Source organism: Symphalangus syndactylus, chromosome 7, assembly GCF_028878055.3.
Source record: "Symphalangus syndactylus isolate Jambi chromosome 7, NHGRI_mSymSyn1-v2.1_pri, whole genome shotgun sequence".
NCBI classification, from domain to species: domain Eukaryota; kingdom Metazoa; phylum Chordata; class Mammalia; order Primates; family Hylobatidae; genus Symphalangus; species Symphalangus syndactylus.
Window position 1 is genome coordinate 59,711,081 of NC_072429.2, and position 144,179 is coordinate 59,855,259.

General features: G+C 40.9%; 1 protein-coding gene and 1 pseudogene across 4 annotated transcripts; one reads left to right on the plus strand and one right to left on the minus strand.

The window, feature by feature from the left end:
- Positions 1-14,527: 14,527 nt before the first annotated feature.
- Positions 14,528-93,038, minus strand: FAM110B (family with sequence similarity 110 member B). Of its 4 annotated transcripts, XM_063643293.1 has the most exons (5): positions 92,845-93,038; positions 87,589-87,677; positions 78,885-79,001; positions 30,271-30,324; positions 14,528-17,398 (listed from the first exon to the last, which is right to left on the minus strand). In XM_063643293.1, exon 5 carries the CDS (start codon positions 17,072-17,074, stop codon positions 15,962-15,964), a length of 1,113 nt encoding a protein of 370 aa, XP_063499363.1. In that variant the 5' UTR covers positions 17,075-17,398; positions 30,271-30,324; positions 78,885-79,001; positions 87,589-87,677; positions 92,845-93,038; the 3' UTR covers positions 14,528-15,961. The 4 variants fall into 4 exon arrangements, with proteins under 4 accessions (XP_063499363.1, XP_063499364.1, XP_063499365.1 ...); XM_063643294.1 differs by lacking the exon at positions 78,885-79,001; XM_063643295.1 differs by lacking the exon at positions 30,271-30,324.
- On the plus strand, positions 50,112-50,632 carry LOC129485738 (large ribosomal subunit protein uL24-like; annotated as a pseudogene).
- Positions 93,039-144,179: the final 51,141 nt, after the last annotated feature.

Here is a 144,179-nt window from a genome sequence, read left to right on the forward strand (position 1 = left end):
TTTCCTTCCTTCCTTCCTTCCTTCCTTCCTTCCTTCCTTCCTTCCTTCCTTTCTTCTTTCTTTCTTTTTTTTTCTTTTTCTTTCCTTTCTCTTTCTTTCTTTCAGAACTGCAAGCCAGATGGAATGACTGAACAGTCCCAGCTCGGCCTTACTGCACCTGATGGCCCCAGTAGCTCCAGAACCATCTCCCCTCGCTTGTTCAGCCCAGAGCCTCTCCCCTACTTCTCCTCAGGGGTCCACAGATGGGGCAGGTGGCCTGGGAGATGGCACACTCTCTAACTGGCCCTCTCTGAGTCCCTGTCACACCCTCAGCCAGTGGCGAGGGGAACTGGTAACAGGGAGCCTCAGCACCTCAAGGAAATTAGGGGTGTGTGTACAGAAGAGGGTGTTGGGTCCTGCACAGGCGAAACCAACATGCCTCATTTCTGAGGACACAGAGGAATATGTGAAATTAGTGCAGTTGACAATAGGTAGCTTATAGTTTCCTCATACGAAGTGGAACAAAAACAGTTCATGAGAAGAGGACGTTAGCATGCAGGCCTCCTGTCTGTGCCTCCCTTTTGCGGGCTTTGGGGGCAGAGTTGTGGTGGGAAGCCTGGTGTTCTCTGCAGGCGGACACTTCCCTTCTGTGGAGTCTCCACTCAGCGTGGTCACACTCAGAGCAATCAGGCCTAACCAGCAACTCTGCTTGGTAAAATATTTAGGCATTCATTTTTTTAGAGGTTAACATACTTCTGAGTACTTGCGAATCAAAATGCAAAACCAAAAACAAAAATCTAGGCTAGGATCATTAGTTACTTGAACTCGTTAGATTTTTTTTTTTTAAGTTCTGGAATTGTCCTTAGTTTGCCCCTTCCCCCTATTTCTGCCTGTAAATTTCCTGGGTGGACGTCCCGGCTCACTCCTTTAGCCATTTTACCCTAAGAACACAGACTTTGGTCTTTGTTCTGTGGAAAGCACCCGGGATTGTCACCTTGTTAGCTATGCATCTCAGGGAATATATTCTCCTCTACCAAATTGAAAAACTGTTGTCATTTACAAGAAATGCCACCTCATGCGGAGGTCACTGTTGGTAGAGTTTTAACAAGCTGTGCTGTACATGGTGTGCTCTTTGGAGAGATAGGCCCATTGTTTCTGCTGACTTGTGACTGGTGTGCAGGGAGCAGTCAAGTGAGGGTGTTTGCAGCTGCCATAGGCTTCTGTGTTGATTGGATCCAACCTTGTGTTTTATCTATAGGGATATCTATTTTATCTGCAAGGTCTCAGGATGGAAATGAAATCAGGGTGCTTAAAATACCAGCTTTGGTGAAGTAAGAAGCAGCAAACAAGACCCACATGGCAAGTTCATGCCTGCTCTATTCATTCTTTCGAATCCCTAAATTCTAGAGTAAAATTTCTCTATAGAAGTATGAAAACACACACGCACATGCACACACAGGCACACACACATGCACACCTGGTTAGAAACATTTACACAGAAAACTTTCAAACTCTTTTGGTTTCAACATTTAAAATCTTCTTAAGTGTTCACTTTCCAATAGCATCTACAGCATCATTTAATCCTGTTTGACACAGAATGATCTCGCAGCTCCTCAGCCTTTCTGGGCCTGAGGTGGGAGATATACATGTAAATGACTTGAGACATGCCCTGCAAATAGGATTGCTTTCACTTAGTCTCCACTCTTGGCCTGTTTGCCAGCAAACTTACTGCTATCAACTGAACATTTGCATCCTCCCAAAGTTCATGTACTGAATACCCGCAGTGTGATTTTGTATTTGAAGATGGAGCCTTGGGAGGTAATTAGGGTTAGATGACGTCATGAGGCAGGTCAGTAATGATGAGATCAATGTCCTTATAAGAAGAGGAAAAGAGGCTGTGCACAGTGGCTCATGCCTGTAATCCCAGCACTTTGGGAGTCCAAGGCGGGCAGATCACGAGGTCATGAGTTTGAGACCAGCCTGGCCAACATGATGAAACCCTGTCTCTACTAAAAATACAAAAATTAGCCGGGATGTGGTGGTGCATACCTGTAGTCCCAGATACTCGGGAGGCTGAGACAGGAGAATTGCTTGAACCCAGGAGGCGGAGGTTGCAGTGAGCCGAGACCACGCCATTGCACTTCAGCCTGGGCGTTAGGATGAGACTCCGTCCCAAAAGAAAAAAGAAAAAAAAAAAAGAGGAAAAGATACAAGAGAACACGTGAGGGCGCAGCAAGAAGATGGCCATCTGCAAGCTAGGAAGAAGGCCCTCACCTGGACTCGACCATGCCGGCACCTTGATCTTGGACTTCTAGCCTCCAGAGCTGTGAGAAAAGTGTCTGTTGTGTAAGCCACCAGCCTGCGATATTCTGTTATGGCAGCCCAAGCTAAGACGCAACCGAGTACTGCATTACTGCAAATAGACACACTTATCTAGTGGGTACAGTGTGTATATAGTGTCTAGCCCATGGAAAGTTGTAATAAATAATGAGTTTTGCAAAAAAACTTTATATCAATAAGTAAAGCTCAACACAGTATACAACCGTTTAGGGAAACTTCTCTTCTCTTGGGTTCCCTGTCCCTCTCACCCCCTCGCTTCATTAAGCTCCCTAATGTTCCCAATCCTGTAAACATGTTGCCCAATGAAAACTTTAGTTGCTTTAAAGGGTGTTGGACTGCAGACTTCCACAGTGAAAGGGATAGGAATGTGCAATGCAGAGCACAGATGGTCTATCTAGGTGTTTAATTAACTGCACATGTCTGTACATCTCTATACCCCATTTGAAACAAAGTGATTTTTACAACTGTAGTCAATGTTTGTAGATTAAAAATAGAAAGTCTTAAAGTAAATTCATGCTAAAGTGAATGCTGGGCAATAAGTATGCAAAATGGGTTTTCCCAGATGAAGTCACAGTGTGAATATTTAGATGGGTGGGTTTTCTCACTGCTTTCTCAGTGGGAAAGTTAAACAGAATAATGTAAAATGCAAACAATTTTTGACAACAATTAAAAAATAATTTTTTTAATGTGGAGGACATTCCACCGTGCTGTATGTGATTTATTACCAAGTGTTCTCTACCATGAATAATTCTCATAAGCATCTGCAGGAAGGAGGTTGCTTCATGTGAGGTACGGCAGGAACAGGAAGGCTTGGAGAGGAGGTAGTTTGATTTGGTTTTCCTAGGATTTGAACTGAAACTAGGGGAGAGGAAGGAGCAAGGAGCTCGAGTCAGTGGGGGTTGAATTTTCTCCCCTCTACTCACTTGTTTGACTTCTGTTTGTGCTCCACAAAACCTAGGACACACCAGGCCCGCAAAAATAAAAATTTTTATTTACAAAAATAAATAAAAGAAGTTTTCCTGTGATAAATAATTTTCTTTTTCTTTTCTTTTCTTTTTTATTTTTTTTGAGACAGAGTCTCATTCTGTTGCCCAGGCTGGAGTGCAATGGTGCAATCTCAGCTCACTATAACCTCTGCCTCCCAGGTTCCAGCAATTCACCTCCTACAGCCTCCCGAGTAGCTGGGATCACAGGTGTGTGCCACCACGCTCGGCTAATTTTTTGTATTTTTTAGTAGAGACGGGGTTTTCACCCTGTTGGCCAGGCTGGTCTTAAACTCCTGACCTCTAGTGGTCTGGCTGCCTTGGCCTCCCAAAGTGCTGGGATTACAGGCGTGAGCCACCATGCCCAGCCGGCAAATAATTTTCTAAAGCTCAGCCCTCCTTTATGGCTACCGTTCATTCTGCTGAGCGTCTGAAATGACCCTTATAAAAGCAAAGAGTATAGTGAGGAGTGGGGGATATACAAGGCCTCACAGTGTGCCACTGTATACACACATGAAATCCTCACAAAATAATTGACCCACACCGCTCAGGAGAAGGCAATAGCATCTCCATTTCACAGTTGACAAAACCGAGGCTCAGGGAATTTCAGTGAGTTGCTGAAGGTTCATCACAGGAAAATGAAATGGTAGACAAATTCTCAAATCCCCAAGCCAGTTCTCACCCTCTCGCTGGCTGCCTTCTGGGAGGTGGCAGGCAGGGAGCGGTGGGGAAGGGGTCCCCAGTGCTCCCCTGAAGCAGACAGCAGATGTGAGTTCTTGTTACTGGGCTGCAGAGACCAGAGTTTTAAGTTCTCAGACATTCCTCAGCCTCTGTGGTTGGCTCCAGTCAGGGTTCCTGATTTGTTTGGCTCTGGGAGACTCCACCCGGGGAGTGTTTGCTGGTCTCCACTGTTTTATTTGGTTCTGTTGTCTTTGTTCTCCAGGTGGGGTTGGTGGCTGATGCGTTCTTCAAGTCCCCATGAAAACTGAACTCTGAACTTGGGTAGGGGGACCAGCTCTTCAGAGAGACCACCTAGGACACAGCTGCAGCAGCAGGACAACAACTTTATATATATAGTGTACGCATGAATGTCATATTCATATATCTAGATAGTATGTCCATACTACGTATGTATATATTTGTTTATATGATAGACGTGTGTTATTACCTTAAGATATGAAAACTATGTGCTTATTTGAAGTCATATGCGATCCCATATTATTTACTTTTCTGTTACATAAATGTTACTAATTAAACAAAAATCAGACTATTGAATGGTAGCAATTGGTAGTAATTAACAGTTGGATTAGCTAAACAAATAATGTATCTCAGGAAAGCATAATATGTGTATAATATTTCTGTCATCTGACACAGCAGCTTATTTGACACAGCAGCTTATCTGACACAGCAGCTTATCTTTCCTGGATATTTTTGTGTTGTAAGCTCAGGTAGGATGCATTTGGGACACAGTCAGTGAAGAGGGTGGGCCCCGGAGTTGGCCTCTGCTGCCATCCCCTCCCTAGCCCCTCAGCTTACTTCTGGGATCTTCAGAGAATCGAGTTCGTGAGTTCCCTGCAAAAGTGCCTCCTGACTCAAATACCTAGGAAACACTTTTCACTAAAATTGTCTCTTGGAGATTAAAGGCTCCGATGAAAATCCCACAGAACGTGCTTACGTCCATTTAACCGGAAGTTTCCTCTAAATTTGATTATAGCACATTCTTTTTTTTTCCCCCCCATTGACACTTATTGGTAAATAGCCAACAGGTCCTACCTGACCAGCCCATCCCTTACCAGTCCTGCTGGCCTGCCTGCAGTTTATTTGATCTGTCTCTAGCCCAGATTGCTTCTCCAAGGTATCTGCAGGACACCTCCCTCACTTACTTTAGTCCTTCTCAAATGATTCCCTGAGCAGCCACTCCCTCTCTCTCCTCCCTGTTTTATTTTTCTTTCCCTAAGTGCATGCCATCATCTAACATTTTATAAATCTGACCTATTTAGCCTATTGGATCTACTCTCTGTCAAGAAGCCAGGCTCCTTATGGCTGTGAGCATCTATTCTGTGGGGGTTCATTGCTGTATTCCTTGGGCCTAGAGATGCTTGGTTCATCACAGCAACTCAGGGAAGAGAGGTGAGATGGAGACAGTAAAGAGGGAGACCCACAGCACACATATGTGGGGAGCCTACGAAGGGACAGGACATAACTGATGAGAAGCCACCCCACTAAGCCTATCTGGTCTCTCCCCACAGATTAAGAACCCCAAAGTGCTCCTAGTTCTCTCTACTCCACATCCATTCAGCAAACATTAAGCACTTACACCCAATCCTTGCCACACAGTTAACTAGGGCCTGGCGATACAGAGGTGAGAAGAGTGCCTATCTTCAGGGAAGTGATTTCTAGTGGGCACCTGCACGTGGGCAGAAAGACGGACGTTGAGCAGAACCAGCCTCGACAGCAGCTGTGTCAACTTCTCACCTGCAAGACACTTGCTATTCTTTTCTTTTTTCTTTCTTTTCTCTTTTCTTTCCTTTTCTTTTTTTCTTTCCCTCTAAACCAGAATGTGTGAAAAAGCAATCCAATCCAAAGGAAAATAGTGTTAAGAGCAAATACATGCTCAAGGAAAGAAGATCCTTAACATTTCCCTTTGAGCTGGAAATCAGCCTTACAATCTGCTTGTCTGCATAGCATTTCATATCTCCCCGAACAGACCCAGAAAATCACCAGGATTTAAGTTTTGGAAATAACTGTAGTGTAATTTGACCATCGGCACATTTGTCTGGAATACATTCCTTAAGAAATCCAACATGTGCATATACACACGGCAGAATGCACAAAACTCCATCTCAACCATTCAACTGCTGTTAAAAGGTATCAGGTGGGGAATTAAACCTGAAAACATTTGGGAACCCAAAACGCTATCCAGATCTCCATTCATAGATTTTTTTTTTAATCAAAAGAATTCTCAGCAAATGGTAGTATGTCCATAAACTCAGAGCAAGGGGTCTTCAGGGAAGTGAGTTCGTTTTAGATCAGATGCTTCAACACCGAAATGCTCTGAGAAATCTGAAACATGGATAGAACACACCAAGCCTTTGTCCAAACCAAGTGGAGTGATTTTCCTGCAGTCACAGGCCTTAGCCACACATTCCTAAACCATGTGCAGCTGTCAGCTCACTGGGGGGACACAGGGAAAGCTGTTAGTGAAAAACCACATGCCCGTGAAGTTAATAAATGAATGTCTCAGTGTTTTCCACTGAAATAAAATGCTCAGTAGCTCAAATCCTTAAAATGGCCTAGAACTCAATAGAGGAAACATTCAGAGAACCTGTCTGGGAGCTGGGTTTGTGAGGCACATAAATACCTCATCTGGCTGCTGTTCTCCATCTATTATAAAAAGGAGGAATGGACTGGAAAAGATTATGTATGCCTAGAAATCCTCGAAAGCTTCAAACTTATTTACACTTAAGAAGGCAAAACATGCTAAGCCAAGCATTCTAGGAGGTGGTGTAATGAGAATTCTCCCTCCCATTTTCCCTTTTTCCCAGTTGAACTTCCATATGTTACCAATTACGAGCCACCACTGTTTTATTCAGTTGAGGGAGCAATTGCATTCATGCATGGCTTGTTTCCCTCTGCCCCAGTGAGCAGAATTTCCAGAGAACAGGATGATGAACCCGTGGTGGAGAGGTCAGTGTGCACACATTGAAAGGCTAAAATGGGAAGTGTTTCTGAGGCCGATTTGCCTGGAAAACTGTCTGCCGGGAGGGCTTCAATGGTTAATACCCAGTGGCACTACCCCGAGGATATATTTTCGCATAAAGGGTAAGGTTTTGTATTTTGGCAGAGAAAAGGAGTATGCTACTACTCATTGTCCTTTGGGACAAACATGAGGGTGTCAAGATCCAGCTCATGTCAACAGCCTTAGATTATTGTTTCCCACGCCCCACACCCCCAGCAGAGCTTCCCTGGCTCTGGGCTATGGTACAAAGAGAGCAGGACTTCCCCTTCCTTTGAAGGCAATTGCATAAGGAGTGAAAAATACTTGCTTGTAAAATCTCTTTGTAAAAAGAATTTCATATTCTGGACTCCCATTACCTCAAACACGCTGTCTGGTTTATTTTCCAAGAATAAATAGGAAGAAAACTCTTCAATGTCAAGCCCAGTTGCCTCTTGTAGAACGATGGTATCAGCAACGGAAACAGGGGAGGCAGAAGGGCATGAGCTGGTGGGGGCTCCACAGCCACGAGGTGGGATTTAGTTGAGGAGTCATGTTTGGATTCTTCCATTCATTCCAAAGGTACTTACTCTTCACAACCCTGTGCCAGGCACTGAACTGGGTAAAGAAGGTAAAAGGCGACCAAGAGAGTCACTTAATGAATATGGTAACTTCAGATTACAAAGAACCAGGAAGGAAATATGAAGGGCTGGAGATTAACACAGCATCTACTTTACATAGGGTGGCAGGAAGGGCCCTCTGAGATGTCAGCTGAAGCAAAATCTAAGACGACAAATCAGTAACAGGAAGATCAAATATCAAGGGGAAAATAGTCTGCTAAGGCCAAATGGCAAGATCTTGGTCCCTGGGGACTGGGGTGAGAAGAGCTGATAGGTTCCACAAGCATAGAGAAGAAGGAGCCCAGAGCAGGGTGAGAGTGGAGAGAATGGGGGCTGAGGGCAAGGGGCCTCGTCGGGAGGGACTACTGAAGGGCCTTACAGGCTGAAGTTTGGCATTTTAAAAGAATTGTGTCATAACTGCAATGGAAACCACAGAATGACACCATGTGATTTCTGCTTTTTAAAGATCACTTTTGGTAGCTTTCTGGGAATACACTGAGGGAAGCAAGAGCAGGGTGGACACCCACTCAGAGGCTATGGTGGTGGTCCTCATGACAGATCACAGTAGCCAGAATGCATTGGGACGTTGGAAATCGACAGAGGTTGCAACTTGATTCCAATCTGCCGAGTTTGTCACAGTGGGCAGGTACAACTGAATGCGTTTTTTAAATTTCTGAAAATAAGCCTCCAAAAAGCTAGAGCTTGTAATTGTGGTTCTAAAATGTATCAAAGTATTTTTAAGTATCTGGCAACTACAGTATTCTCACCTGATTTCCAGTTAGCAACATCGAAAATCATCTGTGAAAGTCAAGACTGTAATTTTGAAGTGCACATGAATCATCTGGGGGACACTTGTGAAAAGGTGGATTCCTGGTCTCTGTTTCCTACCCCCCCTCCTGATGGGACAGCATGGCGGTCTCTCTTGTGTGGCCGATTGGGTGCACTTCAACAGAGGCTGTAGCCAGAACAGGATAGACTGTACCACAGTAAAAAAAGAGCCCCACACTATCAGTGGCTTAGAAGGATAAGGTTTATCCCCTGGGTTGACATAGTCCTTCTGGGTTAGGATGGAGGCCTTTGTTCCACACTGTCCTCATTCAGGATCCTAACGGAAGCTCCGCCCTCTGGGACTCTGCTGGTTGCCATGTCAGGAGGAAGAGAAGATAGACAATCGTGGGCTGGCTCTTTATGCCGCCTCCCATCTGTAACATGTCGCTTCTGTTGGTGGCTCGCTGGCTACACCTGTTGCTATGGGTGTAGAAACGCCATTCTCTTAGTATCCTGGAAGGAGAGAGAAGCGGATATCAGAACGAGTGGCAATGTCCACCTCAGCAGACAAGGAGGCAGAGGAACCAGGCCTGGAAAGATGGTTCTTGAGATATTGAGGATCACTGGGCATCTACGGATGGTGAAGTTAATAAAATAATATTAAGATAGTGGTACTCATTTCCAAAATTGACAAAAACTTCCTTAGAGAAATTTTTTCATCTTTATTATTTTATGTTTGCTAGGATTAATTTAAAAAGTTAATGTATATTAACAGAAAAACTCTAAATCAAAGTTTCTTTAAATATCTGATACATAGTTTTTGAGTCAAGGGAAACTGCATAAAAATAACAGAGTTGGCTGGGTGCAGTGGCTCATGCCTGTAATCCCAGAGCTTTGGGAGGCCAAGGTGGGCAGATCACAAGGTCAGGAGATTGAGACCATCCTGGCTAACATGGTGAAACCCCGTCTCTACTAAAAATACAAAAAAATTAGCTGGACATGGTGGCGGGCGCCTGTAGTCCCAGCTACTCAGGAGGCTGAGGCAGGAGAATGGCGTGAACTGCGGAGGCAGAGCTTGCAGTGAGCCGAGATCGCGCCACTGCACTCCAGCCTGGGTGACAGAGCGAGATGCTGTCACAAAAGAAAACAAAACAAAAAAACAGAGTTTATGTTATCCAGGTTGCTCCTACTCGGCACGATGGAATTGTCAGCCTTGTGAGGCTCCACTGTTCCCTGATCCAGGCTCCTTCATGGGGTCTGAGCAGCTGTCTCCCTGTTCCAGCCCCTCTGCCAGTTCCCTTGCCCTACAGCCCTGGCTGTGTCCACCACCTCATTTATCTGGATCTCCGTTTTCTCCTTCGTACAGTAACATGGAGAGGGACAGTTTATTACTAATGTCCCTCTCAGAAGAACCCGGAAACTTGGGTCCTGATGTGATCACATATGCTCAACAGTTTTGAGTCACTCACTCAATGAAACAATCACAAACCAGTATGTTCAACAGTGTTTTAAGTTCTGAGAAATGTTATGCGATGCAACTTACTGCAAAGAAGCAAAAGTGGTTCCTGCCATCCTAGATATTAAAAATTCATTTTCATATGCATAGAATGAGTCTTAGGATATGTTTTATGAACCTGGGTTTGTGTTTCGCTTTTTCCATTTACTGGATGTGTGCCTTGGAGAAGAAACTTAATCCTCAGCTTCCTCATCAGTAAGATGGATTTTAATTTACTTCTAAAGTTCTTGTGAGAATAAAGTGAGATAATGTGACAAAGTGCTTAGCATAGTGTCCATCTAGGACACGCTAATAGTTGTTTCATGAACGTCACATGAAAAGAACATTCAACTAGTAAAAGACTATCATAATCTTTATCCTCACAACTTTGGATGGTGTGTTGGTGTGAACATGGCCACATTCAATTCTGTCAGCCTCTGTCATTCTGAAAGTTTAGTGAGGCTTTTTCTGGAGATTCCTTCCATTTAGAAAAGAACCCTTCATTTCCATCTCCAATTAACACTCTCTAAGGTAGACAGAGCATAAAATGATGTTCCGTTAAGTGTTTGGCCCCCATTGGGCTTCACTTGCTGTCCTACTTGCCCAAGATATGAACCCAGTCTTCTCTGAATTCTCATATTCTTCACACATCATCCTAATGCTTCAAAAACAGTTATCCATGCTGTCTCAGAGCCCTGAGGCCAAGGGCTCACATCCATTTGATGGCCTCCCCCCATTTTCCAGGTGAGGGAATGGCAGCACACTTTGAGGCAGGTGAGTCCCAGGTATTGGAGGAAGGGGTTCTAAAAGGTGGCCAAGGCCCATCTACTTCTGGATTTCCTTTTCCCAAGTTTCTGCCAAAGCAAGAGGACAGGACCCGAACACACAGGAGAAACCCTCACGAAGGTGACCTGTGCAGAGCCACACACACAGCCACCCAGCTTGGGGTCCTTCTAGCTCAGTTCTTGTTCAGCACTGTAGAAAGTGACAGAACCCGAGTTATTTTACAGGGCTAAGTGGACAAGTCAGGTTTGGTGTTTTCAAAATGCTGATGAGACTAGCCATCTCTTCTGACTGAGTTAGAAATCTACTCGGTTTATCTGGAGCATCCTTACCCTCTTTACTGCTTCCGGTCAGAACATGCCAGCTACACCTGTAACGATGGGAGAACGCAGTGATGCTGACTCACCAAATAGTTAAAATGTGTTTCCTGATTGTTGAATTGTGGCCATTTTTCTCCACCCTTCTAAAAGTCCTTGATCAAAACAGACAGGATGCAATTTTAAAATATGGCACACTCAAAACTGAAAGCACACAATTCGAATGTCCTTGTCTCTTTGAACTCAATGGGCTGTGTGTTACAGTGGAAGAGCTGAAGTCTTTTTCTAACTTTATGGGCTCCCATTTAGGTACAAATGAAATCGCTGAAATTTTGACTGCTTGAGGACTGTTTTTTCACACAGGCATCAGCTAAAAATATCAAAATGAATGTAAGGGCCCTTCTGTGTTTAAGCATAACACACTTAGTTTGCCTCTTCTTGTCTTCAACTGGGCTGTAGGGAGGGCATGCCTTCCTCAAAACATTTCATATCAGAGTTGAGTTTCAAGTTCCACTCTGCAAGTTCCTTTCTCTGGGATCTTGGTTAAGGTGCATTATCTCCATGGAACTAAGTTTCTTCACCTCTAAAATGGGGACAATAACTATCACTTTGGGTTTATTGTGGCAACACTGATAGTTTAGCATAGGATGTGAACGTGGAAAAAAAAAAGTCAGTACATACTAGTTAAGCATCTATTGTACACCCTGGGCTGCTGTGTTTGTTGCTTGCTGCCCAACTCTGGGACCACAGTTTGCATCACTGTCATTAGAGATTTGTATGTTTATTAGGATGTTTTCTTTTTTTTTTGGCAGGGAATAAAATGTTTTGAGGAAGGCACACATTTTTAAAATTCACACGAAGGCACCATTTAGGCTAGAAAAGGCTGGGTCATGGCCATGATGAAAAAATATAATCTAATGGGGAAAGGCAACATAGAAACTCAAAAAAAAAAATGCACTGATTGATGACTGTGTTGAGTATTGAAACAGCAAGTGTCTGTGTGGTCAAGGAGGGAGGAGAAAGCATCCTTCCAGTGAAGAGCTACTGAAACTCAGCAGCAATGGTAGTTTTAAGATATGTCCACAAGTTCCTTGATATTCCTCCCTTTAAAATATGGGCCGCACTCCTCTCCCTGGGAGGGGGAACTATATTTAGTGACCCATTTTGAGTGAACTGAATGTGATGGACAGCCATCACACACAGTGAATGTGTGTGACCCAGGACACTGAACTGTATGAGGAATTGTGGCATTCTCCTTGCTCCCTCTCCTTGGTCACTCCTTCTAGGGGAAACCAGATCCTATATTATAAGGACTCTCAGGCAGACCCTGGGAGAGGCCTATGCTGTAGAGAATTGAAGCCTCTTGCTAATACCTTGTGAGCCATCTTGGAAGTGGTCAAGCCCCAGCCGCCATCTTGTCTGCAACCTCGTGAAATACCCTGAGCCAACACCACTTGGCTAAGCCCTCTAGCATTCCTGATCCACAGGAACTACGATAATAATTGTTTATTGTTTTAAGTTGCTGAGTTTTGGGACAATTTGTTACACAACAGATTACAAATGCAGTGGTGAAAAGTTTCCAGAGGAAACTTCCCTTTGGTTGGAGCCTGGGGGCCTGGGCTTGGTGACCGAGATCTGAGAGTCATATGCCCAACTTTCTCTGTTATAGGAAGTTAGGATTTAGCCTATCAGCAACCAATTCAAGCCAGAGGATGTCTTTACACAGGGGAGTGACATGATCAGAGTTGATGATGATATTTCTGGTGTGAAATGGAACGGGGAAGAGGCTGGTTGGGGAGTGAGGGAGACTTCCAGTTAGGAACTTCTAGAATCAACAGTTCAGGTAAGAGATGATGAGAATATGAACTAAGGCAATGGCAGAGGGGTTGCATATGGGAGGACTGTCTTAAGATTTGGTGGTTTTCAGAAAGAAACAGGTAGCTTCTAAGGCCATCTAGTGCAATCATGTTTCACTCTGCATTGTGTAGGAAAAAAAATGTGAACTATATGATAACACCATATTTATACCAATAATATCATCATGCACACACACACACACGATACTTCCACGAGCTTAGAAGAACGAGCCCGTCACGAGTACTTCACAAGAAATGCCACACTCTAAGGATTTAATATTAAGCATTTGAAATAGTTCTTTATAGAAATGCTAGTTCAAGAACAAAAAGAAAATAAAGAGCGCCCATCTTCCATTGGAACCAAAAGCCTCACATCTGTCCATTGTACAAGTAAGGCCACAGAGGATTAGACTGAATTATAGTGGGGTGATTTATAGGCCTATCTGAATACAGATTGCACAGTATTGAAATACTGGAAGATTCAAACACCGCCTATGACTCAAATAGCACAAGCAGTGATAGTAAATTAGCTAAGTGCTCATCTCCCCAGACAAGGGTTTCCTTAGGAAAATAATATCTATTTTTGGTATTTCAGTAGCTCTAGAAAGAGATGAATACTACTGAAAGAGATGAATATGTCAATGCTAAGTCATGTATGTTTTAAAAAGCCACATTTCTACACAAATGGTAGGAAGGAAAATTTTGCTTCTTTTTTTTTTTTTTAGAAAACTTATTTTTATTCTATTATATTGAACACATTGTATCACCCCCACTCATAGCTGCATTCCAAAATAGTTATTCTGGGAAGCAGGGTTTTAGTTTTACCGAACATGAATAAAAAAACCAGGCAGAATTCAAAACCAGGAGAAAGAGTCACGGAAGCAAATTTGCTTTTCAGAAGCAAAATATTTATAAGCAGTAATAGTTGAGAATCATCTAATTTGTTTCTGAAAATTACCTTTTAAATAGGGCTTCATGTTACATTTGCATAGGATATGGAATTTTATAAAAGCATTAATTTTCAAATAACTTGATGCAATAAATAATCATGGAATACTCATTGTCCAAATATAACAGATAGAGCATGTCCACTAAGAGTAATGTTATTTCTCTTAAAATAAAGGGGAAAATCTAAGTTCCTTGAGGCAGAGACTGTGTTGTTGACTATGGCAGTCTAATGCCTACCATGATATCTGAAATGAGTCACTCAAAAAGTGACATTTTGAAGAGGAATGAAGGAAGGAGTGGAGGAGTGAAGGAGTGAGTGTACGAACACATGCCATGGTAGGGATGTTGGGCTGGTACAAATAAAAACAAAGCCATACATTTCAAAGGTGTGCCTCCAAGGTGAGAACTCATAAATATTTACAACTGAAGAGTTGTGTGGAAGATGTAAAAAATCCTGATGTTTAAGAAAAGACAAAAATAACACAAGTGTGAACTGAGATGCTGCAGTACATTTTAGGAACCTTGATGTAATCAGTTTAGCAAAAGCACATTGCTAGAGCCACAATTAAGAACACTGGTGTTTAGAGTCACTGGAATATGGTGAAAATAACTTAATGAAATAATGTTTCTTCAAGCCTATCAAAAATCTGCTTCTGATTCATAGTCCAAAGTTAAACTTTTGTGGAAGGAGAATACAGGACAAAGAGAAACCACCACCATTAGTGCCTGCACCACAGCGATTTATTAGCGTAACTTTTTCTTTTTTTTCTTTAAAGATTTCATAACAACTGAAGTATGTACAAAGTCTTACAGCATTTACACCATAAAAAGTTTCCTATTAGCTGATGAAGTCTAAGGTAGTGCTGCTGAGAACTTCAGATGTGGCAAAGGCAATGAGGCAAACCACCTGTAGGTTTCCCTCTCTGCCGCCACATCATGGTGTCAGCTGAGTGACAGCTAACTGTACCACCTGGGAGACAGGTTATTGGGAAAAAAGGGGACAAGTTGATAGGCAGCACTAGAGACCATGGGGTGGAAAAGCTACATAGCATTGTATTTCTACGGTTTCCTAGAGCTGTAACAAAGACCCACAGCCTGAGAGAATAACATATGCAAGACAACAGAATCACGCTGCTCAGATATGGTTCAGCTACCAAGTGTGTTCACTTTTGAATGGGAGGCTCTACTGATATGGCTGGTATTTTCACTTCTGTTCATGTCTTTAGATAGCTCAAATCTGCACAAGCCTCACTCCCTTCCCCCAAATCAAATAACAACAAAGGGAGAGAGAAACAGCATGAAATTAGTAGTTCTCGACTGAAAAAAAAAAAAAAAACCCAACTTTTTTTTTTTTAAAGGCATTCAGTATTTGTTTTAGAGTGGCCATTCTGTCGAAAGATAATATTAGAAATTTCGGAATTATCCCAAAGCAGAACAACATCAACAAAACCCCCGAACACCCAACCTCCTAGATTTAACCATCCTTCTTTGTATCTGATCGTCTTTCCTTGGGGTCAGTATTACATAGAACCACCAACATTTACACACTGAATTGGACACAAAACGTAGCATTGTTACCCCAATGACTGCTTCACTAAGTGGCAAGAGAATTTCAACATGTAAACGATTAACGTCAGGCTCACCACTTTATTCCACAGAAAACCCAGCCTGGTTCTATGTTCGGTCAGTCACTATCTGTTTGGTAGCAGATCCCATTTACTGTCCCATTGGAATAGTCTCACATGTAGGCAAAGTGGCTTTTTATTTCAAAAAGATTCTGCTCTCAACTTAAAAGCCAGTTGATAAAACTTTTAATTAAGACACAATAGCGCGGGATATAAAAACACAAGAACCACATAAATATCGAAGAAGTTGTATACCATTTTCATGTAAACAGTTTTGCTTAAGAGCAAAGCCCTAATTAGATCCTGGCCTGAAACTTTTGGCAGATGACGCGTGTTCAGCCAGGCTCTGTAGCGATGGTGACGTGGAAGCCAGGTCAGTCCCCATGTTGACAAGCATGCAACTTGAAAACATTGCACAACAAGCAACACAAAGAGTGGAGAAGCTCACAACACTTCAAGGAGACCTCACAACCTTCACAACTGTGTAAGCACAGAGACCCACGCTCCCTTCCTTTCCACGCACTGTCTTGTCTTACACGTGGGAGACCTTCTGTGACTCTCTAGCTTGTTTGATGCTATATAACCACTTGATGATTCTAGCATTTCTTTCGATGGCAGAAATGCCATACGGCACGCGGTCATTGGCACTGTCATCATTTCTAAGGTCACTGTTACTGTCCTGAGACTGTTCACAGTCTGAGCTGATCATGCTTGCGCTGCGGAAGTTGAGGGATATTATGTCAGAATTAGCCCTTGCAAAGTTTTCCATTCCCAGGTTTTCCAGCTCTTCCGGGTCCAGTCCACAGTAGTTGAAGAACCTCTCCACGTCCGCGTCCACTCGGAAATATCTGTCACTCAAGTCTGACTTAGACCGCTGGAGGGAGGGTCTTCGGCTGACTCCACAAGCTGGTTCCACAGGGTCGGCCTCGGGGGACTTCATGGAGGCGATGGCTGCGATTTTGGGCTTGGGAGGCAGGGGAGGGGCAGAGCTACTGCAGGGGATGGCCTTGAGGGGCTTCACGCTGGTCACCTTGCGGATGTCCGAAGAGCTGTGGGACACGTGGAGGAAGGACTCGGCTGACTGCTCCAGCAGTCTCCTGCTCACGTGGGAGCCGCCCTCCTGCGGGCTGCTGCGGCCCTGCGTGGGGTAGACCTTCAGGGACTCCGCGAAAGAGTGACGGTGCAGGTCAGTGGCTTCCGACCGGTGGGGCGGCCAGTTGCGGGAGCTGTGCTTGTGCCCTGAGCCCGAGCTGGAGCCCTCGGAGCTATTGATGATGTTCTTCAGGATCTCCAGCTTCAGGTTCTCCCTCTGCACGCCGCTCTCGGTCTTGGCGTGGTTGCCGAACACTTTGAGCGTGGGGCTGCCCAGTGCGCGCTTGGCAGCTGGGCACACTGGGGGCTTGGCCAGCACGGCGGGCTTCACGGGCTCCTGCTTGGCGTTGATCACCTCCTGGCTCTTGACGTACTTGGCCTTGTCGGCCTCCAGCCTCTCCACGGCGCTGAGCCTCTTGGGGTTGGGCTCAGCCTGCCTGCGGAAGTAGTCTGGCCCCTTGTTCAGGATGCGCAGGGGCACGGCAGAGGTGAAGGTGCCCGCGGGGCTGACCGGCTTCACCATGCTACCTGTCTGTAGGGTCTCCGTGGGCATGGTGGGCGGTCTTTCCCCGGCAGCCGTGTTGGATGCTCTTCTGGGCGCCTCCGCACGGCCTGAATAGACACATGTACATGAAGCGCCAAGGGCGGCGGGTGCAGCCTGGGAGCGAGTGTCAGCAGCAGCGGCCGCAGCAGCGCCTCATCTCACAGCTCATTAACCGCCACGGTGGCTTTCATACACTTTTCTCCCCTTCCAGGCAGTCCTTGCACAAAAAGGCCACAAGCCACAAGTTCCTTTAATCTGCTTCGCTGCCTCCTTTCTTCTCCCTGAAGGAGGTGGGAGTCTCCTCCAGGTCTTTGTGTTCAACTGCAGGCAGAGCTGAAACACAAAACAACCAACCGCGGGTTAGCAGAGGCGGCTGACATCACGGCTCTAGCAACAGAGAAACCCCGCAGCGCCCCCGCCCCGCCCCTACGCTGCCGAGGGTCGTGGGCTGCAGCTTAGTAGCTGTTTCCCCAACCGCGCAACGGGGACGACCCGGGCCTTGCGCCCCCGCCTGCGCCGACGCGCGGCAGCACAACGCTGTGCTGGGAAGAAAGAAAGGGCTGAGGTTTCCCACGCGCGAACTCTTCCAGCTGCCTCCGGATTGGTGAGATCCGCCTTCTGAACACCCCCGTTGGCATTTCTTAGCTCAAAACCCAGCAAATACTAGATGAACGTAGGAATGAGGGCTTAGCCAAGCCCAGTTCCCCAGCTCATTACATGCCACTGAGTTCCTACGAATCCCTTCCGTGGCCCCGGATGCAACGTCGTGAATTAACTCTTTTGCAATGAAGCAAAACTTCTCCCTCTGTACTACCAATCTCTCAGGAATACTTGCAACAGTCACTTTTTTAACTTCATAAACTGAAAAGGGCAAGAAATGGGATTGGCAGCAAAGCTACAAAGTTTAAAAAAAAAAAAACAAAAACTCAACATTTTTCAGTTATCTTACTTTGGCCAACCAATATATTTAAAAACACTTTCTCCTGAAAACCACAAATGTGTATGGAGTTCCACCCATTAAACACAAGCTTACTTTTTTTTAACATTAGAAGATACCTAGAAATACTTCCAGATTTACCATGTGAGTAGATAATTTGTCCCTAAGTTATCCATAATTATTCATACTTAATGAGCATAAATCAAAAGTTTCTTTATGGTATGTATATTCCCAAATCCCCTACAGTACTAGGAACAAAGTCTTAAGAGTGTCAATCATACCTAAAAATATGTTACTTTAATACTATAGAAAACTTGGGTAATAGGTAAGCTTTCATGGGACAACTTGACTACCAAGCCAACAACAACAACAAAACTCACTTGTCAATAGTTGAACGTTTATCAATATTCCTGCTGTAATTCTGTAAGGAGTCTTTTTATTTCATATGCCATATAATGTAACACCCTGCAGCCCCTGGAAACAATTCCTCCCATAGCCTGTTACTGCAGGCAGAGAACATTTACAAATGCATCAGCACTCCAAAGCAAGGGGCTAATGACCTTAACAGCATCTTTGGTTATAATTAGCAATGTTAAGAGAGTAACCTATTCAACTAACATGCCAAATAACTAATTTACAAAATAAATAAAGTCATATTACAACCACATCTGCTGATATTTCTCCTTATAATTTCCTGAAATTCTTAAATCTCTAAATGCAACCCATCACCATGTTTTGTTAGAGATAATTTTAGTAATCTGTGAAGGGATTTGTTCTAATAAAAATATTTTCCTATGCAAGATTTGAGAAACCCCAAGGCAATACCTACATTAACAATTTCCTTTAATTGTGTGGTTCTATTTTGATACCTCAATTTAGTTTAAAAAAAAAAAAACCTCCCATTAAGATGAAATGAGATTGTTTCTTTGAACACATTTTGAATGAAATGCCAGAAGGGAGCCCCGATTCCTCTGGAGGCACAATCTCATCCTCTTTACAGAAGAGACTCAGAGCCAGAACAGGCAGCAGAGCCTGGGCCAGGATGCAACTCCGAGGGCATCATACCCGGGACTCTTGGGAGAGGGCTGACCCCAGGACAATACCAGAAGGTTTGGGGGCACAGTGAGGGGCAGGACCAAGATCTGCACCCTTCAGCTTTGTGCCTGAGGACTAGAGTGGGAATACCACCTAGTGGGCAGTGGGAGACAAAGTTCATCTCCCTTCTCCTGGGGCACGAGTTAGTTGGACGAGATTCCTTCAATCCCTTCGTACTGTAAAATCATGAGGTTCTGAGGATCTAAGAATGAAGGAGTTACTTCCAGTTTCAAAATGGCATGTTGGAATACTGGTGAATGACTGAACTTTTCTATGGTCCTGCACTGACTGTTCTTAGGCCAGTGCTCTCTGAAGATGAGTTGTAGTTCTCATGTAACATTCCTCCTCATGCAGGTCTGTGCTTCTCTTCTAACCATCTTCTCTTCTAGTTCTATCATATTAGGACCAGAAGCCTAAAACACCTACACCACTGGCATGGCCTTCCATGCACACCTGCGTGTCTGTTAAGGTAGGCTTTGGTACTGTTGGCAACACTGAATAAAAAGCCTGACTGTCGATTCACAAGAGTGAGGAATACCAGTGTATCTTCTAAGAAGCATTTTCCAGAAAGCTGCTTGTCTTCCTTGCACACTGCCTTCTCTATTCATGTGGCAGACATCCTCGAGACGGCTCCTCCAGCACTCACAATTGTTCCACACCCCTCAACAATTACTAATCTTAAAATCTGTGTGAAAGAATTATGTCAGAATACTTACAATTATCTGAAGTATTTCATACTTCATTTCCTTTTGGCTTCTACCCCTTCCCACTCCTCCTCTGCTATTCCGAATTTCCCTAATAATTTTCAACACAGTGATGATGTTTTGACATGACCATGGTTAGAGTTTATAGTTTTGATGTGAACTCTGGGAAGGAAAAAAAAACAACTTCATCTTATTGGAAGACCCAATAGCAACAGAACAAACTAAAGATACTGTTTGGGGTCTTGTGGGATACTAAGGCATACTCCAAGTTTTCTACCTGGTTTAGCCAACAAAGTAAACCTACTTCAAAAATAAGCAGGTGACTTAGGTTGCTGTGTCTTGTAATATTTACTTAATCCTTAACTCTGGTTCTTTTATTTTTTACTGTGAAACAGTACGGGCTGGGACAGAGCTATATAGTGCTGGAGAAATACTCTGAGTTTTGTGGTGTAGACTTTGAGATAACCATGATGTCTGTTCAGAGAGCACTGTGGCACATGACACTCTACTGGCTGTGGCCTTGCTGTCAGCCCTCTGATGTCCTGAACAGGCCCCCTGAGGTGCAGTCAGGCACTGATGGGACAGGCCAACCACCAGGCTGAGAGGGGCTTCGTGTTGTTTTGAGGAAGGAAAATTAGATCTTGGCCCCGTACGGTTTCATCAACAAAAATAATTATATAGCCTTGCCTGATCCTTGACTTATGACTCAGGACAGAGAACACAGCCTGAGGGTGGGAGAAACTTCGATTCATAAACCATCTTGGCTATATTCTACCCTGTTTAACATCCATTTGAAAATTTCATGAAGGGATAAAAAGGACTGGGGAAAAGAAACTTGGCAGAGCCACGATGCTAAATGGTTCGCTGAATCAGAGCAGATATGAACTTAAATGTGAACTCAAAAGCAATCTGGCCTGGGGGTGACGGTGGCGGGGGGCGGGGTGGGGGAGCACATCATCTGAGGGGAGTCCTGGTCTGTGCAGGGAGAACAGGTGTCACATAGAGCCAGCTGGGGGACAAAGGACCCAAGGACAAGGAAGAGCAATGTTATCTCCCATTACTCACTCTAGTGTGCTTCTCAAACTTTAATGGGCCTGCAAACCCCTCAAGGATCTCTTTAAAGTACAGTCTGATTTGGTAGATTTTGGGTGAGACCCAGATTACACATTTCTCACCAGATCCCAGGTGATGCTGTTTGTTGCCTTTGAGTAGCAACAGGAAAGGGGGGAAGCCCATTTCTGTGCTAGCCAGCATCCCATTAGAACCCAAATGCCTCCAGCACAGAGGAAACAGGCCAAAGTTACTTGTCTCTGAATGAGCAAAAGTCTGAGCTTTTTAGGCACAGAAATAGCAATCTCAGAGAATTCCAAGTTTTTAAAACCAAAGTGGCCTGAACCTTTCTAACTTCCAATCTGCCAGCTCCTCACAGGTGCAGTCAGGTGAACAGGACCCTCAGCTGAACTATAACCTTGGGGAGACCTCAAGAACATTTGCAATCCTGGAGGTGGTTAGATATAGAGAATGAGCTTCATACACAGTTTATTTGAAAAAAATGCTAAAGCCAAAGTTCCTGTAATCCGGGCAATTTGTGCCTCGAAGCCTCTGAGGCCAGGCAGATAATGGGAGAGTGTGTGGCCTGGGGAAAGGAGCCCCAGCTACGGGCTGCCATGGGGAATGTGGCTCATTGTTGACACAACAGCAAATCCAGAGCTCTGCACAAACTGTCCCGATTTAAAAATTCAATATTAAAAACACTGTTGGCCAAATGTGGGCTGCTGTTTTGTTACTTCCTATTTAAAGAGTGCTTCTGGTAACGAAAAAGAAAAGGATAGTTAATGCCTAATTAGTCTTTAAATTTTAAATAGGAAAGAAAGCACTGGAGTTAGAGCAAGGGCCCTGGGAACTGAACACAACCTGGAGTCACCCACAGAAGTTTCTATGTGAGAATGAGTAATTCTCCTGTGTCTCACAGCAGGAAAAGGGGGGTATTGAAAGAGCAAGGCTGAGTAATTCAGCTCTAAGTCACCTAACATCTAAGTGTCTTGATTTTCTTACCTATAAAAACAAATGTGTTGAATCTGGTGAGCTGAAAAATGTCTTCAGCTCAAACATTCTTGGGAGCAAATAAAAGAAGCAATTTACCTTTGAAGTTATTAAGAATTCTAGAACTGATTCTTCTAGTTTCCTAACATACCAGATAACAAAACGTTTACAATATGTGTAAAACTGTTCTCTGGAACACTGCTTTTTGATTTTTCTGGTAATAGTATTTGTGCTTACTGACTTTAAGCATCAGGTTCCAACTTGACTCCGATCACTCTCACAGCTATACTCTTGGCTTTCCTTTTAAGAACAGTCACATCCTTGTCTTTGAAGTAAAAATGCAGTTTCCCACGGCAATGTTAACTTTTGGATTCTTTACAAATGGAAGAGAGATTCATTTACAATACAAGAGTACTGACTGAATTATGGCTGTGTTCAATTAATTAGCACCTATTCGTGGAGCAATTATGTGTAAGATGTAGAAAAATCCTGAACTTAAAAAAAAAGATTCAAAATGCATTTGATAAATGTGAATTGAATGAATGATGTAGAAAATAAATTTGGCAGGACTGTGGCAAAGGACTTGAAGGTAAAGGAAAGGTAAGGAGGAGACGAACTCCAATAAAGACCCAGCAGGCGAGGGCATCCCTCATCAGGGCAGCTTTTTGAGTTCATGGTATATTCAAGACACTCCGATGGCTGGTATGGAGTGCTAGGGGACAGCGGTCAGAGGCCAACTAGGTGTAGGGGAAAGGCAGATGACTTTGGATTTTATTGGGTAATTGAGCATTGGTGACATGGTCATACTTGTATTTTTTTAAACTCCCCTGGCTGCAGTATGGGGACAGGATGAGTGGGGATTAAGTGTGGCTGCAAAAAGGTGGGTCAGAGCTTCCCAGGGAAGGGGTCATGGCAGCTGGGCTCTGAGCAACACCCAATACGGCACTGCCTATGATTCTGCCCCGTAATGGTTGAGTGGCCTTGGGCAGTTCACTTTATCTTCTCGTGCCTCAGATTTCCCATCTGGAAAACGGGGATAGCAATAGTACCTACCTCTTGAGGGTTTTTTGAGTGGGTTAAATAAGAGCACACAGGCATTTTCATTCACTTCACTCTTACCAGGAGGGTGGCTTTAGGGTGGAGAAAAGAGTAGACAGTTTCAAGAGATGTTTAAGAGGTGCACTGGGCTGAACTGGGAGACAGACAGGATGCAGAGGGTGAGGAGGTGCATGTTGAGGATGAATCATTCCCGGCTTCCCACTTGACTACGGAGAAGTGGTTGGTGGGAAGTATACACTCTCCCCTCCAATCCTTGCTCCCTTCTTCCTCTGCACCCTGGGCTTAAGCCAAACAGAACTACAACTACAGTGGTCCCTCCACACCCACTGTGTCCATTCCTGCTGCTCCCTCTGCCTGAGCCATTTTTAACCAACAGCAATTGCATTCCATTGCTTCCTTTATTTATCCATTTTATTTAGACATTTATTATTATTATTATTATTATTTGAAACAGAGTCTCGCTCTGTTGCCCAGGCTGGAGTGCAGTGGTGCAATCCCGGTTCATTGCAAGCTCCACCTCCTGGGTTCACCCCATTCTCCTGCCTCAGCCTTCCGAGTAGCTGGGACTACAGGCACCCACCACCATGCCCAGCTAATTTTTTTTGTAATTTTAGTAGAGACAGGGTTTCATTGTGTTAGCCAGGATGGTCTCGATCTCCTGACCTTGTGATCTACCTGCCTCAGCCTCCCAAAGTATTTATTCATTTTAATTAATAAGATATGCTATCCTTTTCAACATCTTCCCTTTTCCTTCTCTTCCAAGCACTTCATCACTTTCATTAACCCCTTTTATACTGTGAGCATAACTTGTGAAGAATGCAAAAGTAAGGGAGAAAAGTGAAAGAGTGAATGGAGGAGTAAAAGGCTGACCAAAAAAGACTGACTTTGCACACTATAAATTGGACAGAAAGTATGAAATCAGAGGGCCAACCATCTGGAAACATTAAGTCAAAACCATCACCCTTTCAGGACCTGCACTTTTCCAATTACTGAATGCTGTGTCTTTTTCTTTCTTATCTCCATGGTGAAATCCCTCACCATCTATAATTCTGATGGCTGAATCTTCTCTTTCTGACCTTAGTATTGCCATCAGCAATCAGCTCTGGATTGCAAGTAAAATAATCTTCTTGACAACAACACTATCATGTTATAAATTCTTTTAAACCACAGACTTTTCCTAATAATATTTAAACTCCTGATTCCAGTATTCTAGTCATATTTTAGCGTTTTCTTTCAGCTGACTACAGTAGGTCTTCCAATGTTATTTAATAAAGTATCCTCTTGCTCTGGGTTTCCATTATTTTGTTTTAATGAGGCACTTTACTTTTTTCGACAAGATGAGTAAATCATTTCTCCACTTTCTCAGCAACCTTTTAAAGTCTTGTTTCTTTTGACACATCCACTCTACACGACCAGAGAATGGGAAGCAAATGTTGAACCAGGTGTAGAGATGCAGGGAAGGCCAACTTTTACCTTCTAATGTTTTTACAGATACAGGTCAAGGAATGTCCACCCCAGTGGTGCTCCTGAGGTGTGCTGAGGCATACTAGTGCAACAGCACAAAACTCGCACAGGCATGTTGATCAAATAGAAAAGTTATTTTGACTTAAGTGAATACGCACTACGTTGTGACAGGATCCTCCCAGTGGCAAGTCAGGAGGGAGTGGACTGGGTAGTTTGTTACCTACAAAGGTTTCACAGGATGTCAGGTGGGCGAAGCAAACTAGCAAGTCTACTGGAATGGGAATAGCTTTGCCTAAAGCCCTTCATTGGGTGATCAGGTACACAATGGTGGCCGTAGCCTCCTCTCACCTCACACTGGCTGGGGCTGAATTCAAGGCCACCCAAAAAAGCCCAACACAGGCCCCTTGGAGCTGAGGAGCCTGGGAACTGGCTTATACCTCCAGTCTGAGAAGTCTAAGGGCAGAGTCTATAATGGACTCTCTAACCAGATCACATAGGCAGGATGAAGCTGCCTTTCCACAGGCACAAAAATGAGGGTTTAGGCCGGGCGCCGCGGCTCACGCTTGTAATCCCAGCACTTTGGGAGGCCGAGGCGGGTGGATCACGAGGTCAGGAGATCGAGACCACGGTGAAACCCCGTCTCTACTAAAAATACAAAAAAATTAGCTGGGCGTGGTGGCGGGCGCCTGTAGTCCCAGCTACTCGGAGAGGCTGAGGCAGGAGAATGGCGTGAACCCGGGAGGCAGAGCTTGCAGTGAGCCGAGATCGCGCCACTGCACTCCAGCCTGGGTGACAGAGCAAGATTCCGTCTCAAAAAAAAAAAAAAAATGAGGGTTTGCTTGGCCCACACATGTGCCGGGGAAAGACGGTCTAGGAGTATTCTCAAAGAAGTCCCCTCAAAGGAGGCCAATAGAAAACAATGTCTGCCCAAAGCCCTCCTCTGAGAAGGCTGGGGGCATCCACTAGCTGAGCAGAGGTGTGGCTGCCTCAACGGAACCCAAAAGCTCCCAGAGAGAACCAGCTCTGAAATGTGCCATGCCCAGGGGACACTGATTCCCCCTGCAAGAGCCAGGGAGAGAAACCCTGTCACCTCCGCTGAATGCTCTGTCTGTCCCTTGCTCATTACGCAATGCAGGGTCTGCCCAGTAGAGGCTGGTAGAGCCGTCTGATAAGGAGCAGGAGAGGAGCTGGAGCAAGTCAAGGGGAAAATGATGCTTGTTAAGTATGCTTCTTCACAGGGTCTCCAAGCCAACACAGACTTGAGCTGGGAGAAGAGAAACCAGTTTAACTGGACCAGAGGTAGAGTTTTGATCTTGATGTGAGGCAGCACTCTTCCATGTCTGAAACTGATCTGGGGACTCTAAATTATTGAAGATGAACTGAAAAGGCTACAGGTCCTGTCTGAGATATCACCGAGGCATAGAAATGATAATTCAGTGGGGCAAATGCTTAGGGCATGGAAAAAGAACACAGGACACTTGACCCTGAGCAAGTTTCTCCAGCTGGTGTACCTGAGTTTCCTCATTTATGGAACATTGATAACCATGATTCCTACACTTCGCTGGCTGGGGTGAGAATTCCTTGAGGTGACACATGAAAGTGCTCAGTCAGGAGCTCAGCCTGGAAATTGTTCAGTAAATGTAAGCTATTTTTTTTTTTTTAAGACGGAGTCTCACTGTGTTGCCCAGGCTGGAGTGCAATGATGCAATCTCAGCTCACTGCAACCTCCGCCTCCTGTTTCAAACGATTCTCCTGTCTCAGCCTCCTGAGTAGCTGGGATTACAGGCGCCTGCCACTACGCCTGGCTAATTTTTGGTATTTTTAGTAGAGACGGGGTTTTACCATGTTGGCCAGGCTGGTCTCGAACTCCTGACCTAAGGTGATCCGCCTGCCTCGTTCTCCCAAAGTGCTGGGATTACAGGCATGAGCCACCGTGCCCGGCCAATGTAAGCTATTATTAAATGCTGTCCCCAGTTTCTGCAACTTGGCACTGATAATCACCATCATTAGATTTCAAGCTTTATGGTAAATGAATGATCTTTTGTCTAAAAATTATTCCATTACTCTCAAGTGATAGAGCCTGTGCTATTTCTGTCAAAGAGGATTGACCGTGCAGTTTCTGGCTAAAAGGTCACTTGTATGACCCCATTTTTATTTGAGTTACAGAGAAAATATGTAGTTTCAAATTTCAAAGCAAACGGTTATGTGAGTGAAACAGGCTAGAGTAAACAATATAGCCATTATTACAAATGAAATCTGGTGGTAGGAGAAAAACAGCCGGTCAAATCTCAATCCATGATGGATTCTTTACTTTAATGTCATTCTCCAAGGTCATTTAGAGAAGTCATCCACACGCTTCATTTTCATTTGTAAGTAAAGCCATTAACGAAAATGTTAGAAGTTTCTTTTAAAATGTTTTCCTCCTATTTAAGACAACTATAATGAAATAGAGAGTCAGAAAAAATTTCCCATTTTTAGTTCAACATTCTTCCTTGGCCTAAGGTAAGGAATGTGTTATTATGAGAGGGCCCCTAACTTGCATCAGTGAGGGGGAGCCTTGCCTTTTACTTGGGATTACAGAAATCAGTGCTGTGCATAACCAACCAGTGCCAAGAATCACTTGGAAATATAATGACTTGCTTGATGAAAATTACTATAAGTAATTAAAAAGCAGGGCTACTAGAATTCCTTTACACAAATACAGTAAGAATGCCTGCCTTATCCAAACAAACATAAAATGATCCCCCTTTCTGCCAGTGTTTCCTCTCCTGTGGAGGCTTTATGTGGCTTCATGTTCAATTGTGACAATGTGTGAGGCCATGACCAAATATTAAATGAATGTGGAGTTCAAGAGACCACTGTCATTTTTTTACAGACTAGTCTACTCCAGTCACAGTTTGTAAGACTTGCTGGGCTGGGGCACGGTGGCCCACGCCTGTAATCCCAGCACTTTGGGAGGCCGAGGTGGGCAGATCACGAGGTCAGGAGATCGAGACCATCCTGGCCAACAAGGTGAAACCCTGTCTCCACTAAAAATACAAAAATTAGCTGGGCATGGCAGCACGTGCCTGTAATCCCAACTACTTGGGAGGGTGAGGCAGGAAAATCGCTTGAGCCTGGGAGGCAGAGGTTGCAGTGAGCCAAGACAGCATCACTGAACTTCAGCCTGGAGACAGAGCTAAACTCTGTCTCAAAAAAAAAAAGACTTGCTGGCTACTGTGAGTCTGAGAGTTAGTGGGTTCCCCATTTTGGGTGACCCAGGCACACCTTCCAGCAGCAGTAATAACAACTCAACGAACTCAGTGATTATAAACTCTGGTAGTAACTCCTGCAGTTCATAAGGCTTTGTGCTGTGAGTTCCCACACCTCATCTCAGCGAGCCTGCTTAAGAGGCGGTCTGATACCCGTGTATAGAGGAGAGGGTGAGTACTGGTGAGTGGCAAAGAGAGCCCAGACCAGAACCCAGGATGATGTGGATTTGGGGAGCCGTGCCCAGGGCTTCTACCAAGGTCGATTTTAAGGGTCTGCACTGTGCATGTTACTGCTTTCTCCTTTAGCTGTGTAAACTCGTACTCTAGGGCAAATCTAGTACAAATGATAAGAAAGTTTACTGTGCCAATATATACAGAACATTTCTTTTTGAAAAATATTTTAATTTCTAGTAAACAGCCTTAGGGCAGAAGATGATATTTACTCTGAAATAAAATGTGTGTTATAACAAAATTATGAAACATTTAAATTTGAAGGGAGAAAAAGCAGTATTTTGGGTGAATTCCTCTGTGAGTGTATTAGATAAATTGCTACAAAAATTACATTACCTGTTAGTAATGACCACTTCTTATTAAGCACATACAATGTCCCCAGAACTGTAATAATGCCCCATTAGTAATGACCATTTCTTAATAGGCACATATGTTGTCCCCAGAACTGTAATAATGCCTTTCACACATTTTTAAGTTCCATCCCGCGAATATCCCTAAACCAAGTGTTGTTATCACCATTTTACAGATGAGGAAACTGATGTCCAGAGACATTTAAAGAGGTTGTCTAAGATGTTCAGCTATGGAGGGGCGAGGGCTTCATACCAAAGTGGGTACAAGGATGGCTTGGCCCACCCCACCTTATCACAGTGTTGTTTCAGCTGTTAAAGAGATACGTATGAAGCACCAAATGTATTTTTAAATGCTTTATATTAAAGTAATATGGCTCAGGCACCCACACTAATTATATTTTACTTCTGAAAATCTACTCTTTTGACCATTCGCTGTTTAGTATTAATACCAGCTTCCTCCAGAGGGTGAAGGACGAAAAAAAGCCTTGATTTTTTGTTAAATCAAATAACCATGCTACTTGTTAATGGCTTAAATGCACAAAAAAGAAGGTAAAATGTTTATAAATTGAGTTCTGTTCATTTTAAATTTTCCTTCTTTATGCTACTGACTGTGGATCTATCAGAGTTGGCTGAATAATGAAAGATTTGAAAAAGAACAGTAACATAAGACTGTGGTTTCATTCTATCTTACTGCACAGAGCATATGAAGAGCAGAGATCACCTAATTTTACTGCTATTTTTAGTAAAGCCCTCAGCTATGCACATAGTAGGCATTAATTCAAATGTTCACGGAGTTGAACTAAAATGTTAAGCGTTCAGTAGAATATCTAGCACACCCTTTCATATTGTAAAGGCCCAGTGAAAATGTCAGATAAAATCTTGGGAAGTGAAGTTGGGAATGTGTATATATTTGAAACGATACTCCAAGTACCTCCTTTTGATTGGAGTAATCTCCAATATAAGGCAAATACACGAGACTGCTTATTCACAACCTAAGAAACACATCAGCACTGAATTCTGCTTAGAGCGCAAATAAGGGGCAAAAGGAAATGAATACAAGGTAGAATTTTACAGCAGAACCAGTAAGTTCACTTAAAAAAAATAGTGAATATTGTTGATCTCATTTGTCAAGAAACACCTAGAATTATTTTCCATCTCTTGAAGAGTTCTTTGTATAGCAGTTGTTAGAACAACTGGTTCTTTGCCTTAAGTATATTCTGAAAAGAACAGTTTATTTTTCACTTCTGTGGATTCAGACTGAACTGTGGGATAAATAATCTTCAAAATAAGACATGTAAGACGATAGACACCTATTTCTTGCAGCACATATTTTCATCTTTCCAGCACTTAACATGTCTTACATAAAATCATTTTCAAGCCTAGAATGTTAAAGGTAAGGCTTCATCACAATTTGCACTTGAAATATTATTTTTGGGTTCAAGCGACAGGAAGCTCAGCAATGACTAAGTTCATCCACCTTGCCCAGGCCCAGTTCAGCTCTGCCGTTAAGCTCCTTGAAAGGAAAGCAGCAGGCTTGGGCTCCACTGGGCAGAGCTACGTTGGGTCCAGCTGTGCCTGAAGGTAGGCACTGCCTTAGGAGGGAGAAGAGAGACTGGTGTCAGGGGGATGTGGGTCTGCGACCACAGGCTCTGTCCCCTCTACCCAGCCTCCCCTGACCAAGACGCCCTCCTCCTTCCCAGGCTCTCTGATGCCTGCCTCTACATTCTGCGCTCTCTCCTGGAATCTCCTCCCCTCTTGAGTCTTCCAAGCTGAAAAAAGAATCAACACAACTACAGGGAAGTCTTTTCTGTCCTCTCCTTCTGAGTCCCATCCTTCCTCCCGGGCTCTTGCCTTACAGTCCTCATTCCCGAATGGTGAGAGGTGGTAATGACCCTCCTCCCACAAGGATGGGACACCCGAGGGCAGCTGCCTGGCTCCTGCCTGCCCAGCACAGCAGATACTGGCGGACAGCAGAGTTTGGAATCTCTTTTAGAGATTCTCCTGTGACATGTATTTAGTTCAGGATGTGCCTTTGCCCCAAGATAAAAGAATACAAATCTAAAAACCTCACCTAATATATTATGAAAGTGGCTTTGTTCACTTCCGGCCTCCCCACTTGCGCCTGCTATTAAAAAGAAAAAAAAACAAAATCAAGCTCACTTAAGAGGCTCTCTAAGGATTATAATAATCTAAAACCAACATTAAAAGTAATCTGATCAATACTTTAAAAAATTACAGACATTGCTGGGAGAGGAAAATACATCTTTCATTAGACATGAAAACTTTGCCTTCAATATACATTAAAATAAAATGTACTTTTTTTTACATGATTCCATCATGCTTTTATGTTAAAATGATACCACCTGCTTCTATCTTGATTAACATTTAAGCTTCTCATTCCTGTTTACTAAAGAAAAATAACTGCCCAAAGTGAAAAAGGGAGTTGGCTTTTAGAAACAGTTCTTTTATTCTCAGTCTCTAGCTTTCTTGTTGTTGAGTGAGAAATGAAGTTTTCTCCTATGTTTTAACAAGAAAGAGCATAACTTTGCTTGCAGTAAAAGGTAGTTGCTGATGTTTGGTGCCTCACGATCTCTTAAGCTTTTGATTTTGGGCACAGGCACCTTCAATTTAAGAAGAGGAACACAGCAGCAACCATTTGTTGGCTGCCTGTCACCAGCCAGACCTCATGCCAGGCAGGGTGGATGTCTTCTATTTACCTGCCCTGCCCAGCACCTATCATTCTCCCACTTGACAGATGGGGAAGCGGAGACGTGGAAGGTTTCAATGACTTGCCTGCAGCTGAAGGAGCTGCTGTCCACCTCGGGGCCATCTGTATTCTAAGCCTGTGCCCCAAGACTGCTCTGGATGGTCATGGAAACATCTGTGGCCACAAGGACTGAAGAGGGGCCAGACCTGAACATCAGCCAGGAAGGAAAAAAGGAAAAAATGCTGGCCAGCGGCCCCCTCACCACCCCCAGCCTGTACGATGCCAAGCCCCAGGCTGCTTTCACAGCAAAACTCCTTCCTGCTACGGTGGGAGAGTGTGTACCTACTACAGGGAGAAGCCGCGGTTAGGAGTACTTGCTGTGCCGGAGGATACATCAGTGAGGGGGAGTGAGAGGCAGGAAGATGACGTGAAACTTTTTGAGGAGAGGCATTCATAAAATATAAAAAATAGGCCCAATGAATCCAATATGAGGCAGTGACAATAAAAGCCCTTTGTTTGGTGAGATTCTCCAAGGGGCTCTCAAAATGTGGCGACACCCTCCTTCGTGGAAAATAAGTATTCTAATACCTTTATAAGGAAATTAGAATATATTCTGGGCAATAGAAAACTAACAGTCTAGTCATGACCTGATTAGATAAAAATCAGCTTATCCTGGTGAAGCCTGAGCCCATCTCTGGGGAAGGATCCTTCAACCATGCAGACCCACACAATGCAACTTTCCCCCAAGCTCTGCCCTCAAGGGAACCACTTCAAAGGGAAACTGTTTAATCAAGTTTATAAAGGCAGAAGAACTAGAAGGCAGGACACCCCCACTAGAGTATTTGTTCATTCAGCAAGTGTTTACTGAGCATCTACAAATGTGCCAGGCAGTGAACAAAATAAACACTATGTGGCGCTCACATACACGGCAATCAATCAATCAATCAATCAATCGATCAATATAGTATGTATGTAGTATGACAGCATGGGTGCTGAAAAGAAAAGCAGAGCAAGGATTTACTGAGGTGGAAATTACTGTTGACTTAGATAAGAAGGGTTTTGGTAAAGTGACTGGCAGGGTTTCAGGAGAGATGGGAAGAATAAAACAGGAGACGGTGATATAGGTGGCTTGTTTCATGAGTTTGGAGAGGAGGTAATAGTTAGAGGTTGGTAAGCAGAACCAAGAGAGGATATTTATTTTCCAATGGTAAAAATAGTAGCATGGGCTGGGAGCAGTGGCTCATGCCTAGAATCCCAGCTAATGGGGTTGGGGGTGGGGAGGTGAGGCAGGAGGAATGCTTGAGACCAGGGGTTCGAGGCTGCAGTAAGCTATGATTATGCCACTACACTCCACCTGGGCAACAGAGAAAAAAAAAAGGCAGCATGTTGGGAATGACACAACAGAAAGAAAAATGTATGTGATACAGGAAAGACTTTACACTAATGCTGAGAACAGGGGGATAAAAATGTGACCAAAAACTTTAACCCAGACAATAATGACTTATAGGTGTCAGGAGGCTGTATGGGATTTTTCTTAACTGGTCGGTGGCGTTGGAGGAGAAGGCCTTTTTAATAATAAGGGCTCTAAAGGAGTGGCAGTGGAAGAGAGCTTTTGTGGGTTGGGGCCTGTGCCTATATGGATTGCTGTCGGAGGCTGAGGGTGGGCACAAGGCAGGCAACATGAAAAGGAAGACAGCGATACTGTTGCGGGAATATTCTTAGACGCTGATGTGTAAACAACGGCCTCATGGTCATGGAGGCAAAACCTAATAGGGACAGGTCGCTGCAACTCTCCATTTGCTAGACATCTGGCAGAAGCAAATCATCTGATGAGTGATAATTTCATCATCTGTAAGACAGAGGAAGAAAGTACTGCTTCTGTGAATTTAAAGTTCATCAACAGGGAATCAGAGATCCTAGGAGAAAACAGCTAAGAATTCATAGAGTAATATAATAGCTAAGGAAGGGATTCAATCATTCAATTTATACTCATGCCGGGCACTGTTACTAGCACTGGAGGTATTGACATGAATGGAAAAGACACAATTCCCTGTTTCTGTGGCATGCTCAGGCATTCACATACATTCCACAGAACAGATTGCACAATTCAGGATAGAGATGGAGGAGATTTTATGGTTGGATTCTAAGGGAAAATGTAAACTGTGCCTATAAGGAGGAGAGGCTGGTGTGGCCACAGGTTCTAGGTTCTAGGGTCAGAACATGTGAGTCCCCTCCCCCATTTACCACTGCATGACCTTGAAGAATTGTCTCTCTAACTTTAGGTTCCTTAGCTGTGCCATGGGGCTGATACCAGGGCTCAGGATAGTAGAGTGGGCAATATATGCTAGCTACTGTTCTTTTTAATGAACTGGAGAAAACATTATCAGATGAACATCATAGACTATAAAGGCAATTTGCAGATTAATAGAAGGAAGAATTTTTGAACAATTCAAACTGTCCAAAACTAGAATTCATTGGCTTTTGCAGAAGTGCTAGCTTTTTATCCCAGGAATGCTTCATGCAGAGGTAGACTTAACATCTGTTCAAGAAATTTTAGAGGGAATTCCTATAATGGGTGGAAGGAGGAGGCAGGTGAATGTCAAGTTCCTTTCTAATAGGTTCTATGTTTCTTTGAAACTTCTATTTTCAAAGCAAGAAGAAAGGAACATGAAGACAGAACATGAAGGCAGAATTTTAAAGATAAACTGTAATAAGAATTTAAGCATTAAAAAAATCATTGCAATATATTAAGAAAGTGACAAGAATGGTTTTGGTAAGTAGATTAAATCTAAGAAAAAAAAAGATAGTAAAGAAGAGGGAGGTTTAAGCAGACTGGATGAAAAAAGTAAAAGCTGAAGAAAGAAGGAGCAGTATGTGCGGCATCTCATCAGTCGTGGGCACTGGAGACCCTGCATGGGTGTGGCTCTGCCTTGGTAAGCTGTCAGCCTTTTGTTCCTCCCTGTTCTAGTAGCTGTGATCTGTGCCAGGGTTGATCCCTCACATCCTTTAAGGTCCTGAGCCTCAAGCCTCACATACTTCTCATACAGCATGTATGAGAGGGTACAGAATGTGTACAGCGCCTCCAGCAGCGCCTTCCTTTCCTCCAGGCCAAGGGAACCACTGGAAAGGAGCCATTTATTGGGCTAAAATACTACCAACAGGGGCCCCGAAGGGGGTGGCTGACTGGACAACAGAGGCAGCTTCTAATGTTATCGAGATTTGGATGTTTCTGCAATAAACTGTGCTAAAAGGTCATGTTATATTTGCATGTAATGTGTCAGCTTATTTCTGAGATTATGATAGTCTTTGGAAGACATTTAGCCAGAGATTACAGTTTAGTAATCACCTTGTTAATCCTCCAGTTGGGACACAGTAGCCCTGAGGCCACTGGCTCAGAGCTGAGATGCTATCAGAGACCACTGGGTGTAATGCTTGCCTCTCCAGACCAACTCTGACTCAGGTGGTTTCCCTTACATTAGCCTAGAGGGGATCGAACTCTTTTGTGACATTCTTCTTTCTAACTGACTACTATAGGGAAGATATTGAATGTTTCTCTTTTGTTTAATAGCTCTAAAGATAGACGGAGGCTTTTAAACCTTCATCTATTTTACTTACTAAGGCATTCTGGATCACTCCCAATGTTGTTTCTAGAACTCAGGAGGTGAAGCTTTCCTGTGTTTACAAGGATACTTGAAAAGACATTTCAATAAATGCAGCCAATACATCTATGAAGAGCCAATGACTCCTTTTAGCAGGCTAAAATTGACCACAAAAGAAAAGTTATCCTAGGGAGATGATGGAAAAAAATATATAAAACTTATTGTTTGTCTCAGAAAATATTTCTAGTCTTTGGACAAAGAACTACTCAAAATGCAATTTCTCATTTTTCAATGCCAGCTTTTTCAAACATTATGATCAACAGCAAAATGTGACCTACTTCCTCTGATACCTCAGAAAAGTGATGTGTCATCCCCAAATCCATTTCCCCCACTTGCAGGGCAAAAGACAAATACTTATACAGCCATCCTTCTCTGACAGATGAGAAGGGCTCTTTTAATCAACATTCTCAAAGCACAGTTAATTTTTTTTTTCCTGAAAAGTATCTATCAAATGTTTCCCTATGGCTGGACAATTTAAATAATCCTTGGGTTCAGCTCTCTAACTGAAACTGAAATCCTATAGTAGACGGGGGAAACTCAAAACAGGGCCTCACAGGGTGCTGGTGAGGGAAGTGATGTAAGGATTACAGTGATTTTTTGAAAAGTAGAATTCTCTGAGAGCACTTGATGTGATAATCCTGATGAAACCAAAGAAGGCCCTAAGACCCCTAGGAGGCCATGGAACACTGAACGCAGAGCAGATGCAGGACTCATGTTGGTCTAGTCTGAATCCTGCTTCCCTGTCTTTTAGCTCTGTGACTCTGGACAAGAGAATTACATTTGTGTGATTCCCTTTGACCATGTGTTAAATGGGATCATAACAGCACCTTCCTCACAGGGTGATGGTGAAGGTGATATGGCGCGAAGGCTGGAAGACACTGAGCACAGGGCCTGTCTGTCATACAGAAGGTGTGAACTATATTTTTTTTTTTTTTTTTTTTTTTTTTTTTTTTTTGAGACGGAGTCTCGCTCTGTCACCCAGGCTGGAGTGCAGTGGCGCAATCTCGGCTCACTGCAAGCTCCGCCTCCCGGGTTCACGCCATTCTCCTGCCTCAGCCTCTCCGAGTAGCTGGGACTACAGGCGCCCACCACCACGCCCGGCTAATTTTTTGTATTTTTAGTAGAGACGGGGTTTCACCGTGGTCTCGATCTCCTGACCTCGTGATCCACCCGCCTCGGCCTCCCAAAGTGCTGGGATTACAAGCGTGAGCCACCACGCCCGGCCTATATTTTTATAGTAAAAGGGTTATTTTTAATTGGACATACTGACAGTACTTGTGTATTGTGAGAAAAATCACTTCCCTGGTCAATCCATCGAAACACATGCAAATTCTAGATGTTCTTGTAAAAATGAAATGCATTAAAAGAGAATCTCCAAAACCCCTTATGGAATTTGAGAAGCACTGCGCTAAACCTGTTTACTTTGAGGAAATCTGACATCTTCACTAGGTTGAGCCTTCCTGTCCATAAACAGGGATCTGCCTCTCCATTTATTTAGATTTTTGATTTTTTTCATCGGTGTTTTGTAGTTTTCAGCATATAAGTTCTAGATGTGTTTTATTAGATTTATTTTTAAGTATTACATTTTTTGAGTCAGTGCAAATGGTATAGTATTTTTAACATGAGTTTCCACATACTCATCACTATTGAGAAATACAATTGACTTTTGTCCGTTGATCTTATATTCTGCGAACGTGCTGAACTCACCTTTTGGTTCTAGGGCTTTTTATTTACATTTTTGTGTAGATTATTTGAGATTTTCTATGTAGACAATCATGTAAGACAAGATAGACAATAAAGAAGAAGCAGGTGTAAGAAAAGTGGGCCAGATGAAAATGAGGGTGAAGGAAGAGTGAGTATCAAGCAAAACCTCCCATCAGTTATTTGCAAGCTTATGCAAGATTATTCTAAAACGTATATGGAAAGGCAAAGGAGTATAATAGCTAAAACAGTTCTGAGATAAAAGAATAAAGAATGAGGAATCAGTGTACTCAATTTCAAGATATTATCTAGCTACAGTAATCAAGATTGTGGTATGATGGAGGGACAGACACACAGATCAGTGGAGCACAACAGATAACCCAGAAAGAGCCCCACACAAGTTAAGCCAATTGACTTTTGACAAAGGTGCAAAAGCAATTCAAAGAAAAAGGACTAGACTTCAACAAATGGTGCTGGAGCAACTGGATATCCATAGGCAAAAATATAAACGTTGACCTCATACCTTTTATCTCATACTTTATACAAAAATTAACTCAAAATCATAGAGTCAACTGTAAAATAAAAAAATGTTACTATTAGGAAACAACAAAGAGAAAATCTTTAGGACCTGTGGCTTGATGAAGGGTTCTTTGATATGACATCAAAAGAGTGATCCATGAAAGAAAACTGATAAATTTGACTGATTAGAATTACAAAAACTTTTTATCTGTGAAGGGCTCTGTTAAAAGGATGAAAAGATAGGCAACAGACTGGGGAAAATATTTGCATGATATACATCTGACAAAGGACTCATATCTAGAACATATAGAGTTCTCAGAACTCAACTTTAAAAAACCAAACAATCCAATTGGAAAATGGGCAAAAGACATTTCAACAAAGAGGGCACATAAAAAGGGCAAATAAACATATGAAAAGACATGTCAATATTATAAGACATTAAAATCTATCACTATTCATGAATGAGCTATCACTATACACTTGTTAGAACAAGTAAGATTAAAAAAAAAAGAGAGAGAGAGAGAGAGAGACACCACCCAATAAATGCTGGCAAGAATGCAGAGAAACTCTGTCACTATTTGCCTTGATAATGGGAATGTAATAGTGTAGAGACACCCTGGTAAACAGCTGGGCAGTTTCTTAAAAAACTAAACATACATTTACCATAGAACCCAGCAACTGCACTCCTGGGCATTTATTCCTGAGAAATGAAAACTATATCCACACAAAAAACTATACATAGTTGTTCAGAGCAGCTTTACCTGTAAAAGCTCCAAACTAGAAGCAACCAAAATGTCTCTGAATGGGCAAATAGTTAACTAAACTATGGTATATCTATACAATGGCTGGTACTCAGCAATGAAAAGGAACGAACTATTGAGGCATGCAACGACTGGGATGTATCTGAAGAACAGATGCATGAAAAAAAGCAAATGTCACACAGTCACATACTGTATGTATATAACATTCTCAAAATTAGAGAGATGGAGAACAGATTTAGTGGTTTTCAGGAGATAAGGATGAGATGTCATATGGGTGCTTGTAAAGCACAAGGTCTCTGTGATACAGAATAGGATCTTGATTGTAGTGGTGCTTACACAAATCTATGCAAGTGATAAAATGAAGTATACACACAAGCTCAACTTCCTGGTTTGATACTGTACTATAATTATATAAGACATAGCCATGGGAGGGTACTGGGTGACACATGAAACTTCTACCATCTTTGCAACTTCTTGTGAATCTGTAATTTCAAAGTAAAAAGTTTAAAGAAAACAGCTGAGGGAAGAGAGAGAGATCCATGATCTGCTTCCCAAATAAAGGAACAATCATGATTTTTAAAAATAACAAGAGGTTAAAATTACAATGTAAGTTGACATGTTTCTCAGGTCATAAGACATTTTATATGGAGAAAGAGGCTCACACATTTGTCATATTTTAATATTGAGAAAATAACCTAGGGTCAAACTTTGGCCTAAAAATCAGAAAAATGAGACTATCTCCTAAATTGTTCCAAAATTTTAAAATGAAGTCTCTTTTTGAACAAAAAGTCTTTTTCCATTATTATGGTTCAGAATATGCCATGGATTAAAATGTTTTTTAAATAGTACTGAAGGCAATAAAGCACAATCATATGAAATGATTCATGTCTATGAGGATACTAAATTGAAGCTACATTGAGAAGATGAGATAAGAAACAAAAGAAATTTAACACATTAATAGTGTTCTTTGAAAGAGCTTCTCAATAATTTTCTTTTTTTTTCTTTCTCTGTCACCCAGGCTGGAGTGCAGTGGCGGGACCATGGCTCACTGCAGCCTCAACTTCCCAGGATCAAGTGATCTATCCACCTTAGCCCCTTGAGTAGCTGGGGCTACAGGCATGCGCCACCACGCCCAGCTAATTTTTATATTTTTTTGTGGAGAAGGGTCTTGCCGTGTTGCTCAGGCTGGTCTCGAACTCCTGGGCTCAAGCTGATCCACCCACCCTGGCTTCCCAAAGTGCTGGGATTACAGGCATAAGCCACTGCACCTGGCCTCAATAATACTTTCATGTAAAAATTACAATCATCTAAGCAGAACAATTCTAGATTTCAATGATTTCTTCCTGTAAACTGAAGTGCTTTAAAAGTTATATTTTGATAAGGGATTTAAAAAAAAAATCAGCACCAAAGAACAAGGATTTGGGGCAGAGTTGATGTTTCGGTCTACCAAACATAAAAAGAATCATTTTTCTTTTAAAATTCCTCATTATCATGTAATCTATGTAGAAGAAGTAGAGTCAGAGATACCATATTTCACATTTCCTAAGTCTCCTTCATGAATTCTACATTTTAAGTGACCACTTTAATAAAGATGCGTGTAGAGTGATGGGAAAAGTTTTGAAAACAACATACGCTTCCAAGTTTAAGTTCCACCTAAATATGCAAGTCAGTTCTAGTATCAGTGATGCAAACAGGGTGGCTTTCTCATCCTATAGCATCCCCCCAAAATGCATCAGGCATATTTAGGATGCGCCTTCCTACCTTCCACCTCTCTACACATACATCACTAGAGTATGGGTTATGACAGCATTTCTGAGATTTAAGGACTATAAACAAGGACAATGAAAAGCTCAAGTGAAAAAGGTTGCCTGTGCAGCGTAATATGAAATCCCAATCTCTATTTGTAACTAGGCTGTTCCATCTGTTTGGCTTTGAGATGGAAGCATTTCTGGTAGACAGTGCAACCCAAGAATTGAGCCACTGGAACTCCTCAACGGTCTGCTGTGCTTTGTTATCAGAGAAGCTGAGGGTTTCACAATTTCCTTGTCATTAGGGACATGAAGAGCTCCCTCTAGTAAAAAATCAGTTTACTGTGGGCTGACTGAGTAACCCAACGAATCCAGTACTGAATGTTCTGCCAGTATATGTGGCCTCTAGTCAGTAAAATAGAGCCCAATCCTAATTCAACCTATTGAACAGTAAGATGTTAATGGGGAACCTGGCCTTCCACTTTTGTCTCCTTCACTAGGTTGACACTTCTATTAAATAATCAGAAACAGAAACACATAAAAGGGAAACAGGGTAAAGCAGGTTAGCAGAGATATAAAAGATATAAAATTAAGAAGACCTTTGTCCTACATGGATATCTTATCCTCTGCATTTGTAAAGAATCTGAAAAACACATTTTCTATATAAATAGAACAAAATCAAATCCCTGTCACAAACACTCTTAATTAACTCAGAAATCTGCTTTTATTCTGTCTTCCAAAGGAAGTGTGTGCAGCAGGAAAGCGTACCTCAGAATCTAAATCACGACAGCTATGAAAACAAGTCTGGCATAGCTGACAGATTTTTTTCTCGATGAGTATTTATAAAGGAGGAGTCATGCTTAATCAAATAATTTATAATTACTAACTGTATAAAATCTTTACCGTATCATGTTCATGTACTACAGAATTTCGCATTTTCTGCACAATGGGTTCTAAAGATTATAGCATCATACACAGAATATTAGATAAATAGTCTGACTGCTATCATTTAAATAATGTGTAATTATACGAAATGAGTGATTAAAAAGTAACTTTAATGTTACCTTTGGTTCAAAATGGTAGCAAGATTTATTTAGTTTATCTCTTTTTATTCCCAAATCCCTGTTAAAATGAAAATAATAAACACAGCGGAAAGAACAAGAGAGACAGAAAGTGTACAGATGAGTTGGAACTAACCTCACAGGACAGTGGCAATCATTCGAAGTGTCTGGGGAAGATCCCAGGGAGAAGTGAGTGCATTTGCCTGGCACCACCCCCCAAAGAGCAGGACGTGAGGGCAGGAGAGGCCAAGAGTGTGGGCTCAGAAACAAAGGTGAAAAGACAGAGCTTGTGAAGCACAGAATACAGCAGTAGTGGGCTCCTGAAACCCCACCCTAATATGGCAGTGAGGCAAGCCCTCACACCACCTGCCACCTCTGCCAGCACCCAGGGGGTCCTTGGCAGGCGGGAGCAGTTTGACAGCAGGAGGACTAGGGGAAAGGGAGCCTTCAGGGGGTGGGACCTTTATGAGAGCTAAGTCAAGGAGCAGGACATAGGATGCTTTCCAGAAAGGAATTATTTTTCCCTCTGAAGAAACCGATCAGCCCTAGGAAGGTATGATCTGGGGGAGATGCCTGCTGAAGTTAGGGGTTCTAATTTGGAGAAAGTCAGTTCTGCATGTGATTTCATACAGCACACTCCATCATCAGCAACTCCCACCTCCACACTGAGATTCCACTCTGAGTTTTAGGAACTCCCTTTTAAATGGTAATGGGCAGCCAATCCTCTAACATGAAAGGCAGAGACTAGTCAAATAATCAAACAGAACAAAAGCGACCTGAAGGAAAACAAGATATGCAAAGAGACATTTGCAGAGAACTTCAAAAGGCCTAGGAAATGAAATAGAGAAAAACGTGAAGTTAGTGAAGCCCTAAAATAAAAAGCAAACACACTTAAGAAACCCAACAACAGAAAAAGGCAAAAATAAGCTTTGGAAATTAAATATATAATTAAAATTTAAAGATTCAATAGGTGGGCTTGAAGAAATATTAAGGAAGTGTCCTAGAAAGTAAAATGACAAAAGTTAGAAAACAGGAAAGAAAAGATAATAAAAATTAGAGGATCCATCCCAGCAGACGCAGTAAGCGAGCAATAACAATTATAAGCAAGGGTAACAGAAGATGTTGAAGGGGAGAAATTGCTTAATAAATAATATTAAAAATTAATCAGATGAAGGGATACAAGTACTTCTAAGGCCGGAATATCTAGAGAATAAAGAAACAAAAAATCCACAGTAAGGCAAGTTTCTGTAAAATTCCAGAGCACCAGAGACAAAGAGAGGATCTTAAAAGCTTCTAGAGAAAAATCAGGGCACATTCAGGAATCAAAATGGTGCTGTACTTAAAAAGAGCACTTAATGTCTTCAAAATTGAGGGAAATTATTTTTAAGAGATAATAATCATTAACCTACAGTTTTATGCTTAGAGAATCCTTCTTCAAGCAGAAGGATAGAATAAAGATACTTGTAGATATGCAGAGATTCAAAAATATACTTTCCAGGCCCCTTTACTTAGGAGACTTACAGAGGGTGTGCTTCAGTAAGGTGAGAGAATAAACCTACAAAGAAAAAGATATGAGATCCAAGAAAAGAGGGGATTCCATCCAGAAGGTCAGCCAAAGGCGGTTCCCACATTCTGTTGATAAGTCACAGCACAGCAGCTGTTGGAACCGCTTAGAGGGCAACTGGCCCTGAAATGACCCTGCAATAGAGATCCAGGAAAGAGGTCTGTATGAGCACACGTGAAATACTATTCAAAGGCATATGGCAGGAATGCTGGAACATTTGAGAAAATAATCTGACTCCAGGTACGTTAGAAAATATGGCGATAGACAAAAAGGAGGTCATTAACTCTATAAAAAGAGGACTTTGTCTAAAGAGGCATGGTTAAAGGACACTACGCAGAATGTGTAGCTATATTACATTGTCATAATAAAATTAACTTAAAAACTAAACTAATTACGAAGACTCCCACCTTTATATAATTTCTGCCATCTGGCATATTCCCTGGGCAATTCAAGGGGAAAGACAAATACAAAATGAGTTTAAAACATTCCTACAGGTTTCCCATACAGAACAGAGTAAATTTCATAGATTCAAAACTTACTAAATGAAGCATTCTCACATGGATGCTTGGAATCTGGAAAACTAAGAGTGACTGAAACCCAAATACTTTACTTTGATGAGCTCTACTAGACTTCTGAGACCCACAAGAGAATACATCAAAAGCATTATTATGCTGTTCTATCAGTAAGACCATTGAAGCTGCATCCATAGTGGTGCATGTGGACAACAGAGATCAATGGGCCTCTGGCTTCCCTGTTTGCATGGCACCTCCCCAGACCTAGCAGCCACACAGCATCTGAAGGCTCATCATGCCTCATCCTATTACAGTGCTGATTTTTCTGCATGAACTTGCCACTGACTAAAATCTACATTTACTGTCTGTCTCCTGCACTGGAACTAAGCAAGCTCCAGAGGACATCACTGCATCTGTTATTCACCCTTACATCCCTTTATATTCAAATATTTAAATGACTGAAAGAACAAAGGGTGTAACTGAAGGGGAGTGGCATGTTTCTCCCACGTTTCTTATGAGGACACTCCACCTTGCTTGGATGTTGGCTGTGGGAGGGAATGGGCCTCAGGGGATTCTGATGCCAGCCCCAACCCCGCCAGGCTTTTCAATAACTATCACCTATTCCCCCAGTCTTCCATCTAGCGTAGTTACATCCATTCTTGTTTCTCCACCTTGGGAATTTCATGGATCCCAGAGGCATGTACTTTAAATGAGGGAATCTTTAGAACACAACTCTTGGGTAATAAATCAAAACCTCAACAATACGGGCTGACAGTCCCACCCTCGGAGCTCTTATTCTTATCTGCAGTGGAGGGTAGCCACTTCTGGGATGGGATCCAGCAATCCATAAGCTCGTGTTCCAACACAAAAAAAAATTACACAGAAAGATGTTCACCTGTTGAAATACCAGAGGTACTTCCTGAAATGCCCTGCCTGGAATTTCTCCAGGTAGATAACGGCTGTTGGTGGAGTTATTCTCTTATTCCTACATTCTCCATTATTCCTCAGTATGCTACAGTCTACAGGATAATTCAGATGAGAGGGGCTAGATCAGGAAGATGAAAAAGTGGATAATTCAGTGGATAATTCAGATGAGAGGGGCTAGATCACGAAGCTGAAAAACCCTCTTTCTACATAAAGAGGGATTCCTAAAGCAATCTCATTAAGAAAACTGTACGCTGTGGACCAGGTATTTGAAATAATAAAAAAAAATTATGTGCAAACATAGTTTGCCTATCTTCTTTAAATATGCTCCAGCCACGTGGTTCATATTTCCTCACCCTAGGTAGAAACCATGTGCCCTTGAGGAAGGTGTCCTCAGAGTCACTAAGTCCACGACACGATTCTGGGATGTACAAATGTTGACTGAAAGTATGAATTTGGAAGTCAGACCAACCTTGGCTTGGCCCTGGGCTCTGTGGCTTACTGGCTACATTTCCCAGAAGCAGGTTATTTACCCAAACCTGAGTCTTGGTTTTCTCAATAGTAAAAGAGCAATGATAACAACCAACCTTACCAGATTGTTGAGGATGTAGAATGAGATAACCTGCACAGAGCGCTTAGCAGCATACCAGGTGCAGTCAGTACCAAAGAACTGCAACAAGCAGAGTGGTCACCTACTCTCTTTCCACAGGCCAGCCTGGGAAGCAGTACAACCCTGAAGAATCTCTGCAGACAGGTCAGTGGGAAGAACTAAAGCTATCAGAGGGGTCGGGATATATCCTACAGTGATTGCAACAAGACTATAAGTACCCTTGCCAGTTAGAACCAAGTTATTTGGAATGTAACATCTTCAGTCACAATGATAAATTTACACACCACTATCTCCCCCTAGTGTGGTCTGAATGTGTCCCCCACAAAATTCACATGTTGAAGCCCAACCCCCAGTGCAATAGTATTAAAAAGTGTAGCCTTTAGGTGGTGATTAGGTCATGAGGGCATCGGTCTCATGAATGGGATTAGTGCCCTTTTATAAAAGAGGCTTATGGGGGTGTGCTTGTCCCTTCCACCATGCGAGGACACAGCAAGAAGTCACCACCTGTGGGGAAGGAGCCCTCACCAGACACCAAATCTGCTGGTGTCTTCAACTTGGACTTTCCAGCCTTCAGAACTGAGCAAATAAACTTCTGCTGTTTACAAATTACCCAGTCCAAGGTATTTTGTTACAGCGGCTCAAACTAAGTTACCCTCTAAACTCAAATTAAGAGAAAATCAGTTATGAGGGGAGAAAACGGGGGGCATGCACACAAACTTTCTTCAGGAATGCTGCCTGCTTTGGGTTGGCTCCATTCTGGTTTTCAGTCCAGCCACCTCGAGTAAGGCGCAAGTGAACAGGTACTTTTCAGAGTATTTGTTTTTTGGTTTCTAAAGGATGCCATTATCTCATTTCTTCAGAAAATCATGAATAGTTTTAGTTCTGAATGTTTAAAGTAATATATAAGAATGATGGCTGTAGGCAATGTTAAAACAAGAATCTAGAACTGAGACTGTAAGGCCAGCAGCACGAATATGGTTGAGTGGCTTTTTAAACTTATCATTAGGAGGACTGCTATCTGTTTCAGGGAAACAGTGTTCCCCAGGCTGCACCAAAATAACATCTGAAGTTATATTGCTAAGAATGAGGTACTTTTCAAACTGTGCTTTTATGGTTTCAATAGGGGATTTTTGGAGTTTTTAATCCGTAAGTGGCCTGGAAGATGCTCACAACTGAGGCTGCTACAAGGTGCTGCTGCTTTGTAACTAAAAGTGTGAATGCACTGAAGGTAAACAGTCTCCTTAGTGCAGACACTTTGGAAGCAGCAGCAGCTCAGCGCCAGGTACCACACTCCACCCGCCTTAGAGTAAGCATCTGCAATTAAGCTTTCTACTTAAGCTAGTCTGAAGAAACTTCCCGCTGCTAGTCTTCCGGTAAGCACCCAGACCCAACCTGAAATTTGGTCGCCGCTACCCCCTTCAAAAAAGATAACCCGTTTTGGGATGGGAAGAGTGAAATTCAAATGTCCTGGAATGCGGCTAGTTTCCATTCTCATGGTTAGTAAATCTGCAGAGCTTTCTGGCTCTTGAGACCTGACTGAGGCTTAATCCCTGGCTGTATCAATCTGCATTGGTATTTCCAGGACAGACCATGCTCATTCATCAAATGTCTGGAAAGTAATGTCACAGAACAAGGTCAGTGGAGAGAGGAGAAATAAGAGAAGAAATATATTGAATTGGGTCCCTTGGGATTACGGAAATAGCATTATTATCAATAAAGAAATTAATGACAATGGGGTAAACATTTTTAAAACTTAAAGCTAAACTTAAAGCTAATGACATTTGTGAGCACAGGATTTATCTGTTTCACATCCAAAGATGTTACTCTAGAATCTTTCTGATACTTTCTGGAAGCTGATTTGACAGTATTGTATAATTATTTATAAAGATAGATACTTTTAATTTAAATTTTAAACATGCTGTCCTGTATTTAATGTCCGTTAGTTTTCTGAAAGAGTTTAACAGAGAACTAAGTCTCCACTCTACTAAGTTAAATGCAAATTAAATAAACAAATTGCAAAAATGCCTTCTGGTTATAGACTATGTTTATTTATATACATATTCATTAGGCACATACTACATAATAATAATGATTATAGAAATAGCACTCAGACTGTGCTTACTATGTGCCAGAACCACTCTAAGGCATTTTGCAAATATGAACATATTAACTCTTAACAATGACTCTATGAGACAGGGGCTATTACTTCTCTTCATTTTACAAATGAAGAAAATGAGGCCCAAAGATGCTAAGGCGTCCAATACTTTACCCAGGAAAACCCTCGCTCTACCTTAGCTAGAGAGAGATGGAGTTGGAATTTGAACAAGGCAGGCTGGCTCCACTATAGATGCTTCTCATGACTACCATGTGGCCAAGGAAGAAATTGAGGTGCTGAGAGGTTAAAGCCTCCCCCAAATTTGCCATCCCCACTTTTGGCAGTAGTTCTGTTGCTCTGTGCTTATGTATCAAAGCTGAGGTTTCTGAAGCTTTTTCTGCAGAGTTTTCTTCTGGCTCTTTTCTCGAATACTGGTTCATGGATCATCCCACTGGGGCGTAAATTAGAATAAAGTACTCTGTTTTTATATCTGTGTCCAGCTGCCATCAAGAAAGCACCACATCGAATCACATCAACCGTTCTCAGGTAGAGTTCAGCTAGCTTCCGCTTTATTAGACTCAGAGAAAAATACCTCACTGAGATTCCCTAATTGGTTTACCTAATACTGATTTTTCCCTCACATCAGTTAAGGGATTCTGGACAGAGCGGCACAAAAATGCTATAAAATAAACCTGCCACAACAGAGGCTCTTTGCTTTCAGCCATCCCATCAGATCCTGAGATATGCACTCACCTTCTCACTTGCTTTTCTTTAGGTCTTGAGGGAGCAGCTAGGCTTACACTCCTGGAGGCAGCCCCCAAATGCTGTGTGCATCACGTTAAGAAGCTCGAAATGGTTTCGAGTTAGCAAACCATTCCTGATGCTCTACAATCCGTTCTCCAGCCTCAAGAATTGAGAATTATAAGCCTTGAATGGAATACATTCTGGACAAAACAAATAAGGTAATTTACTTGCCTTTTTTAAAATCTCTTCCTGGAAACTGAATGTTCATTCATTTATAATCTCTTGGTTTACTATTATGACACATTCAAGTTTCAGTGCCTGGGAGAAATAGGACTCCCAAGAACTTCAAAATAGGCTTATTCCACAGATGTATTACAGAAGATTTAAAAGTATTACGAAATATATCTGGTCTGAATATTAGGGTTGGCATATTTGTATATGAAATAGGTGGGTTAGCTCCTTCTTTATTCAGGCATTGTTCTATCTGCCAAATAAGAAAAGCCTGATTGAAAAGGGGATATCTGAGCAAAGTTATGAAGGAGGTAAAGGAGTAACCACAGAGATGCTAGTGGAAAGACAAGTGCAGAGGCCTGGAGGACAGGTGCGGCTGGCATGGGAGGAAGGAGGTGGAGAGATAATGGACACAACCTGTCAAGGACCATGGCTGTCTTCAAGGAGAATGGGACTCTACTGTGAGGTTTTGCGCCCAGGAGAGAGGGCTCAGACTCACGGGTTAGAGGGAGCTTTCTGAATGCTCTGTTGGGAAAAGACTGAAGGAGGGAAGAACAGAAGCAGGAACCAGTTAACAGGCTACTGCAATGATCCGAGGGGTTTGAACCATGATGGCAGTGGTGAAAGCTGGTTGTTTTCTGAATATATTTTAAAAGTGCAGCCAACTGATTACCAGGCATGTATGTATGTATGTATGTATGTATGTATGTCTTCCATACTAGTATTTAAGCAGTCTTGATCTGTTTTGTGTTCTGCATTCCCAGGGCCTAAAACAGGACCTGGTACACAGAGTTTACAAATATCCTGTTAAATAAGTGAACGAACTGGCCAGGGTTCAAAGTGCTTCTAAGTGGCTGAGCTGGGATTCCAATCTGGGCCTTTCTCTGGCTTCCAAATCCCAGATTATCATCACTATGCTATTCTACCTCTGCTAACACTACTTTTTATCAGGAATAAAGTTTTTTCCTAGCCTAAGTTATACTCAGCATAATACATTTCTCAACACCAGAATAAGGTACACTGTATCACTAGCCATCTGCTATACAGTACTGATGTCTGGAAGATAAAGGCCAGGGATGGGCAAAAGTCCCAAGGTGCTCTTACATACTTCAAGACTCTGCTGTAATCCCAGCACTACGGGAGGCCAAGGTAGGCAGATCACCTGATGTCATGAGTTCGAGACCAACATGGCCAACATGGTGAAACCCCATCTCTACTAAAAATACAAAAATTAGCCAGGCATGGTGGCATGTGCCTGAAGTCCCAGCTACTTGGGAGGCTGAGGCACGAGAATCGATTCAACCTGGGACGAGGAGGTTGCAGTGAGCCGAGATCGTGCCACTGTACTCCAGCCTGGGCGACAAAGTGAGGCTCTGTCTCCAAAAAATTAAAAAAATAAAAAATAAAAAAATGACTCAGGCTCTGCTTTTGACTAGTGTGTGTGTGTTTGTGTGTATGTCTGTGCACACGTGTGCTTACGTCCACCTGTGCTGTGTACAGAATTCGTTGTCTGGGGAAGATGGTGTATTAATAGTATTCTTTAGTTAGACAAAGTATATGGAAGAGGAATTACTTTTTGTCGTCCTAAAGAAAAGGAAAACTGAGCCAGGAAAGTAGTCTTTAAGAAATTGGCCAGGGTGGGGCATGGGGGTGGGTACAAGCCGATGAGCAATGAAATATTCTGGAAAAGAGTGTTAGTCAAGATGAGTCACATATTCTGAGGAAAGTGGATTTGCCTAGAATTTACAGTGATCCAACTACTAACTAAGAAAAAAAAAAACTTTCCAATAGAGAGGACTGGTGACCCCAAAGCGCTCGAGAATTCTAGTGGTCTGACTCCAGTGAAGACCATCTCCCTTGCTGCCTTTCATCAGAGGACAACACAACACAGGGCTGAGATAACTTGCTGGGTTTAAATACTGTATGTAACTAGCTGAATGTTCTTCAGCAGCTACTCAAATTCTCTTGGTCTCAGTTTCCTCATCTGCAAAAAGAGATGAAATATTATTCCTCTCCTAGGATTATTAAGTCAGGATTAAATGAATCTCCACACGGGACCCATTTAGAACAGGGCCTAGTGCTCACATTGATAGCTGACACTTATTCAACCCTTGTACCTTCACCTCGTGGTTTGGTCTCTCACCTTGTTGCCAGCAAAGATATCTAAATCCTCCCCAACTTGTTCAGGTAATTAAGAAGGGAACTCGCCTGTCAGTGTTTGAATACAGAAAAAGAAGCCTTGCATAGAATGCCTGGGATTCAAGAGAGGTGAACTTGGAGCAGCAATTTCAAGATCACAAAGCTACTGAGGTCAGCATGAGGCTGGCTGAGACGATGACGCCCTGGGTAGGGTGAATGCACTTGGGAAAGCCAGTATAGATTTCTGAGTGTTATATAACTACAGCTTTTAAAGAAAATTCTGAGAATTCATGGAAGTATATTATCTGTTCTTATATCATTACCAGAAAAAATAACTATTTAATATAAATCTATTTGACTATTGAGGAATAGCAACTGTGGCTTCTAGTAGTAACCCTCTCAGACCAGACCAGTACAAGCCCTCCCCATGGACAAGAGACAAGTCATGGACAGATCTATCAACACTTCTGATTCTGTTTCACATCATAGCAATAGCTGGAAAAATAGTATCTCCCTCCACAAATATTAGCCCTTGAGTGATTATTCTTTCTCTTAAGAGAGAGGGCATGCTCATTAAAGACCCAGAGGTTAAGCTAGAGTAAACCTATCAAATGTGCAGATGACAATGGCAGGGCAGTCAGTTACTTTAAAACACAGATTACCAAAATAAAGGGACAAGGGACAGTAAGTGAGCATAAGACTTTTAAGGCCCGATGTAATACCAAGAAGTCACTTATACTCTCCTTTGCCATTTATCTTCTTTCTTTGCTTTACGAAGTTTTAGCTAAGACATAAATCTAAACAATTACAGAAATGAAAACCTATGAAGTACCATTAAAAATCTGTGCCCAGCAAACACTTCTTTATTAATGAATCATTTCCAGTCAGAGATTTATTTCTTTATCACTGTGGTCTGAATGTGTGCCCCCCAATTCGTATGTTGAAACCTCATCCTCAATGTGATAGTATTAAGAGGAAGAATGTCTTCCCTTTTGTGGCTATCACTGAAGTGGTAGTGGCCAAAACGAAGTTTAATCCCTTTGTGACTTTTGATTGAAGCAAGAACCACAAAATGGCATTTCAAGGCACCTTTCCACATTCACAGGAAGATTACGTCTTCCCCTCTTTCCAAAGAGCTGACACAGAAGTACAATGTTTGATCCATGCTCATCTGAAAGGATGATGAAGTTCAGGCTGTGTGAGGACACTATAAATGTCAGCAAACTGGCAAAGCAGTCCAGGTTTACAGGAAGAAATGTGTCATCTACACTGAGCAGGTGCAGTGGGAAAAGGCTAATGGCACAACTGTCCACATGGGCATTCACTCCAGCTGTTACTTCTAGACTAAAAGTGAACACAGACCAAAGAAAGATCCTTGGACAGAAAGTCAAATCTCATCAAGCAGGCAAGAGAAAGGGCAAACACAAGGAAGAAACAATTGAAAAGATGCAGACATAAAGTAATCATATGTAGAATTTTCATTATAAACTGGTAAAATGAAAAAACAAGGCAAGATCTTTGGGAGGTGATTAAATCATGAGGGCAGAGCACCCCCATGAATGGGAATGGTGCCCTTGTAAGGGGCTGAAAAGAGTTCTTCCCTTCCATGACTTGAGGATGCAGTGAAAAGATGTCCATCTGTGAGCCCAGAAGTGCGGGTTCACTAGACACCAAATCTGTTGGCATCCTGGTCTTGGACTTCCCAGCCTCCAGAACTGCGGGAAATAAATGTCTGTAGTTTAAGCTACTGAAGGGTATGGTATTTTGTTACAGCAGCACTTAAGTCCTTAGTCCTTAAGTCCTTAGCCCTTAGTCCTTATGTGGACTGAGACACTTACTATGCAGAAAACTTTAAAAGATCCCTTAAAAACATAAAACCAGATATATTTCCTTTGGGAATCTTAAGAATATATTGTTTAAAAAAGTCGCTCCCAGAGGCTATTAATGAGAACCAGCACTCATCTGGAACAGGACCAGATGGGGCCAAGCTATATTCCAACAAAGTGGGGTGACAAACCCCAGGAGAGCCCAGGGGTGTGGCCCAGTGGACCCTCAATCTGTGAAACTGACTTGATTGAATATTGTTTGTTCATTATAGTAATTCATACATTTAATGTTAAGAAAAATATTGGACAAACATATGCTCAAGGTAAAGATTGCAATGACTCAGACTTCAGAAGTCTTGCTTTATACAAGGGGCCGTACGTGATTTTTCAAACAAATGTGAAGTGGAACATATTTGTAACAATTATTAGGTAAACTGTTGATGTGAAGATACTAATTTATTTTTATTTTTAAGAAACGGAGTCTTACTCTGTCACCCAGGCTGGAGTGCAGTGGCTCAATCTTGGCTCACTGCAACCTCCGCCTTTCAAGCGATTCTCCTGCCTCAGCTTCCCAAGTAGATGGAACTAAAAGTGTGCACCATCACGCCCAGCTAATTTTTGTATTTTTTTAGTACAGACGGGGTTTCACTATATGTTGGCCAGGCTAGTCTCAAATCCCGACCTGAGGTGATCTGCCCACCTTGGCCTCCCAAAGTGCTGGGACTACAGGCATGAGCCACCATGCCCAGCCAAAAGCACTAATTTTAAACTTTAATATTGTTATAATTGTAAACTGTACTAAAAACAACCCAAAAAACTTTTGTCTTTTTTTAACCAGTGGCCTTTTGCTTGAAGTGTAACTAACCCAAACTATGAATATATGTGGGTGAATTTATTTCACTTATATCAGTTAAGTAAGGTATGGAAAGTACCTAGCCCAATGCCAGGCACAAACTAGGTGTGAAGCGAATGGGTAAGAGAATACAGCATTAATTCTTCGATTACTTCCTATGGTCAGAGAAGGAGGGGTTTGCACACACGTGGGGGACCTAGAAAATAGCAGCTTATGTCTTTTCACTCACTCACTGTTTATGTAACGATGGAAACTGTTTAAATCAGCATTGCTGATGGAATCTTTTAAAAGTAGTTTTTTTTTCTTTTTTTAAATTAAAAAGTAGTTTATATATTTACATGTCTTCATTTATTGATGATTCACGGCTGCTATCTTAACTACTATAATACACATAAACACCTTCTGTAGATGTCTAATGTTTTAGATTTCCAGTGTTTCACATGGAACCAGGCTGCTAGCTATTAATGTCTTGCCATTATTCAAAGTCCAGAAGTTCCCCAACCTCTCACAATTATTTCTATTTATAATCTACTTCACAATTCCTGCTTTGAATCTACTGAGTTTAAAAAACAGACAACGAAATTTTAAAAATTCACAGGAATATAAGCCAAAAATAAAGTATGAGTGAAAATTTAGGAGTGAAGTGCATACTTTCATACCCATCACATGGAGGGCGATTTTCTGAGCTCAGAATTATTTTTCAAATATACAGGCAGATGAGGGTGGGGGCTGGTACAAAATAAATGTATGTATTTGGAAGTTTGCTTTATGTTTGGGAAAAAAGATTCACAGGCTTGTACATAAATACAAAACATACAATTATTTTTATAAGGATTAATTCATTCATATTATTCTGAAGTCCAATATTTTTCTTAGCATTAAATGTATGAATTACTATAATGAACAAACAATATTCAATCAAGTCAGTTTCACAGATTTAAAAATAATGCTATCTTGAGGAAAGTATAGTTCCAAAATAACATTTAGAAGACTTTATGTTTGGCTTGTAATTTGGAATCTATGCTCCTATAACACCTTTCATAGCTATTTAAAGACAAACTTCTATATTTAAGAAGTAATGGCCAATAATATTTCCCCTTCTGTGTCTCTCCTTGAGGTATTTAGCACAATGTCATATCATTGTTCAAATGACAAATTAAATGCCTGTAATTGTAGATATAAATAATTACAAATATTATAAATGGCTACACCCTGTTGATCGACATTTGAAATAAAAAAGGAAATGTAATAGTTGACCAATAATACAGTTGAAATCAAGTTCTGAAATAATTTTTCTGGAATAAAATGTATCCTTAGCCAAGGGCTCTGATTTACGGTCAATAAAGATGATGATAAAAAGAATGCTAGCAGGTAAAGTATCTTTGAAATACTATTACTTTTACTTAAAACTTAATTAGATTTCACTATATATAATCAGTGTAATATTTTATTTTTTTCAACTATGATCCTAATACATACCTTCTGAGACATTTTAGTCATTGATTCTCCAAAGAAGAAATTTAAATTTTAAGCATCTTAACCGGTTTCTTTCCTTTTCTTCTGTACAATCTAAAATGCAGAATAACATCCTGTATTTATATTTTCCATATAAATACAGATTTCCTTCTCCTTCTTCTAATCATAGCATTTAGTAGTACTTTCTGGTTTGGGGCAAATTACACTAATAACTACAATCCCCTACCCTCCCCAACAAATAAGTATGATAATATAATCATGTGCCTTGGAGGATTTCTTGGATAAGTAATTTTAAACAGTCCAAATATAAAAAATGAATACTAAATCAACAGCATGCTTAATCCCCACTAGCTCCAACTCAGATTACTTCTTTTGGATGGAAGCTTCAGGCCTTTGTGGTGTCCCATATCTTGGCTTTTCAGAGAATTCTGCCCTCAAAGTGTTGTTTATAGATAGTGACGGAAGAGAAGAATCATCATAGTAAACATGGAGAGTATGATGTTCCGAATTTTCATTTGTCCCTGTCGCTGAGCCACTCTACAGCTTCTGAATAAGTAAACTGAATAATCTGCAACAAACTGTTTTCTCCCATAATAAATCAGTTGCATAAAAGGGCAGGTTAACGATAGGAAGGCAGCAGGATGTTGTTTAGTCTAAGGGTCGACAATTTTGGGAGGCTGATGGCACTGGCCACCCTACAGCCTTTTGTGTTTCCGATGTCGCTGGGGATGCCTGGTGGCCCTTTGGATCCCCCGTGGGTATCCCAGGCACCTTGGCCTGTCCAGGATTCCTGGCCTCGTTTTCCTGTCTGTCCTTCTTCGGTTGTGTCAGCGGAGCACAGCTTTGGGTAGGAGTATAAGCCACAGGAACACCAACAAGCCTTCCTCCCCAGACTTTCCTCATATACTCCTAGCCAGTAACCAAAAGAAAAAAAGAAAAAAACTTGTGCAGGATCAGTATCATTGGAAACAAAATCATTTTTCTGTGCCACTAATAAAAACAGCTACTGTGCCTTTTCTTGAAGACCAAAAAGTAAGCCCTGGGGTCTTTATGAGTTCTATTTACATAGGTTCTCGTGATGGCTAGATTTGGATAGCACAAATTTATTCCTGTAAATATTATGTTAAATTTGTAAAATTGGATTTTCATCTTTCTTAAGGCTTCTGTTCTTACTCTGCAGCTAGTTGGCAATTGATTCAAACTTCCATTCATTCACTCATTGGTCCTGCAAGATAAACATTTATGTAACAAGGGCTGTGGGCCAAGTATGGGGATGCTTGGGATGGGAGTGGAAGTCATCAACAGATAAGACACATAAGAGTTCCTAGTCTAGTGTGGAAGACAGAAACGAAGTCGGCAGACAATGACACAATGTGTGATGTGCTTTAAGAGGTAAAACAGGAAAAGTGTTTCAATCCAAATTCCACTATTTACTAGCTAAGCCCAGAGCAAGGTAGTTGAGATTCTTCACCGATTAGAGTCTGTAATAAATAGGGTTGAATAGGGTTGTTGGGTGGGTTGAGACTGTGCTTGTCAAATGCCTTGTACATAAAGGGCACCCAACAAACAGGAGGAACCACAGTTGAGAATAAATTACTTCCAGAACCCAGATGAAGGAGGAATGAAGCTCCTGGGAAGTATGGGAAAGAATTCTCAACATTTTCACCATGGTTCACAACATGGAAAAGTGGGAGACAGGACAGGCCCTCTGAGCAGAAGGAACAGTCTGAGCCCAGTCATAACCCATGAATATGGGGAATTCACCACCCCCGGATGAGACAGGAGGGGCAGGAGCTGGCGCCTGAGGACTGTCATGGAGCAGGCTGTGCTCCTGGAATCATCTGGAGCTTCCAGGCCAGCCTCCAGAGCTGAGGAGACCAGGCCAGGAGGCTGGTCTACAACTTGAAGACAGGAGCAGCCTCGATCCAAGCCATCCATTTACCTGAATATGCCGGGAGGCCTCACATGGGATCTGAGCCAAAGGAGAGGTTCTGTGTGTTGTTTAAGGTCAGATCTGAAGTGAAGGCCTGCCAGCAAGTGATACCAGGCTGACTTTTTGTGCTCCTACAACCATTCTGAAGGTGTCACCCACGTCAATGCTGGCTGAGGCTCTATGTTCCTCCTTCTTCCTATTCCTGAAATTGCCCTTGTTCATAGATGAAAATAAAAACAACCGGAATTTGTGAATTAGCAAAGGATCTTCAAAATCAACATTTTTGAGTTTTTCCTTGACCATCACTGGCAGCTTGTTGCTCAATCATTCCTTATAGTAATCTTCATCTCAGGCTCAGACAAAATGTTTTGGAGTAAGAACTCTTAAGTTTTTCTTTGTAAAGCTGATGAACATGAAGGATAAAATATATTACATGAAAAACTTCATATAAATTCATGTATAAGAAGGGCCCTCTTTCCCTGGAAGAACAAATTCAACTAGTTTCTCTGCTACACAATGGATTGGGACGTTACATTAATAAAAAATTAGAAAGACTAGTGGGTAAAATCAAACTTCCCACTCTCAGATTTACTGTGAGCTATGTTTAAATCAGCTTCATTCCCTGGACATGATGAAACCAATATTTAAAAGCACAAATGTTCCCCAAACAAGGCTTTTCATTACTGTATGTAACCAAGCATGTTGTCAGAATGAGGCCCCTCAGAGCACAGCATAATGATGTGGTATCCACCATGGGCATGCTGGGGGCACCAGGAACACTCTCCAAAACTGTAATCAGGGTTCCTTTCTCTTACACAGACCATAGCACAGGATCTGATGCATTAAAAATAATCCAGAGGCTCTTATTATTATGCATTATACAAACATCTTTCAAAACCACCAATTTTGAGGTTTTAAATTATAGGTACTTATTACAGGGTTGAATGACACAAGACAGTTTCAATTATTTTAGACTTTTAAAAATCAAAACATTCTGCATGCATACTACAAAATACACAATAAATCCCACAGCTTGTTGACTTAAACGAGCAAACAAGACTATATTTTTCATGCCCAAGAGACTAGAACTGTCACTAAAACTTGCTATGAATAATGCAGTGGCTCGGCTGTTTGCTGATGAAGAATCCCGGTGGGCCTTCTTTTAAAATGAAAAGAACAACAATAACAACAACAAACAACTTTAATGTTACAAAAATATTTCACTAAAAGTACCACAGAAACGTGATTCTGAATATTTAATTTCAGGACTTTTTGAAAATTAAAAGTAGCAAATATTAGAAAGTCGAGTTCTGTAATCACTAAGGCATCTATTACTACATAAATTGCCTTTAACAGGCTAGGAAACTATTGATAATATTGAGAATGTGTTAACTAATTTTTCAGTAATATAAAATCCAGATGGCAACAGTAGTGGTTTGATTACTTTTTTTTACTACCACCAGTTCCTGCTTTGTGAGGTTATGACTGTACAAATAACCATATAACCCAAAACCATGCAATGAGTACTTAATAATCAATGGCAAAAATTATGACTCTTCTGTGGCCTTTTAAAATTTTTTGTCAAAGCGTTAAAACTCGCTTATCGTCAGTTATAAATGTGAAGGGAAATGAACACTGTAAAACAGTAACTGACAACATAAACACACTGAGGTTTTAGACTCTCAGTCTTTCAGTTTTAAAAATGTGTCAGGAGTATTCTGAATGGTGTGTGACTTCATCTCATCACACAGCATACAGTGTGGCGTGAGCATCTTTTTTATGGTTTGGCTAACTGCCCTTTGTAAGTTTCGGTCAGCTTCCAACATTTTACCCTTTGTGCTTTCTGAGAACTCCTTTAATGTAAAGCTTTTTGATGACATCACTTCCTCTGGGATATCTTTATCCTGTCAAAACCCCATTCCTCATTTATGCTGATAAGTCTGCCTTCCCTGGGTTCCCGTCGACCTATCTAGAGTCTCCTCCTAGATCGCCAGCAGTGTCAACATCCCCACATCAGCTATTTCTTCTACACATGCTTGATTCTAATTTGACTGCCACTTTTCATTGCCCTGCTGTGTTTCCATCTTTGTTGACTAATTCCATCTTTTAAATCTATTTTTGTAAAATTGCACATGAGTTATCACTATTGGTGGGGAGGCAACACAAGGACAACCTTTCCTGTCTGTGTGAAAACTGAATAATAAATGTGCACAGAACTATCACCAGCAGACATGGAAAGAAGGGGCATGATTGGTCATTGATCATGATGAGCACCTGCTATTTACAGAGTGATTTGGGGAATGAAGACCTAACTATGTGGTTTGCACTCTATTTAATTACAGTTAATACACTATGGTAACTAAGATTTCAACTGTGATGTTGGGGAACTGGTTTTATTTAACTAAAATACGGGAATTGAAATTAATGCAGATTGAAACCATGCAAAGTGAAAAGTAGTGATTGGATGGAATTCAAATTCACTAGACACTTTTGTTCTAATTCAATGGACTACAACAGTGTATTTATTTATACTGGGGCAACAGTGAGATTCCCAAGCTTTGCATAAACATTCAAAGTTGAAAAAGGCATCTGAATACTGGAAAAATAAAAAGTTCTAAAAAATAAATCACCTGTTCTTTTTAAAAAATTCATTCAGGCCGGGTGCAGTGGCTCACGCCTGTAATTCCAGCACTTTGGGAGGCTGAGGTGGGCGGATCACGAGGTCTGGAGATTGAGACCATCCTGGCTAACACGGTGAAACCCCGTCTCTACTAAAAATACAAAAAATGAGCCGGGTGTGGTGGCAGGCGCCTGTAGTCCCAGCTACTAGGGAGGCTGAGGAAGGAGAATGGCGTGAACCCCGGGGGGCGGAGCCTGCAGTGAACCGAGATCACGCCACTGCACTCCAACCTGGGCGACAGCAAGACTCCGTCTCAAAAAAAAAAAAAAGAACTGCTACTACAGAAATCTACCACCTAATACATGTCAATAATACAATGTGGCTGATGCAAAGTTACTCAGTTAAAATTCAACATTTATTTCCAAGAGAAGGTGGACTTCTGGTTTTCTCCATTAACGAAGTGTTTTTCTATCCTTTAAGAAATCGCTGAGTCATGTCATTGGAGAAACTTTTTGAAATAGTACTTGAAGCAATGTATCTGTATTCTGATTGGTTGTATTCATATATAAAAACACGATTTCAAACATTTAAAGAACAGCATAGAAGGCAATCAGATATGATGACTTTTTGAAAATGTCTATCACATATAAGTTAAGAATAGCAGTAATATTGCGGGGAGTACTTGTTTCAAAACTCGTTAAGTACTGTCTTAATAACGTAGATGGCTGCAAGCATGTTACTACAGGTCAACTTTTTAATATTTACAATTTATTTCATATGTAATAAAAATCTACAATCACTATTTTTTAATCCAGTCCCATTTTACTCCCAGCCTTTCCTTCCACTCCCAGGTACAAAGAGATTGAGCAAGCAAATGGCCCATATATAAAAAGATATGGCCGGGCGCGGTGGCTCACGCTTGTAATCCCAGCACTTTGGGAGGCCGAGGCGGGCGGATCACGAGGTCAGGAGATCGAGACCACGGTGAAACTCCGCCTCTACTAAAAATACAAAAAATTAGCCGGGTGTGGTGGCGGGCGCCTGTAGTCCCAGCTACTCGGAGAGGCTGAGGCAGGAGAATGGCGTGAACCTGGGAGGCGGAGCTTGCAGTGAGCCGAGATCGTGCCACTGCACTCCAGCCTGGGTGACAGAGCGAGACTCCGTCTCAAAAAAAAAAAAAAAAAAAAAGATATATTTAGATTTCATTTTTATTTGTAGTTTCAATAGGTAATTTTCTACCTTGTCTTGGGATCTTGGCTGCTCTCAGGTGCTCTGCAAACCTCTTTATTAGATTTCCTTAAAATTGGCTGCAGATGAGGTTGAAAATGCTTTGTTGCAATTCTTGGAGAAGAACAGGTGGAACTATAGTGTCCCTTTCAACCACAGGATTCCATATTACATTGCCAGGAAACATCTTATCCAATCAATGTGTTTCTTAAGTTGACAGGTAAATCTTTAAGGACTACAGTTGCAGAAAAATCAAAGCATGAAATACGGGTATGCAGAGAAGCAAAAGATAAGGCACTGGATGAAGAGTTAAAATATCTCCTTAGTCTTTTATTCACTCATTTGGCAAATACATAACATACATAACAGGTAAGCCCTGCTCTCAAGGCAATGAGAAGTGAATGAAAGAATGAATGACAGAGTTCCAGCTACTATGGGACTGTGCTCTAGCTGGGCAAGGCACCCAGACAATTAGATTAGAGCGTAATCAACAATGTGTCACAATTAGCAGACAGCACTATGTGAACTTCAAAAAAAGACATTAAATGAACAGTGTGGGGCTGTGGGAGGCAGGAGGAGAAGGGGCCTTCTAGAAATGGTTGTTGCCTAAATTAGATTCCGAGGGACATGAAGTTCACTTGAATCCTTATTCATATTCATATACGCTGTATGGAATGCCAGGTTAGAAAACAGGATGCGCTGGAAATGTAAAACTATTAGGACTAATTATTGTACCTTACAGCTCCTGGAAGGGGTTAAAGTAGTAAAAATGATTGCAATTTATTATCAAGGTTGACTGATATGTCTGGGAAGGGACATGTATGTTTGCTTATAGAAATACATGCCCTTCTCTACATATTGCATTCATTGACCCAAATGCATAAACCTTCCTGTACCCCCTTACAAAGTTCAGCAAATTTTAAACAAAATAGGATAGGAGTTTGTTCTGCCTTGCAAAGCTGTTTAATTCAATTGGCCTTTTTTTTTTCATAACAAGCATTGTACTTTATAATACTGCTCGTAAAAGACTGACTTTTCTAAAGCGTAAGTCTAATTGTACTACTCTCTTCTTGAACCTGTTTCATGGCTTTGAAGTTTCTAGCCTGAGTAACTGATCAGTATCCATCTTGGTTTATGGCATGGCTACTGTACCAGGAGAGATACAAGTGAGAAGTTTGTGCGCTGTGTGGAGGTGAAGATGACCAGGCCTCTCAAACAGAAGGGAAGTGGAGATGCTCCCACTGGAAACTATGAAAAAGGAGAACAGAGGCTGTACTGGGGCACCAGGAAGGGAGAATGGAGGCTGAGGGCAGTGGCAGACAAGAAAGCTCCTGCAACTCCAGCTTAGTCGTTGCGTGTGAGATACACTGTTATGGCCTAGGTGGAAATCGATTCATTTACGCAACAAAAGCAATAGACATACTAGTAATTCTTGCCCAAATAAATTCCTTTTCGTAGTCAGGAATCATACCATCTGATCTACGCTAGTTCACTACATTTAAAAATAATTATTAATCTCAATTTAGATATAATCTGAACCAAAAGTCGGACATAAGGAGTAATTTCATTGAAGATCAAATTATGTAAACAATGGCGAATCCTTTAGCATTAAAATCAAATTACACAATAAGAAAAGGTAAGTTGTAGATGGATAATTTCCCAATATTTTTGCTCTCAAACAGAAATAAATTAAGGTTTGGGGGATACCCTTTGCTGCTGCATGTTAGCTTTTCCAAGTTCTGTCAATCAGAGCTGCTCATTCTGTAACTGAGGCAGGATGACTCACTCTGAATTACACTGAAGCTGTTCCAAAGTTATTTGCAGTCTGGGTCTCTTAACATGCTTGCTCTGCTTTCATGTAAACACATTCTTGAAAAGTGTTGGCGAGGTCCCTTATCATTGTTGAATGAAAGGAAAAGTAAGATGTGATGGTCTGGAAAATAACGAAAAGTGGCATTCATATGGAAGATTTCCTTTCCCTTCAAATTTTAGATGTAGGGACTGAGCACCTTTTAAATGGCAGAAATACAAGTTGGCAAGTGCTCCAGCTCCAACTATGGCTTTTTAGTGCCTTGCCTTGGGAATAAATGAAGCATGAGCTCTGAGACTCCAGCTAAGACAGTTATCACTGCCTCATGGCTGTACTTGTAGCTTCAGAGAAATGGGTACCAAGAGGTACAAAAAATGGTGAGCCACTGGATGCCATCTGCCATTTGCAATCACGACTGTCTTAATATCTGGTGACTCAATCCACCATGACTAAATTACAGTGCAGCAGAGTACCATCAAGAAATTAATTCTTGAAACATGAAACATATTAGATTTCGGAGGAAGTCAGTTTAGAGTAGAAATCAATACAGCTGTAATTAATAAATACTTTAGTTTATTTTGATTGACGATGCATCATGGTCATGTTTTAAGAGAGAAAACAAAAAGCTATTTTTGGGTTAAAATGGAATTACTATTTGATGAAAAGTTTTAAAAAAAATGTTTAGAGAGTTCACCCGCCATCTGGGAATAACAACTGCTGGCATAAGTTTAAAAACAATTAATTTATTCTTTAAATGAAGTTAAGCTAGGATGATTAGAAATAAATGGACCCTGCAAGTACATGAACGATCAGACTGCTTTTAGGAGCTTGGCAACACACAAATGGTCAAGACTTCATTTATTAAATGCTCTCACACCAATTGTGTTTGATTTGTACTATATTTTGACCCAAACACAAGATCAAAATTGCAGATTTACAAAATCACTGCTTATTGTAAAATCAGTGAATAGACTTGGAATAGAAAACCGTTTTTTTTTTTTTGTTTTTTTTTTTGAGATGGAGTCTCACTCTGTCACCCAGGCTGGAGTGCAGTGGCACGACCTCGGCTCACTGCCAGCTCCGCCTCCCAGGTTTACGCCATTCTCCTGCCTCAGCCTCCCTAGTAACTGAGATTTCAGGTGCCCGCCACCACGCCCAGCTAATTTTTTTTTTTTTGTGTGTGTGTGTGTATGTTTTTAGTAGAGATGGGATTTCACTGTGTTAGCCAGGATGGTCTCGATCTCCTGACCTCGTGATCCACCTGTCTCGGCCTCCCAAAGTGCTGAGATTACAGGTGTGAGCCACCGTGCCCGGCCAGAAAACCAGTTTTATTGCAATGGTATGTGTTACAGGTTGAATTGGGTCTTCCAAAATTCATTCATGTAAGTTCTGACCTCCAATACCTCAGAATGCACTGTACTATAACATTCTCCATTTGGAAATAGAGTCTTTACAGATTTAATGAGTTAACAGGAGGTCATTCTGGAGTAGGCTGGGCCCCTCATCCAATAGGATGGGTGTCCTTATAAAAAGGGGCAATTTGGACACAGACACAGGGATAACACTATGTGAAGATGAAGGCAGAGATGGAGATGACACTCTCATAAGCCAAGGAACACCGAAGATGGCCAGCAAACCAGCAGAAGCTGGGAGAGGCGTGGAACAGATTCTCCCTCAGAGCCCCCAGAAGGAACCATTCCCGCTGATACCTTTATCTCACATTTCCAGTCTCCAGCACTGTGAGACAAAACATTTCTGTTGTCTCAACCACCCAGTCTGTGGCACTTTGCTAGAGCAGCCTAGAAAACTTATACAATAGGAAACATAGTCAATTGAGAACAAAACCAAAACACACCACCCTTGCTCTCTTTGAAGGAGCCCACCCAGCTTCAGAATGTATCTGATGGGAATAACTCCAGTACCCCAAATTGAGTCCATGACTTTTTTTTTTTTCAAAATCTAGAGGAAGCACCAGATTAACTCTAGGGAAGTGCCATTTCAGTGTTAATAGTTTGTGAAATATATTAATACTTACACTGTGTATTACACAGAACCAGGAGCCCAAAGTCTACAGTCTCTGATTTCCAAAAGATTTCCCTAGAATCTAGGTTACAAGAGAAAAGAAAGGGACAGGGAGAGGGATTAGACGAGGAAAGGTTTGGCCAGACAGTACTGAAAAACGGCTTGGGAGGAGGCAGAAAGAGTGGGCAAATTCACAGAATATATGGGAACCCTAAAACAAACGCGTGGTATTTCTGGATGCTGAGCCAGCAGTTGGTGAGGAGAGACTGAAGAGAGTGACAGAAATCAGTAAAAATCTTTAAAATGAAATCAAGCACATAAAACACAGAGCCTTCATAAAGCTCTTTAGGTAGAATACAATAGGCTACATAGTAGAAAATGTACATTAAGAAATACTGTAATAAAATACCTAAAAAAGAAATAGGTGAGATCTACTCTAAAAGGAATGACAACACAGTTTGATATACATACAGTATTCATATGTGTATATCTATTTAAAAATCTTAACATTGATATGAAATAACAATAAATATCTGCAAATTAATGTGCTATACGAGAGTACTAAATCTGCCCAGATGGGACAGGAGAGATCAGAACTGAGGTATGCATTAAGCAAGACCCCAACAGATTGAATAGATAAGCTTACTTTTCTCAGTTTCAAAAATTTATTTATATACTGAAATTACTTATAGGCTGAAGTTAAACGTGTTTAATTTTTAAACTATAATAAATACAGTTTAATACAGTTTAAATAATTAAATGCAGGTTGAGTATCACTTATCTGAAACGTGTGGGACCAGAAGTGTTTCGGATTTTGACTTTTTTTTTTTAAATTTTGGAATAGTTTCATTATACTTAAATGAGCATTGCCTTTGAGCGGCATTTGGGTGCTCAACAAGTTTCAGATTTTGAAGCATTTCGGATTTTGGATTTTCAGATTGGGGATGCTCAGCCTGCATTCATTTTTCTTAAAACTACATTTAAATATTTCAGTACATCACAGTTTATTATAAAATAACCTTGAGTATTTCTGTACATCCCTTGAGGTATTACACCAGTTTTCAACTAAGAAATCAGCAGGAATAGAAACACTGCACACAAAACCTACTATCAACAGGGAAGAGGGAACAAGAATGTATCCTGTCTGCACAGGGACAGTCGGCATGAAAAATATAGCAAGTCCAAGGGCTGGCAAGATGGCTGAATAGGAACAGCTCTGGTCTGCAGCTCCCAGCAAGATCAATGCAGAAGGTGGGTGATTTCTGCATTTCCAACTGAGGTACTCAGCTCATCTCATTGGGACTGGTTAGACAGTGGGTGCAGACCACGGAGGGCGAGCAGAAGCCAGGTGGGGCGTCGCCTCATCCAGGAAGTGCAAGGGACAAGGGAACTCCCTCCCCTAGCCAAGGGAAGCCGTGAGGGGCTATGCATTCCAGCCGAGATACTACACTTTTCCCACAGTCTTCACAACCTGCAGAACAGGAGATTCCTTCTGGTGCCTATGCCACCAGGGCCCTGGTTTCCTGCAAAAAACTGGGCAGCCATTTGGGCAGACATCGAGCTAGCTGCAGGGGTTTCTTTTCATATACCAGTGGTGCCTGGAACGCCAGCAAGACAGAACCGTTCACTCCCCCCGGAAATGGGGCTGAAGCCAGGGAGCCAAGTGGTCTACCTCAATGGATCCCACCCCCAAGGAACCCAGCAAGCTAAGATCCACTGGCTTGAAATTCTCACTGCCAGCACAGCAGTCTGAAGTCCACCCGGGACACTCGAGCTTGGTTGGGAGAGGGGCATCTGCCATTACTGAGGCTTGAGTAGGCAGTTTTCCCCTCACAGCATAAACAAAGCCGCCAGGAAGTTCGAACTGGGCAGAGCCCACTGCAGCTAGAGAAAGCCACTGTAGCCAGACTGCATCGCTAGATTCCTCCTCTCTGGGCAGGGCATCTCTGAAAGAAAGGCAGCAGCCCCAGTCAGGGGCTTATAGATAAAACTCCCATCTCCCTGGGACAGAACACCTGGGGGAAGGGGTGGCTGTGGGCGCAGCTTCAGCAGACTTAAACATTCCTGTCTGCTGGCTCTGAATAGAGCAGAGGATCTCCCCGCACAGAGCTTGAGCTCTGCTAAGGGACAGACTGCCCCCTCAAGTGGGTCCCTGACCCCCGTGCCTCCTGACTGGGAGACAGTCAGGACCTCATACAGGAGAGCTCCAGCTGACATCTGGCGGATGCCCCTCTGGGACAAAGCTTCCAGAGGAAGGAACAGGCAGCAATCTTTGCTGTTCTGCAGCCTCTGCTGGTGATACCCAGGCAAACAGTGTCTGGAGTGGACCTCCAGCAGACCTGTAGCAGAGGGGCCTGACTGCTAGAAGGAAGACTAACAAACAGAAAAAGGAAAATTAACAAACAGAAAAGAACAGTATCAACATCAACAAAAAGGACGTCCAAACCAAAACCCCATCCAAAGGTCACCAACATCAAAGACCAAAGGTAGATAAATCCATGAAGATGGGGAGAAACCAGAAGAAAAAGGCTGAAAATTCCAAAAACCAGAATGCCTCTTCTCCTCCAAAGGATCACAACTTCTTGCCAGCAAGGAAACAAAACTGGACGGAGGATGAGTTTGATGAATTGACAGAAGTAGTCTTCAGAAGGTAGGTAATAACAAACTCCTCCAAGCTAAAGGAGCATGTTCTAACCCAATGCAAGGAAGCTAAGAACCTTGAAAAAAGGTTAGACGAATTGACAACTAAAATAACCAGTTTAGAGAAGAATATAAATGACCCGATGGAGCTGAAAAACACAGCATGACAACTTAGTGAAGCATACACAAGTATCAATAGCCAAATCAATCAAACAGAATAAAGGCTATCAGAGACTGATGTTTAACTTAATGAAATAAAGCGTGAAGACAAGATTAGAGAAAAAAGAATGAAAAGGAACGAACAAAGCCTCCAACAAATATGGGACTATGTGAAAAGACCAAATCTATGTCTGATTGGTGTACCTGAAAGTGATGGGGAAAATGGAACCAAGTTGGAAAACACTCTTAGGGATATTATGCAGGAAAACTTCCCCAACCCAGCAAGGCAGGCCAACATTCAAATTCAGGAAATACAGAGAACACCACAAAGATACTCCTCGAGAAGAGCAACCTCAAGACACATAATCGTCAGATTCACCAAGGTTGAAATGAAGGAAAACATGATAAGGGCAGCCAGAGAGAAAGGTCAGGTTACCCACAAAGGGAAGCCCATCAGATTAACAGCAGATCTCTCTGCAGAAACCCTACAAGCCAGAAGAGACTGGGGGCCAATATTCAACATTCTAAGAAAAAAGAATTTTCAACCCAGAATTTCATATCCAACCAAACTAAACTTCATAAGCAAAGGAGAAATAAAATCCTTTACAGACAAGCAAATGCTGAGAGATTCTGTCACCACCAGGCTTGCCTTACAAGAGCTCCTGAAGGAAGCACTAAACATGGAAAGGAACAACCAGTACCAGCAACTGCAAAAACATACCAAATTGTAAGGACCATCAATAATAGGAAGAAACTGCATAAACTAACAGGCAAAATAACCAGCTAGCATCATAATGACGGATCAAATTCACACATAACAATATTAACCTTAAATGTAAACGGGCTAAATGCCCCAATTAAAAGACACAGACTGGCAAATTGGATAAAGTGTCAAGACCCGGCTGGGCGCGGTGGCTCACACCTATAATCCCAACACTTTGGGAGGTGGAGGCAGGTGGATCACGAGGTCAGGAGTTCGAGACCAGCCTGGCCAACACATGGTGAAACCCTGTCTCTACTAAAAATACAAAAATTAGCCAGGTGTAGTGGTGGGTGCCTGTATTCCCAGCTACTCAGGAGACTGAGGCGGGAGAATTGCTTGAAATCGGAAGGTGGAGGTTGCAATGAGAAGACATTGCGCCACTGCACTCTAGCCTGCGTGAAAGAGCAAAACTCTGTCTCAAAATAAGAGTCAAGACCATTGGTATGCTGTACTCAGGAGACCCATGTCATGTTCAAAGACACACATAGGCTCAAAATAAAGGGATGGGAGAAATATTTACCAAGCAAATAGAAAGCAAATAAAAGCAGGGGTTGCAATCTTAGTCTCTGATAAAACAGTTTAAGTCAACAAAGATCAAAAGAGACAAAGAAGGCCACTACATAATGGTAAAGGGATCAATGCAACAAGAATAACTATCCTAAATATATATGCACCCAATACAGGAGCACCCAGATTCATAAAGCAAGTCCTTAGAGACCTACAAAGAGACTTAGACTCCCACACAATAACAGTGGGAGACTTTAACATCCCATTGTCAATATGAGACAGATCAATGAGACAGAAAATTAACAAGGATATTCAGGACTTGAACTCAGCTCTGGACCAAGTGGACCTAATAGACAGCTACAGAACTCTCCACCCCAAATCAACAGAATATATCCTTCTCAGCACCACATCACACTTACTGTAAAACTGACCACATAATTGGAAGTAAAACACTCCTCAGCAAATGCAAAAGAATGGAAATCATATCAGTCTCTCAGACCACAATGAAATCAAATTAGAACTTAGGATTAAGAAACTCACTCAAAACCACACAACTACATGGAAACTGAACAACCTGCTCCTGAATGACTACTAGAAAAATAACGAAGTCAAGGCAGAAATAAAGATGTTCTTTGAAACCAATGAGAAAAAAGACACAATGTGCCAGAATCTCTGGGACACAGCTAAAGCAGTGTTTAGAGGGAAATTTATAGCACTAAATGCCCACAAGAGAAAGCAGGAAAGATCTAAAATCGACACCCTAACATCACAATTAAAAGAACTAGAGAAGCATGAGCAAACAAATTCGAAAGCTAGCAGAAGACAAAAACTAAGATCAGACAGAACTGAAGGAGATGGAGACATGAAAAACTCTTCCAAAAAAACAGGAGCTGGTTTTTGAAAAGATCAACAAAATAGACCACTAGCCAGACTAATAAAGGAGAGAAGAATCAAATAGATGCAATAAAAAATGATAAAGAGGATATCACTACTGATCCCACAAAAATACAAACCACCATCAGAGAATACTATAAATACCTCTATGCAAATAAACAAGAAAATCTAAAAGAAATGGATAAATTTCTGGACACATACACCCCCCCAAGTCTATACCATGAAGAAGTCGAATCCCTGGACAGAAACATTAACAAGTTCTGAAATTGAGGCAGTAATTAATAGCCTACCAACCAAAAAAAGTCCAAGACCAGATGGATTCATAGCCGAATTCTACCAGAGCTACAAAGAGGAGCTGGTACCATTCCTTGTGAAACTATTCCAAACAATAGAAAAAGAGGGAATCCTCCCTAACTCATTTTATGAGGCCAGCATCATCCTCATACCAAAACCTGGAAGAGACACAACCAAAAAAGGAAATTTCAGGCCAATATCCCTGATGAACATCCATGTGAAAAGCCTCAATAAAATACTGGCAAACCGAATCTAGCAGCACATCAAAAAGCTTATCCATCACGATCAGGTAGGCTTCATCCCTGGTTCAGCATACGCAAATCAACAAACATAATCCAACACCTAAATAGAACCAATGACAAAAACCACATGATTATCTTGATAGATGCAGAAAAGGCCTTTGACAAAATTCAACACCCCTTCAAACTCCTAGTTTCTCAATAAACTAGGTATTGGTGGAACGTATCTCAAAATAATAAGAGCTATTTATGACAAACCCACAGTCAATATCATACTGAATGGGCAAAAACTGGAAGCATTCCCTTTGAAAACCAGCATAAGATAAGGATGCCCTCTCTCACCACTCTTATTCAACATAGTGTTGGAAGTTCTGGCCAGGGCAATCAAGCAAGAGAAAGAAATAAAGTGTATTCAAATAGGAAGAGAGGAAGTCAAATTGTCTCTGTTTGCAGATGACATGACTGTATATTTAGAAAACACCATTGTCTCAGCCCAAAATCTCCTTAAGCTGATAAGCCACTTCAGCAAAGTCTCAGAATACAAAATCAATGTGTAAAAATCATAAGCATCCCTATACACCAATAATAGACAAACAGAGAGCCAAATCATGAGTGAACTCCCATTCACAATCACTATAAAGAGAATAAAATACCTAGGAATACAACTTACAAGGGCTGTGAAGGACCTCTTGAAGGAGAACTACGAACCATTGCTCAAGGAAATAAGAGAGGGCACAAACAAATGTAAAAACATTCCATGCTCATGGACAGGAACAATCAATATCATGAAAATGGTCATACGGCCCAAAGTAACTTATAGATTCAATGTTATCCCCATCAAGCTACCAATGACTTTCTTCATAGAATTAGAAAAAACTACTGTAAATTTCATATGAACCAAAAAAGAGCCCGCATAGCCGAGACAATTCTAAACAAAAAGAACAAAGCTGGAGGCATCATGCTAGCTGACTTCAAACTATACTACAAGGCTACAGTAACCAAAACAGCATGGTACTGGCACGAAAACAGATATACAGACCAACGGAACAGAACACAGGCCTCAGAAATAACACTACACATCTACAACCATCTGATTTTTGACAAACCTGACAAAAATAAGCAATGGAGAAAGGATTACCTATTTAATAAATGGTGTTGGGAAAACTGGCTAGCCATATGCAGAAAACTGAAACTGGACTCCTTCCTTACACCTTATAAAAAATTAACTCAAAATGGATTAAAGACTTAAATGTAAGACCTAACACCATAAAAACCCTAGAAGAAAACCTAGGCAACACCATTCAGGACATAGGCATGGGCAAAGACTTCATGACTAAAACACCAAAAGCAACAGCAACGAAAGCCAAAATTGACGAATGGGATCTAATTAAACTAAAGAGCTTCTGCATAGCAAAAGAAACTATCATCAGAGTAAACAGGCAACCTACAGAATGGGAGAAAACTTTTGCAATCTATCCATCTGACAAAGGGCTAATATCCAGAATCGACAAAGAACTTAAACAAATTTACAAAAAAAACCCATAAACGACCCCATCAAAAAGTGGGCAAAGGATATGAACAGACAATTCTCAAAAGAAGACATTTATGCAGCCAAAAAACATATGAAGGAAAGTTCATCATCCCTCATTATTAGAGAAATGCAAATCAAAACCATAATGAGATACCATCCCATGCCAGTTAGAATGGCGATCATTTAAAAATCAGGAAACAACAGATGCTGGAGAGGATGTGGAGAAATAGGAATGTTTTTACACCGTTGGTGGGAGTGTAAATTAGTTCAACCATTGTGGAAGACAGTGTGGCGATTCCTCAAGGATCTGACCCAGCCATCCCATTACTGGGTATATACCCAAAAGATTATAAATCATTCTACTATAAAGACACATGCACATATTATGTATGTTGCAACACTTCACAATAGCAAAGACTTGGAACCAACCCAAATACCCATCAATGACAGACTGGATAAAGAAAATGTGGCACATATACACCACTGAATACTATGTAGCCATAAAAAAGGATGAGTTCATGTCCTTTGCAGGGACATGGATGAAGCTAGAAACCATCAATCTCAGTGAACAAACACAAAAACAGAAAATCAAACACCGCATGTTCTCGCTCGTAAGTGGGAGCTGAACAATGAGAACACATGGACACAGGGAGGGGAACATCACACATCTGTCGCGCGGTAGGAGGTTAGGGGAGGAATAGCATTAGGAGAAATACCTAATGTAGATGACAGGTTGATGGGTGCAGCAAACCACCGTGGCACATGTATACCTATGTAACAAACCCGCACAGTCTGCACATATATCCCAGAACTTAGAGTAAAATTAAAAAAATAAAGAAAAAAGAAAAATATAGCATGTCTCCACGAGGATATTGAGATTTAAAAGACAAAAATAATACATAAACAGCAAAGTATGAATAAATAAAATTATTTTCCTCCAGATGAGTGTAATACCAAGCCTGAAAGTAAAATATGAAAAAGGAAGGCTCAATTAACAGCAACAGAATGTGAGTCTTTTAGCAGTTGGTTACTCTGCTTACATGAAGTAATAATATTAAAAGTAATCCTTTCCAGATGCGAAGAGTCTGTTTGTAACTTAATATGAGCGCTTTTTTCAATAAGTATAACTTTTAAAAAGCTAGATATTAACCTTAGACTTCTTTTCATTTCTTTAAAACTGGTATGGAGTTAACGTTCCTGGAACTAGCCAGAGGGCTGGGAAAGTAGTAAGCTGTCTCCGTGGTAACAGGCTGCTCTGCCATGCAGGGATCATTTCACATGTTCCTTGTAACCCAGAGACCACATGCAGGGGAGAAGCAAGATCCCCATTTTGGATTTTCAGGGTCACCATTAAAAATGAGTTTCAGTAGGATCGTATTTTTATGAGAATGCTGAATGGGGGGCATCTGTCATGAATATGTAAAAATTACCTACGCTTATTTTTTTTTTTCTCCTCTTTAGTCTGCCAGTGACCATCAGGCATGGGCTCTGATGGAAGCCTGGTGGTGATAAGGTCATCCACAGATCTCATTATGCTGTGAGCTACAGCTGACGTGATTATAAAATTCTGAGGTGGAATCCTGAGAGACAGGAGGGCTGAGCCAAAATCCTTCATGGGGCTGTGCTGCAAGGAGTGCCTGCCGTCCAGCAGGGCCTTGGCGAGCACGAGCAGGACACCTGAGCTGTGATAAATGTCCTGGTGATGACCAGAATCTGCCTGTGCTTGGGGAAGGGAGAGGCTACCCCGAGGAGCTGAAAACAAAGACAGGGAAGCTAGATAACCTGACACTGGGCACTCTCACATCCTGGAATGAGGGAGTCTTCACTGAGCCTATTTCTTTAAGGGAAATGTTTTCATTCTGCTTTGCTTCAAACATACTCCCAGCTGAAGACAGGAGCATGAAAATGCCCTCATCTTGTCTTACCGTGTTCACCTTTTGGAGAGGCATTAACATTTGGCCCACTACAGAGACTGTTTGGACAACTAAAGAGCATGCTTTAGTAGAAGGGCCCTTGGTTAGGGGAGCAAAGGCATGGCTACACCTGCCATGCACTGCCTCATCTGGACCAAGGAGCTGTAAGGATTCAGTGAGAAATCCAAGTAAATGCTTAAAAGGGGGTGAAGTGCATAGCAAGCATCTCATATCTGTTAACTGCTATATTTATTACTGTTAATGTTACTAGTATTGCTCATATTAAAAATTATAATTTACTTGTGGGTACCTTAAGTTTATGGTTTTTGCTTTCCACAAAAAACACACAATAGAATCTGAGCTCAAAGGCCTTATGGGGAAAATCTCAAGTCAATCTTTATCAATAATGAGATGAAACCACTGAGATGCTCAAAGGAATTATCTGAAGGGTGTACAGATACCTTAGCCTTTATTCTGAGTATACTACAGTGGACCCTTGAATAATGCCAGGGGTTAAAGACCCTGACCCTCCACCCCATGCAGTTGAAAATCTGAGTATAACTTTTGACTGCCCTAAAACTTTAACTACAAATAGCCTCCTGTTGACTGGAAGTCTTGCTGATAATAAACAATTAACACAAATTTTGTATGTTAGATGTATGATACACTCTACTCTTACAATAAAGTAAGCTAGAGACAAGAAAATGTTATTAAGAAAATCCCAGGCTGGGCGTGGTGGCTCATGCCTGTAATCCCAGCACTTTGGGAGGCTGAGCCAGGCAAACTGCCTGAGTTTAGGAGTTTGAGACCAGCCTGGGCAACACAGTGAAACTCTGTCACTACTAGAAATACAAAAAGTTGGCCAGGAGTGGCGGCGTGCGTCTGTAGTCTCAGCTACTTGGGAGGCTCCGGCAGGAGAACTGCTTGAATCTGGGAGGAGGAGGTTGCAGTGAGCTGAGATCATGCCACCATACTCCAGCCTGGGTAACAGAGCGAGACTTTGTCTCCGCCCACCCCCGCAAAAAAAAGAAAATATATTTACTATTCATTAAGTGAAGTGGATCATCATAAAGGTCTTCATTTTCGTCGTCTTACTCTGAGTAGGCTGAGGAAGAGGAGGAGGAGGAAGAGGAAGAGGAAGAGAGGTTGGTCTTGTTGTCTCAGGGGTGGCAGAGGCAGACGAAAATATAAGTGGACCTGAGCAGTTCAAACCTGTGTTATTCAAGGGCCAACTGTAGTTAATAGAAAGTCTGCTACTGAATCCTGCTAATGTATGAGAAGGACAGAAATCATACTGCATATGTAGAAAGGATACAATTTTCTAGAAAATGCCAAATGACAAAAATATGTTTTCAAAGTAAGCAATAGTTTTGATGCCATTTTACTTCCATGAAATGCTTTCTTCTAAAACATGATTTCCTGATCAAAAATAAATAAGAGCTATGTGAGCTTTTATAATAACTAACTCAGAAGTAAAACCTGTCATCAGTGCCTCTGTACAATAGCTTTTTCTCAAAATGTCTGTATCCTATCATTATGAATTTGGAGTGTTTACAGTGTTCCCCCAATGGATGTCTTTCCAAATTGCCATAATTATTTTGATGCTAATTTTGATCTTAATCCATTTATCACACCAAATCAAATAATCCCAAAGTAAAATGATGTCTGCTAATAGAGAAAAAGTGACAAGGGAGGGAAAAAGCCCTTGGGTGTAGAAGGTAATGCCTGTGAGATCAGATTCTATTACATCTTCTTGTGGAAAGCAAACCCAAAAAACTAAGGCACCCACAAGTGAATTAAACCACAAAACTAGATTAGAGTGGATCTCAGACACCATTTGTTTTAAGCACTATAGCAGAGGGAAAGCAGCAGTGAAATAGAAGCATCAAACATCTACATAAAGATCCCCAATTCAAATGACAAGGTTGATAGAGAGTGCTAATTTTCACAGAACTGCAGAAATTACAGCTTAGCCACAGATGACCTTCAAGTGAAGAAATACTTTATGATCCATCTACACTAAAGTTCACCAATTCATGTGGCTGATGCAAAAATGTGCCTCTGATGGGCAGCATTAAGACCACAGAGTTGATGTGAAATAAAACCATTCATCTGTGAAGGTTTTTACTTTAGCTTCTCCTGCCCTTTGTTGGACCATTTGATTGTTATCTTAAAACGTCAAAGCTTTATTGCAGAGTTTTTACCACTGCTAAAGGAATATTCATGGCACTAGTCTCTTATCCTGTCAAAGGCAGTATTTATATACATGAGAATATAAAACTGTTGTAACAAGGAAAAATGTCACAGATTTACAAGGGATCAAGTTTACAAGGCAGCAAGTTGGTGTGCATGTTGCACCCCATGAGCCCTCTGATCAAAAAGCTAGTGTTAAAAGCAGAGAAGTCTGTCCTTGATAGTTTTTGGACAAAATATCACTTGGTCTTGGAATGCAGTTAGAACTCCTCCACCCTCTTTTCACTCTAAGGACACTGCTGAACCCAAGATGAAGGTGCAACTCTCAAGTGCAGCTCCGTTTCCTTGTAACTTCTACACAAATTCTAGTGTGTGCCATCAATTGAAATCATAAACCTTTCTAAAGTTTGGGGAATGAGAGAAATATAATTTGGTTTGTTAAATAAGTATTCATATTCATAGCATCCCATAAAAAGAAGCATATACAATCCCTCTACTCAAATCTCTTCCAAGAATGAAGATAACACAGACAATGTATTACAGAGAAAGAAACACATTTCGTTGAATTCAGAATTTTGTCTTGAAGTGTTATTTTACTGCGGGAGTTTTAAACTAGATATATTACTGGAAGCGTCATTTGGAACTGGGAATTCATCAAGTCAGTAAAATAATGAAGACATTTATGGAGAGACTTGGGTAAGAGGGAAGACTCACTGAATATATATATGAATGAAGCAAAATAAAGTTCAATGGAGAAACTAAAATTGTGATTGTCCTTTAAAATTAATTGTGGAATATTTATAATCCTAGCATACTACAACAGGTGTAGAATAAATACATTTTGATAGTCTGTGCATTACTTAAAACAAGTATCAAAATAAGTTTTTTTCTTTTAATTTCATTTTAGCAACATTTACTGGGCCCCTCTTATAAGCCAGTCAAGTGGGAACCAGGTATCAGGTATTGAGTTGAGGTCCTAGAGAGTTTTACTTCTGGGGAAGCCTCCTGGATTCACCCAACAGATAACATTTTTGAAAGTTACAAATTAATTTTGTAAGTCCGATCTACTTTCCCATTGATAATTTACTCATGTTTATATTAATTCAATTGATTTTTAAACTGGGCACTGGCCCCTAAAGGTTAAAGTTTAGAATGTAATAAAAACTTTGAGGACCAGTAATCTTCAAAGTATTTTCTTACTACAGAAGCTTTCTTTGAAGACAATGTGGCACATTGGTATGCAAAATAGATAAATGCAGAGTGGTTTTGGCTAAAGGCGAGCCCCAAATCTCAATCCTCATCAGCTTTGAAACCACTAATACTCCAGGGAACAGGGTTTGAAAATCACTGCTGGAGTTCAATTCATTCATTCTGCCGATGAACCAATGAGGAGATGGCCCCAGAAAGAGGTCAAGTTTTGGAGTTGTGATGGCGAACGAGGCAGAGGATCTTGTATCCTGGCTTTTCTAGTTATGATCCAGGTAGCTTTGAGAGGTCCCTTTTCTCTGATGCTTCTGTTGCCTCATCTATGAAGCTGATATAACAGTTTACTCCACCCCTTAAGGCCGCTGAAGTGAAAGTGCTTGTAAAATGTACAAGCCTATTCAAAAAGCAAATTGCTACAGCTGCTGCTCTAACAGAAGCCTTAAATCAGAGAACTGCAAGCAAGCCCAGTGATCTAAATCATAGATAGGTGACCTCTCCAGGGTTCTAGATAAGGTAGAAGGTGACGCATAGCGCTGGTTTCTTTGGCACTACTATATGATAAACACCCCTGAGGAGGAATTCTTGGTTGGCATCTGCAGCAAGTTCTTTTGTTCAGAGAAACTTTCAGAAAATCTAATGTGCTGAAAAAACATGGCTTCTAAATAGTAGGAAAATATTTACCTCCGAAGTCTGTGAAGCACCTGGAACCTAAGGCACACTGGACACTTGGCAAGATTGTTTAGAGGGACAGATCTGCAACCGGACGGTGTATGGTGTGAGCTCAAATCTAGCCCCATGATCACATGCTATGTGTCCCATCAACTACCTGTTGTGAGAATGAAGGGAGATGATGCACTAAAGGGCTGAAGTGCCCGGTGAATGCCAAGCAAAATACCGGCTCCACTGTCTTCAACTTGTGCAATATCACATAAGTCAGTCATGACAGTACGGAGCTATTAGCCCATTAACATTCCTTTGTCTTTACTGGGGGAAATATACCTCTATTGAAATGGACCTTTAAAGCATTACCATCCATCACTGACAAGTGAGGGGACTGGGAACTTTGCAAAGGTGGCAGTTTGTAAAGTATTTTACACATGAGAGCAATATTGCACAAATTTACAACAGAAGTAGCACTCTCTGTGGAATGTCCTAAGAAGTGCACAGTGGTCCTACTTATGCGTAACGCTAAGTGCCAATAAAGAGGTGACTTCTCAATATGTTCTTATGTATAAGACATAAGAACACTTCAGGTAGCACTTCAAAGCGAGGTTTCAATCGTCTGAAAAACAAGATACTGACTGGATGAAAAGGTCTAATAATCATAAAATGGTTTTAAACATAGTGGAATTTAAAATTAATAAGATACTGTAAACATGTATAACATGAAGTATTAATAAAATATAATAAGAAATTCAAAAATGTTGCAGATTTGGCATAAAATGTCTTCAAGTGATCTCTTAATTTTCTGTTTCTTAATGGTAGATTTAAAGTCATATATTCATATAATTCTTCTTTATTATACTTACCATCTTAATCTAATGCTTAGTGGCCAAAGACTGCTAAAAATAAGAGAGAGATGCTCACAAAGGCTCCAAATGAGGCAATTTACTTTGGCTTAACACTCTTGGAGACTACCTTAGAAGAGCTGCAGATTTGGTTATGAACATGACCACTGTACACAGGTGATGAACACAGCGTTAATTTCATTTTAGCAACATTTAATGGGCCCCTCCTACAAGCCAGTCAAGTGAGAACCAGGTATCAGGTATTGAGTTGAGGTCCTAAGGAGTTTCACTTCTGGGGAAGTTGGCTTCACCAAACAGAAAACATTTTGGAAAGTTACAAATCAATTTTGTAAGTTAAATCATACTTTCCCATTGATAATTTACTCAGGTTTATATTAATTCCATTGATTTTTTAATTGAGCACTGGCCCCTAAAGGCTAGAGCTCCGTGTGCAAATGGCCAGTGCCCAAGAACTGCAGTGGGGAATAAACCACCCCGCAAAAAGCACAATGCAGCATACTTCATAACAGGGACATCTGTGGAGGGTTCAAAGTAGAGAAAATAGATATCTGGTGGAGAAGAAAGTGAACACAATCTTAAAATGCTTCATAAATCAATGTGCCAGAGGTATTCCAGCATTCCTTATACTCTAAAAATGAATGTGAAACTTCTTTAGGCCCAAGTTCAGTACAAACATCTCTCTGGCTCATAGGCTAATGGTCAAAATCTTAAATTAATCTAGAAGTGTATCAACTTTTTGTTTGTTTTCTTGAGACAGAGTCTCGTTCTGTCGCCCAGGCTGGAGTGCAGTGGTGCAATCTCGGCTCACTGCAACTTCCATCTTCCGGGTTCAAGCAATTCTCCTGCCTCAGCCTCCCGAGTGGCTGGGATTACAGGCACCCGCCACCACATCTGGCTAATTTTTGTATTTTTAGTAGAGATGGGGTTTCACCATAATGGCCAGGCTAGTCCTGAACTCCTGACCTCAAGTAATCTGCCTGCCCTGGACTCCTGAAGGGTTGGGATTATAGGTGTGGGCCACCATGCCTGGCTAAATGTGTATCAGCTTTACAAGACTTTTCAGTCGATTAAAGGAAGGGGGCATGATCCCCACAAAAAGTAATTTCTTCCCTTTACCAATACAGCATGAAATGTTGAATCACAAATACAACTAGGAGAGTAAATGAAAACGAAGCCTGCTTTTTCTCCTGTTTTTGATGCCAATTGCCAGGTTCAGAGAGTGATGCGTCAATCCCTACTCTGACTGCCCTAGCATCCTGTGCCTCGGTGTAGCCGCTCTAACACCCCCTGTAAAACAGTGTCCAGAGGGAAAGTCCTGGGAGGTGCAGGGTGCAAGCTATGCAGGGTGCAATCTACTCCTTGTACTATGCTTAGAAATCAGTGCCACTCGGTGGGGACATTTACCATCATTTTCTTGGTAATGATTCATAAAATCCCTGCTGGCACCTGACAGCAGCCTCTAGGGATATAATCCCCATGAATAGGTAAAGAGTGAAGCTTCACAACCCATTCTATCTGGGGATGGAGAGTTTAAGGCACACATGGTGGTAAGTTTTCCAGTGAAAAATCATGTTTAAAAAACGGAGATTTTGCCAGGCACAGTGGCTCACGCCTGTAATCCCAGCACTTTGAGAGGCTGAGGTGGGAGGATCACAAGGTCAAGAGATCGAGACGATCCTGGCCAACATGGTGAAACGCTGTCTCTGCTAAAAATACAAAAATTAGCTGGGCATGGTGGCAAGTGCCTATAGTCCCAGATACTTGGCAGGCTGAGGCAGGAGAATTGCTTGAACTGGGGAGGCGGAGGTTGCAGTGAGCCGAGATCACGCCGCTGCACTTAGGCCTGGCAACAGAGCGAGACTCCGTCTCAAAAAAAAAAAAAAAAAAAAGAAAAAAAAGGAAAATGGAGATTCAAGTCCACTGCTGGAAGGAAGGAAAACACAGAATCTTATAGAATCACATAAATTAGAAATGAAATTAAAATCAAACACTACTTATAGGCCAACTGTCACTAGAATGATGCTTGAAAATATTATAGTTCATCTTCTCTTTAGCGAGGTGCACACCATCCATACCTTCTGCTGACTCCTTTTTTCCTCCACTATATATGATTCAGATGGCAGTCAGCAAGGTCTTGGTCATGAGCACAATTCAGGAGCCCGCTGACTTCAGGAAAGACGGCCTTGTAACTTCTGCGGATACACAGGACAGACTACTAACATGGAGAGCTAGTCTGAACCAAAGATTCAAATACACACAGTTCCGTGGTGGATTCTCGCATATGCCATTGATCCGGACCACCCGGGAGTTAGCCGTATTCTTCTACGTACCCAGAGCTTCGGTTCTGCCTAAAATTCATCATTTTCTTGGATCTCCTCACATTTTCTTCACTTCCAACTCCAGCACTACTAGTTACTGTTCTTCTTAGGATGATTTTTCAAATATAGAGTTTTTATCCCTTTACAAGAATGTCAGCATCTCAAGGTGGGAAAGGTTCTCAATCCCCATTTCACCCCCGGGCAAATTAGACACTGGATACGTAATTTTTAATGGAGCAGCAAATGACGAGAGAATTAACATGGGGAACATGAAGCCCGGGGGAGGTGTGGATGGTGGGAGTGGCCTGCATTCTGTATTCTTCATTGGCCCTGGAGTGTGGGCTTTTAAGGTGCCACTTCCCCGAAATAGCGGAATTAACACAAGTAGTGAACGTGGAGACAATCACAAATAAATGAATCTCTGAATATTGAATCTGTGAGTCCATAGGGAACAATCAATTTGAGCAAAATTTAAAAAATGAATAAATAAACCATGTAATCTGAATTCTAGAAACAAAACCCTATTTTAAATACAGTTGAAGAGACTAGATTCAAGCAGCCTTTGAATAAAGCTAATTATGCCTTGATTATTCCTTACTTTGACTAGTTTAAAGTTTCACCCAAGTTCTTACAATTCTGCACAATAATGTTCAACTACAACTAAACATAAACAACCCAATTTTTTCTGTTTCTTCTCCCCTCTTTTGTTTCTGACTTCATTTTTGCCTTTCTTTCTCCAGCAATAGACTGTGTCTCCTCCTCTTTCAGTGAAATAACACTTCCAGCCCTGCTAAGCCCTGTGCTGTTGTGTCTTATATCTGAAGATGTTGCTGTCAGAGCTTGTGAGAGGCAGTGACCAAAAAGATAGATGAGCAATGTACAGTGACTTTCCTTCATATGCACAAAAAACTTCAGTCTATTAAATTCCACAAACATCTCCTTTAATTTTTTTTTTTTTTTTTTTTTTTTAAGAATCAGGGTCTTACTCTGTGTCACTCAGGCTGGAGCACAGTGGCATGATCATAGCTCACTGAAGCCACAAACTCCTAGGCTCAAGTGATCCTTTCGCCTCAGCCTCCTAAGTAGCTGGGACCACAGGTGTGTGCAACCACGCTCATTTAAAAACAAAACAAAACAAAACGGGAGGGGGTCTCACACCTACCAATGAGGAGATGTGTTGCCCACGCTGATCTCGACCTCCTGGGCTCAAATGATCCTCCCACCTCAGCCTCCCAAAGCACTGGGATTACAGGTATGAGCCACTATGCCCAGCCCCACAAACGTTTCTTTATCCTCTGTAGTTTGCTATATTCTGTGCTCGATTCTACAGCTTCAGAGTTAAAACATAATTCTTACCCCCAACTTGCTTATAGTCTATTAGAGACAGACAGAAAAATTTTACTGTAATTTAAATCAGATTTTCACAAGTGCCTTTAATGTACTCATAGACTAAAGAATGTACATGACTATGTGCTCACAGTCATAAGGCACTCTGAGGACACAGAATGTAAATGATGAATAAATGGCGATTTAAGGATAAGAAGCCAACATGGGAGGGAGAATCTGAACTGGTTCTTCACAGTTTAGACTGAGTTCCTCCTTCCTGCTGTCAGTGGGGCTGCTTTGCCTTCTAGAGGAGATGCGGTTATTTTCCCCTAGATGGGTTTGTCTCTGCATGCCCATTAAGACGTCACTCTACTATAGGCAGTTAAGAACTGACAATAGCTTTCCATTCTGTGTTGTTGATGAAAGTTTTTATTTTCATAAAGCTTCCTGGGTGGGTAAATCACTTCATTCCTCTTCAGGAAGTGAATCAGTCCATAGAATAGCGCTGATGCTGCAAAGCCTTCTACAATCTCCTCTAGGATTTCAACCCTAGCCCATGTGCTCACAGCTCCCTGCACAGAAGGGTTGGGAGGGCAAGGCTTATTTATTCATCCCCTCAAGCATCTAAGAGCTTAGGTTCTTTGATGAAGGCAAAAGTTTTAAATAAATTGATCATACAATTTAAGAGATAACACATAAACCCTCAGAGACAGCAAAGAATAATTCCAAGACTACTTATAAATAAATGCACATGGTATACATTAAATTGTGAAGAAATTTGTTGCATGAATTATCAATTTGTTGAATGAATAAATGGCAAAAATTCTTAGATTCTAAGAAAAAAAAACCCATTGCTTTTAAAGGAAAAAGTAACTTTTGAAACGGGCACTAAAGGAACTCTTGGACTTTAAGAGAGCGAATGGATAAGGGATTTCGGGCAAGCAGCAGCCCATAAGCTCTGAGGAACCACGTGTGTAGGGAACATGAGTAGAATAACAGACGCTGACTTTCAGTAAGTAGAAGAGCCCAGATGAGAGGTGGCTTTGGAATTTAAATTTGGTAGACAGATAACTGGGAGAAACAAGGTTTCAGAGCAGGGAAGTAACAGGATGAAAACTGTTTGTAAAAGATTTTCTGGCCAGGTGTGATGGCTCACGCCTATAATCCCAGCAATTTGGGAGGCTGAGGCGGGCGGATCATTTGAGCTCAGGAGTTCGAGACCAGCCTATCCAATATGGCAAAGCCCTGTCTTTATCAAAAATATAAAAATTAGCCAGGCATGGTAGCACACGCCTGCAATCCTAGCTACTTGGGAGGCTGAGGCAGGAGAATCGCTTGAAACTGGGATGCAGAGGTTGCAGTAAGCTGAGACTGTGCCACTGCACTCCCGCCTGGGCAACAGAGCCAGACTATGTCTCAAAAAATAAAAATAAGAAAAAGAGTTTTCTGCCTCCTACATGGACTGGTGTGGGAGCAGAAACTAGAGGCAGGTGACCAGCATAGGGCTAAGTCAGTAATGGGGTTGTTTGGTGATGAAGAGGGCTGTGCTGAGGCATGAGCCCTCGAGGAGGAGTCAGCAGGGCTCAACACCTGAACAGGCAGGCACAGTAAGGGACAGTCACTTGAGAGGCTTCTTCCCAGAGGAAAGGTCTCCACTGACAGTCATGGTGAGTGAAAGCTGTCTCTTTTTGAGCAAGGAGGATGTGGAGCTTGGTTTTAAATGTATCATAGAGAACTAGACCCGTAGGACTCAAGTAAAGGCAAAACATAAGTATTTCAGGAGCATGAAGGGCCAGTGCTCTGTGAAGCTCTGCCTAAAGACCATGCAAGGAGGGCAGCATTGCTACCCTGGTGAATAGGAGGAATTTCCAGAAGAAATGCAGATTAGGAATATATTTAGGTTTTTGGTCGCATCTCTGAACACAGATACACACACATGATGCCAGAATTGAATATTGAGCATTCTTTTATCCTATGCTATGGAAGAGGGAAACCTGTGTGGAGAGGACACTCCAGTGCTCACTAAACACCGGGTCCTGGCAAGCATCACATCTCTCTGAACTTCTCTGAGTACTCAGAACGCATGAATGCTTTCTGCATCCACACCTAGAGATGGGAGCACATGATTTACAGGTTGAAAAGAAAGTGAGAAGGTCTGGAAAGTCTAGGTTTTCTCCTGGCACAACTGCAATCACTGTTTAAATCTCCTGTCTTTCACCTGCGTCCTCCTAACAGTCTCTTTCCCTCTTTATACGACTTTTTGGTCTCTTTCCTACTCTAGTTGATTAAAGATTTTCATGGTTTCTACAGATCATTCTAATATTCCACCAGACATTTATGTTTCCTTGTAGCCTTTCCATTCTACTTTCCCCATTGTCCGACTTCCCTCAACTGGCTTTCCTGTTGCATGTATGACCCTGATATTGTAAAGAAATTAACTGGTGTGCAAGGTCTGGATAGGGGTTTGATAGAAGAGCCTTGGGTAGACTTGGGCTTTATACCCAGTGTATATCTAACCACATGGTTGCCCTTTGGTCTGCAGTTTAGCCTCTGATACCCATATTACATATATCCCATATCTACATACTGAAGATTCTAATGCTTCTCTGAAGGGCAAGTGAAGACTGCACATAACGTCTCCAGCACAGGGCCACAGGGCAGTCCTTCTACAGTCCATGGGCATAACTGTAGCCCATCCTTCCTCTCTGCTGATCTTTGTAAGAAAACAGTGACTGCATTTACAATTACACAATTTCTATTATAACAGCCACTAATAAACAACTATGCAGGCAGTAATACAGAATTTGTCTTTCATTTGATTAAAAAAATTTAAATATGTCAAATTACTCTTTTTTGTTTTTTTTAAAGATAGGGTCTTGGCTCTGTCACTTAGGCTGGAGTGCAGTGGCATGATCGTAGCTCACTGCAGCCTCAGACTCCTGGGATGAAGCAATCCTCCCACCTCAGCCTCCTGTGCAGCTGGAACTACAGGTGCATGCCACAATACCCAGCTAATTTAAAAAAAAATTTTCTGTAGAGACAGGGTCTCACTGTGTTGCTCAGGCTGGTCTTGACCTCCTGGTCTGAAGCGATCTTCCTAACTCAGCCTCCAAAAGTGTTGGGATTACAAGTGTAAGCCACCAACACCCTACTGTAATTTGACAATTTAAATTCCAATTAATAATTTTTTGAACTTCACAATAAATGTGTGTTAAATCCTCAAAAATAGAATTATACTTCTTTCTGAGTATGAGGGAGACTATCCCTAGATCTATCCTTAGAGAAGCGTATACAATTTTTGTGAATAAGTAAAAGAAAACATCTAAAATCCCTGCTTCTTTTCCCAGAGAATGCCCTTTCCTCTTCCTCTTTTTAAAAAAGCAGAAAGCAAGCCTGGCTCCTGGCACAGTGGGTCTCACTGTCGTGCCGACTCTCCTGATTCCTGAGAAGACCTTGCTCAAGGTCAGCTGAGATGGCCTCAGAGGAGCCACACCTGACTGTACTGCTGGAATCTGATCCCTGAGTCATTCTCTTGGCAAACAGTTGATCTGGGGAGAGGCAAAAGTCAGGGGTGCTGGCATGAGAGGATGATGAGTCATTGACAAGGTACAAACCGCTCATTCTGGAGGACCAGCTTTAGGAAACACCGAGTTGGAAAAAAAGGTGTCTGGGGAAAACCAGCAAGCATTTTTGGTCAGGCCCATTTAACATGCAAAATCAATGTGCGAGGGTTGTTGTTGTTCTGAGCAATTTCTCAAGTATCTAGCACGCACCATATTAAAAAGGCAAAAACCTGGCCGGGCTCAGTGGCTCACGCCTGTAATCCCAGCACTTTGGGAGGCCGAGGCGGGCGGATCACGAGGTCAGGAGATCCAGACCATCCTGGCTAACACGGTGAAACTCCGTCTCTACTAAAAATACAAAAAATTAGCCAGGCGTGGTGGTGGGTGCCTGTAGTCCCAGCCACTCGGGAGGCTGAGGCAGGAGAATGGCGTGAACCCGGAAGGCGGAGCTTGCAGTGAGCTGAGATTGAGCTGCACTCCAGCCTGGGTGACAGAGCCAGACTCTGTCTCCAAAAAAAAAAAAAGAGGCAAAAATCTGGAGAGAAGTTTTGAAAAAGGAAACCTTCAAGGAGAAACTGACTTTATCAATTACTTAAGTTTGAATAAGATAACAAGAAACAAAAAACAAAGGAAGCCTTCAAGCTTATTTCCTGAAATTGTAATTACATGCATAATGCATAGAAATTGGTGTTTGTGTATTCCTTTAAAAATGACTTACATATATACACTGCTGAGGACGTTTCATATTCTAGAAAGAACAAACTCAAAAAGGTTTGACCAAAAGAACATTACAATATCATTTTATTTCATGACTTCATTTGCCTCTTAGTTTCCTTAAACAAGGAGCCACTTTTAAAAAGACCCAGTGTGTTCTCTAAAAACAAAGTAATCTTAAACTCATATATTGAGAGCAGTGAAAATTTAATGGCGATAATAATGCATATGAATTCATAAGGCTGCTTATCTGTAATTTAAGAATCTAGGAAAGAAAAATGTTTTAATAAACTTTAAATGCAATAATAACCTGAAAGTTAAAAACATTTGGATACAGATAAGAAACAAATTACGCTTTTCAAAACATTCTTTAAAGCACTTTAAAAAATGTTTCAATCTATTTATGGGAAAACTGAAATAAAAACAACTTGAAGTAACTTGCACACATTGACTGAAGGTTATTTAAGAATTAGGTATCAGGTTTAGGATTTATGCCTGCAACCCAGCTGACACTGTGTTGGTGAGTCACATGGCTAAGTTCTTTCTAACCTTCCTGATCTAGGTAAATAATAGTACTGATAAAGCTCAATCAAGCTGATTACTTATGGCTGTGAAGGTAACTGACTTCTCTGGATGGTTTGCCTTGATGAAGGGAGAGGGACCTACCACTTCTTGTGTACCTAGGCTATATCAGGTATCTCCACTGCTCTGTCTTGTTACTTTCCCTACACCCCCACTGCCTTGCTGTTCTTCTTACTTGGCATATGAGAAACTGAGGCTCATAGAAATAAAGCAAACCATCCCAGTCCATCCAACTGGTTACTAAGCAGACGAGCTGAGGTGAAGGCCAGGTCTACTCAACTCTGTAGTTCTTCCCTGGCCACTAGGGCTGCAAACTCAACTGCTGTCAGCAGCCATTCCTGGTGAGCAGAACATCACGCAGCCCCGTACAAGAGAGAGGAGAGGTGGTGGGATCACAAGAGGGAGCAACATGTCCTGGCTTGCTCTAACTTCCCAGTTCTAGCACTGCAAGTCCCATGTCCTAGGAAACCCCTCAGCTCCCTAGGATGGTGCAGAATGAAAAGCATGGGCCTGTTAGAAAGTATTCCCCACTAAGTACACCTGCACTCGGGTACAGTTCTACAACCTCAGCTCCACAAGTGCTGGCGATGGCAGATGCAAACCTCCTTCCAGCCAACAAGAGCCCCCGGCTTTTGTATCAGAGCTTCTTATATCTGAGATAAGAAGATAAGTAAGATGGCGATAAGAATGAGAGACTTCAGGTTATAGCACTGAGGGGTGTTGTGGCTTTCTCTTTAATTCCTGTTTCTACAGATTGCAGAATTCTGTCTGGCACAGGCTGATTCTTACTTGTCAGCCTGAGTTAGATTCTTAGGTTCTAGAAAAGCGATCACATCATCTGACAACATCCTGCATAATGCAGTAATAATAAATTACAAAATACATGGCTTACTATATAAGCAAGGGTACATTACAAATGGATGCTAGAAAGGAAGCTGGAGGAAGGCTGTCAATCAAATCCAAGCATGGGGCCACTCAGAATGTGGGCACTGAGGCTGAGGCTCTGTTCTCCTGAGGGTTGCTCTTTACACTCTTCAACTCATGGTGGAAATGAGGTAACTGGAGAGCTTCTTTATTTTCCTAAACATTTCTAACCTCCTCATTTGGTGTTATTGAGCTCTCAGTCCCTCCATAAAAGAGGGAATCATCTGTACTTTGACCCCACCATTCTTCCACTTCCTTAGCTCTTTCCTGGAAGATGGTCTGGCTGTAGGAAGAGACCTGGAAAAAATGTTCCCAGGCTCTCCATCAGCCGTGGGGACCAGAAAGGAGTCCTGGGAGTGCTGGGGATGTGGGGAAAAGCACCCTGCCATTCCCAGGCCTGCTGGTCAGCCATCCTCCAAAGATGCTCCACCCCCTCAGTCTCAGTTCCTGGACTGGAATTTAAGTTCTGCTCTCTCGACCCTGCCTCTGTTAAGGGGCCAGCCTGCAAAGATCTCTCCAGGTCACCCACTCCCAGTGCCCTTGCTGCTGACCCTGCACCACCATCTCATTCCCCGAGCACAGAGAGTAAACTTCTGACCAGGCCAGGTGGCTCATGCCTGCCTCTGTTAAGGGGCCAGCCTGCAAAGATCTCTCCAGGTCACCCACTCCCAGTGCCCTTGCTGCTGACCCTGCACCACCATCTCATTCCCTGAGCACAGACAGTAAACTTCTGACCAGGCCAGGTGGCTCATGCCTGTAAACCCAACACTCTGCAAAGGTGAGGGGGAAGGACTGCTTGAAGCCAGGAGTTAGTATCAGCCTGGGCAACACAGTGAGATCCCATCTCTATGAAAAAAATTTTAAAAACTAGCCAGGCATGGTGGTGCACATTCATAGGCTTAATTACTCAGGAGGCGGAGGCAGCAGGATCACTTGACCCCAGGAGTTCAAGGCTACAATGAGCAACACACCATTGCCCTCCAGCCTGGGCAACAGGGCAAAACCCCATCACTGACAAAAAACAAAATTTTCTTTAAAACACAGAGGACCTCTAAATTCCTGGGAGATTACCTGATAAATAGCACACAGCATTTAACAAACCAACAACTAGCAGATATGTAGAAGGTGTATCATGAAACCCCTTGGAACAGCAAATGGCCATCACCAATACTTTGGTCCTGGGAAGGACCTCAAAAGGTGGGGATTTTTATTTATTTATTTATTTATTTATTGCCAGACAGCAAAATATCTGAAACCTCAGCTTCTTTGTCTTAGTGCAATAATGACACAGGTTTTCATAGAGAATCAATACCTCCTTCTCAGAATAGATCAAAGCAAAGCAATATGCTTACCTGAGAGGGGAATGAGTATTTTATGGATGGTAGGCAGAGGTCACAGGAACGCTGTCCTTTCTTAAAATGATCTCTGCAGCAGGAAATTGCTAAAAATCAAAGGAAGAAAAGATTGCTATTGCCTTTTTATTTGATAAAAATAGGCAGGCTATTAAATACATTTAGCAACAGACAGTGGTAATTCTTTTAAAAATTAGTCAATACGGGCTGGGTGCAGTGGCTCACGCCTGTCATATCAGCACTTTGGGAGGCCGAGGGGGGCAGATCACTTGAGGGCAGCAGTTGGAGACCAGCCTGCCCAACATGGTGAAACCCTGTATCTACAAACACACACACACACACACACACACACACATACAAAAGCAAAAATTAGTTCGGTGTGGTGGTGCTACTCGGGAGGCTGAGGCACAAGAATCACTTGAACCTGGGAGGTGGAGGTCTTCCGTGAGCTGAGATCATGTCACTGCACTCCAGCCTGGGTTGACAGAGCGAGACTCTGTCTCAAAAATAATAAAAATAGAAACTGATCAATACATTTAAAAAAAAGATAGCAAACATGTCAGTACACCAAAATGCATTAGTTTTTGCAACTTCATTTGGAAACTATTTTGTTTACTTCAACTATTGTTTCTTTTTTAAAAGAGACATTTAACCATGGATAGCAATTATGCAGAAAGAAGAATATAATATCAAGTTGTGATGAGTTGCATAAATAACATTTTATGTGACATCATATCTTATCTCCAGGGCTGTGAAAGAGTGATAAGAGTTTTAAGGGGCCTCAGAGTCCCTGGTACACACTCCCCATCTACAGAATCAGAAACTGAGGCCCATTCAAGGTAAGGGGCTCCGCAGCACCACTCGGCTGGCTGGGGCAAAGCTCTTGATTGCCCCAGGAGCACCGTTCATCTGCAGTGTAGCACCCCCATGCCAGGAATCATTAATGCTCTCATTCATTCAACAGGTACTGACTGAACACTTTCTATGGACTAAGTACTGTTCAAGGCTCTGGGGGTTAAGATGAAAAACCTCTGATCCCATGGAGTTTATATTCCAGAAAGGGGAAACTAAAGAAATAAACAAATACAGTAAATACTGTCTCAGAATGTCCCACTGAGGTGGCTCCATTAGAGGGAAATCCTGCAGGCAGTGGGCGAACAAGCCATGGGCTCTCTGGGGAAGCACATTCCAGGCAGCAGGGGGAGCAGCAGCGCCACTCTCCGCGCTGTGCAAAGGCACAGGAGGTTGGTGTGGCTGTGAGTGTGGGGGATTGGTGGACACTGTGTGGCAATGGATGGGCCCACCGATGGAAAGCAGGTGGCATGGACAGGCAAGCTGATGAAGGCCAGGGCGTTGGAGAATAGCTACTTAACTTACGGCGTGGGGGGGGCAAAGGAGACGGGGAGAAAACAAACCAGAGTTAAGAGAGCAACAGAGAATTGTTTCCTGTCCTGGAGGTCTGCTGGGTCAGAGAGCTGCTCTAAGGGACTACCATTCAACTCAGGCAGTGGGGTGGGGTCCGGAGGGCGGGAAAAGTAAAGGCTGCACATTTTACAGGGTTTTTAAAAGTAAGTGTGGAAGCCAGACTAGGGTAACATATGACAGAATTAGGAGGATTTCCTGACTGCAGGACCTATAGAAGTAGAAATGCAAGATCTGTTTCCATGTAGAGATTTTGCTGGTAGCAAGATCTTGTGCAAATAGGTGACCCCTAAAGTGGACTTCCCCTCCAAATTTGTCAAGATTTAAAATTTAAATCCAATTAAATGTGTAACAAAAGCAGATGCCTTCAAGGTGAAATCCAAGTGTGACAATCCAGTCTCAAATTTTACAAGCTTGTCTTTAATGAGCACATAGAAGATAAACGACTTTCAGGAGTCTACATGCAGCCCAGAGGAAATGACAATTCCTGCCAATGCAAACAGTTCCAAAAGTAACCACTAAATTACTTAAGAGTATAATAGCAGTCAAAGTGTTTGGTGATTTATCTAAGATGCATTTCTAAATTCTGGATATGTTAAAGAAAACTTCAATTCCCATGTGATGTAAATCTATTAACATATTTCCATGCAACAACCTAGTGTGTATTCTGAGAAGAGTTAGCAGGGAGAAGAGAAATGATACTTTACATGTCTTGAAGTCAATAAAAATATAAAAACAGGATATGAAGCCATGCCAGCTTCAACTTAATGCTGAGTTGTGAAGGTGATGCCAAGATGGGCAGGAAATAGTAAGTTCTGGATTGGGTACCATCTCTCTTCTCCTGAATCCCTCCCTGGCACTCCTCACCCCCTTTCTAAAAAACTGGTTGCCCCTCCTTGGTATCACCAAACTATGTCTCTCTGTCTGCCTCGTGCAGCCCTATTATTATTAATTTAGCTGCTTCTCTTCCTCAGTAGTCACTTCTTACAGGAAGGGACTGTGCCTTCTATTTTCTCTCGATAAGGCTTAACACAGAGCTTAGCATATGGTAAGTGTCCATGATCATGGAATACTACAATGAAAAATAACTACACTTAGATGAGAGGCCTAATATTTCTTTACATATTTTTCCAATCCAGGCAACTTTAACGGGTCAACCCTGAAATATTTACCAATTGCTAATGACAAATATCTTTCAGGTTTTTGGATTATCACAGATGCCAAGTGACCAGCCACAAATCCACCTATAGATATTACCATGGAAACTCTTACATGCAATATCATGCACTACCCATTTCTCTTTCCTCTTCACAAATATTTTCCACACCTTTTTCAGCCCAGTTACTTTGAGGCACATCATATTTTTCACGGAATGACTTCAGTTTTTAAACTGGTGACCACTTTTCCTGTTGAGACCTCAGGAGAAAACGTTAGAAAGTATCCCTTATAACAGAAAATGTTTTAACTTTAAAATATAATATGTATGTTTATGCTGACAGACCTATTGTTGTTTGGTCAGAAATGTCATCAGTAAAGAGCTATGGAATTTTAACGAGGAAGAAGAACAACATTTTAAAGTGTCCAAAAAATTTCTTTTTATTTTCTTGTCACAGAAATATGTAAAGAGTCTCCTTAATCTAGTTTTTAAAAAGTTAAGATGTGATACATCTGAAAATAAAAGCACATATTTTGGTTACTTTGCAAAAACATAAATAACACTTGTTTAATTCTGTTATAAAAAAAGCCCCTTTGGTGTATGTTAAAAGTCCCTTTGGGATATCGTAATACCGTTGCATTACACAGGACACAGATACATTCATATTTAAATTTTTAAAAAAGTTTCTCCTCCACACAGAAAGTCTTTAAGACCCAGCCCTAGGGATCTGACATCACTTAGAGCTACTTCCTACATCTTTCCATGACACACACCTCAAAGGGGCTCTGCACAAAAGGAACTCTAGACAATGTTTATGTGTGCCCAAGGCTTTCACAGTGGAGAAAACCTTCTTGGAAATTATTTAAGACTAAGGCAATTTAGGGAGCATTTCAGGAGATAGACACACAGGGAGAGAGATGGATCCACACCAATTTATCCTTCCCAAAATGAGTGTCCAAGCCTAACTGTTGATTCGCAGAAAGGTTTTTCTGCACATCCACATAGAAAAGCACAGCAGGCAGAGGGAGGGAGGGGACCAAGAGAGGAGGCTGGGCTTCTGGAAAGAGCAAAACCACTCTCACTGAAACTGCACTCTCCACCACTGATATGCACCCTTCTGCAATGGGAACAGGCGTGGTTTGTATCAAGGAAGTGGAATGTGAAGTAGAACGACTGTTCCGAGGTTCATTTCACCACACAAGGTGTCTAAAACCTGAGAATGCCGCCAGCTGGTTCACGTCACAAGGACACTGTATTACAAGCAACAACTATCAAACTTTCTTATTATAGACGATACTCTATTACAATTCATGGCAAGCTTTCATAATATTCCTTTTTTTTCCCTTAAAAATGTTATTTGGATGCATTTTGCACTGGATGACTTACTATCTGCCAGGAGGGACCTGGAAGGAAATGTGGGGTGGGGAGGGAGGCATGGTTGGTAAGTACTCTGAAGTTTACTCTGTCAGAGAATGTACTGAACCCCTTTAACCAGAATATAGTTCTAGATCAGAGCAGGTATTTGAACAAATTATTAAAATTGCAACGTTTGGCTTTTCAGGAGCAGAGAAATAATTCCTGATGGTTTTCAGAGATCAGCAAGGCTCTGGTGACAGCAGATACATGGTGGCTGGCAGCCAGCCGTGTGACTGGTGACTCAATACACAAGTTTCTGTGGACTCTACAGTCTGATATGGGAAGGATATCAATTTTTAAGTTTCATGAATAAGTAAAAACAAAGGCGTTTTTGGTATAAAATAGGACACTATGGAGAAGGCACACTGAGAAGGAAAAACTCATGCTGCAATTTGTTTGGGATATTTGAACCTCAGCCTTGCCCATTTAAATATTTTTCTTTTAGAATGTACCATTTTTTTAATCCCAGATTATTTAAGATTATCAATTTTCAGGCAAAAATTAATAGAAATAAAAATGTTGTCAAACAGTAGACAAAGTAAGTGGTAAGAACCCCACCTTCCTGTGACTTCGTTTCAACTCCTAACACAATGTCCCTGCTAAACAAAGCCATGAGACGAAAATTTCTCTTTCAAGCATAGCTAAATATACACTTTAAATATCTCTGGCAGAATGGGATATGTTAACCCTCTCTGTATTCAAAAGGCTTAATAAAAACTACAGAAGGTGAGACAAAGAAAAGCATCCAAAATGAAGGCTGCACACATCTTTAAAGAAACAATAGCACATTACTTCTGCTAAGGCACAGCTTCAACATCAGGAAAGTCACTGCCCTGTCCTAATTACAGTGTGTTTCACTAAATTCTTCCTGATTGCTCATTATTCAGGACAGTGTGGACTCAATGCAAACAAAGTCTACTGGGTACTGAAACGCACCTACAAAGACACCCAAATTGATGCAACATCGGGCATTCCAAAACAGAAGCAAGCTGGTAAGCATCAGTCCCAAGCACACACATGCACTCTTGAATCCAGGTAAAAACATTATTCCTTGGTGAATATTGTAAACAGAGTAGCTGTTTACCAGGCAAGCCTGTGGGAGAATGTATTTTCATACGGAATGCTGGAGTACCCACGGTATTAACAAAGCAAGATCAGATTAAACAGATGACACGATGAACATACTTCATTTCACGCATGGCCGTGTTTTTTGTGAGCGATAGACTTAAGTAATTACCATGAACTGAGCCTCCTTCACTGACCTCCCACAGCAGCTGGCCGTCCTTAATAGCTGATGCTCCACAACAAAGACGAACGCCTTCTCTCGGGCGCCTTATTCCTTCTTTAACGTTACCAGCCGAGCACCTCCACCGTTGCAAGAACACAGTACAGCACCTCTGTATCTATGTCTCTAATGCAGCATAAAGATTACTGTGGAAACCTATCACACGGGTGAGCAGCAACACCACCAACCAATGAGGAAAAGGCACATGCGGAATCCAGCACATGCTCTCTGAGACGCAGGCTGTCACCGGCGTTTAGCAGGCTGCTAATCTAATTATAGCTGGTTTGCTAGCACAGAGCCATTGGAGCAAAGCACAGGAGAAAATTAAATTTTAATAAATTAAACCTCATAGACAAAATCATCTCGACTTCCTGTCATTTTGAGGATTAATGTGTCACCTTATAAACTATAAGTGATTTTTAAAGTGTGTTCTTATTTTCCTCAAATCTAGAGAAACAAAGAGTGGTTAAATCAATGTACAGCACTATCGGCTTACTTAAGCTTATCAGATTCCAGCACTAAGAATAAATAATAAAATTGGTACTGTGAAAATAATAGTGGTGCTATAAAATCTGAGTCTTACTTTATTTACCCTAATTAAGAATTTGCCACATATTTGTCATAAAGTGCTAATTAATCTCTCTTCAATATAGTTGGAAATACTGTGCAAATTTCTATTCTATAGTGGAAAAGTGCTAATCAAGGTGTCAAAAATAATCTTGACTACAGCGATTAATTCAGTTATAAGGGACAGAAAAGGGATCTCAGAAGTTATTGTAAAAGGAAAAGTTAAACACATTTGGCCACTACACAATTGAACGGCCAAACTACTTCTAGAAGCCAAATCCTGTGATACATACGTGGGTGAAAAACATGCGTTCTCACAGCCAGACTGCCGGGGTTAAAGTTCTGGATCTCCATTACCTAGCTCTGTGACCCTGGGCAAGTAACTGCATTTCTGTGTCTAAGACAATGATAGGAGCCACTTCAAAGAGTTACTGCCAATGCGCTGTAAGTGCTTAGCACAGGGCCTGGCACAGGGTGGATTCTGGGTTCTATACCAAGCTCTTATGAGTAGTAGTGATCTCAACCACTCCATGGATTGTCTCTCTTTCTTTCCAGCATCACAGCACTCAAGACAGTACCTCAACACATCTCCAGCGTACAGCTCTGTCAGAAATACTATTCAGAAGTCATGAAGGCTGAGAAGCTAATGGTAGGGTTGATTAATTACACAGAACCATTATTAGTATTCACTGTTATAAGGCAAATTATGTCACCTACTTCTTTTTATATATATAATAGTCACGACTTTCACTTGATTCTATACAAACCTATCTTAAAAATAAATTTTCAGGAAATTAAGAGCTTCTAATTATTTTTATTAATGATATAAATTTAAAAAATGCTTTCTATAGAATATAAATTGGGAAAAGTTTTAATTAGAAGGAGTTGGATTAAATTTAAGATGACAAATTTATGTTGAAAAGGGAGAGAAGTCAGCTAGTCAAATGCAACTCTCCGTTCTGAGAGTTATCTACTTCTTTTCCCTTATTTTCTTTCTTCTGAATGTGTTCTACAGAATTAGCAGTCCTGAGCTGATCTAATCAAATCTGTAAATGTTAAACGGTTTTTTTCATATTTCCTACAAGTGGGTATATTCTACCAGTCAAATTCCATTCCAAAGATAAAAGATAAAATGCAAACTTCCCATTTCTGTAGTTTTTTTTTTTTTTTTTTTTTTTTTTAGCTAAAAAACTTTACAAAAAGCTGACACGCTCAAGAGGCATTATGATTTGCTCTGAGGAACCAGATTAATTAGTAGCCAAGAAACAGGACTATTGGCGAAGGGGCATTTCATCCTCCAATCTTTGTGTACCACAAACTGTTGGGAAACAAACCAGTGAAAGGAATGACATGGACCATAAACTTCAAGGGAAAGCACAGAAACTCATGGTCCATAAATTCAAGAGTGAAAACTTGTGCTGGAATGCAAACACATACGCAAACCCTGGAAAAAATATGATGGAGATAACTGGCTAAAGAGAGAGCTGTGTGTGCTACCTTGAAGCATCATCCTCGTGAATTATCAGAGTGCAATTACCATTATCAGGAGGTAAAAACTCCAAGAGGAATTGGCTTCAGAGATTTGGCCTAAGGCACAGCTCCCTGAAGGCTGCCAGGATACAGGCTAGTAACACTTCTAGGCATTTCTCTAGGAAACATCTAACAGCTTCTGCCTTCCTCTTAATTTAACAGACTGCTAGCTCAAAATAGGCACTGAAAAAGCTGTTTAATTAATTTGTTTCATGCCTGTTTAGTAGAAGACATTAAACAGACACTTTCTAAAAGAAGAAAGCTACTGTCCTTTCTTGGGTCTTATCTTTCAACATGTTCGGACCCAGTATTTGTTTTGGAACTGAGTAACAGTTCATTGGGAATCTTTCTCATTGCCACTTGGTTGCGGGGGGGCCTATGTATACAACCTCTGGAATGAGCCCTCGTCTTCGAACTTCAGTCAACACACTTTTGATTCTGAAAAATCATTTGTTTACTCAGTGAATCATGTTATGCCCTTACTATGTGTAAGGACTTGTGCTGGACCCTGGAAATACTGTAGGGAATAACAGAGCATTCTGATTCCTAAAGGAGCTTCTGTTGTAATGTGGGAGTGCTCATTAAGTGATTAGCAAATAAGCAATAAAGATCAGGTAAACTGCAGCTCAGCGCAGGATGCTCACATGAGAGGGGTGGAGGATCTGGCTAAGTCTGAAGCAGGTTTGCTGGCTTCCTCAGCTGGAGTGTGGCAAAAGATCTTCAAGAGCTGTGAAGGTCGTGGAGAGGCTGGCAGAGGGCAGTGGGTGGAGGAGGAAGGAGGAGACACAACCACACACACTAGAGGAGGAAAGGGTTTGTTTGGCTTAAGCTCCCTGAGGGTCTGACCGCAGCTTCTCTCCTTCTAGATCTTTGTAGATTCCCATTACCTTCCAAGTCGAAACCCTCATCTACTCTTCCTGGCTCAGAGAATGCGGACGTGTACATTTTACATTTGCTGTACTGGCAAGGAGGAGCAGGCACTACAGAAACCGTCTGCCTCATTGCATGGATTTCCTCAAGTTCTGTTCTCATTCTCTAACCCTGGAGACTGAAAATGAGGCTGTGTTTCCAGAATTTTCGTATAGAATTGTTACAACTGTTACAGTTTGTTCCCCTTGGAAAAAAGTTAGGGTTCACGCATAAAAAGTGATTCTGTTGAAAGCCAGGGCTCCGGGTAACTTTAGAGAGATCATAATATTCTGGCAGGAAGTATCTTGGTTTCAGTTGCTGGTCAAACACTTTCTTAAGGAGAAGGGTCCTGGAGAGCTGTTTCTGCTCTGATGAACAGCACCAGGGCCTGAGAAGGAGGCTTGGCTGCACGTAGGGCTATCGCGGCTGATGTTAAAGGACCGGCGTTTGAGCTGTGATCCAGCAGGAGCCTTGGGCCCCAGCCCACATAAGGAGTGGAGGGCAGCCTGGAGGGCTGAGTGCTGAGCAGAATTTATATCAGGGGACCTCAAGCCACAACATGAAGTCACTGCAGGCAGAGCTGGGCAAAGAAATCAACGATCCGCTTCCCAGTCAACACAAGCCAGGTCTGGGGAGCCACCAGGATCACCCCACACCGAGGAAAAGAAAAGAATACCCAGGCTGTGAAAGTCTCCTTCTGGCTACCAGGGGCAAGACAACTGGCGGGCAAGAGTCCAGGCAGCTGGTGCCCCTTCCTTTTCTGTTCCTGTCACTCAAACAGCAGTCTATCTTTTTTTGTGGAGTGTGGCATACCAGACACTTACTCAGCTGTGGCCTGGATGGCCTGGGACAGACTGAAACTGGCTGCTGGAAGTCACTCCTGCTGCTTCAAAGGCCATGGGCAGCAGCCCTGGCCCCAGCTCCTCCTCCACAGACACTTGGCATCCCTGTGTCATGAGGCAGCTTCACTGCCTGAAGAGGTCCTCAGCATCTCCCCAGTACCTGTGCATCAGCCCCGAACACCGAGTGTGAGTTCTCAGGGAGGTCGCCCGCTGAGAGGGACAATGGTGTTTGACAATGACCTTGCTGGGTACAAAAGCCCCGAGCAGACTGCACGAGTCTTCTCTGCAGGGCTCGGTTTAGAAATCAGTTGTGCATCTTGTAGTGTCTTCTCAAAGCCTAGTTTTTGTTCTTCCTCAAACGATCTGCTTTTTATAGTACTGGTGAAGGGGGCGGGGTACTATGAGGCGCAGGAAGGGGTATGAATTTAAGAGGTTACTAGGACTCTCACGCTGGGGCCGGAACATGGTTCTCATATAGTTCCTTGTCATCATGGCTCCTCCTCCCTGTCCTCATAATGACGTTTAACTAGTATTTATTTACTCCTATCATTTGCCAAATGCTGTGTCAGGATGAGGAGGACAAGGACCTTCCAAACCAGGGAAGGAGACAGATTCAGCAATGCCAATGACTAAACCTGAACAGGGCTTTAAAATTGCAAAGGAAACGTCACATATAGTATCTGCTTTGAGAATCCCCAAAATGCTGTTGGGTAGGTATTCTTATCTTCTCACTTAGAGATATGGAAATGGCCCAGGGTGGTTACAGGACTTGCTCAGCGACTCCAGACTCAATTCATTCCTAACACTCAATTCATTCCTACACACAAAAATTATTAATAATCATCCCATGGGCATAGTAACTGGATATGATTAATCTAATATATAATAAAGCCATAATAATGACATATTACAATCTAATAATAATTAGGTATTATAATCATAAATAGATATTATTGTTTAATGAGAGCTATGAATTCTGTTGCAGAAGTCATCCTAAGACTTTAGCTTCCCTTCTGTTCTCAAATCATACCATGTTTTTGGATGTTAACAGGCATCCTCTAGGTTATGAAAGTGTTTACCTCATTATTCATCTCTGTACTGCCTAAAGGACCTGGGATTCTTTCTACATGGACCATGGAATAATTCCTATAAAATTTTAAGTTACAATACATGAGCAAATATCCTAAATTTCAGTTTTGTCTTCTAAAGCATAATGTCTACCATTTCAGTTATATGAAGGTTCTGATAATTTGAAGTAGTCCCATTCAATCCCATCACCAGCCCTTTAATGTATCTCTCAAGGCATATAATTTTGCATGGGTAAAGCATGCTGCTGTTTTTAAAAAAAGATTCATGCAAGAATTTCAAGTATGCATGCCATGAATGTTCATAATTATGTTTCAACACTAGTCACTTTGAAAGATTAGACTTTAATCCAAACAAATATGTAAGTAAAGAACATCATTTGCTATGAAATTCATCTAGGGTCTTTCTGAAACTTTTAAAATTAGTAGAGGCTAAAGGATACCTGTCTTGATAAGAGTCATATAAAAACTTCGAGGGTTATATCTTAAATGGCATTCCTAGGGAGAAATTATCTTCTTAGAAAAATATCACCATATATGTCTCTCCTTCTATGCCATTTATTACGTTTTATCGCAAACCAGCTACTCTCTAGCTTGTAACCTTTTGTAAACTACTTAACTTTTCTATGCTTCAATTTTCTCATCTGGAACATTTGGAGGAGGATGTTGTGTGGATTAAATGAGTTAATGTATACATAAAGCATTTAGGGAGTGCCTAGCACTTAGTAAACATCATCTAAATTCTCCCCACTTGGATGATGCAAAATTAAAACATCGAAGCCAAGTGATAGATAATACTAGAAAAACTGACACCCTCCCTGAAAAAGATGTATATAGTATAAATACATAACCCTCATGCCCTGAGCGCAACCCAGATGAAAACTGTTATACTGTTAAGAATTTGTTAATAATATCTAGAAATTCTGGAACTTAACTAAGCGCAACTTTTTCCATGAGGCAATTTGGAATAACTTTTGAAATTAAAAAAAAATGTGTATACCTTTACCCCTGGCCATTTCATTTTGGAAATATCATTCTAAGGAAATAGTTGGGATCACATGCCCCAAAAATGAATAATTGATGATATGTACAAAAATATTAGAGAAAGGCATTTACCATGGTATCCTTTTGATGTGGTTTGGGTCTGTCTCCACCCAAATCTCATGTCAAATTGTAATCCCCAGTGTTGGAGGTGAAGCTTGATGGCAGGTGATTTGATCATGGGGGTGGAGTTCGCATGAATGGTTCAGTACCATCACCCTTGGTACTGTATAGTGAGTGAGTTCTCACAAGATCTGGTTGTTTAAAAATGTGTGGCACCTTCCCCATCTCTCTTCTTCCTGCACCAGCCATGTAAGATGTGCCTGCTTCCCTTTGCCTTCTGCCATGATTGAAAGTTTCCTGAGGTTTCCCCAACCATCCTTCCTGTACAGCCTGCAGAACCATGAGCCAATTAAACCTCTTATCTTTATAAACTACCCAATCTCAGGCATTTCTTTATAGCAGTGGGAGCACAGACTAATACACCTTTATAAGGCAAAAACAAATTAACAATCTTACCATTTGACAATAGCAAATTAGTTAAATAAATGATAGCATACAAATAAAATTAATAGAACATTGTAAAGTTATCAAAAAATCCTATTATAGGAAAATATTTATCAAATGAAAATATAGCTGAATATTAGGTAAGTTATAAATCAATGTATACAGGTAGAGCATGAAGGTTCCAAAATGCTCCCAAATCAAAAACTTTTTGAGCACCAACATGATGCTCAATTGATATGCTTACTGAAACATTTCAGATTTCGGGTTTTTAGATTAGGGATGCTCAAGCAGTGTGTTCTCGGAAAATATTACAAAATCTGAAAAAATCTGAAATTCAAAACACTTCTTGTTTCAAGCATTTCAAATGGATGTACAAGGACTCTGTTTTGTTAAAGTCTCTGTGTGTATAAACATATGCTGTGTCTCTTTGAGTATACACATAGGAAAGGTCTGAGGCACATGCTACCGCATCAATAGTTTTTATCTCTGCATGGCAGAGATAGTCAACCTGTCTGAATTGTTTAATTTTTCTACTTTGTCATTACTAACAGTGAACATAAATTGTTAATAAAAACTTTGTATTTTTTTCCCACTTCCACCCAAGGAAAAGTTTTGGAGGGCGTAAATTTTTCATGAGTGGCCCCTTCTAAAGTCTCCGTCTTAAGAGGTTCTTATGCCCCGTGCTCTGGTCATCTGATCTGGCCTACTGCCCGCCTACATGGTGCAGCTCAGCTTTGTTAACCGGCTAGTAAGTAGCAGCCTCAGCAAACAGAATTTTGATGTGCTAACCATTCCCAGCCATCAGTCAAACCATTAGGCTGGGACCCAAAAGTTCAGCTTAGAATTGTCAGCCAATTTGCTGATTATTATTAGACATTAGGGAAAGCCTCTGTTGGCACTGGTACAAGTCCTCATTGCTAAGGAAGGCCTAGATATTTCATTCCTTGGTTATTTGGACAATTCTCTCATTTATGTAAGGATATTCTTATATACTTGGAAGATATGGCCAGATTCAAATGTCTGGAAAGCAGCCAATAAGTTTAAGTGATGGGGAAAATGGAAAATAATTTCTTTGGATATAAAGTTAGAAACATTAGCATGATTCAAGATTGACATGAACCTTGGCAAGTTTCTGAAATTTTATGGATTGTTACCACTATAGTGGGAATCGAGTTTAAAATGAGGTAAAGCAAAGCAATCATATTTCAGTGTGTCTGCCTATCCTGGCTATATTTTTTACTTCCACAGTACAAAATATCTGTGAATCATAGCTCAGTATCATTAACAGATAATGGTTCAATGGGTTTGTCAGAAAGATATTTCCATTTATACGTGTATATTTTAAAGGTAGTTTTATTATATCTAGAGACCAATTTTTTAAGTTCCACAATAGAAATTAATGTGCAAATGAAGTGTGTTTAACAGAAATCTGCCTTGAAGCAAACTGAGCTCTATTCCATCTATACTATTAAGCATGTAATTACCTGTAAAGCTAAGACTTTTCTTCTATTGAAAACGATCACCCCCAATTTCTTTTTAGAAATGTTACGCCGTGCATCAACAGTGATGATTTTTCTGTATCTAGATTCTCTATATTTCTCTTGTTTCTAATTTACATACAATAATATATGCAGAGATGCTTTTCCATGATCTTCTTTTATAGCAAAGAAACAATTTTTCATTATATAATTTTGCTAAAGGCAGCCACAACAACCATGGGACCTTTTTCATTTCAGAAGTATCAGTCTGCTGCAGCACTTACCACTGGGTGATTTTAACAGAAAAAAAATGTATCATGTCCTTCAAGAATGAGGAAAAGTTATTTGAAGAGAAAGAATCCTTTAAAAATATGAACATCAGAATAGTTTCTAAATAAAGAAGAAAATCTGTGTCACTTATTTAAGGTTCTTTCTCTTTCTTGGGTTAACAATTTATGCTTTATGGACCCAATAAAAAGAAGTTATTCCTCCAAACATTACTGGAAGAGTTTGTAAATCCCTGGTGATGTCTGAAAGCTGCTTTTGCAGATGTGGGTTCTCTATGTAGGGCACCTTTTCTAAGCACAGTGTCAGTGACCTGGGAGAAGGAGCACATGGGAAAGATAAGTTTCACTGCTATATTACTTTTATCATGTGTATGCTATTAGCTCTGAAACTGGAAGTGGTGTGAAGGACATTAATTCACCTTCAGGAAACTTTCTTGGGTCTCTCTTGTACTTTATTTTCAAAGTCAGATTACAAGCTAATTTAAATTTCAAGTATTCGATTACATTCCTCTTGAATGACTGCTCATGATCTTTACCAAGTCTGTGCTCCCTTTCAGGAGAAGCTATTTTAATTCCACTGCAGGCAGGCCTTCTAATGAAGAGGAGAGTTTAAATTCCTCTTATAGGGGATAGCATATGATGAATGTTTTTTATCATAAAGTCTGAGTCAAGCCTACACAAGTGGTTTGCATACTCAATTATATAGAAGGCTTTTAAAGTAATGCCACAGAAATATTCTGTAATAGGAATAAATGGCACAAAGTATCTGACAGATGAGCAGAAAACCCTTCCAGGGGTCTAGAGACCAGCAACAGGAACTGTCCACCTGATAGCTTGATGACATTTTCAATGTTTTACAGACTAAAGAAGCTTTTATAATTTTAACCGTCTTCTCCCAAAGGGTAAGCATGATCTTCACATTTATTTCTATAGTCGTTGAATAGAAACAATTTGAACACGTGACATAAATCAATGCCAGGCTTTAGAAAGATGGTAGCTGGTGTTCTCTTATACTGAGAATACTATACTGTGTACGTTGGCGGAGGGGGTGCTCTCAGTTAATTTTATTTGCCCTTAATTGGTGCAGCTCATCCACACAGAACAGAGTGGACCCTGGCTTCTCTGGGTAAAGAAAGTAGAAAATCATACAGGCTTTGCTCTTCCATCAGTCATGGGTGGTCTTGCTGATGAGGACTAATGCTTGAGCTCTCATGCTTGAGAGGCCCGAGGTGACACGGCCAGGGCCCTGCACTGGTGGGCAAGGGTTTCCTTCCTCAAATCCCAGCTTGGGATAGGTTGAGAGAAGGGGACAGAGAAGAAAGATCTTTTTTCATTTTGTAACTATCTCTTTCCTTAAAATTTCCTCATTTTCAGCAATGAAATTTACAGAGAATTTCTTCCCTGTCATTTTACTTTTTGCAAAATAATTTCCCGTTTCCCAAAATATACTGTATGTTATGTGCTGCTGGGGAAGATGTTAGGGAGGAAAAAAAAATACTCCATTGGCAACCAAGAAAAATAATACGAAAGCACTGTTACTTAAAGTATTGGTCGGTCTCATTGGTCTTGGTTGTGTGAGATTAATCATAATTTCAGTTCATCTATCTTCCTTTCTGATTTATTAGTTTTGGGTCACTCTGTAGTCTGTGCTCACTCATGCCTTCATACATATTTCTTTTCAGCATTATTCCCTGACCTAAATTGCAGTGAAATGAAATGTACTGCACCAAATTTTTCATATCTGAACAAACTGAAGTCATCCAACTGCATAACACATTCCACCTACAAAATTCAATGTCAGAATCACGTATTAGTGATGTTTCGCATTTTGTGGAAATGTGAGCCACGGTGAGGAATCTAGATGGGTAGGCTGTCTGTGTTCCCACTGATAAGAAAGTATTCTCCTCCCCCAGAGGACAGCTCAATTGTTCCATAAAGACACTGTAATCCCAACATTTCAGTGTTAATAAGAACAAACATATCAATAAAAGACAAGAAACAGACTATAAATAGATCCACATATATATTATACAATCAATTTTTAACAAAGGCACTAAGACAATACAATGAAAAATTTAAAGTATTTTCAATAAATGATCATGAAGGAATTAGATAGATATTAAAAAAAATTAGTAAATGCTGACCCTTACCTCGCACCAAAAATATCAATCTGAGGTAGATCACAAACCTAAAAGTTAAAAACTAAAACTACAGAGCATCTAGAGCAAACAGGAGACTATTTTTACAAACTTAAAATAGGTAAAAATGTTCCAGAGTTGCAAAAACATCAACTGTTTTGAAAGAATAAACTGCTCTTTAACAAAAATTAAAATGTCTGCTCATCAAATAACACTTAAGAAAATAAAAAGGAAAAAACTAGATGAAAGAAAATATATCCAAAACATATACTTGAAAAATGACTTTTAACCAGAAAATAAAAAACTCCTACAAATCAATAACAAAAGAACAGCAATCCAACTTAAAAAGGGGGCAAAATACTTGAACAGACACTTCACAAACACAAATGATCTGTAAGTATATGAAAAAGTACTCAGCATCAGTAGTTATAAGGGAAATGCAAATTAAAAACATAATGAGACACAATTCCATAGCCATCCAAATAACTAAAAAGAAAAGACAATACTAAATGTTGGCAATGATGTGAAACAACTGGAACTCCCACACACTGCTAATGGGAAAGCTTCTTTGACAGTTTCTTATAAAGTTACCCAAACCCTTACACTATGACCTAGAAATTCCAATCATGGGCATGACCCAAGATCTATAAAAACATATGTCCATAAAAAGACTTATTCAACAATATTTACTGCTATATTTACTACAATAAAGTTGCTACTTTATTCAAACTGTACAATTGGAAACAATTCAAATATCCATTCACAGAAGAACAGATAAACAAATTATGGTACAGCCAGACAATGGATATTATTCATCAATAAAAGGCAGCAATCCCTCTGATACAAGAGGGAGATGAATCTCAAAGACATCCTACTAAATGAAAGGAACCAGTGCAAAGAGCACTTACTGTAGGATTCCATTTGCTTTAATACAACTAACTCACGATTATAGAATCAAAACAATGATTTCTTCTGGAGGTAGAAAGGGAAAACTGAAAAGTGGCAAGAGAGAATTTGCTGGGATGATGAAAATATTCCATATGTTTATTAGGGTGATTACCTGAGTGTATATATTTGTCAGAATTTATCAAACTGTACACTTAAGATTGACAAATTTTACCTCAAAAAACCCTATTGTACAAAACATTACAAATATGGTATTACTATAAAGTTTTAAAAAAGGTTTTATTACTGATTTGATCATCCTAATAAAATTATTTTTATTTTAAATCCCACTGAACCTTTCAACCTCTTATTTATATGTAGCATATCATGCATATCTAAAGAAAAAAATGACTCAATCCCTCATGCATTTATGATGGTTATAGTTTATGTATTTCAATGTCATATTGTGCCTCGATATTGAGATTATTTTGTAAGGACCTGAGAACAATTCTTCCTATTCATACATAGGCCTTATTTTAAAGTTAATCACTGTTAACATTGACTTAAGACATCTTTCTTTATGTTTTCAACTAGTATTTTTGCCTCTTCAGCTTTTATCTTACCAATTTTTCTTTTATTTGTCCCACATTTGTAATAAAGCCACTTTCTGGAGGAAATTAATATATATTTTATATGACTGTGGTATTCACAATTGTCTTTTATTTTTCCTTTTTGTCTCTGATATCGTTCTTAAACTCACAGCTAAGCATCTTGAGGTCAAAGAAGTCTTTAAAACAGTCTTGGGTTTGACTATCTGTTCTGTTCCTCCTCACTACATGACTTTAAGTTAAATAATTTCATTAAGATCCAGCTACTTCTTAAATAATAACAGCCGTCACTATAGCAATTTCATAGCTTCAAAAGAGGAGAGAAGGTGAAATCAATCCCCCTGCAACTAATAAGGGCGTGTACTGTCTGTAGAGAATGTAAAAAACAATAATAAAGCCACATGCAGACAATTCTAAAACATGTCAACGACAAAATAGCCTCTCCCCATGGCCCCACGGGGCAAAGTGTCTCAGTGACACTACACAGGACAAGTCAAAGCAATGCAGGTTGGAGGCCACCCCTGTGGGTGCAGGAGGAAGCAAAGTAACACAAGCACCAGGTGAATCATTTAGCGACAGCCGAGGAATAGCTAACCTTTACTGAGCAACTTCCATGTGCCTGGTCCCATGCCAAAAGGCATTAATCATTTAATCCTTGCAACATTCCATGAAGCAGATACTACTGTCACCATTTTACAGTTGAGCAAACTGATGGAGAGATAACTAACCTCCTCAGGACTACCAACCGGTAAGAGGTGGAATTGGGAGCATGCTGGCAGTGGACTCCAAGAGGTGCCTTTGAACCATGAAGCCACATGGCTATTTTTGAACTGCATGTCCTTCCTAGGGGCTTAAGATGGTGACAGAGAAAAGGGTGGAGGCTGAGAAAAGGGGAATTCTTGATTTAAAACAGTCTGTTTGAGAGATTTTGGATCCTTAAGGTTGGTTCACAGCAGTATAAAAAATAAGAGAAACTGAAAGCCATATTCTTTTTTTTTTTTTTTTTTTGAGACGGAGTCTTGCTCTGTCCCCCAGGCTGGAGTGCAGTGGCGCTATCTCGGCTCACTGCAAGCTCCACCTCCTGGGTTCACGCCATTCTCCTGCCTCAGCCTCCCAAGTAGCTGGGACTACAGGCGCCCGCCACCACGCCCGGCTACTTTTTTGTATTTTTAGTAGAGACGGGGTTTCACCGTGTTAGCCAGGATGGTCTCGATCTCCCGACCTCGTGCTCCGCCCGCCTCAGCCTCCCAAAGTGCTGGGATTACAGGCTTGAGCCACTGCGCCCAGCCTGAAAGCCATATTCTTTAGGAAAATAAATTATAGTCTAATTTCCCAATGTCTAGGAAATACAGAAGGGCAGCCTTACCAAAAATGTTGTGCTCAGCTGCCTAAATGTGCCCTGTGTTTGTGCACACATGAGTGAGCAGGTCCATGTCTGACAATTCTCACTCTATCAACAAGCCCAGCACTTTTTTATCTGTGCCCATAGTGTGTGCTCAAGGGGCCCTAGCCAGGTCACCCTGGAGAGCTCGTCTGTCCGGTGCTCTCACCAAGGAGGGCAGTGACCAAGTGCAGGATCAGCAAAGAGCAGCAGAGCCCTCCAAGCAGCCCGTGACCAGGGAGCCCAGCTGAGTGTGCTGTCGTGGCAGCGGACTCACCCCTCGGCCATGGTGTAAATCAATCAAGCGGTAATTACACTCTGCAGCACTTAATGCCATTCCTGTGTTGCCCTCATTTACCAGCTCTAGACAGAGAGAAAGGCAGATCATTTCCACTAAAAACGTAGGGCCTCCTCATTTTCAGCCTTGTGTCCCACCTGAGTCCCCAAAGTACAAGAAGTGATGGAGAGAACATGCACGCAGTGTTCCAGACCCTGTGACTACATCCTGCTGTTACAGCAGGGGTGGGATGGAAAGCGCTGGGAAAGTGGACCCACTGTTACCATACTGGAACACACACCAACAACCAAAAGCCCGCAAAAAACTGAGCATCAGTTCAAATAAACTATGCATTAGTATGACAATTTAACCTACCAGAAAGAAACGCTGAAATTTTCACAGAAATGCATGCACACATGAACCTGAACAAACTAAGTTCTCATGTGATTTCCATCAAAGCAAATCCAACTTTCACGTCTGGCCATAAACACGTCATCTTGGGTAATTTATAAGGGAGCACTTAGCAGATACATGAATTATGCCTTCATGAAGATTTTAGTTGTAAATGTTATCAGGCTGTATGAAAATGCAACTTAATACTTAGTTTTATATAAAATGTCAGTGCTCTCTCTTAGTCTGACTTTATTATACAATTACATTATGCTTAAGTTAAATAGATTTTAACAACCTGCAGAAATTGAAATGGCACTAGAAAGCCAAATATTTAAATTACACTTATTTTAAACTATTGGCTATCTTCTAGATGGAGTCATCCTGACAAAGTAAAAAAGCTAAAAGTATCAATTATTCGAAAATTATTTAGTGACTGAAAAATTTAGTTTTTAAAAAAGTTATATATACTAAACTAAGGATTAGTGAACTTTTTCATAAAGAACCTGATAGCAAATACTTTATACCTTGCAGGACAGTCTCTCACGACCTCTCAACTCCACTACTGTAGTGAAACCAGACATAGTCAACACATAAACAAACGATCATGGCTGTGTGCCAATAAAACTTTATTTACACAATAGACAGAGGGTTGGATTTGGCACATAGGCAATAGTTTGCCAATCCCTGACCTAGGCTAGACTAAAACATCAAGTGGAATCCCATCTCTAATAAATACTGGAAGCTGAAACTTCAGGGCATAAATATGAAACCCTTTGTCTCCAACTGTACAACTTTTGATGCAGCCAATGTTTCTCTCCAGTTCCTGCAAATTGTTAATTTTTATCATGAAACATGAGATTTGAGGGTGCTTATCCTTTCTTGCAGAGAGCACATTAACAGGTGTCAATGCTGATCACAGCTAGAAGTAGAGTGGGTCCCATGTGTGACTCGGGATGGCTAAAGAAAGTGTTCTACTTACAAGAGAATGCTTCATTTGACTAGGATTGGCTCTCAACAAGGCCAGTGCACCTTAGAAGAAAAAAGTCACTTTTGTCACGTAAGAGCTCGATTGATTCACTCAACTTCAAAAGGGCACTGAGAATGCCATGCTTTGAAAAACATACAAAACAGTAAGAGGAGCAGAGAAAAGCTTGATGTGTTTTTCTCAAATGACACAAAACAATTTGTCTCCACAGGTTTAAGGAAAATCAATTAAAACATAATCTGTAGATCAGAAATGGTATCTACTTAAATAGCAAAAAGGAACATAACCCCAAGTAGGAAAGACAAAAAAAAGACATATCAAGGTATAAGAAGAGTAGACCTATTCAAACCTATTCCAACGCAGTCTGCTAAAACCAGATCCTCAGCACTGCACATCTGCTGGTCAGATCTGAGCAAATGACCATGGCAGGTCAAGTGGGGAGCTATTCTGGACTTTTAGCACTGGAAAACGGGGTGTACACAGTGAAACCACGCTGCTCTCTGACCCCGATGCAAACTCGCCACGGTGACAAGGTCAGCTCCGCTGGCTGCCCTGGGCTAATGTCCTCATTACAGTAGATAAACTACTGAAAACCCAAACTCTCAAAGGTTGCTGCTTGCAGTCCTTTTTAGAACCAGCAAGGGTAAGAATAACTATTTCAGTTCCCAAAGATGTTATATCATGATCTGTAGGGATCTTTTAAAAAGTGGTACCACTTTGTTTTTTTTTTTTTTTTGAGACGGAGTCTCGCTCTGTTGCCCAGGCTGGAGTGCAGTGGCGCAATCTCGGCTCACTGCAAGCTCCGCCTCCCGGGTTCACACCATTCTCCTGCCTCAGCCTCTCCAAGTAGCTGGGACTACAGGCGCCCACCACCACGCCCGGCTAATTTTTTGTATTTTTAGTAGAGACAGGGTTTCACCGTGGTCTCGATCTCCTGACCTCGTGATCCGCCCGCCTCGGCCTCCCAAAGTGCTGGGATTACAAGCGTGAGCCACCACGCCCAGCCAAAAAGTGGTACCACTTTGGAGAATTACTTATCATTTTAAGTAATTCAATACTAAACAGCTGTTTCTAGTATCAGGTGGAAAAAAAAAGAAGAAAAATAGGACCTGAGAAAGTGCTATGAAATAACTTAATTTTTAAGATACATGAGTAAAGATGTAACTAGCCTAAAAAAGAAATTTATTAACTACAGGGATTACTTACATAAAAAAACGATCTACAGGTAGAGGTCTTTTGCTTTAGAGGGACATGGTTCTCCCCACTCCCACCATCAACTCTTACAAGCCTCTAGCTGCAAACATACTGGCCCCAGTGCACTCAGCAAAGGTAGATTTCCAAGGGCTCCCAAGACTATGCTCTCACCTACTCTCAAATGCTCTGTTCTTGCAGTCTCAATCTTCTGTCTATCCTCACTGACAGTCTATCTTCCTATTTCTGTGTATCTATTTGTGTAAACGGCTATAACTGAAGAAATATAGCAAATTACACCCAGCTAGCCATGGGTGTAAAATTCCATTTTGAAAAACCACACTGATTCTTTGGTAATGAAGTTGAGGATTAGGGAGAAGTATAGAAATACTCTGCTTGATTTTGTTCATCTGGGATTGGAAGGAGATGTTCGATTTATTTATCTATTTGCCCTCTGGAAGGAGGCTACCATGGGTGTAGACTGTTTCTAGTTGGTGCTAGAAGGTTCTCATTGGGAGATGTGGTATCTTGTGGTTTCATATCCACCTTCCTGCTTCCACTCCCCTCAGGATCTAATTATTAAATTAAATTTAGCCTATAGCTGCCTCCTTATGCATTTTAAGTTTGGCCCAAAGGTTTTTCAGTTCATAGTAAACTGTAACCTAACTGGATGTGTAAATAGGCTGTCATCTACTCTTGTGTCAATCACTGAGTTTTGACCAATCAAAGGCAGCCACCTGTACAAACCAAATTCAAATAAGGCAAATGCTGAGCTGTAACTCATCTGGTTGTTTCTGCACCTCACTTCAGTTTTCTGTACACCACTTTCTTTTTTCTGTCCATAAATCTTCCACCACGTGGTAGCACTGGAGTTCTGAACCTGTGCTGGTTCAGGGGCTTCCCAATTTGAGAATCATTCATTTCTCAAGTAATCTACGTTAAATTTAGTTTGTCTAAGATTTTTCTTCTCCATTAAATATATAATACAGTATACCAAACACAAACAGAAAAATTTTTTAAGTGAGTTGAAGTTCTAGAAGGGAATAGAAAAACATTTTAAGTTAAGCCAAATATTGAACAAAAGTTCATCATGAAACATAAAAATCATTGAGATAAAATAATTGAAAATATTTTACTGGAGCACCAAAACTCTGGTCTAAAATATTTTTCTTGCCTATCTATACTGACTGCCTTAGGGACCTCATGGCTTTAGATACCATAAATATGCTGATGACCTCCTCATTCACATCTCTAGGCCATCTTTCCAAAATACCAGATTGGTGTATCCAATGGCCAACTCCGTGTCTCCATTGCATGTCATTAGCATCTCAAACTGAGTTCCTGATCTCTCCTAAACGTGTCCCCACCACATTCTTCTCTGTTAGTTAATGGCAGCATCTTTCTTCCTGCTGTGTTGGCCAGAAACTTAGGAGTCAGCATGTCTGTTCCTCTATCACACCACACAGCCAAGTTGTCATTAAATCTTATACTTTCAGTTATCAGTCTTTCCAGAACCTGACAATTCCTCACCACCTGACAGCCAACCCCTGGCCCAAGCCACCATCCCTTGCAATCTATGTCTGTAGCTGTCTTACTGGTCTCTTGTAGACTCTCTCAAACACAGCACCTCACTTCTGCAAGGCCAGCAAGAGACTCTCTACTGCAGTCAGCTGATAGAGTTTTATATCCTGCAATCTAATCACAGCAGTAAGAGTCCATCACCCTCACCACACTCTATCAGGCTTATAACCACCCATTGCAAGGGCCATCTTAGAACTCTGCCTACCACGCTCTCTAAAATCGCTACCCTATCCCACCCCTGCAATATACATATACATCTATCTCCATCCCTGCTTTGTGTTCCTCCGTAGTACTTTTTACCAAGTGAATGCCAAATATGTTATATATTTATTTATTCTCTGCTTCATTTCACTCAAATGCAAGCCTCACAAGGACAGAAGTTTTTCTGTTTCCTGCTATATCCCCAGTCTGCAGAATAGTGCCCGGTTCAATAAATATTTATTGAATATTTATTGATAAGTTATCAATAAATAATTATTGAATTAATCTACTATTTACTATGTAGGTTTACTTTTAAAACATCAGGATCTCAACATCTCTATATTGCTTTCTATGATGTGTTTCTACTGTCATTGCATTGCATCAGAACTTTGTTGAGTCACAAAGGATGAAATTAAATGTTATCCCTTCCCATGGTAACAAAGCTATATAGTTTATTTTCATTTCAAGTTCCACTGCAAACATGGAAAATTTCAGCCAACTATGTGGTGAGAACTCCGCACTGAGTATTTGTAAAGCCAGCATTTTATACTTACATGAAACAGATGTGTTCCCTGTCCAGTGCCCAGCCTCACAGACGATTCCTATGTTTTGCTTTTTTATTTTAAAAATTCTTCAAACAGTGGAAGGAAAAGGAAGTAAAAACCAAACTCTCTTTGAATACTGACTTTAAGAAAATTAGAGTATGTGATTAGGTTAATGATTCAAACAGAGAGAAGTAAGGTATTCAGAAGCAATGAACATCCTATTACCAGAGTAATAAATGTTATAGATCCATTATCCACCTCATTTAAACGAATACTGCTTTTTGAAAGAGGCAGGGGGGAGTACAAGGCCAAATGCCATAAATGTGAAATACAACTCCATGTAAAATACACATTTACATCCATTCCAACCCATGTGCCTCTGGTTAACAACTTATTTTAGGTGATTTTTAAAAGCCCCAAATTGATATGCACTTAATACTAATATACATCTATCCCCATCCCTGCTTTATCTTCCTCCATAGTAATTTTTACCACTTGAAATGCCAAATATGTTATATATTTGCAAGTCCCATACACAAATTGACGATTTACCTGAACAATGCACCCTGAAAGTCACAAGTACATGGTCTCTCCAAAAAGTAAACATAGGCTACCCAGGGGTTCACAAGTCCTAACAAGCAGCCTGATTTTGTCTTATAGCTTGTTTACACTTCCCCAGTCTTTTTCATTTTCCCAGCACTACCACCACCGATAGTAGCAATTCAAGGAACACAATACATTTCTAAATCTCCCTTACCACTAATAAATGAGCACTCATTTCTGAATTCCTGGCTGGCTTTTGCTTCTGGCTTCTCCCCTCTTACCATCCATACAGCTTCAAGGTTAATCTGCCCAAAACAGTGATTTTGATAAGTCGCTCCCCTGGTCTCGAACTCAGGGCATCTCCCTGTGGCCTAGCTTGTCAAGTTCTTAACCTAGGTTAAGCCCTTAACAAGGGTCACTTTGGTTTCTATGTTCATTGCAAACCTGCACACCTGACTCCAGTCCTCATCTGGGCACCACTGGCCCAGGAGTGATTGGCTGAAACAATACAGGTCAATGACTGGAAATCATAAGCATTAAACCCTCAGCCCTACTGACTGTAAATTAAGAACATCTCTGCATGTCAAGGACAGAGCTGCTTCCCTTTCCCATAGAAACACAGTAAGGTTAAACAAGAAGAGAGTTTTTAGAACTGTGGTCTTCAGCATCTCAAAGTAGAAGCAGTATAAACGCTGGGGTAAATTTGGCAGCATTTCCCAAGCATCTTAACTGACCTTTCCATGGAGGCAGAATTCAAAGAGGGGCCAGGATTTCCCACCCCCTGGTGTATGCCCTGTGCGTAATCCCTGGGCTAGTAAATACCATGGATTTGACTCCCATGATTGGCAGGTATGCGGCACAGTGACCTCAAGACAGAGAGAGTATCTGGGTGGGCCTAGCCTAATTTCATGAGCCCTTTAAAAGAGTTTCCTTTGGCTGGTCACAGAAAAGAATCCAAAGAGATTTGAAGTCTGACAGGAATCTGATGAGGGATCCTGCTGTTGGCTGCAATGTTCCTGAGAAGGCCCACAGCAAACAAATGCAAGTGGCTTCTAGAAGCTTCTAGAAACTTCAGTCTTCAGCCTGCAGCCAGGAAACAGGGACGTCAGCCCTGCTAACAACCTGAATGAGCTCAGGAGCAGATTCTTTCCCATGGCCTTACTTGAGAGGGCCGTGTAGCCAACTCCTTGCATCGGAGACCCTGACAGAGAACCCTGCTGAGCCATGGCAGACTTGGAGCCACCGAGCTAAGAAATGGGTACTGTCTGTGGAAATCTATTATGCAGCAATAAAAAACTGGTATGCTTTCCTCTAAGCCTAGCCTCTGTTTGTTTATGTAAAAAATAACATCCTAAAAGTATCTCACAGCACTGTCACCTAAACTCACATGTGTGAACATGTTAAAAAAAAAAGTATAAGAGGTTGCTGAGGAATATTCTATCCTCCTCACATGACATCTGGGAACAAGCAGAATATACAAATCCTTAATGACAATGACTATTTTAAAGACCACTATGCATATGCCATTTTTCTCAGAAATGGTAAAATTGAAACCAGCCCTTCCATGATATTTTATTAATGTCAACATCAATGACAGGAATATCAACAATATAATTTATTTACATTTCTATAAGGTATATTAGGAAAAATGTTCATCTTTTATTCATCAAAATACTAATTATCTACTGTATACAGGATCCTTTGTAAATGCTTACTGAATAATTCCAAGGAATGCTAATAAAAATATGCCATCAGTAGATTATTACAGGAAAAAGTAAATATTAGAGGATGTTTTTCCCATTGCTTAAGAGTAAGCATTAACTTACTAAAATATAAATATTCTGAAATAAAATATACAAATATTCTGCATCTGATTTTGCTTTCAGAAGCCATCATGCTGTTACTTCAATTTATAGACACTTGTTCTGTGTCTACTCCATGCTTGGCACTAACAAAACAGGTAAGTCAGCCCTTGTTCTGCATATATTCACAGGCTATTAAGAAAGGCAGAGACAGTCTCTTAGGAATTGAAACGAGCAATTTCAATCAGTACAATACTAGTGGTATGTGTAGTCTTTAAGATTCAGTGTAGCCAGGGAGTTATATATGTGTAGTGTGACAGTGGCGAGGGGTCAATTAAAGTGTCTATCCTCCGTCAATCCATCTGCTGTGCATCCATCCATTCATACAACCAAGACTGTTACAAGCTAATGAGAAACATCTGACCTAATTAGGGCAGTTCTGGCATTTGCTGTGCACCTAAGGACTGTGAGCAACTACATTAAAAAAAAAAAGAAGTCTAGCTTTTCAAGAAATATTTGTATCCATCGTAAGTTGCTTAAATATGAAAGATAGTTGACAGTTTTTAATCTATTATGATTAGGCATTCACATCTCTAATACAACAGTTTGAACACCACAAAATTTCACCCATCCATGCAAAGGGAGCACTATTTTATGCACTAACTTCTAAAATCCCCCAAATAGAAAGTTATATCAAAACCAAGCTTAGTCCCCAGAAACATAATATATGAGAGTTCAGGACTGAAATCAAACACACTCAAACTTTCATTCCTGACCCAACAATCTAAAATGACAATACATGTATTCTTGAGATGGCAGAGTAATTAAAAAAGAAAATAATCAACATTATAGTTTAAGAAAAAATACACACACAATATCTATCCTACCAGTCCTGCTGAAAGGAAATGAAAATCTCATTCAGTATTACTCTACAATGATTTTTCTTAAGTGAGAGACTTCCCCACGATAATCCATTTCTTATTTGGCATTTATTTTTAAAAGGATGAGCTATGACTACTCACACAAGCTGTTTTCAAATTCTACCACTGAAAATCATTCCGAAAAAAAATTTCTGAAACTCAGTGATCAGATGTTTAACATCTGCTGTGTGCTCAACAAAGTCAGGAATGCAAAACAGAGTGCTTGGAAATAACAGGCACATAATGAATGCATTGATTGAATGTAGTGAGAAGGACAACATGTGGCCCCAAGCCCTGAAGTAGGTTAGATCTTGGCTGTAGAGACACAGCTAATAAACACGTGAATATTTTAAAATTAAAAATTCATAATATAAAACAATAACAAAACACCCCCGAGAACTATCTACTTAGAAATGATTAAGATGGTAAATTTTGTATCATGTTTTTCACCACAACTAAAAAGGAAAGGAGGGCAGGAGGAAGGAAGGGGCAGATGATCAAGCTAGGAAGACACCAATGCCTTGGAGGAGGGGAGGCAGAAGAGACAGGAGGGTTGGGGCCTGAGGAAACCCCAATAATGGGAAATTCCCCCACAGAGGCAAGGTATCAGCAGGTAAAGAATTCCAAGAAGTATAATGGTGAGATCAATATTAATATTCCTTTTTAAAATAAAAAAAATTCAGGACCACCAAAATAGCCCCAGCAAATCTGCACTAAAAGTCCTTTCAATGCTATTTTTATCCTCAAAATATGAACAGATAATTTTCCTGAAAAATGCAGACACTTCTGAAAGAGGCTAAGTTAGAGAAAAACCACTACAAACTGCTGTTTGCCAAACAATTCACTGATGACTTACTTCTGTAATAATGAACTACGCTTAAGCACCCTAGAGCTTCAAGCTGGGTTTAAGGATGACTAAGAAGTATTTAGAATCAACACTGAATTTCTTCAGTACATACATAACCTTCAGATGTAAATCATTAAGCTTTTATGCTAATAACTCTTTTGGAGAAGTTGAAAGAGGGTTAAGATGAAGACGCTAAAGTTTAAATTAAATCCTACTTTGACATTAAAAAAATTTTTTTTCCAAAATTCTCAAACTGGTCTCCAAGCACACTAACTCCTACATAAAGAAGCTATTTTCTAAAGCCCTAAGATATCAATATTCATTATGCACACTGAATAGCCCAGAAAAAGCTCTCAAGTTTTACAAGAGATCATTTACCAAAACAAGTATAAACTGTACAGGCAGAATTCCTCTATTACTATTCCTATTTAATAGGTACCTCTTCAGATACTTACTAAGGACCATGACTTGATTTATATAAGTCAGAGAGAGAGAGAGAGAGATAGAGGAAAAAGGAAGATTAATTACAATTTGATGAGGTACAGAGTGCCTCTGGTCAGTTGCTGGAACTACAGCCCAGATGTAGTTCAGGGATGCCATTGAGGTGATGGTTGGAGACTATGATGGTTCCTTCTACTCTGGAACTTCTAGAGGAAATAAAAATGGCAGCTTCCAGGCATAGTCCACATATCTCTATAGTTTATGAATGCATCCCCTAGACCCAAACCTTACTACAAACATCCTCCCCCAACACAGACCTCAGATCAAAGGCTTCAGGTACTTAATATTTACCTCTTCTCTGCAGATAGGCTGAGACTCCTGGGCCAAGGCATAACAATTATTTAACTATTTGAAATCCTGCAGAATGCTCATGTCACCGCTTCCAAAAAAGCAGAATATCTCATTCTTATTAAACAGTATTCACTGTTTTCATAGGAAAGCAGTGTACTGAGTTTGCATTTTCTACCTAATCAAATTCTCTCCTGGAATATTATTTTCAGTATTGTTTGGAAATGTCCCCTATCATCACCAATATTTTCTCTTCATAACTCTTCTCTCCAACTTTCTTTGCTTTGAAAATGTGTTAACATTATGGCTGTCGACATCAGCTCTAGAAATCTGCCATATATATAAAATAGGATTCTCAGCCCAACACTTTTACCTTAAGACCCTATGTCCTATAGTACAAATTCTCTCCAATGTTTTGTAAAAACCAAACATTGCACATTCAACTGCACTATAGTCACTAAAGTGTGACCCCTCTGCAAGGTCCAGTGTAAGACTGGAGATGCAGTAATTAAAACTGGCCATTATGGTGGACTGACTTGGCATCAATGACTCTTCTTGCAAAATAAATGAGAGCAGGAGCAGATAATACAAGTTGAAAATTAAGAAATGATATTTTGCCTATGGTAAGAGGGATACATTGATATTCTTCTTAGATTCCTGCTCTAAGGGAGTCCCAAAGGTTGCCCCAGCAAGGAAGAAATTATATACCTATGTACATCTAACTAAGGCTTTCTGGTTATCTCAGGTTTGCTAATGGATGACTATGTTGTACTTAATGAGGATTCTCGGTATACACAGTACTGTAGACTAGAAAGAACACAATACCTGGAATCATGAGTCTTCAGTTACATTTGATAGTTAACTACTGGGCCCCACACAACCGCTCTGTGCCTTAGTTTTTTCATCTGTGAAATGGGCACTCTTCAGAATGACAAAAACTATGTGCAAACGATTTCTGAGAATCCAGGAGTCCTAGAAGACTGAATTACTAACACTTTTAAAGTCCACAGTTGTGTATTAATATACATAGTAATGGTTGGTTTTGACAATTTAATTGCATAAAATATAAAAATTCAGTTATAGCTAATTAGAGCTAATATAATGCTAACTTGGCCACCATGCTTAATGAATATCATATTTTAGGTTACTGAAATGATTCTTATGTTAACAATAAGATCACAGCAGAAAAAAAAATTCACCTCACCAGTATGGTAATGGTATTAGAACATGGGGCCTTTGGGAGATGATTAGGACACAAAGGCTGCAACCTCATGAATGGAATCAGTGCTCTTCATCGGGCTCTTAGAAAAGAGCCCCAGAGAGCTGCCTTGTCCCTTCTGCCTTGTGAACCCACATAGAAGGCACCATCTATGGGGAAGGAGCCCTCACTGGACACCAACTCTGCTGGGGCTTTGATCTTAGACTTCAAAACTGTGAGCAATCAATTTCTGTTGTTTATATATTACTCAGCCTGAGGTATTTTGTTATAGCAACCTGAGCAAACTAAGACATTCTCTATAAAGGAATGTCCACCTTCTGGTATTAGGATCTTAATATAATTTCTTTGTTTTTCACAAGATGAAAATCCTCCTTGGTCTGTGTTCCACAGTGCAGTGGTTTTCACAGATGGCCGATGACTTTTGAATTTTATCTAATAGATAAAACTTTAATTGCTCTAATCAACTACGAAACATGTCTGTCAGATGAAACCTGGGTGGCTAACTGGTCTCAAGGTCACAATATAAAATAAAAATAAGTACAATATTAAAAGAAGTCCAAGTCATTAAAAGACATCACATATAGTAAAGCTGTTCACAGAAACAGACCTACACCTCATGAGTACACAGAGTGTGCATGCAGTCAGATCAGGAAACAGTTCATTCATTTCACTGGGTGCCAGACCCTGGGGATACAGCAGTCAAGAAACAGACAAAACATCCTGCCCTCAAGATGCTTAAATCCTCATCCTACCATTAACACTGAACTTTCTAAATGAAGAGCAACACAGTAGCGAGAGAGAGTGCGGTTATATGTCACTTTGCTGACACGCTGCTACAGCCCTGATGACTGCTCATGCACGCAGCACTGCTGTGAACAGTTAAGGGAATGGAATTCAAGTGTGCTCTGAACTTCCACATGAAGCTCCATGCTAGCCCTCCTCCCTTAATAAAGGTGGCAATAACCGTCGTAATTGCAGAGACCTACACCACACCAACTTAAGATTGTCAGCTTACAATGAATTCCACTCCACTAATTTTTAAAATAATGCTTTAACAGACTATTAAGCATTGACTTTTATCTAATTAAAGCTGCTTAAAAAGACAGCTTTTTATTTTAGCCAGTTAACTCAATATTTCCTAAAACTAAGTAGTTTAAATGCTACATAACTCATGTAATATTGAATATCCTTAATTGATAAAAACAGTTTGAGGGCTCTGTTTCACTTCACCCATAAAGTATTCTGCCCCGTCTCATAAAAATTTCCAAGTGTTGCCTGATTTTTAACCACAATGCTCTTCATTAAAGAGCATGCATGATTCCCTGAAGTCTGATGTGTGAGTCAGTTTTGCTTGTTTCAAGCTAAATGACAGCTGAAATATTTCCACTTGGTTTTTATTTTCTGATTCTATTGTGTCAGTGCCTAATTTGCAAAGTTACAAAGCTGATGATTTTGTTAAGTGTAACATCCATAGTCTGTCTACTAAGGTCCATCTAAATGAGAAATGAGTGCAGGTACTTACTTTGATTGTTCAGCTGCCACCCTAACAGCTGCTTTATTTACCTGGTAGCTGCTGCTTTTATATGGATAATTTAATATACAGACATTTTCTACATAATATTTTTATTTTTTCATTCATACATTTTTAACTGAAAGGTAGCTTCGATGCACTGAGGTAAGCCTATAAAGCATGAACTATTACCAGAGGTATATTCATTTTCTGTATGTTCCTTAAAGTTACCTAAATAAGGCTGTCAGGCAGCTTTTGAAGGGCTGCACAAACAGTTGCATATGCTGCACACTGCACAATCTCAGGGGTCATCATGACCATGGTAGTCTATGTAAGTGGCACCCCTAGGATTGCACATTATTCACTTGTATGAGTATATGCAGTGCCTCTGAGAACACGTTATCTAGGTGTGAACTCATGCTGCTCTAGAAAGTAATTCACAAGTAGCACAGATGAAGTGCTTTATTCAAGCCCCCCAAAACGTATCTAAGCCCAGAAAAATAGTATTCATATTCATTGGTTCAAACGTCTCCCATAAAAGGGGAAATATGTATTCACACAGTCAAACCAAATGCAAAGAAATAAGGGAGATGTGCATTACATTTTTTGAAGACAGTACAGTATAGCAGTCAAGCAAAGGGAATTCTAGAATCAGTCTGATTGGATGCAAGTACCTGCTTCACTACTTATTAGCTTGTGTGACCCTGATCAAAGTATTTCATCTCTCTATGCCTCAGTCTCCTCATCTATAAAACGGCATAATAACAGAACCTACCTCAGAGCTGTTAGGAGGATTAAATGAGGTAATACATGTAAAATAGCTATAACAGTGCCTGGCAATAGCAAACTATGTAAGTGTTTGGATTTTGTATTGGTTATATTAGGTAAAAAAATCAAAGCAGAAAGAGGTCAGGGGTTTAAGAACTAGTGATGTATTCCAGATTGAAAATGAAGGCTCTTCATTAGGAGATACGCCTAATGTAACTGACGAGTTAATGGGTGCAGCACACCAACATGGCATATGTTTACATATGTAATAAACCTGCACATTGTGCACATGTACCCTAGAACTTAAAGTATAATAACAAAAAAATATAAAAAATAAAAAAGTTATAAAAATAAATTAAAAATAAATAAAATAAAAAGAAGATGAAGGCTCTTGATTGACAGGGAAGTTTTCAGGAGACCAATCTGTTTTACAACTCAAGTTTCTGACAAAGTTAAAATCCCTGACTTGAAGTAATCATTAGGTCTGAAAAGCAAACTCGCACGCACTGACTGTTACCACTATCGATGTGGCCGTCCTCACAGGGCACCGGGCTGGTGCATCGCAGCCTTTGGTGCCTCAGCTGACATTTACTGGCCACCTCTCCTCTTGGGTAGGGATGCATCTAGCGGACAAACGACTCCAGTTTCCCTAATCAGCTGCCAATAAAACTTCAAATCCTACAAGGGAATAACTGCCCAAAGGCTTGTGCGGCCTGCCCTGGTGAGGTGTTTGCTGCTTTCATTCATGTTCTTTAAATATCAGCTAATCCCTGATGCATCGCACTCCCACCTTGGAAAATTATCTCATTCACTGCAGTGCAAACAGGCCCTGTTCCTGGTGCTGTGAGAGAGAAGGAAGTGTTACAAAGATGAAAGAAAGCACCATGCAAAGCTTCCCAGGCTGGAGGGAGCCAGGACTATTCCCACAGTGTGAAGTGGGACAGCTAGAAACCAGAAAAATTCCTGGCATGTTAATTTGCAGATGCTTTTTTATCTATTTCAATTCTTATGCAAGCATCCCAGGAGATTTGATAAGCAGTTTTGATGTGGATTACAGTTTTAGATAGTAGAAAACACAACATACACAAGAAACATATTTTTAAAGAGAATTAAATGTATGCAACATTCAAGCTTCTCTCACACCTACATCTAGCAATTCTAGAAAAGCGCAGTCCTACTCATAAAATGCTGGCACATGATGGTGCACACATTATCTAACTGTACCAAAATGTCCCACAGTACCTCTTGCAACCAATCACCTAACTAGTTCTCTTGGAAGAAATAAGACGGGGAGATCCCACTGGGAAAAACTGAAGTTTGTATCACAAAAAAATCCAGGTGAATTAGAGGTCTGACTAAACTAGGAATAGATAGGTTGTGTAAAAGAATCTCTGCAAAAAGCAGCCAAAAGACAAATGAGTCCCCTAATTTCATCTCTGCATGATGCTGACATTGCACTCACAATTCTCATTACCACTGGGTTGTGCCAGAAAATCAGGAAGTGGTGCCCAAACCCTGTAACTCAACAGCTTAATAAAAATGCATATGTTCTATTTTTAAATTAATCAACATCTGTGATTTTAGAATTTCTTCATCATAAATGCAATTAGTACCATACACTAGATCACATGTGTGGAATCTAAAAAGATGGAATAGGAGCTTTCAGTCCAATAACGGTACTTGTTCTAAATTTTTGCCTGATTATAATAGTCACATAAAAAATTCTATGTCTTATGAAAACAGAGAAATCAAAATCTATTTTATTCAGCTTTTACATGGTAAACAGGAGGAAACAGGTTTGGAGAGTTTACACACTGTACCCAAGGCTCTATCCCACTAAGAACTGAAGCTAGACCCCTGCTTATTTCATCTAAGAAAAATCAGAGTTCAAGGAAATAATTTCAATTCCTAGCACTGCTTCCTGACTGACAGCAGAAGTCAGCTGTCTGTCAACCATCTGGCAGTTAAGTGATTAGTGAGCCCTACAACTGAAATTCAGAGCATAGAAACACATGCACTAGCTTTAAGTAAGTCCTTACTTAGCAGATGGTTAACACCAGTAAGTGTTCATGACCCCCATTCTTCCTCCACCAATCAGTGCAACGCAAGGCATCAATGTCACAAGTTGGTGACAGCTGATTACCACTGTAGTGAGTGAATTTTACCATGCAGGGTAGTGTGCTTACCTTCCCTACCTGGCAACAAGACTCCCCATGTGTCACGATTTCAATTGACTATGGCTCACTCCACATGGGCAGTAGCTACAGATTAACAACAAATCAAACTGTTGGGGATGGGGGAGACAGAATCAGCAAAGAACATTTGCTGATACGTTGGCTAAAATATCACCATCAATTAATTAATGAGGACCACTGATGGTACATAGTCATGATTGGATGTTTCAGATGTGGATAGAAAGGTAACATAGGAGAAGAGTGGGAACTATCATCACCTTTTAGATTATAACAGTGGTCCCATTCCTTGCTGGAACGAACACTCCAGCTAATGTTCACTCCCTTCATCTGGATATGTTAGTGAGGTGTGCACGGACGATTAAGATTTTCCCATTTTCGGCTGGGCACGGTGGCTCACGCCTGTAATCCCAGCACTTTGGGAGGCTGAGGTGGGGGATCATCTGAGGTCAGGAGCTCGAGACCAGCCTGGCCAACACTGGGAAAACCTATCTCTGCTGAAAATACAAAAATTAGCCACGTGTGGTGGCGAGCGCCTGTAATCTTAGCTACTCAGCAGGCTGAGAGGTAGGAGAATCACTTGAACCTGGAGGCGGAGGTTGTTGCAGTGATCCAAGATCGTGCCACTGCACTCCAGCCTGGGCAACAAGAGTGAAACTCTGTCTCAAAAAAAAAAAAAAAAAAGATTTTCCCATTTCTAAACCTCTGCTTTTAAAAAAGTGTGTACATTTATCACATTTGTCATTACCATTTATTTTAGCTATAAACCATGGTATGCCAACTTAAGGATAGTAGAGAAAGAAGAAATATCATAAGTGGACATTTTCAGTCTCATTAAAAACTGAATTTTTTTTTAAAAAGCTGATCCAGCATAGCTATAATTTACTTTCCACTTACCTTAATGTAAGTCTCTAGATTTTCAAATCAAAATACAATTTTAAAGTTCCTAATGTAATTGTTAGCAAAAAAGGTGAGGCAGTATTTTTAAAATTATACAGAAACAGGCACTATTTCCTAAGATGTGAATGCATCCGTTCTGGGTGTAGGCATTCTGTTCTGGGTGGGCTAATGGCCACTGCTGCCTGGGTTAGTGTTTTCTCTTCCTCCAGCTCTAATCTAGGCAGAGCGGCCCTGGAGTGCCTGGTCTCTATGTGGGCCTGTGATGATGACAAGATGACTGTGCAGGAGCCACAAGCCAACGCCTGGGACAGCAGGCGCCGTGCGCATATGGCACATGCTCACTGGGATACAGACACCAGTTTCTCTTCGTAAGCATATTTCAGGTATTGGTAACGTTAGAGGAAAGCAAACTGCTTCTGTGTGCTATATGTTCAATAAATAAACTATCATAGAATGCAGATGAATCCACTTTGGGGACAGAATTATTTGTGCCCAAATAACAAGTAGGGAAAGTTAAATATTTTGCAGGAGAAAAAAAAAAAGCGTTCACTCAGAAATTGCTGAGGTGGGTACAGTATGTCGAAGAAGTGCTGACCAATTCCAGTGCTTTGGGAGGCAGAGAAGGGAGGATTGCTTGAGGTCAGGAGTTCAAGGCCAGCCTGGACAACACAGTGAGAGGCTGTCTCTACAAACAAAAAATTTAAATTTTTTAAAAAATTAAACAAAGTAAAAGATTTAAAAATTTAATTAAAAAATTTTTTTAAATATTCAAAATTTAAAAATTAGAGACCACACTGTCTCCACAGGCACGGTGGCATATGCCTGTAGTCCCAGCTACTTGGGAAGCTGAGGTGGGACTGCTCGCTCCCAGGAGTTCAAGGTTACTACTGTGAGCTATGATCACATCACTGCACTCCAGCCTGAGCAAGGGACGGAGTCCCTGTCTCTAATATGTGTGTATGTGTGTGTGTATGTTTAAATATATATAAGAAGTGACTTCCAGAGGGGGAGACTAACCTTACTCTATGTGACTCAAACCACCACTATCAGGGGGCAGATCTGAAATTTGGCTCTGAAATTCCTGCTGTACTTCCCACTGTCCCATAGATAGGAGCGGCTCCTAACACAGCCTACTCAACAGACAAAACTTCTTAAATGACTATTTTTAAAATTGTGAGAAGAGTACTAGTGAGTACTCAATGGGATCCCACATGTATAAGACTTTTTCTACATGGATGGTGAGAAGCTGAAAAGCAAAGAGTAAGAAAGTGAAGCTGGAGACAAAGGCCTTCTTGGCCCCTGGAACAGGCCTGTGGTGCTCCAGGGTGGACTCGCCTGCCTCGGCCAACCAGCAAGGAGCCAAACAGGGACTGGACACATTACAGGCACTCTGCAGGAAATGAGTTTCCTCTTCCAGTCAAATTAAGGCTGATCTAAGAGAGCTCCCTGCATTTTTAGCATAACCCAAACATAGGAGGTTCTGAGAATGACAATGACTCTGGGCTCAGCAGGGCCAGAAAGGAGGGGCCCAGTGAGTGCCAGCCTAGGCTGGGACTCGGCGATCTGGCTCCAGAGAAATGCCCTCAGACTGATATGCTTTCCTCAGCTCCTCCAGGGAATTCTGTCAAAAACACAAATCTTGCAGGCTCAGTCAAATGCTAAATTTAAAGAAATATGGGATCAGATAACAACTCTGGTGAGTTAACTATGTGCTTCTCAATCAAGAGCCACGTCTTTCCGGCACCGCACAGCGGGTGCCCAGAATACATTTGTTAAGGAAACCAATGAATGAGCAAACACAAACACACAGCTGTTTAGGAAATTCCTGAATGCCAAGCTCTTCTCTGGGTCCGGGATGAAGTGGATCTGAAGGGTGGGTAGAGACAGCTGATCACTTTTAATATAATTTGATGCACTTCTTACTTTTCAGAGATTTTTTTTGTTTTTTTGAGACAGAGTCTCACTCACTCTGTCACCCAGGCTGGAGTACAGTGACGCGATTTTGGCTCACAGCAACCTTTGCCTCTCAGGTTCAAATGATTCTCCTGCCTCAGCCTCCAAAGTAGCTGGGATTACAGGCCTGTGCCCCTACACCTGGCTAACTTTTGTGTTTTTAGTAGAGATGGGGTTTCACCATGTTGGCCAGGCCGGTCTCGAACTCCTGACCTCAAGTGATCCGCTTGCCTTGGCCTCCCAACGTGCTGGGATTAAAGGTAATTTGCATAGATATTTTAATTACATGAAGAATAGCTACACTAAGAATATCTTTGCTGTATTCTTATAACTATTTACATGGCAATTGTGAAATGATCTCCGTTTTCTCCTCTGAAAATGAAGGAGTTAAAATTAAATATGCAACATCTCTGTCTTCAACACTCCAGGATTTCATATGCAAAATACAACACAGCTCTGAGCAAAGAGAACAGTCATCATTAATGGTCCGAGGGCTGATGATGAGAAGTGATGGCAGCTCTGTAACCTAATTCAGAGTAAGCAGTACCTGATACTTAATTTTTAAGTGAAAAGAGGCTACCTTGCATTTCTATGTCATCAGCAATCACTCAGGGAGAGGACCACATGCTTTCTCAATAGGTGCAAGTATCCTCCCAGTCGTATCTTTTGAAGATTAAAGAAACAAAAATTGGGTGAGCTGCTAAGCAAAACAATCTAGAATTCATTTGGCACAATACATCTTGCATTTCAAACCCAGACAGTCCCTGCTTGTGTCACACATTGGTGATGCCTATCTGTTCAGCTGACAGACTCCAAACAAAGAAAAGTAGCCTCAGAGATGAAGCGTTAACTGCAGTGGGGGAAGGAGAAAGCGAAAATCAAGATAGTCAGGTATGATGGCCCCAGACAACAAAGAGAAAGAGAGAAAAGCAACGGCTGTTTTCCAATTCTAATTAAGTTAGGAAACAAGTCAGAAAACATTGCCAAAGACAGTACTCACTGAAAAGAGATGCCACTAAAAAAGCTAAACAGATTGTGAACAATACTTTTCGTGAAAAAAGAATTTCATCATCATGACTGATGTATGCAACCTAAATTGGAAAACTTTTTTTTTTTTAAAGAGACAGAGTCTTACTCGGTCGCTCAGGCTGGAGCGCAGTGGCACTATCAGCTCACTGCAGCCTCCAACTCCTGGGCTCAAGCAATCCTCCTGCCTAAGCTTACTGAGTAGCTAGGGTTATAGGCGTGCACCACACACCAGGATAATTTTTAATTTTTTTTTTGTGGAGACTGAGTCTCACTATGTTGCCAAGCTGGTCTCAAACTCCTGGCCTCAAGCAATCCTCCCAGTCTGGCCTCCTAAAGTGCTGGGATTATAGGCATGAGCCACCACTCTAAGCTCCAAATTGGAGGACATTTTAACTAAAAAACAAACAAACAAAAACTTCCTTTTAGATAGAAGGCAAGTAAAAATTATATATGAATATACAAAAACCTCAAATCACTAAAAGTACTGTTTTTAAAAAGATAATCCTATGTAACAATAAGAATGCATTTACTATAGATAGTAGGTTTGTAGGTTGATCAGCTTATAGACTATGTAAAAAAAAATTTAACATACTTGTACCTTAACGGCATTAATACATGGTCTATCAATACTTTGATGTTTTCAAACAATCTGAAAAACCAAAACACACCATCCGATGTTCTTCCCCTTTACTCAAACAGTGAAACAAGGTAAAAAATAATAAGTATGACTGGATAACAATAAGGGAAACTCATTCCGGGAAAATCTAAGTTTATATTACCAAATTTCACAAAACCAGTACACTCCTGTACTTGGAGAAGAAAAATTCAAATTCTTAGGGTTTGAAGAGGTTGAAGAACTGTATACTACTACAGTCCTTTAAAATACACTCATGCTTAAGGGGTTTGCTCTTCAATGGTACTCAGGTCAGATCAAAACCTAAAGCAAATAAGGAGGCAAACTCAATTACAGCTGAAGTCCAAAATCAAATCACACCTCTGGGAGGTGTGTATGTGTGCACACATGTGTTTGCGTGTGCACATGTGTGCAAGAAGAGTGGGGGTTCTCACTAATCTATCCCATTCAGATCAGCACCTTAACTACTCTTTGGTTTTCGGAAACTTTCACTTGGCGTGATTACAAATTTTGAGAGGTGGCTGTATTATTCTTACCAGCTTAATCTCATGACAAATCCTAACCTGTGGGCAACCATGAAATAAGGCAAATTCACTTTAAAAAGTCAGTGATTTTTAAGACTGCTGATGTCTACTGTTGGAAAGAAGAACACTTAGCAAGTTCAGTTTTAGATTTCCACCATGAGGAATGAGTATTATCAAGTAAGATAATAAGTCTTGATTTCATACAGAATATAAAATGTCTGGCTGAGCCTGACTCTCTCCTGTGAAATGCAAACAGACTTGTTGAAATTCAGGCGTAATACTGTTCTCTGCCAGAATATAATGATGTTAATAGAGACAGAATGTTTTCATCCCAAATTAGCTGAGAAAAGATGTAGCAAAGGACACTGATAAAACCACTCTAAGAGGTGGACTTAAGTCAGCATGAGAGATGTGGCACCATGATTCTGAAAGAGAGGCTGCCTACTCCTTCCCTTGGTGTGTAACCAATATAAGGGTCTACAGGAATACAAGTCACAACTGCAGAAACAGCAAGTGTAGTGGCATTATTGCTTCACATGAGGACCTCCTCCATAGAGGCCCGGGCTACTGCATAGGGAATGCTGGGAGAACAGGAACACATGGGGCCTTGCACAAGGTCAACCTCATAAGGAGGAGGAGTGGGGGGTGGTAAGAAAAGGAGGGGGAAGGGGCAAGCAGAGAAGGAGGGCAGAAGGAAAGAAGAGACAGATGACTCCAGTCCATTGGCATCCTAAACTTAGCATAGAGCAAAGAACTAGTATCACTATCAGGCCGGACGCGGTGGCTCACCCCTGTAATACCAGCACTTTGGGAGGCCGAGGCGGGCGGATCATGAGGTCAGGAGATCGAGACCACGGTGAAACCCCATCTCTACTAAAAATACAAAAAATTAGCTGGGCGCAGTGGCGGGCGCCTGTAGTCCCAGCTACTCGGGAGGCTGAGGCAGGAGAATGGCGTAAACCCGGGAGGCAGACCTTGCAGTGAGCCGAGATCACGCCACTGCACTCCAGCCTGGGCGACAGAGCGAGACTCCATCTCAAAAAAAAAAAAAAAAAAAAAAAAAAAAAAAAGAACTAGTATCACTATCACTGCATTCAAATGCACATGTTACTCCCACTACAATGTCTTTCTTTCTAGTTTAACTGTTCTGCTAAAGGTAAATTTGAAAAGTCATCATATTCTCAGCATTCCAACAAATGGGTTTTCACATCTTCAATTCCTTTGCTGCATTTTCAACTCAGTTCCCATCTGTACTGAGCATGCTTAATGCCAGGTCTGGGTGCTAAGATAACAGGACAGGTCTCTATGGCCAGGAGGGCTCAGACACATTCGCTTTCTAAGGTGACTTACAGTGAATTATGCAATTACATACTCTTTTCTTTAAAACACATTTTTAAGCCAAGTAATGTCATTAGTTTCAAGTGTACAAAAAGCAAATGTGTGAAACAAATGGTAAGAAAATTCTCTAATACACCAAGGATTCAAATGTGTCTTTAGTTCAAAGTAGAAGAAAATGAATGCCAAAGTTTGTTAAATACATCTAATTTAATTTAGGTATGAGACGATAGGGTCAAACGTTATTAGATTTCAATTTGCTTACTTTAATCATTTCATAACAACCATATAACGTAAGTGAGCATTCTCCAGTATACTTCCCATTTAAGGATGATAAAAAATATTGTCTAATGAGAGAACAAAATAATTACTACTATCTTTATTCTTAAGTTGATTTTTAAATTTCATAAAAATCCAAGAATATACTGCCTTTTATATTTAAAAAGTAGCACCTAATAAGAATAAAAGGATTTTTGGACACATAACTCTTGACTATTCACTCTAGTAGTCAATCATAACCAAAGCCTTTATGAATGAGCCTTTGTGACCAAAGTTTAGACAATGACTTAAACTAATGATGAGATGACTGAACTTGCGGCCATTCTTCCCTACTACTGTTAGATATTCCCCCACACTCCAGGTCACAATGTCTGTCCCATTCTGAACACATTTGCTGATAGTGCTATTTTTACTTTACCATTATCACGGAGGGCTCTCAGTTACAGAGTATGCACTATGTGCCCAGCACAATGTATTTATATACACCACCTCATTCAATGCTTACAGCAACCCTCAGAAGTAGGTATTACCTCCATTCTGCAGAAGATCACAGTACATAAGCTACTAATATACCTTAAACACTTCTCATATGCCAGCTCATGTAGCAACTCACGTTCCTAACAACAATCCTATGATCTGGGCATTATTGTAATTCTGCTTTGATGGACGAAGAGGCTGGCATATCAAGTAAACAGCTTTCCCAAGGCTGTACATACTGCACATGGCAGAGTCCAGGTCCTGACCCAGGTCCTTCTAACGTTAAAGCCCACACTCTTACCCTCAGCACTGAGGAGTGTAGCTCTCCAGGACTGCTCTCTGTCACTAGACATGAGAAAAATTGAAACAATGGACAGGAAAGGGGCCAGGGCTGGTTTGGGCAGAGCCAGATCTTCCGACCCATAAGTAAGCTGATAAATCGAGCTGGGACACTCCCCCTGCCCAAGTTTTCCTGAAGGAACTCACCATAAGAAAACAGAAGCCTTGCTTCAAAGCTGGCAACTCAATGATACCCGGAACACAAGACCCAAATGACAGGGTTTCTGAGTGTCCAGGGCACTAGGCATTCCAGGATAACAAGCCTTGGTCTAGACAGATGCTCCATGTCCATTCAATGGTCATCTGTCCCTTAGTTACCGCAGCCCACTGTGTCCCTCAGCCACAGTGGCTCTGGACTACTGATTTTGTTACTCAGGCTCTTGGTTACCCAGGCCTGTTACAGGAGGGACTGCTGGAATTTACGGCAAAATTGTTTTGGGATATAGTGGTGGGCATCCAGTGATGGGAGGGCTCAATTCCAAGGGCGTGTGGGGAGGTTAACAAAGGCTACCGGGGAAAGGCAGTAGGAGGGCCAAGCCTGAGACCAGCAGCAATGCTCTGGCATCCCAGGAGGGAGGCAGGAAGCCAGGGTAAGAGGTGGTCAGTAGGAGGAAGACGTATGGCAATCAACTGACTTGCAGCTGACAGCTTAATGACGGATGGAAACACTGTGAAAAATAAAACTATTTTTTTTTACTTTTTAATAATAGCCATCCTGACTGCTGTGAGATGGTATGTTGTTGTGGTTTTAATTTGTATTTCTCTGATGATTAGTGACATTGAGTATTTTTTCATGTTTGTTGGCTGATTGTATGTCTCCTTTTGAGAAGTGTCTCTGCATGTCTTTTGCCCACTTTTTACCAGGGCTATTTGGTTTTTTGCTTGTTGAAATAATTTATGCTCCTTCCACAGAGGAAAGGGAAGGATTATACACTGTTGGTGGGGATGTAAATTAGTTTAGACACTGTGGAAAGTAGTTTGGAGACTTCTCAAAGAACTTAGAACTACCATTTGACCCAGCAATCCCATTATTGGGTGTACAACTGAAGGAAAATAAATCACTCTACCAAAAAGACACATGCATTCATATGTTCACTGCAGCACTATTCACAACAGCAAAGACACAGACTCAACCTAGGTGTACATCAATGGTGGACTGGATTAAAAAAATGTGGTACATACACACCATGGAATACTACAGAGCCATTAAAAAAATGCAATCACGTCCTTTGCAGCAGCATGGACACAGCTGGAGGCCATTATCCTAAGTGAATTAATGCGGGAACAGAAAAGAGCATGTTCTCACATATAAGTAGGAGTAAACATTGAGTACACATGGACATAAAAATGGGAGCAAAAGGCACTGGAGACTACTTGGGGGAGTTACAGGGGGAAAAGGCTGAAAAACCTATCGATGGGGTACTATGGCTGCTACCTGGCTGATGGGATCATTTACATCCCAAACCTCAGCATCACACAATATACTCATGTAACAAACCTGTACGTGCATCTCCTGAATTTAAAATAACAGTAGAAATTATTTTTTAAAATGAAATCGATGTCTCAAGAGCCACATTGGAGTGGATTTACCACAGAAGTTCTCAGCTTAGGGAGAAGTTCACCACTCCTGCCCACCACCCAAGATAAGGGTGTTCACCTTGCCACACGAGTCCAGCTTCTCTATGGAACACTGGAACAATTAATGCATTCCTAACACAATGGGAGGTAAGTGCTCTGGACTACAAAGTGACTATAAAACACCATCAAATAAACCAAGTGCGTAGGTGTGCCAGTGGCCCCCAACTCATAGACATCATTATTTAGATTAACAAAGGCCAAGAACAAAAATAAGTCACAATATTTACCAGAAATTATGAAGTCATCTTTACCCTAATACTTTCAATCATAGGGTTAAGGCATTTAATACAGACTGAACACCTGAACATTAGTATGTGCATGGAGAAAAAAATAATTAAAGAATGTGCGCCTAAATCTAACCAATATTTTCTCTGGAGAGTGGCTTTCAAGTAGAAACTTACATTCTGTGCTACCTATCTGTAACATTTAGTTGTTTGCAATATTTACGTTATGTTAATAATTAAAAATATATATACTAGGTCCCATGTCCAGTGAGAATATTCACATATTCAGTAGCTGGGGAACAGTATACTGTTTCTGTTTTACTTACCCCCATGAGTGATTATAATTCTAACAGTCCCAATTGGGGAAGTTAAATACCCACTGAGTGTTCAGAATGCTCAGGTAAAAAAGCCACTGCAAGTGAACACCCAGGCAAGTTCAGAGACGGCTGGGAGAAGCGCATGCATTTTGAAGCCAGTGGGGATAGTGAAGGTGGGGCAGGTGCCGAGATCAGCCTCTCAGCCAAATCAATGGCAGAGCATCTGCCCCCCAGCATCCGGCACAGAGGCTGGGGAGCCAGTTCTACAAGGATGTTTTGGCCAATCTCCCCATTCCCGCCAGGGCATGGGAAGTCGGAATAAAGTGTGTGTGCTTAGAACAGTGACCAGCACAGGGCAGAGTCCACAAAAGTTTGCTAAATGAATATATGAAAAGGAATGGGGAGGAAGGGAGAGAAGAAAGGAAGGAGGGAAGGGAAAGTATTTAAGAATGAAAAAGGTGGGAAAAATTGGGGAATACCTCAATTCTGCTCAACATATAAAGGATCATATTTACTTTATAACCAGATTTCTACACGATTTTAATAATAAATTTTTAATGTAATTACCTTTTATTTCCTTTTCAGGACTTACAGAGCCTTGATAGTTTCTAATTCAAGACGTAGATAGAACAAGAATGCTGCTCTGGATGTCGAATTTGGAGATTTCTAAAAGGAAAAAGACACAGATTAAAAATTATGCTGGAGAATAAAAGTGATTAAAAGGTATCATTCAAAAGAAATTGTTTTTCCTTGAATCACAGACATTATATTTATCTAAGGATAAACTGGGTTCAAAGACCGTTTCCAATTCAGCTGCTCCAGGAAACTAAAACTGATTCCAAAAGGAAACAAAAATCAAAGTATGAGGCCAACTTCATGTATTCAATGGAAAACAAACAAAATGAGAGCCTGTGTATTGCCATGAGCCTGGGGAACCCCGGCTTTGCACCGCTTCATACTCAGCATCCCAGAAAGGACATGTCACTCCTTCTAACTCACAGAATCATGCAGGAAATGATGGAGCCTCCTCACAAACAACTGCAAAACCAGCCCTCCAGAAACACTGTTAATGTTTGCAAAGGGAGAAGATATCACAGGACAGGTCCAGTAGCTCCCTCTGTCCTCCAAATGCAGTTCAGACCCAAGGTCATGAACAAGCACACGTTTCCACTGCTCTTGGACTACTTTTTCCTGGATTGAGGACAGATCTTGATGGCCTCAACAGTCCCAAATTTCAAGTACAAGCTATTTCATTATCAGTGAAAACTAACATTGACTGGACTGAGAAATAACATGACTCCTTTTTACAAACGGGGAGAGAAACAGAGACTCCTGGAGGAAAGCCGCTTCTGCTGGACATGTTCGGCTTTCGCTGCACTTGGAGATACTGGGACGAGTCATGAAAGTGATGGTTATCGGGACAGCTGGCAATGCTAAAAAAAATACTGTGCTGAAAATCTTAACTGTCTTCTCCTCCAGCATCTGCTTTTGTCAGATACCATCAGTCCAAATGACTGCATCTTTGTTTACTCAAAAGTAGGAGCCAACAGACAGGGAAGGAAGTGTCCTGTCTGCAACAGATATCTTCTTTATTGAGATTTGCTGTATATTTTGCAGGTTTATAGGAGGAACCAGAGAAAAATAGTTTAAGGAGGCACTTGGGACTCCAACACATAATGGCTAAAAACTACTTCATTAAGATCTATGCCAGCGTCCTCAGGACTATCATCTCCTTTCTGGAGCGATGTGTAATGAATGATACACTAAACATTTATTAGGAAGGCTGTAAATCGTGACCTAGATTTTGTATCGCTTCAAAAAAAATACAAAGAAAGCCTGAAAATGCCCATTTAAATAACAACTAAGATTGATACTTTCCACTCACTTTTAAAACTTTCAAAACAGCCTACTTTCTCCTGTCCCATTACCTAACAAGGTTCAATAAGAACATAGAGTAAATTAGTATTAGATTAAAATAGAAATATAAACTCCAAGTTCCATGGTTCTTTTTATTGCTTTAATACCTGAAATTTAAGATAGTATTTTATTTGCCTGCTGAAGTATATGGGATTTCCAGAAACTCAAATTAATGAAATCATGTGCTGTTATTATGTTAGAGAAATATTGATTTACAATATATTTGGGCCCATATTAATTTGATTGTGACCCATAATAACAAAGCAAAAGGTTCTGTATTTTAATATTTTGCAACCAATATTTTTTGTCTTGGCCAAAACTTATATCTAAAATCCCTGTTCATTTTTCTCATGATTTTTGCCTTATCCTTCTCACACTTCTGAAGGGAGAAAATAGCAAAGAGCTGAACACTTACTAGAATGAATTCACAGACAGAAAAGTCACTCAACTGTGATTGAGACAGGGAGTAATACCGCATATGGAGAACTTCAAGATTGGATTTATCTTCAAAGTTGCCATGTGAAATCAAAACGATCCTAATACAAATAACTCATAGCACAGATGCTTGAAACTTAGGGATCATATGGTCATCTGCTTCAGTTGACTCATTTCACAGATGAGAAAAAGAAAGCCCAGAGTGGTTAAGTGACCACTTCAAAGTCACACAGCTAAGCCAGCTCCAGATTCCCAGGTTTGCTAGGTGTAAATCCAGCGCTCTATTAGATCATAGCGGATCTTTAATTTCCTAAATAACCTCTTAAGAGATTACAATTTCATCTATTTTAGTGTAAAACAACAAAAAAAATCATTTCTAATCAGCATGATTACAACATCACGAGTCAACTCAACTTTCTGTCAATATAACCCACTGTTAAAAGTTATCAAGGGCATACTCTGCCTTTTGTCCCACTGATAAAGCTAGATTAAAACATGAATGCCCATGAGAAATCCAAAATGAAATTTGGGATATTCTTAGGTTGTCTAACCTAGATAAATTTAATACAAAAAGAGTATATCGTTTCCCTGTCTTATTCATAGTCAGATCATTATCACAGGTTTGCTGCAACACATTTTCAAGTTGATTTATAGAGTTCCTCAAGCAAAACGTAGGTGTCCTATACCCAAAGCTTACATAAGCAGTTTTGAAAGTAGAATTTCAAAATGATTTAGTATTAGTTCTATCAGTTCAGACTGAATTCATATTCACTAAAACCCTAGAATCACTGCAGAGCACTTAGGTCACCCAGGTCAGCAGCTTATTAACAAGTCATGTGTTGACTCTCCCATTATTTATTGCTGCACAGTGCTAGGTGCATGAGAAACGAAAAGCACCAGACGGTGTCCTGCCCACTGTGGGTTGATGATGGAGGTCACCAAGGAAGGCCTTCAGAGCAGCACTGGAGTTAAGGTTTGCACGGGATGGGATGAGAGTGTAACTGTGAGTTTGTCTTTAGATGGGTAGTTAGTAAATCCACATGTGGTTTTCCTGGGGAATGTGAACTGACAGATTCCACAGAAATAAAGAGTATATGCAAGGAAGCAAGGTAAGATAAATGAAATCTGGCCAACAGATGACAGAACTCCTCTATGCATGCCCAAAAAAGCACACACGCACACACGGTCAGGAAACAAAACATCCAATAAGAAATATTCCTTTCTAGAAACTGTGAAAGCAACAAAATATTTTCCTTATATTTCTTTTTATGAACTCACTAATGATATTAAGACTAAGTGCCAAACAACCATCTTAAAGGGGGGAAAAGGACAAGATGTCCTTTCCAACACATTTCAACAAAGAAAATAAAGAGATGCCAAGTAAACAAAGGAAGAGATCTTCAACATAATTAATCAGGGAAATGCAAAATAAAACCTTAATGAGATACCACTACATACCAAATAAGATGGCTAATTTTAAAAGGTTTGAAAATATCAAGTGTTACTAGGCACGGTGGCTCACGCCTCTAATCCAAGCACTTTGGGAGGCCGAGGTGGGCGGATCATCTGAGGTTAGCAGTTCAAGACCAGCCTGACCGACACGGTGAAACCCCATCTCTACTAAAAATACAGAAAATTAGCCGGGTGTGGTGGCAGGCGCCTGTAATCCCAACTACTTCGGAGGCTGAGGCAGCAGAATTGCTTGAACCCAGGAGGTGGAGGTTGCAGTGAGCTGAGACCACGGCACTGCACTCCAGCCTGGGCAACAAGAGCGAAACTCTGTCTCAAAAAGAAAATATCAAGCGTTTATAAGGATATGAAACAACTTGGTTCTCCTACAATGATTGTTGGAAATTCAAAATGTTATAAGCACTTTGAAAACTAATTTGGCAGTTGCCTATAAAGTTAAGCACATACCATATGACCCAGCAATGCTACTACTAAGTACATACCCAGGGCAAAATTTAAACACAGAGATTCCACACAAAGATTTGCATAGAATGTTCACAGCTGCCTTATTCATAATAACTCCAGACTTGAAAGAATCCAAACGTCCATCATCTGGTGAATGGATAAACAATTTGTGGTATATCACACAAGGCACTACTACTCAGTAATAAAAAGGAAATAATTACTGATATATACAACAATGTAGAGCAATTTCAAGAGCATTATACTATGGAAAAGAAGCCAAACACAAAAGACTACATGTATGATCGCATTTATAAGAAATTTTAGAGAAAGGCAAACTGGAGCAATAGAAAGCAGATCAATGATTGGCATAGTCAGAGTGTGGGGGTAGGGACTGACTGCAAAGGCACCCGACAGAACACGCAGGGTGACGGAGATGTTCTATTTCAAGATTGTGGTAGTGGGTGCATAACTGCTATATTTGTGAAAATATATTAAACCATACACTTAAAATCAGTAAATTTAGTTATATATACATTGTAACTCACAAAATTGCTTTAAAAAAAAAAAAACTCAGTGTTCCCATCTTTTAATATTCACAAACTTCCTCAATAAGCCCTAGGACTCCTTCAGTGGATGGTTCTCAACATCTTCAAATACTTAATAAGGATTATAGCAATCAATGATGGCTAAGTATCTGGAGACCACAAAAAAGAAAAACTAATAATCAATAATACTGCTTATAAGGAAACTAAATTATTCCATTGTTCCACAACTTCTAATAAGTTGTGACCTTACAATAGATTTCCAAAATGTATTCTAATCCTATTTAGTCTACGATAAATTTCTTCAATGTAAAAGGATAAACTTTCTAAAACTCTTGATAATCCATGGAGAGTGACATACAGGAGAGGAAAGATGTAGCCCAAGGTCCCTGGGTTTTTGCGTAAACACTGTGAAAGACTACCCACTTGTCCCTGTTGCACCTTGAGTTCGTGTTCTTTTAAAAAGTTCCAAAAAAAAAAATTATAACAATAAGAAAATAAATAAATAAATAAATAAATAAAAAGTTCCAAGAACAAAGCCAGCCCCAGAAAAACAAAAAACAGTTGGATCCAGGGACGCCAGAGTTGGAGATAAACTTTGACAAACTGTCCTCATCACCATACTGAAAATCCTGCCTGAGGAGGAGTTTATTTGCAATTTCCTATACGTGTAACCTATGTAGAAGCATGACCATATGTAGAAGCTTGATTGTATGTAGAAGACTGACAATATGTAGAAACATGGCCAGCAGCTGCATCTGCACTGCCTTTACTCTACCTCTTCTTACAATGATAGCTAACCAGCCTAATGAAAGCCCTGTTTTCACCATAGTTAGGGAAGGCACTGCTCTGGGAACTGTCCTGGTGTCCTTACTTCTTGCAAGTAATACAATCCCCTTGTTAAATCCAGTTGTGGTCACTGGACTGTCACCCACCAAGAAACTGAACCCACCCATTGCATGGGTAACAACGACTTACCAAGAAATGTGTAGGAAAAAACAGTAAATGTGGAAACTTGAAGAATTACAGACCAGATTATAAATCAACTCCAAAACTATTCTTAAAAACACTTTGATACACTAACTGGGAAAAACCCCTTAAGCATCCACAAGGCTTTGTCTCTGAGTCTACTAGAAACTCTTATCTATAATATGTAAACAAGATATAAGACAGGCTTATCAAAGTGATTACAGATGATTCAAGGTTGACAATGACTAAAATGATATACAATAGAATCACGATTCCAAATGTGCTAAGCTAGAACAATTTCATAGTACTAATATCAAGTGCAGGTCAAAATAATAATCAAACTACATTTATTCAACATATATTTCCTGATGGGCTGGCATGTGTTAGTCACTACACTAGATGGAAAAGGACACCAAGATTAAGTAAAAAAGAGTCCTTGCCCTTACAAAGTTCATCATCCAAAAAAGGTAAGTAATGCAATCCACAGTAGAAGCTCAAACTATTTTATGTGAAAAAAGCCTGCAAGTTTGAGTTTATCACTCAGCTGTTAGCTATGGCATAAATACTAGTGAAATTATAGGCTGCACTATCAGAAGCATTGAGTTCAGTACAAATATATACAAGCAGTACCCTGTACTCAGTGGGTCAACCCATGTAGCAGGGGTAAAAGGGATGTTCTATTATGTTGTGAATGTACTCATTACAAGCCCCTTTCTAAGGCCCAGCTGAAGGTGCCAGAATCTTGTATAGTGTTGCAAACCCCCACTACTAAGTCCCTAAGATGATGCATGAGTCTGGAAAGACCATGGACATCCTGCACAATCCAAGCTGATAAGATCTAGCAGATCCTGAGAAACTGAGGCATGGGTGGATAGGACATGGACCTAAAAATATTTACATCAACTAGGGAAGTGCCTGTCATGTAGAGGAAGAGACATCATTCTGAGTAGCAGAAGTTATAGAGAGGTTATACAGCTCATGATAAGAACATCCTGGCAATTGAACAATCTCAAATCTGAATGGACTGCCTGCTAAGGTAGGGACACCTGGCAGCAGCTACAAATTTCGCAATACTCTCATCCTAAATTAATCTCAGTGTGACACTCAGGTCATTACCATCACCTCACAACCTGTCTCCCAACACCAGCCTTTCAGCAAAATTAATCTTTCTCATATCCAGTTGTGACCATGCCCTCTTGCCCTCATGCCTGTAATTTTTACACTTTCACTGCTCCTCATCACCTACAAGATCAAGGCCAAACATTTCTCAGGATGGCAGACAAAGTTGCTATGGATGGAGTCTCATCTACCAATGTCCCCATTTGCTGTGTTCCAGCTATTCAGAGGCACTGCAGCACCCTCTCATCAGGCCATGCTTCTTCTTGCCTTCCCACTGTGCACATGCTATGCACTGTCTGAAATACCCACTGTCTGAAATAATAACCCTGTCTCCTGCTGTGAGTCTGGAGACTTTCAGCCCATGCCTCCCTAGTTCAGACAGTGCTGCCTTTGAAAAATCTTCCCCCGACCTCTCTGAGCTTTGACCACTTCTCCCCTTCACGCCCATGGTACCTTGCTCATCTCCACAAAAACATTTGCCCCAGATATAAAGGTTAGTTATAGCTGTATCTCCCCACTAAACCACAAACCCCTGCCTGGTTATCTTAATCACTGGGATGTGGCCCAGGATGTGACACTTCATAGATATTTTTGAATGAGTGGGATTCCAAGATAGTAAATTAGCCATGTTGTTTATGTCCTGTCTGCAGTGTATCAACGTGGGTTATGCAGCAGATACAGTGTAAGCCCAGGCAAATACCATTATTATAAGTCTACGGAAGATAGAAGGTGAGCAAGTCTCTAAAGGATCCAGGCTGCCTTAAGTTGGGATATAGCATAAGAACCAAAATGATTAGCTAATGTACTCTCTTTGGAATTCTGAAGTCAACTGAGTTCAAAGCCTGCCTCCATGGCACTATGCGACCTTGAGCAACTAACTTAACCTCCTGGTCTGTAAAAAGGTAATTATAGCCCCTGCCTGCAAGAGTCACTGTGAGAATCAAATAACAATTTATTATAAAAAAAGTAGGCAAAGGAATAGGCACAGGGCATACACTCACTCAATGCTGGCTGACTGCTCAGCAGCAGCACTGGGTAAGGCAGAGTTGTGTTAAGTCCTGGCCACTATTATTCATAACGTACCTTGGACAAATCAAGTTAGGCAATTCGTTTTTTCATCAACAAATAGAAATAATGCCTACTTTGGAGGAATGTATGTCAACAAAATAATACATGTAAAAATGCCACGCACAGAAGAGTCACTTAATAAAGTTCCTTCTATCCCCCTTTTTGGTTATGGATCATTGATTTCCCAACAATCTGAAAAGTTTCCCTTTCTTTCCAAAAAAGCCAGGCTTATACAATTAGAGACATCTTTCTGAGGTTCAAACTAATAAGACCAAAATCACATCTCTATAATGCTCCTCACATGCTAGGGAAAAAGAAAACTTAAAAAGAAGCCTTTTATGTATTCTAATTATTTATTTTTATTTGGACCGAGTTGAAACAGGTCTGTATATTTCCCTGGGTTTTACAAAAAAAAAAAAAAAGCACACTGAAAGTTTCATTAAATTTACTCAAATGTAGCCCATCACTTTTGTTCATTGATTCTCTATAAACAATAACATTTAGCAAATCTATATATGGTCAAAGAAATGTTACGCCAAGATAGAAATTTCTGGAAAATGCCACGATGGAAAAACCTGTAAGTGCTTAGTACAATGTCAGTGTCACAAAATCTTTTTAAGGATAAATATACTTGGTTGCAAATTAAAGATAAATACACCTGGTGGCAAAGAATACAGTTTTTTAAAAAGAGTGCTACACAGCTCGCATTTTCATTTTTAACACTCCTAAAAATGGTACTCAGACACGGCTTAGCATACAAATACATGTTTTCAAAGCTAGCACATTACTGACTGGATATGATCTAATTAATAATGTTGTCATTTTCCGCGATTTCAATGATTTTGAGTCAATAGCTGGAAATCCTAACTCATCTAGAAAAGACGAATACGATAACAAAGCAAACACAGTTTATAGTAAAGTTTCCAGCCAACATGTGAGCAGCAGCTAGATGGGACTACTATTTAGATCCCCATATATGAATGTAAACAAGGGTAACTCTGATATGTTCTGTGGGACTACCATGCTATTCTAGGCAGGAGAGAATGGTAGGGCCACCTTCCTTAAAAACGTTTGAACTTGTGCAGGACCTGAGATTCATGAGTCCAAAATATATTGCGAAATATTTAGTTTTTCATCAGCCCAGTTTTTCCAAAGTCACTGTACTTCTTTGTCCAGCAGAAACTGTTGCAAAAAAACATGTATTTTGTAGCTGCTCAGTTTTACATGCAAAATCCTTTATTAGCGGACACCATAAAAAATATTTATTTAAAGTAAAAACATAGGGGTAAGGAACTCACAGAAACCTAAAGTAGAAAGCATTTCTCTTATCTGGAGGCTGATCTTTTAAATTATTGTTTTTAAATGACTATCTATTAAATCACTCACTGTGTTGCTTGAAAAATAAAAATAAAGATTATGTAATAGTACTTAAGTAACCCTAGAATACCATGCCAAGAAATTAAGTCAACAAATTTGTTTTCCACTATGATTATAAACTGGCAGTTTTCCATCCTTCCAAGTATTACAGAGTTCTGATGAAATTCATCTCTCTTTAAATTTTTTTTCCTTAAAAAATTAGTCTCCACAATAGATTCAACATCAGATGCAGGGACTCTAAGTCTCATATAATCTGTTTGAAAGACACACAGGCTCCTGGGGCTCATCACAGGGGGCAGGGCTTTCCCACACTGTTTTTCTGCCCTTGGAGAGACTAATCACTGTCTAACACCCCCCTGGGTTTGGGTTTTCTTGTCTAGAAGTATAATTGGAGCCTTCTTCAAGTGCTTTCCAGAGCAGGTGGCAATGATTTCAGGCCAAAGAATTTCTACTTTTGGCCTTCCCTAAGAAAAATTATTCACCTCCTTAAGAAGCAAGTGTAGAACAATGCCAATATCAATACTGATGTTTTCTGCTGTTCTACAAAAATTAAGCATAATGTTAGTAAAACCAAACAGAATCCACTGGATACTTTTTTTAAAGGCTGAAATATGAATTGTATTGAGATATCATGTTTTATATTATTAAATTTTTAAAACTGAGGTAAAATGTATATAATGTAAAACTGACCATCTTAACCATTTTTAAGTATACAGTTCAGTGGAATAAGTACTATCACACTGTTGTACAACCATTGCCACCACCCATCTCCAGAACTCTTTCATCTTGCAAAACTGAAACTCTGTACCCCCCATTCACCCCTACTTCTTCCCGCCTACAGTCCCTGGAAACCGCTATTGTACTTTCTGTCACCACTGACTACTCTAGGTACTTTGTGTAAGTGGAATTATGCAGCATTTGTCCTTCTGTGACTGGGTTATTTCGCTTAGCATAATGCCCTCATGGTTCCTCCATGGTGTAGGGCATGTCTACTGGACACTTCTTAACTTCTCATGTCAAGGGACATTTAGCTTTCAGAATAGAAGCACAGAGTTAGGTCCTTCTCACCAGTAAAGCTCTTGTGCATGAACAGGCTAAATACAAATCATTGTGTTTATGAAAGTGAGAGCCTGGCCGGGCGCGGTGGCTCAAGCTTGTAATCCCAGCACTTTGGGAGGCCGAGGCGGGCGGATCACGAGGTCAGGAGATCGAGACCACGGTGAAACCCCGTCTCTACTAAAAATACAAAAAATTAGCCGGGCGTGGTGGCGGGCGCCTGTAGTCCCAGCTACTCGGAGAGGCTGAGGCAGGAGAATGGCGTGAACCCGGGAGGCGGAGCTTGCAGTGAGCCGAGATTGCGCCACTGCACTCCATCCTGGGCGACAGAGCGAGACTCCGTCTCAAAAAAAAGAAAGTGAGAGCCTGACTAACTACACTACTAGCAGGATTCAGAGAGACTAGCACCAACAGCACCCCAGAATGCTACTCACAGCTCAGCTCCCTTCTCACTTGTGTACCCCAGAAACTCTCAACACTGGCTCCCCAGCAAGTGGAATGCTAGAACCAGGCCATAGAGTATGTGTGTAAAACAATTAGGGTAAGGTTTCACTGCAGATTGAACTTTCCATATTTAATGTCTGCTATATGTTCTCTTTAGAACTTCAAGGAAATTAATGTTAATGTTGTTAAATGTATTGTCATCTAGTAGTCAGAACAACCCAGAGTAAAACTGAGATTCCAAGTTGGGGTTGACTGCAAAATATACACCTTTAACCACTGTGCTATAAATGATACCTTGCTCAACCAAGTTGGTATTGGATAAAATAATACTGGTTGATCAACTTGGTTGAAGAAGGTAGCATTTATAGCACAGTGTTAAGTTAAAAGTGTACATTTTGTAGTCAACCCCAACTTGGAATGTCAGTTTTACTCTGGGTTGTTCTGACTACTAAATGACAATACATTTAACAACATTGATACAGTACCTGAAACAGTAAATAATTACATTTAAACCATAAGTAGTAGTAATGCTAAGAATCGGTTCTGTGTATGTGTCTTTAACTTTTCATGTTTTCTGGCTTACATGTGATTGGGCAGTTCTATAACTAAAAAAAGAGTGTCTCAGGGCAAGTCCTACAGAGCAATGCTTGGTTTTATTTATTTATTTATTTTTTTACTGCCTTTCAGATATCCTATTTGGTTGGCAGGTATCAGTAACCAGTGGTGACCCAATAGAATAGCACAGATACCACAGATTTTAAACCTGGATAAAAGAAAAATTAGAAGAATGTCACTTAACACATACAACTGGGCACTGATGGTTATCCAGTGCTTCCAACTGGTGAAACCCAATCAGCATCCAGGGGGCAAGAGAACTCACTGACACTTTACACTTTGGGGCACTTGCTTTAAAAATGTATATGAGATTTCTGTGTCTAATTAGAAGGACAAAAAAGCCTTCCATCCAATGGCAACAAAAAATTTTACCTGAACAAAATAAAAAGTTACTTTTCTATGGGCCTAGCAAAAAATAATAAATGCAAAGAAGCCTAAGGCCAGGAAGAAAGTAGCCTTTCCTGGGTGAGCTGAAAGCCACAGCAGCTTCCCTATCTGAGGACTGCCTCGTCTAGATCAGGAGGAACAAGCCATCGGAGAGAGACTCGCAGTAATAAGGAGAGAAAGACAAGCCTCAGACAGTGGCATGCCCTGGTGGGACAGACTGGATGCCAGAAGAACAAATGCAAAAACAAATTACTTTCCTAATAAGCCTTCTGATCTACCACCACCTTCCCCCAGCCTCCCAAATTAGACGAAAAAGCAACAGTGGAAAGGTTAGAAGGCTGAGAGAAATCATGTAGCCCATATACTCTCATGATGTTTCATTCAATCTTTTAATCCAACAGGAAATCAAAGACCTAAAATTGTAGACCAACTTTCTCCCAGCTGAAATACTAACACGGACTTTTTTTTAAAAGGCTGATTAGGTGAACTCAATCTAATTAAATGTGTAACTCCAACCTTAACTAAATGCTCAGGGATCTGAATATACAGCTCTTTAGCCTTATCTCCATTAAGAAGAGAGCTTGCACTCTTGAGAAATGAAACAAACAAATATTACTATTTTGTGTACACCTGGAATACAATTTAAAAATTTAAAACTGAAAATTTAAAAAATCACAAAATATATTTAAAATGGGAAAATAGGATCCATAAGTAAAAATAAACACAGTCAGTAAGAACAGAATCTCAGATGACTCACTTAGTGAACTCACTAGTGAAGGACTTTAGAACTACGTCAAAT

Bases quoted from the DNA above. Each gene is read 5' to 3' on its own strand.
- FAM110B (XM_055286360.2), bottom strand. From the start codon at position 17,074: ATGCCCACGGAGACCCTACAGACAGGTAGCATGGTGAAGCCGGTCAGC.